This window comes from Strix aluco, chromosome 2 (genome assembly GCF_031877795.1).
Source record: "Strix aluco isolate bStrAlu1 chromosome 2, bStrAlu1.hap1, whole genome shotgun sequence".
NCBI classification, from domain to species: domain Eukaryota; kingdom Metazoa; phylum Chordata; class Aves; order Strigiformes; family Strigidae; genus Strix; species Strix aluco.
Window position 1 is genome coordinate 67,206,567 of NC_133932.1, and position 144,179 is coordinate 67,350,745.

The window sequence follows — 144,179 nt, forward strand, 5'->3', positions numbered from 1 at the left end:
ACTGGTTACTTTTTCTATATGTGGGGGAAAAAGGAGAGCTCTTACTACCTGCTTTAATTTGAAGTCAGGAAAGGCATGCTTTGCTATAGAGGCACGCAGAACAGTGCGCCATAAAGATTTTATGAGTTTGAGCTTTGGAATACTGTCTTACTCATAAGTGGTGAAGTCATGAGTAAATTGTGGGTGAGATTCCATTCTTTCAGGAAATACAGAAAGCCGGTGCTCAGCAGTATCTGACAGAAGCAGACCCCAGTGCCTTCAGGAACAGGATTTTGCCATGTTCAATATTGGCAACACACACACACATGTAAATATATTATTGGTTATATATTTATATGCATATATATGATAATATATGTATGAACACTCATATATGTTTATACAGTGTGTTCTTTTAACTCTCTGAATTAGCAGAATGTAACACTCTTCATGAGCAGGAACCGGATTGTGCCTATCACGTGTTTGATAGGGGGCAACATATAGATAATATATATTCATATACTATATATTCTTATAATTATAGAATGTACTTTATATACTATATATCATATATTGTACAACATATATAATATACATATGGCGTGTATATACATATATATATGAACCTATATTCATCTCTGTATACAGAGTGTGTTCTTCAAATCTCTAAATGAACAGAATTTAAGCCTTAATTAGCGGGAACAGAATGTTGTCTTTCACGTATTTGGTAGAAGCACCTTTCCTGTATTTGGCAATGGCAACATGCATATGTACACATACATGTACATATGTACGCATACGTATGTAAAAATTACTTTTCTAAAACACACACTTATACACATCCATATGTGTATATGTGTTCAGACATAGGTGTATACCTGTTCGAACATATGTATCTACATATACATCCATACATAGGTCGCCTCTACGTGTATCTAGAAGTCACTTACTAAATTCTTGAATACTTACTAAACCCAAAATACTTTTAGATGTATGTAGAGACGACCTATGTATGGATGTATATGTACACATAGGCGTGTACCTGCCCATATCGAGTGTGTTAACGCTCGGAGACAGTTTGCAGGGACAGGTGCACCGGTACCGTTCGACTGCACGCCCGTCTCTTTCCGAGGGACCGGCACCCGAGGGACCCACCCCGGCCGCGCCTCTGCCTTCGCGGTCCCGTTCGTCTCGGCGCGTCCCGGGGGCAGCCACCGGTGCGCGGGTCCCGGGGCACGCTCCTGCGCGGGAGCACCGCACACCGCTGCAGCCGGGCCCGCACCCAGCCCCGGCACCTGGCGGCGGCCGCCCGGGCCCGGGGGTGGCGGGGGGCGGCGGCGGGGCCGGCCCCGCGGCTTGGCCCCGCGGGGGCGGCCCGGGGGGGAGCGGGGCGCCCGCGGCCGGCCGGCGGCGCCGGGCCGGGACTCGCCCAGTCACCGGGGAGGGGGCGGAGCCGGCGGGGCCGCGGCGGCGGCAGGTGCCCGCGGCGGCGGGATGGTGGCGGCGGCGGCGGCCGGCGCGGGGCCGTAGGGCCGTAGGGCAGCGGCGCGCCGGGCCGGGAGCGGGGACGCCATGGGCAGCGGCGGCGGCTCCCCGCGCCCTGCCGCGCCTCTGCCGCCGGTGCCGGTGCCGGTGCCGGTGCTGGTGCTGGCGCCGGTGCTGGCGGTGCTGGCGGCCGGGGCGGCGGAGGCGCGGGCTACCTCGGAGAGCCAGCTGCCCGGCGCCTCGGCGATGGGCACCGGCACCCCGCCGAGCCCCAGCGGCACCGCCTTCGAGGAGACGCGGCTCCACGTCTTCACCCTGGACTACCCTCACGTGCAAATCCCCTTCGAGATCACCCTCTGGATCCTGCTGGCCTCCCTCGCCAAGATCGGTGAGCGGGGCCGTCGGGCGACCCTCTCCCCTTCCCCCCTCCCCGGGCCCGGAGCCCGGCCGGGGCCCTCCGCGCCCGGCGGCGGGGGGCGCGGGTGCGGGTGCGGGGCTGCCGGCGGCGGCTGCTCCTTGGCGGGGCGGGGTGCCCGGCCGTGACTGGGCTGGCGGAGATGGGGTTTTCTCGGTTAGGAAAGGTGCGGAGGGGGAAAGAGGTTCCCTCCAGCCCTCTGCAGCAACGCGTAAACCCCGGGCTACGAGGACTGTAGAACGCAGAGCTGAGCCGGTGCGCCGCTGGCTTTTCCTTCGTCACCCGGCTGTCGCTTGAGCACTACCTTCTTCTTCTTAAAATAACGCCGGGTGTAATGACAGTTTCAGAACAGAACAACGGATCGATGGAAAGCAAATATTTATGAGGGTAGAGTAAGCCTCCTCTGTACTTTCCCACCATTCACTTATATGTCCCGAGAAAGGCAAAAAAGCCGGCACTGAATGAGTAAGAAAGGCCACCTCTTCCCTCATGTGGAAAATATTTGTATTGCATAGCTTCACGGTGTTTTGTGCATCTTATATATAAAGTTTTTTAATTAGCTTTCTAAGTTCCAAACAGAAACATGAGTACAGTATTATAATCTAAGGAATATCAGATAAAGGTGTACTACAGAGCCATTTAAAAATCAGTAAATCTCCGCAAATGATGAACTTTGTATCTTCTTGACTACAAGATAATGTAAGGAATAAAGCCATGGGAACAAAAAACCCAAAAAGGTTTACTCATACTCCAACTGTTTGATGCAGAACTCTGCTTTTGCAGCGCAGATTTCCATAAAAAACTACGATCATACTCATTCTGATAAAATATTTTGATAAAACCTAAAACTTTGACTTCTGCTTGGGACATTGAAATAGACTGTGTCACATTCTGGTTAGTGATCAGGTGATTAGGATTCTGCAAAAACAAAAATTTGTATTCACCTCCTGCCACAGCTAGCGTTGTAGTTGGGGGCCTGATCCTCTACCCAAGCAACTTGCTATGGCTTCTTTCCTTTCGGCAGAAATATTGTATGTTGCATCCATTAAAGATGCAGATACCATGATGCGTGTATCTTAATGCATTAAAGATGCATGCTTAGTCTTGAGTGTGTATTTAGGTGTAGAATCAGGACAGAGTTCAAATATGATACACTCAAGTATATAATGAACCGTAATAGCCAGAAAATAGGGAGTCTGGTAAAGAGCTTAACCAGTTGAGTATTGTAAAATTGCTCTGGCTTCTGAGTTTAGGCACAACAAGAACTGTTGAATAAGCTAAGACTAGTGAAAAAGTTTCTGTTTTATTAAAGGTTACAGGGAAGCCATTTGAAACATGTAAACACACATATATACACAATAATATGTAATTTCTGTAGGACTGTACACTCTATCCTAATATTTTGCTAGTGCATAGGCATCTAAAAAGTAAAAAAAAAAAAGTTACCTGACTACTTTGCCAATCTGACTGCAGTACAGTAAACAAACAGCATAGATGAGGAGAAATACATATAATTTTTAAATCCCTGCAGTTACACCAAATGAAAGCTGGTGTGGCTAATCTAGGGCATCACCTCTGCTGTTACAAGTGTGTGTGTGCTAAGCAATGAGGGCCAGGAGAGGCCCTAGGTGTGGCAGTGCTCAACTTCACCACGCCTATCTGCCGGCGCCCTGACTCCAGGACTGGAATTAGGAACATCCAGTTCTTGCTCCTGGATCTCTGTCTGTGCTTCCTTATCCAGCGAGTGCATCAGGTAAACCTTCCCAGGACAGACCCATCACTGAATTTATATTCCCACGGCATCAATTTTTCACTTGCTTGTGCCTTCTTTTGTACTGAAGGTAGTGTGGATGGGCAGTTCTCTAACCACCAAGATATAGAAATGTCGGCTCTGCCACCTCCTACTGGGTTACTAAGAGTGGGCCATGTGTGTCTCAGTTCAGAGGGATGAAGAGGGGTTTTCCAGCCAGTCTCGCTGCCTGTAGCCCTGAGAGCAGCCCTGCAAGAGAGGAGGCTCTCTGGTGCATCCCTTCCCCAGCATTTCCTGGCGGGCAGCACAGGCATCTCGCCCCTGTCATGCCAGGTGGCGTGGAATCCACCTCGAGACTCACGCACTGCCCAGGAAACTTCGGTGCTTAATCTGGCATCGCAAATTCCTTTCTGGGGCTAGGCGCTGAATGCTTACGCTTGGCACTGCCGAGTAGCAAACCTTTATGAACGGAGCCCTAAGGTCTTTTCAGCTGCAAGGAGCTCAGAAGATAGAGTCTCATTTAATAACAGCTCTCACAGTGTGAAGGGTCCCAAAGACAGCTGTATTGCAGCACCTGCTTATTGCCCGGCTGGAGCCTTTTTGAACAAATGTGTTTTCGCAGAAGTCCGGTTTCACTGGAGCTTAAAGGTTCCAGCATTTGCTAATTTTTGTAGGGGATTTACCTGAAAGGTTTCTCAGATCCTGTCTGTGATTGTGTCATTGTAGGCTAGATTTAGAGGGAGCAAGAAAGACAGCATGAGAAGGGAAAACCTGGAGCTGTCAAGCAGAACAAGCAGAACATTTTGACAAGCTGCATTTTCACAAAGACATTAGAAACATGGTGTTTTTTATTCCAGCATAGAACAAAGACACACTTTGAAATTTAAGAAATTGCCTTGAACAGAATTGTAATCTACTGGCTACCTCTACTTATTTCTTATCTTGTGGGATGATACCATATAGGAGGTATGTTACATGCCAATGGACTCCATGAGTATATTAAGTAGGACCCAGTGCACTCAAAGTATACTGCAGTCTCTAGGCAGTGAAAGTAGTCTACCTGTCTCCCAGTTTTGCTTAGTTCTTATGGTACTAAACCTACAAAATATGGTCTAACTGATCCAGATTCCCATTACTTCTATGTTTAATCACAAATGCATGATTAGAAGTGTTTCTTCTGGGAAATGAGCTGATATCCTTCCATTTACCTCCTGAAAAAAGGTTTAAGCTGTTCAGAGGGCCCTTGGAAAACTTGCGTGTAATCAGTACACATCTCGGTGGCATTTCCAGCATCAGAGATCACTGGATTTCACCCAAGTAGGAAACCAGGGCTCTTAGGACCTTTATCTTGAAGAGTACTGAACTTACACTTTAGGCAAGTGTCCTACTGCCCAAAGGCCTGAGGGTAAACATCTTCCAGGCTGTTGAAACTGGGTCGATGCATAGTCAGGAGCCCAAGAACAGGGTCAGAGGAGGAGAAAGTAGCTGTAGTCCTGTGTTCAACTTAAAAGTCTGAGTATTCATGTACTGCAGGGGATACGCTCTCAGAACGTTCCTGACCATGTGGCTGTGGATCCATCTGAGCAGGGAAGATGTCCCTCATCCTGCAGGCACCTGTGCCAGACTTGATGTGCACTGGATTCTAAATCCTAGCTCTCTGCTCTTAAATGCCTGTCTCTGATCACCTTTGAACGTTTTGCATGGAGGCAGGAAGTCTTTCAGGAGTTTTGATGCTGTTTACATGGATAAAAACCACATTTAACTTAGTGGGATCCTTTCCATTACCTTTAAGGATGAGGTGGAGTCCCAAAAACTCTGAGACTGTATGAACTGTCCAAAGGGACTTGTAAAGAAGAAAAGGAAAATATTTTTATTTTTATATTCACAATAGACATTTAATTGCCATTTCATTACAACTAGTTGACATGTATTTTGTTTTCATTAAAAGCTGCATTTACAAAAATTCTCTCCTCTTCACTTTTTATTGAGAAAATGATTTAAGATACTTCTAAAGGGCTTAAAAAAACTTTTAGCAAAATTTGCTTACTCAGGGGAAACTTCAGTCACTGTATTGGAAATTTTGGCATCCTGCCACTGCAGAAACTAAGGCAAACCATAAAATGTTTATGTGGAAGCTGCTGAAAGGTGAAGAGTCAAGTCTCCAACCGCAAATTTTTCTGTTTCCAGGGTCACTACCTGTTCTGCCAATATAGGATATTGGTGATTCCGGTTTCAAAAAATGGCAGTGAATTTGGCAGTCCTTCGAACAAGTCGCATAGGCTGTGTTTCTAAATATTAAAAAGCAGTCTTGTGTTCATCCAGAAAGGAAAAAAATGCAGCCTAAACTGCTTGTGTTTTAAAAATAGCTTTAATAATTATAGAATATATAAGTAAAAAATCTATAGATTGAAACAGCTTTCCCTTTGGTCCTTCCTAACCATTTGTTCTTCCTAATTTTAAGGTCAGGCTTTCTTTTACCTGGAAAAAATCTGTGATGAAAGGAGAATTAACAAAATAGGTGTTACAAGATACAGAACCCTGAAACTGGGAAACTGGATGTGAACTATATCAAGCTTGCACTAGTTTAACTGTTTCGACTACAGGTGTGATTTTTACTGAAATAGTTTTACTGAAATAGACGCCCGTTATTACCACACCCAGTGTTTCCGTGCAGCTCTCATTTAAAATAATTTAAATGCTTTTTAGTTAGGCAGGAATTGTGGGATCTTGTGGGTGTGGATAGTTTTCTATATAATTATATGGGCCAAATATAGATAAGGAGGAGCCTGAAAAAGATTGGCATCTCCAGGACCTGGAATGTGACCTTGGTGCATAAGGTTGATTGTTCCATTAGACCGGCCAGAGTAAGTTCCTTCAAAATTTTTCCCATTCATTACCAAAATTATCCTTACAACAGCCACCTTCTACAAGTAATGGTAATCTTTATATCAAAACTGCATGTCTTTGAGAGTTTCAGTAGGCTAAGGAACATTCAACCATTAAGTCCTCATTCAGAACCTTTTTTTAATTCATTTTTTCAGTACTTTGCACAGATTTTTATGAAGGACTCCTGACACTTCCACAATTCATATAATACAGTGTAATAGTACAGGCTACAATTTATTGTCACTTTATGGAAAACGTGTTGTTTCTTGTGAAATTAAGTTGAAGGCTCCGCTAAAATTAAAAGAACGATTCTGTCTGTAAATGCTTCCCCATGGTGGCTGGGGAGGTGACCATGGGTGACTGGTAAAAGACTTCCAAAAATGTAATGAAAGTACTCCTTAAACTCCTTTGTAAAGATGTGCATGGAGAAGGGGGCGGTTATTATGTTGGGGTTTTTTTCTCTATCTGGATGTAATTTTCCCTATAAAAGTGTTTGGATTGTTTTTCTGGAGGATTCCATATTACCAAAAATTCCACACTTTCACAAACACAGTTGCTCCAGTCAGCCTGTTAACTGGAGTGTCTCCCACCAAATTAACTGAATTAACTACTCTAGCTGACAGATTTACCTTGACCTGTTGTGGTGGTCCAGTTCAGTCTTTGCAATGAAAATGGAATTTCCCTGCGATTGCTGTTTGTTTGCTATAGAAACTAAGATAACAGAATCCAGAATAATCTTTTGGATTCTGTACAAATAACCATTTCACTTTCTTGTGTTTGAATTTCATTTGAAGGCTTTCATCTCTATCACAAGTTGCCCTCAATAGTACCTGAAAGCTGTCTCCTTATTCTGGTTGGATTGCTTCTTGGTGGGATTATTTTTGGAGCAGAGGAGAAGTCCCCACCTGTAATGAACAGTGATGTTTTTTTCTTGTATCTTTTACCACCCATTGTACTCGACGCTGGATATTTTATGCCAACTCGTCTTTTCTTTGAGAACTTTGGTACCATATTCTGGTATGCCGTGGTGGGCACACTCTGGAATGCCATCGGCATTGGAATTTCACTTTATGGAATTTGCCAGATCAGTGCATTTGGTTTGACTGATATCACATTGCTGCAGAATTTGCTCTTTGGCAGCCTCATTTCAGCTGTGGATCCTGTGGCGGTGTTAGCAGTTTTTGAAAATATTCATGTCAATGAGCAGCTTTACATCCTGGTGTTTGGAGAGTCTTTGCTGAATGATGCTATAACTGTGGTAAGTTACTTGATAAATGATTAGTTAATGAAAACGATAAAGATTGTTCATGCCACTCCATTATATCTCTTTCTATCTAGTTGTTACGGTTTGCTAATAGATGGAAGTCAAGGAGTGCTGATGTGTTTATGTAATTCTCTAAACTTTAGATTTAGAAACTACGGTAGTCTTACTACACCAGAGTAATGTGTAATGGTAGCATATTTGCACTAGGGATTTTGCTACTTGCTCTCTTTAGTTTCTGTATCTTTGAATTCTGTTACCTCTGTAATCTAAAACTGGAGGTTTTCCTCACCTGCAGAAATGACCTTGGACAGGAGAGGCCAATGTGGGGTGTCCCCGTATGTTCACAGAGAGAATGGGCAAATCATGGGACAGGAGACGGCCCGGGACCTGGCTGATGCTAGCCTTTTGCATGTGCCCATCCAGTTGGAAATGCCCTGAGGCCACCAATACATTTCTCCCAGGCTACAGATGAGATATGACAGCCATTTGGAGGCAGTAATTTCTAATCATTAACTAGCTTTACTGGGTTTGTGGTGCTGACCTGACGACAGCGATCTGCAGATTCCATTAACACCCCCAATGCCCCTTGTTTGTACCTGATGATACCATGTCTGGGACATTACTCCCATTTATCCATGCCTTACTTGAAATCCTGCCTGTGTCAACTATGTCCTGGCATGTTTTCTGTTTTGTGAGACATGGAGGTCCAGTTTTCCATATGCCAGAAGGATCAGAAAGATTCATGAATTGGGTCAGCACCTTCCCTGTCTCTGTCACTGGCTTCTTATTCCTCTCCCATTCTATGCACAATTGTCCTTCAGTGTTTCCTTTTTCTAGGACTTTGCCTCACCTGCTTAACACATGTATAACTGATAATTTAATCTGAGCCTTGGTACTGACCACTTCTTGTGTGTCTGTGGGAGTACCATTGTTTTTTTCACTTATGCTTCATGCTTTACCTGATTCTGTTGCTATCCAGTCAGCTGAATCTCATCCTCTCTTACGGGCTTGCCTTGAAGCCTAAATTTTCTCATAAGAACTTGTAGAGTAGAGCTGATGGTTGGACTCGATGATCCCAAGGGTCTTTTCCAACCTGAATGATTCTGTGATTCTGTGATTTTGTGAAACTGCCTGCCATTACTAAACTGGTACTTAAGACAGTCCTGAAAATAAGTGGGTGTAAATACTGAGTTTCGAAAGGCTCAGCAGTTCAGCTGTGTCTGTGTCTGTCTCCATTCTTAATGACCACTCATGCAGTGGAATTCTTTTCATACAAGCTTTTCTGGGGGAAAAAGGTCTGTTTTTATGTTAATGTAAACCCTTTTTTTTTTGGTGGATTTTTCCAACCAAAATCACTTTTCCAGTCACAAAATCAATCACCTTTCCACTGGAGCAGCAGTTAGTCCAGCAAGATTTGCTAGGAAACAACTGCATCCTGATGATGGAAGTATTCATGCGTGCCATTGCCTAATGGCAAATTATGCCAGAACACCATTTTTATAGGCACTGGCATGGCAATTTAATAACTGTGATACATGGCTTTCCTGGAGGCGTCATTATTGCCTTCTTTGGAGGTAGTTCTTTCTCAGGGCATGCCAGCCCAGATGTCCTAACACAGGGGAGATACTCCCAGGAGTCTGTAGGGTCAGCCCAGTAACGCACTGGCCATACATATATTCATGAAGGAGTGCAAGGAATTTAGAGTACCTTTGGTCTTACTTCCTAGCTATCGCTTAAAGGCAGCACTTGGCTGGAGATCAAGTTGTTTCCACATGCTAAGCATTGGTCTGCTAATGGTTCCTTGTTATGGTTTTGCACACCTGCAATCGTGATTATGCTTAAAACGTGACCCAGGCCATCACACAGATCCCCATGGGGTGCCCTTAGAGAACCTTGCCTCCCCTGCCCATAGTGGTGCTGCTGGACGAGTTCTCGCTGTGGTGCTGCTGGGGTTATGCAGCTATCTGCTCAAAGGAGATGATGTTTTGTAAATACTATTTCTTCCTCTGCCCTTGTTGGGTTACCAGGAGAGCTGATAAAACCAGCTATCAGGCAGAGCTCAGCACCCTCCAGATTTCATCTGCTGGAGCCCTTGAGTCCCACCTACCCTGGCAGGTGCCTCTGGTGGAGTGTGGGGACGAAGCAGGAGGGGAGTTCAATGTAGGCTGGCTGTCCTCAGAAGCTGCCTAATTCCTACAGCCACTGCAGTATCAAAAAACCCAGGGGCCTCACAGATGGGCTGTGCAGAACAGAATGGCTTTAGTAAACATGCTTTCTAAATACTTTAAGCCCTTCTTCCTGCTATCCCACTTGCACTGCCTGGCTGCTCCTAATAAAAGGTTTTATTAGGATAGCAGGGTCATCTATGCTTTCCCTTTTCAGAAAACGTGCTACTACACCTTCATTTTAGATACAAAGCGAGGTGTTCTTTCTCAAGAATCTCAGCTCTGCTGCATTTCTCAGGTGGTCTTTCATGCCTGATAGTTTTTGCAATATGTCCGTGCATTTGGATGATACTTTTCCCCCACTGATGGAATTTTGGAGCTTGAATTTGGCTGAGGACATTGTTTGCCGGTTGGCTTCTGGTTCAGAGTTGGTGCTTTACCAAAAGACTGGGTCAGTGATGACTAGCACAGTGATATTAAATGGCAAGATCACAGTTGAAGTTGAGTTAGCAGTTCAAATTCCAATTCTGGGCTTAAAATCACAAAGAAAGAACCAGTGTCATTACAATAATATTATTCCCATGTTAGAAAACATTACAGCAGTGCTCTGTATTCTGCCTCTGCTGAAAACATTACTTTAGAGTACTTTAATTTCAGAATTAAAAACTAATGACTAAGAACTGATGAAAATAAGCAATTAGTGTCTAGAAAGAGCAGAGATACTCTGAGATAAGATTAAAAAGCAATTGGTGACTGATATTCCTTGGTGTAACCTTCAGCAAGTTCAGCTGAAGGATGTTTAGTAAATGCAAATCTTGAACTTGAAAAAAACCGCTGTTCTCATACCAGATGCATTACAAAATGTGACCAGGATTGATGTTATTTAACTCACCTGAAAGTTTAGAGAGAGCTGTAAAACTGAACTGCTTTAGAGTAAAAGGGAAGTGAACCTGATTTTGATCTCATTTATAGAAGTGTAAATAAAGAACAATGAGAACAATATTAAAATCATGTTCATGACATTCCGTAGTCCTAGCTGCTGCTTCTACCATGGTGGTCTGGTTTTGATCTGAGGTAGAAAGGAGAACATTTGGTTTTCTTCTTTCAAATAACTTATGGCAACAGACTTGAGATTTGTGGGGATGTCTGTATGTGGAAACAACAGGCTCCATTCTGTTTGCAGAGTGAATACTTTGCCGTGAGAATGAGGTGATGTTATGGAAAGGCTACTGCTTGAGTAGATCAAAATTATATGCTTCTTTACAAGCAGCTCTCAATGGCCTTTACTTTGGAGACTTGCTTGATATATATTTATGTAGTTACATTTTAAAATATAAAAAAAGGCTATTTAAAACTCCAATTAAAGAAAATAACCATCTTCCCTAATACATGCCAAGGGAGTATTCTGCCAGGTCAAATTCTGTAGGTGTCTTGAAGAATAACACAACTCTTGGGTAGTCCCAAGTTTCAACAAGTGACTCAGGAAAACTCCTCTCAAACAACACAAGTCAACAGTATTTTTGTTTCAGTCTGTGATTCACGGAGTCCTGGGAGTCTGTGGACTGAGAAGTCCTTGTAAAATGACTATCAAAGGCACACCTATTGTCAATAGGCTTAATTCTGATATGCTTCTCTTCATGGAAATCCATAAGGTCCATAAATCAAAACAGGTGGAAAAACAGTGGAGCCTATGACATTACTTTCCTGTCCTGCACAGTCCATAAGGACAAGGAACAGGGCAAAAAGGCTGGGAGTCTGCCTCAGAGCAGCAAGATGAAGGGGTGTGTCCAGGTGAAAAAGGACACTTCTCCCAGGTGGATTCATCCTGAGGGCATCACTGTTATCAAATAAATAGTTCATGCTCCTGCTCTTGTCCTGTTTGTTGCTTTGTAATGAAAATTACCGGTGATCATGCTAGGTTTGATTTAACCTTCTTTTTTCATGCTTGCTCTGGAATATATTTTTTTCTTTTCTCTTTCTGTTCTTTCCTTTCACTTAGCCCAAAGGACCCATAATAGTCCATGTCTTTGCATTAGACTATAGTGAGAACTTTTACCTCTGTATGACCTATCAAATTTTGGCCAAGAAGAGATGAACAACTTTTTGTCATGTGAGAGAGAACAAGACTGCAAACATGACAAAACCCTCCCAGTCACTATTCAAACACCTACATTGTTGGCAAATGCAAGTGCTGATAAAAAATTGTTCTCTCAAATAGCATTTCTGATAGAGAAACCTGTTTGATATACTAAGAAGTCCAGAAAGCAAGCAGAGGTTTAACTCCTGCAAGCTGTCCAAGATGACTAGTCAGGTGTTTGTTATGACTACGGTGGCTTAGCCTGTGAACCCACTGTGATAGTAATATGACCAAGTCACAGTATCGCATGGCTGGGAGCATATGTGCAGCACCAGGCAATGCTTAAATCTCCCAAGTAAGTCTGCAAAAGGGGAGACCCTTTGAGGTTTCTTTAACAGTAACTGATTCCATTGTTGTCAGTTTTGTAGTAACTAAAATATTGGATATTAGAAAAATGTAAACTTTACATCATTCTGTTTCCTGTGTAAAACAAAAAGGCTCTTTTGCTAAGAAAATGTGGTAATCCTGTTGACCCAGTTTGTTTTGGAGGATGGTTATAAACACTTTGAAAATTAAACTGGGCAAACACATGGTAACAGGTCTTTTAATGGGAATGAAATCCAAACCTCTGGAAATAATCTAAAGTTTGAAAAGTCTTTAAACCATTGGATTCGTAATGGTTAATAAGTCAGAGAAAGAGCACTCCATGGATGTCATGTTTCTTGTACTCCTTGGGGGGGGGGTGTCATTTTCCACACCCTCTTCCCCCTGCCCCCCATGCCAGATTAATTTATGGTCTAATTCAGTACTTGAGCTCTTGGTATCTTACGTAAATCAAACACATTTGAAAATAACCTGATTTTTCACTGATTATGAAACTGTATTTTTTTCCTCCCCCTTTTTTTATTTCTTTGATTCTGGGGAAAATCTGAAATGGCCACTTGTAGAGAAATTAGAAGCTCTGCAAGTACATGAATTTAAAGAAAGATTAGATAGATCTATGCTGCTGGCCTGCAGAATGGCATGGATTAATAAACCTGTCCCATTTGCAAAAATGGGAATAGTGATGTTTACCCTTCTTTGTATATCTCCCTGATATTTATGGATGACAAGTAATATGCCAGAGGTAAACAACAGCATATCTCAAAAGTGAGTTCAAGGTAGATAGAGAAATTCAAAGTTCAGCATTGAAGCAGAGGAACATAATGATGTTAAGGGAAATTAAGAAGAGTTCAAAAACATAATGTGCTTTCTTTTTCTCATAGGTCCTGTACAATTTGTTCAAGTCTTTCTGCCAGATGCGCACAATTAAGGTTATTGACATATTCGCTGGGATTGCTAACTTCTTTATAGTGGGGATCGGTGGAGTATTGATTGGAATCCTTTTGGGATTTGTAGCAGCCTTTACCACCCGTTTCACCCACAAAATCCGAGTGATTGAGCCACTCTTTGTCTTCCTGTACAGTTACTTGTCATACATAACAGCTGAAATGTTTCATCTCTCGGGCATCATGGCGTAAGTACCCCAAACTTCAATAACAATAGCACCTATGTAAAAATGCTGAAGGAAATTGCAGAGGCGACCAGATTTTGCAAACTTTGCCATATGGCATCATTCCACTATGCATGGCAGCGATGCTGGCTTGTGGATTTCCGGCTTCTCCCCTCCCGCTTCCATCCTATTCTCTCAGCTTGCCACCACACCAGCTGTGTCACTAAAACTGTTCATGGCATCACACCATAAACCATATCTTTGATGTGTTCCAAGTTAAAAATAATCCCTTGTATTTTCAGTGGGGTTATTTTTAACCCAGGTCAGTTTGGTGACCTGTGTCCTCATGTGACCCTACAACTAGTCATAAGGACATGGCTGAGGGGTGGCCCACAGTGATGTAGGGGCAGCAGTGGCTAGGAGAGAGTGGGAGCAGTAGCTGAGAACTTCATGAACTGGCTTCACTTCTAATGCCAATGTATTGTGAAACTACGTCTTCCCTTAGCCATGTGAGCAGCCAGTAAGTACCATTCAAGGAAAACAATGTATATATCATTAAGACAAGTCCTGATGGACTGCAAGCACAGTAAGGATCGGGTGAATGTAAAATTTGCAGAATCTAGTCCTATGGTGATATAACCATTTAGTTTAGTATCTTGATATGTGTGCTTGTGTGTTACAGTGCTCTCTGTATACATCATTATATATAAAATAATGTTATTCTTCCCCCTGACAACAGATAAAAATATTTTCACTTCTGGCTTTTCACTCCTGGGCTTCAGTAAAGTGAGAACACAGCCTCTCGCTTGATGCTGTTTATACTGTAACAACCTCAACTTTAGAAAGAGCCTTTATGACATTTGATATACTTAAATGGTTTGCTCTTGTTCCAAGTAATATTTTTAAAGGCCAACCTTCTTTAATGACTTTGTATTGTTCCAGTGGCAAATATGAGTCATTCAGGCATTAGGAGCATAGCTTTTTATGAAAGCTCAGATGTTATGTCTGAGTATCACTAATACTTGATAACACCTCATCTGATGATTATCTTTTAGGAAAGTGAAGATAGTTTTGATATCACAGTCATGCCAGTATAAGGTTTTATGGGGCTGGGAAGCAATTTATATGGAAACTTACAGCTGATGATTTCAGTAGTATAAAAATAGAAATATGCTATGAAATGAGAGGTGTTAATACTTTAATAGAAGTAAAGAGTGAAAGATTGCATGGGTTTCTTTCTCTGATATGAGCCTAAATAAAGTAACATATGCATCCACTTTGACCGAGTTCATAAATGTGCCATCTCTTTCCCTAGCTTCTATTCATAGCATTTGTGTGGTTTCTAGTTTCCTCCACTCCTTAGGTCAAATGTCCTTGATGTCCTATGATCAAATACTTAAAGGGCTTCTAAACCAAAAACGTGTGGCTAAACTGTACATGAAAAAAATTGTAGCAGTATGCATGAAAATACTGATTTGGACATGCTGCATCCAGCATACATTGCAAAGGGCACGGCGGGTCACTGGACCCACCACATGCCAGTGCCTGCCACCAGCACACCAGTGCTTCCCATGGCACTAACAACACATTCCTTTTCATTTGTAACACTGGTCCCTCAGTGGGTGCAAAACAGAAGAGGAGACACAAAGTATTTTTTCCCTCCAACAGCACAATAGAAAATAAGCTGTCCTTAAAATGTCCTGTATGTTTTTTGTCTCTAAATGCATTTTTTAGTAGCTAACAGAACTGAATTCATCAGTAACACCCAGGAGGAGCAGGAAGGGCTCACTGCAGCCATGTGGTGTCTCAGCTGCCACGAGATGTAAAGTATGCCCCCTTCCCAGCAGTGCTGCTGAGGGCCTTAAGTGCTCTTGTAATCTCCGCATCCCCTTGGAGTAAATCTACCCAGTGCTTTTCACATCTCATTGGGATTTGAACTACAGAGAGTATTTTGCTCTGTGTCACAATGTGACATGCACTGTATTTTGTTCCCTGTCATTTTCTGCAGGGAATGACTCATGGCAGGATTGCTTGGGTCTGACTTCAAAGTCAGACCTCCTTTGAGCATGTAGTTGGACCAAATGACCTTGGAGTGTCCCTTACAACCTGGATTGTTGATTCATTATATGCTTCTGTGGCCATTTATAGTTCAGCCTATAGGGAATAATTGCCTGATCTCCCCTTTTTCACCTATACCCACGTGAGTCTGTTAAGCTACTGATTCCCACTTCCTTCATAACCAGATTTGTAAAGATACTCAGTAAGACTTTGTGGTTACATGCTGTACAATCCTTTAGGGGGAGGACATGAGCAGGAATGTACAGTGTTATCAAATACATAGGATACATACACAGAGTGCCTCATTTCTGTGCAAGCAGGAATTCGCTGGCAGAGGAATAGAAGGGAATGAAAGGTGCTTGTCCCTATTCTGATAAGTCTGTGTACTCATTCTGAGGACAAATGATTCTTGAAGCATCTGTGTATAACCCCTGCACCAGGTTACCTGGCTGAAATAGCGAAGGGACTGAACCGTGTCCCTGTGAGCTGGAGAGAGAAAGTCCTCTTCAGGAGAGGAAAGAGCTGTAATTAGAACCAGGCTTGAATCAGGATCATGGGTGTAAAACATACAGATATGAATCTGAACTTTATTTGCTTGGTTCCACTTCTAATTATATGCATTTTCTGCTTACTAATTTCTCATAAAGGCTGTGAAGCGGCAGAACTGTTAATATATGTTTCTTTTTTTGTTTGCAAACAGTGAATTAGCAGGCTGTAAGGAACAAACATTGAAACTACTGTAAATTTAGTAGGTCAAGGAAATTTGAGGATTGAACCCAGTGGCCTAGTTTGTTGCAGTCATGACAGAAACTGTACTGTTTGTACAGGAGGACTTTTATTCTTCAGAAGCACAGAAGGTTGCAGGTTGATTGCAATTAGCTGGTTTTTTCCTGCCCTTCTTGACGAAGGCAACTACCTCAGGTCACAGAAATGGAATCCAGAATTAATATATGTGGATAAGAAATGTAAAATAAAACACACCTAAGCTTTTGCTTTGATTATTGTGACAGTAAAAATTTACTTTGGGAAGAACATATTATAATCATGTACATAAAATCTTGCATATTTAAAGAAATCTGTTTTATATTAAATTATAACACTATATTACTCTATTATTTTCAAATTAAAGAGACTTCAACAGGTTTTTTCTAACATAAGTACTCTGAAGAGATACCAAATTCATAAAGTAAGCAGTGATTAGCTGTGGAATATTACTTACCTGAAGAGTAACAAATAATGTACAGCACTATTTGTTATCCTGGTGAACCAACTCATCAGTTAGCTGACACTAATTGAATGAATGCAAAATATTACTGAATATAATATTGTATGTATGAGACTGTTGTCCCTTTAAATTCTAGTGGTTAAGCATGGTAGGTGTTTTAAGTTACAGCTTGCAAAGATCCTGATTAATCTGGTGACAGATTCTTATCAGACATCTATTTACAGTGTCTCCATTACCTCAGGATCCAAAACCAAACCATGTCCAGAGCATGCTTCCCCGCCTTTCCAAGCTGCAGGGCTTTCCTAAGTGACTATAATCATGAGAACTATTTATTTTAAGAAGGTAATAAATATTACTGAGTGTTTTCTTGTGTCTTTGATGCAGACCTGACAGCCCTAATGCTTCGGGCAGTAAGCTGCAGCTTTGAGACCCTGAAACGACGGCGGGTCTGGAAGTGGCTGTTGTACAGCCTGCCCACTGCATTCTTGCTATATTGCATTTGCTGCCCCTGCACTGGCCAGCTCCACTGGCCCACCCTGATAATTATTAGGCAATTCAGGCTGCGCTTCCCTACACTGAGGCACCACTTTGAGGTTATCCTCCAGTCAGCTCTGCTAACAAACCTGTAAACTTTATAGCTGAGTGGTTCTCAGCCATGCCTGCACCATGGGCAACCATACTGAGCAAGCGATGTACATCCAGTAATGTCATTCTTTGCTCTTCCTGCTGATTGAGAAACTCTGTTTACTGACACAAGCTCAGAGCATGGACACATAGGCATACTTACAGTAAGCCCTGTCCTTTTATGTATCAGCAGAGATGCCCATTTCATTCATTTGTAAGTGCTTTAAATGTGCAACCACACCTGTGTGATTTCTGGTGGTGTTTTTCTCCTATTCAGCCCTATGCAAAGGCAAAGCAAGCAGTGGCTTAAAGTGGTGGAGAATGACAAATTGTCTGTAGCCTTGCTACTTACTTTGCCTGGAGAGAGGAGCTGACTACTGTCACTGACAATGGGGAGGGGAATGGTTTGGTGGAACAACTGCGGGTGGGAAGGGAGGGAAGCCCTGCCCCAGGACATGCAGTTGCCATCCTGTCTGATGTCCCTCAGCAGCAATAGAAGCAGCAATCCCTGTTTTCCAGGGCTACCCCTGGCTCTCCTCAGCTCTGTCTCTTCCGAAACACAGAGTTTGAGTGACCCCTTCACAGATCATGTGGATTTAGTATATGGAAAAAACTCTCCATATACTGATGTCTCCTCAGAAAACTCCCCACTGTGGAAAAAAAATCTTGTGCCCAAAACTGTAGGTTCACCAAGTCTATAAATTTGATATTGGTTATGCAATAAGTTATGGTTTGTATTTTAAAGAGGACTATGGAGAAGTGAATAATATCCTGTAGAAATGGGAGAGGCTAAAAAAAATTCAAGCCAATGAAATACAGGATAATGTTTGCCTTTCAGGATTACAGCTTGTGCCATGACCATGAATAAATATGTGGAGGAAAATGTTTCTCAAAAATCCTATACGACAATAAAGTATTTTATGAAGATGCTGAGCAGTGTCAGTGAGACCTTAATCTTCATCTTCATGGGAGTTTCTACAGTTGGGAAGAACCATGAGTGGAACTGGGCTTTTGTTAGCTTCACCCTCCTTTTCTGTTTAATTTGGAGGGCACTGGGTAAGCAAGTCTCAGACTACACTTCAGTATTCTTTGCAAGTGAAGCTTTTTAGCTCTGCTCAAGTAGAAAATGCCAAAATTTAGACAAAGTCCTATCAGCTTGTAGAATGGTCTTCTTATTTGTGATGTGTCCTAGATCGCAGGGTCAACTTCCACCTTCCCCCAAAATGGAACCCAAAAATCAGTTTGGTCCTGATCCTGCCCATCTAAAGTCAGAGACTGTCTGCTTGTTAATCAGAGTACATGTATTTAAGTAAACATTTATTTAGAAATAAGCAACTTTTGCTTAAAAGAATTAGCAATTGTACAACAATTAAACAGGTTGTGAGGGTTTTTTTTATTTATGTTTACTAGCTTTGGGATTTTCCCAGTCATTGGCATAAATAGCCTCAAAACAGGAAATGCTGCAGTTGTTCAGGTTGTGTTCAGGTATATATTGTGAAGAAAAAATTCCTATAAGAAACTGCTTGATCCCTCCTAAGTTTGTAGCACTAGCTCTCTTTCCTTGAGACCTAAGCACAGGTCATGCTTGTAGGTCTTAAACCTAGCCCTCACCCCAGCTTCATTTGCAATGATTTGGTCCCTCCAGGTGTAAAGGCAGCTCATGCTCTGATCTGCCTTTACACCCCTACTTCCAGCTCCCAAGTCTCCCTCCAGTTCAGAAATCTGGACTATTTTCCCTCCTACACCTGCAACCCCACAATTAATACCTTATGCTGAAAAGCAGCCAAGCAGCCTGACTGTCCCCCAGCTCCTGGCCCCCATACTTGTTCCCTTCACCTGTCTTTATACCTTTACTCCAGTCTGCCACATCCCTGGAGCCTTTGTCCTCGATACACCAGCATGCACTCTCATCCTCCATCCCCAGTCCTGCATCCTTCCTGTCTGTCTGAGTAAAATTAGTGAGTGAGTAGGATTTTGCAGGATTCAAAGCACAGATTGATGGAGGTGACAAGCCAAAGTGTTCAAAAGCACCTCAAATCCTATTAAAAAAAATTAGGAGTCCTGGTCTGTACTGAGACAAAGAATTACTGCTGTTTTAGAGGTGTGGAGTCTAGCAGATAGCTGTCTTGTGGAGATCAATTAGCTGCCTCAGGACCTAAATCCAGCTGACCAGAGGTGATGAACTCATTAAATATATTTAAGATGATGCTCCTTAGGCATTTTAAAATTTTATTCCATGGTGTTTTCAATCTGCTAAATAACATTTTATTTCTTCAGTAATATATAGGTAAGAAGAAAATGAAAGTGTTTTAAAACAAATATTAGCATTGTGGGGATTTCTGTGTAATTTAATTTCACTTTTTTCCGTCCTCCCTGTATTTCTGTTTTTTTCCCTCAGGTGTTTTTGTTCTGACTCAGATCATTAATGTGTTCCGGACAATTCCTCTCACTTTTAAGGACCAATTTATTATTGCCTATGGAGGCCTCCGAGGAGCTATTTGTTTTTCACTTGTATTTCTGCTTCCTCCTGCTGTGTTTCCCAGGAAGAAATTGTTCATAACTGCTGTTATCGTGGTGATATTCTTTACCGTTTTCATTCAGGTAATGCCTGTCCTCTTCTGGACTTCTTTTTTTCTCAAACAGGTTGTAAATAAGCAGTGGGTAGAACAACGAATGTCCTAACTTACTGGAAGGAACATACTTGAAGGTACTCTCCATGGTCATAGTTTTAAAAAAAATACTATGCAGACTGCAGACAGGTAGCAAAAGTATGCCAGATATTAAGTACTTATGCTAACATATAAGTAGTATTAAGCATTTAATACCTAGTGAGGTTGGAATAGAGATAAAGGATAATCTGGGTACAGCCCCAGCACTAATTCCGTGTTAGAATATTTAAAGTTGTGCATTCTCTCAGGAGTTTGGTGGAGGACAGGCTGCACAGTGAGCAAGGGATGGAAGACACTGGGGGCACTGGGAGGTAAACTGGAGTGCTTGAGTCTGGGTGTTAGGCAGTGATGCTGCAAACCAGCTGGATATCCAAAAACACCGGGTGTGTGGGAGAACGTGAAGAACTTGTCTCCAGTGTCAACCTGGCCATGGAAGCCTGGTCAAGAGTGAGCAAGAGAGAGGGAAATGACTGAAACCAGCAAAACGTAGAGGAGGCTAAGTCCCTCAAATAACTGTCATTATCCAGAGCAGTGAGAGAGATGCGAGAGGCTCGTACATGGAATTTCAGGTCTGTGGGAAAAAATGTGGTTTTTTAGCTTGCCTTTTACATGGATAAAGGTGCCGTGGGAAGTAGCAAGTATCTGTGCTCATGCTTGGGAAAGGAGAAAAGGTGGCTGGAACAGCTAGAGGTCGGTTAGTTGACCATAGCAGGTAAACTGTGAAAACTTATTTTGAAGGATAGAATAATTTAAAATACGGAGGTAAACGGAATGTGTTATGACATGCAACGTCATTTACCAAAGGGAAACTTCGTATTGTTCTTTGATAAGGCAATTTATTTTCTAGAGTAATCTCATTTAACTGACTATTGTAAAATCTTTGGAGGAGGGGTCTGCATAGGAGATTGCTAGCTTAACTATTTGTTAAACTGAGGTTTAGATTGACATTAGGGTGACTGTAAAGTGAATGAGGAAGGAGCTGACAGTTTCCCCTATACAGGGAAATAGAAGCATATAGTCCTTTGATGTCAGAAAGGATCTCTGGGGGTCTGCAGTCCACCCCATGCCCAAAGCAAGGACACCTTCAAAGCTAGATCATGTTGTTCAGGGCCATGTCAAGCTGAGTTCAGAATATCTCTGTGGATGGAGATTCCCCAGCCTCTCTGGGCACCTCTCCAGTGTTCGACCACCCTGGTCAAATAATAGGCTGATGAGGTGTTATTAATGGAATTCCTCAAGGATGGTTCCTGGGGATGGTTTTGTTTAATATTCTTGTTATTGACCATGGCATAAACGTAGGAGTTTTTTGTTGCTGATATTTCTTTATGACAGGCTTTGGAACGTGTTCTCAGAGTGACAGCAAGATGGGGTATCATGTGGAAAGAAGAGAATAACGGAGGGCCAATATGATAAGAAACAGAATGAAATTTAACAGCAATAAGTGCAAATGTGTTCTTGCTTGGACTTTCTTACTAGGGATTTCTCTTATGAAATGGGAACCTTTTGTTTGGAAAAAAATAGAAAGGGAAAAAAACACAGGTGTACTGGTTGATAACAGGGTGGTGTTTAAGCCACCAATGCAGTGCGGACAGAAGAAAGGCAAATCTGATCTTAAGACATACTGAGACAGGTATTTCCATCAGAGAATAGTGTCATGTTCTAGAGTGATCATGGAACTGGTAAGCCTGTCATGTGAAAGACCAGGATGCCTTGGTCTTAGCAAAATGAAGGAGAAGAGGGAATATAATTACTGTTTATATGAGGGAGTGAACACCAGAGGAGGAACATTGTTTAAACTGAAAAGACAAATGTTGGCACAAGAACAAAGTGGTACAAAGTGACCATGATGCAATTAAGAAGCAGCTTTCTAATTATCAGAACAATGAGGTTCAGGATGAGTGTTCCAGTATGAGCAATGGGGCAAAGAAACCTAACTACTTTTACGATAAAGCTTGATTCATTTATGAAAAGAAATACGTGACCTGGTTGTCTGGGATAGTAGGGATTGATCTCAACACCATGAGAGAGTCATTCTTCTCCCCTGTGCCAGTGCGCCTATACAATTAAGCAAATTATGTCAATTCTTACAGAAATAATTGTTCAAAACCATTATATCATTCTGGGATAGCCAAAACTTTTTGTTCCTTCTCTGAGAATACTCAGGCAAGGACACATATTTACAAAACATCTTAGTGTCATGATCTTGAATAGCAATTTTAGTGCTACTGTTGACACATCTTTGAGTACCTGTTTTGGAATTAATCACTAAAAAAGAGGACTTTTAATATTTGCTTTGGAATGATGGGGTATCTGTTTATTGATTCAGAAAACAAGTGAGGGTTTTTCTAATGCATAACAGAACTGAAGAAAAAGTTAAAAAATACTATGGATGGGGTAAGTGACATATTCCTGATGGGGTCTGCCAGGCTGTGCCTCTTGCACCTCTTAGCTCTAGGGATCCCCTTCCTTCCTTCTGTTGCATTAGTGGAGTCTGTGTGCTGATAAGGACTTCATAGCTAAATGCAACACCTGCTAATCACAAGAGTGAATTCACTATTATAATTATTGTGTCAGGCTGGATTTTGGGGTTAGGAAGGTGAAAGGGTATCCAGAGCTAAGAAGGTGTGTACAGCCATTTTCAATGCTCTGACAGAGATGGAAAAGACTGAAAGGCTTTGTTTTTTCTTTATGTTTATGGAAAAAAAACCCAGAACTATTTGCCTTTCTTTTTTTTTCTTCACAGGGAATAACAATTCGCCCACTGGTGGAGTTTCTTGATGTCAAAAGGTCAAATAAAAAGCAGCCTGCTGTCAGTGAAGAAATTTATAACAGGGTATGTTGCAGCTTCAGTGTCATAGATGAAACCCTCATATAGATGAAATTCCTAGTGGCTTTCAGTAAGACAAGGATTCAGCATATGGTATTACAGAGAGGCACACACTCTTTTAGATTTCTTTTTGACAGCTGTTATAAGCACAATAACTGTAAAGCTTATATTTAACCTTTGGCAAGTACCAAAATTGGTATTATTATGTATCACTATTTTGGAATCTTCACTTTCTTAATTGTTCACCTCTTGAGGTAAATTAACTTTCTGTAGTTTGTTTCACATATGAGATGTGTTTTTATAACTTTGCTACATTAGGAAACATTTGCCAATTTAATTACATTACACTGCATTTGAGTTAGTCTAATTAAACAAATGCAAACTCTTCTTAAACTTACTTAACTCTCACATCATCAGCTTCTTTATGGATTTGTATTTGGTATGTGCATGTCTCCAGTTATTGCAGTTTATTATTCTTGACTGTATTTCTCCTTGCATCACACCTGTGGCAGGTGGTTTTAAATTCAAAAAAAGAGGAATAATAAGGGCCACATTCAGCAAAGAAGTCTATCTAGGCATCTGAAAGTCTATCCTTTTAGAGTTTATCCTTTGGACATATCTAGCAGGATTTCCCCCTGAGTTTGAGAGACCCCTACTATGGTACTTGAATTAAGAGCAAACAAGCTGCCTCTGGGGATCAAGCGAGATCTTAGCTGAACTGATTTACTCTTTCATAATTCATAATATGATGAGGAAGAGTGTGTTTCTAGTATTAGGTGATCAGGATGCTTTGAGGTGAGGCTATACCAGAGCTTCCTAAAATAGGAGCTCAGGACCTGATTCTACATGTATCAGCTCTGTCCTGTGCATCACAAGGGGCTGTTGTGGGGAACTGCTGCCCACTCAGGTTCTCTCCTCCACAAAGTCATACCTGTTTCACTGTGAGGCCTGGGGAAGTCCCTAGAGAAGTCCCAGGCGTAGCCCTGAGTGGTTAGGGAACTTAAAAAAAGTGAAAATATCTGAAAAATCTTTAGATTCAGGCAGAAGCTGTGTAAGATTGACACTGAGGAAATTAGCAACTAACTTCTGTCTTCTTGGGGCTGTGAGCTAAGGAAGCTCCAGGGGAACAAAACAGAGTCTGAATCAGTTTGGTTAGACTGCATTTAATTAAACCAAAGCATCACCCTGAATTCTGACTAGACGTTTCTGGTTTGAAATAAGTTAGAAATTAATAATGCCTAAGGGCAAGCCAAGTGATGTCTTTAAGTTTATGTAATGAACCAATGTTTTCCCTTTAGTTCTTTGACCATGTGAAGACTGGAATTGAAGATGTGTGTGGACACTGGGGTCACAACTTCTGGAGAGATAAGTAAGAATGGCATTTAAAACTCTTTGTTATACAGGAGTGGCTGAACTGGCTCAACAGCAACAAAGGAAGGCTGTTGGGCATCATATTTCATTTTCAGCATTTTATTCTTGAAAGCAGATAGTTGTTTTTAGAATGTGTGCGTTACAAAGGGAAAGCAGCAAAACAATGTCTTTTTACTAAACCACAAGCAAGTAGAACAAAATCTCCAGCTGGGAAAAAAGGCAGCCCTCTGATCCCAGGGTAAAGTATGTTACCTTCTGAGGGTGCTTGTTGTCTCCCTGTTTCTGACTGTTTCAGAGCATTTCCTATATGTCTGCTGAGCCTTTCATCCCATCCAGCTTTCCTCTTGCAAATTGCATGTCTCTGCAGTGTTAAGTGAGGGGTTAGTTCCCTATTTGATGGGAAACATACAAAAGCTTTGGGGCTTTCTCTAGAAAGATCAAGGTGCTGGCTGGTATGAGGAGCATGAGAGATCCTAATGGCAGGCAGCTCCACAGTTCTTGATGGTATTATTTAAGACTTAGTGTCAGTTAAGAAGATTACCACTGGCAATACCTGAATAATTCATGTTTTCACTTCAGCTGCTGAATCATCATCACTGGTTTGGATCTAACTCCCTTTTCTCAGAAGCACACTCATTAACACCCAAATCCTTTAGACCCAAAGGGTGGGCATTGCTCATTCAAGAAGAATTTAAGTGTTTTATACAAAGAGGAGTATCACCTGCAGAAAGGGCTGAGAAGAGCCCTCTCCAAATGTCTTGAGGGCAACACAGTAAGGACACTCTCCTGACAGGTGCATGGCATGGGTACAACTTTCCTTTACTCAGCCTGGTTCTCCAGTCTGTGTGAGATCTTTAATTAATAGATTATGGAGCAAAGGAGGGTCCCACCCCTTCATGACCTTCAGACCCAAATTCAAGAATAATTTCAGAATGGCTGGAGGGCAAAATATTTTCTGACAAACAAAATAACCCCAGCTGTAATCAATATTTTTTCAATAAGCATCCAAGAGGGTTGCAGTTGCTTTAGAGGAAGGGAGAACTTCCAGAGGTTTACAAGAGCAGGCTAAAATTTCAAAGAAAAAGCAGTCGGTGCAAATGTAGACCTTTTGTTTGTTATTACAGTAAATATTTAATGTTCTCTTTGTCTCAGTGAAAATGGACAATTAAAAATAATATTGCCCAATAACACAGAATACCTAAAAGTTAAAAGTTGCTGCTAGGGAGACTGTCCATTAACGTATTAACCAAAACACAGGTTAAGACAGGTTAAGACTATCTATCTGAAGCAAAGATGAACTTGACCCTTTGTTATGTTACTCAGCAGTAGGTTGTTAATATGAACAGACACATTCCCAGGGAATAAACGCCTTCACAATTTCATTAACTATGGTATATTGGCTTTCCTTAACTATGCACAGTAAAAATTAACTGGTTGGGTTGGTTTGCCTCACGTACAGGTTTAAAAAGTTTGACAATAAATACCTGCGAAGACTTCTAATCCGGGAGAACCAGCCCAAATCCAGCATTGTTTCTTTATACAAGAAGCTGGAAATCAAACATGCTATTGAGATGGCAGAGAGTGGAATGATAAGCAAGGTCCCATCGTCGGTGTCTCTCAGGTAAGGAAGTGATGCCAGCGTGGCCAAGCATTTCAGCTGGGTCACGTAATTTATTTCACAGCCCAGTCTGTAGGCAAGATAATCACTTCGACTTAGGACGCTCTGTGTCCAAATGTCACCTGAACAGTAAGTGGATACAAAACAAGAGTGTTTTGCCTTCAGCTCACACACAAAGCACTTGGTGAGCTGCGCTCGTCTGGAGCGTGTAGTTTCACAAGGGCAGCTGCTTATGGGAACATTGATTTGCCATGTAGACTGGAGATGTATTTGAACCAGTGCCTGCCCATCTGCTGCGAATAGCTACAGGGGAAGCCTGAGGGACATTTTGAAAAGTACCTTAATCAAATTTACAATTTTGTGTAATTTATATCAAATTTCGGAGACTGAGTTTTGAGCCTTACCACTGACTCAGATGAGATCAAGATTTCATTCCTACATGTTACATTTTCACCTGTTCTTTGGTTGTTTTAAAATGTTGTTTCCAACACTAACAAAGGAAATAGTACAAATGTAATTCCCAATCATAAAAATAAAAACATTCTTCCTCGCTCTCTCTTTCCTCTATTTTCCTTTCTTTATCTTGCCACAGTGACTATCATGAAGGAAAGATAAAGCCGCTTTCTCCCACTGAAATGGAAAACATGCGGGAAATATTAACAAAGAATCTCTACCAAATACGACATCGAGTAAGGATGAAGTTTTGCATACTTAAATATCCCTACTGATTACCTCCCTAATGTATCTTTGGGCTAGTATATCTGCTGTACCATAGAATAATAATCAATGCTGTTATTTACTTCTATTGCCTATGAATCCATGTCCTATCATACATACAGCAACATATTCATACTCCTTTATGTAAATAGCTTAGTTGATCTTATACTATTGATAAAGTTTAATGTTTTTGTCATATTACCTGAAACTTACTTATATTATTTAAAAAGGATTGTAGGTGCACACTCAACCCAGCGTTGTCCACTTATATCAGTATTTTGGTCGCTTCATGATATGGGATTAGATTTCCCATTTGCCTCCAGTTGTGAAGTTGTTTGTATTAACAGCAGAGGTGATGACCTGGAAAAATAGTGAAATAAAAGCAAAAGGACATTTCACATTTACCCTCCTGTGGCTAAGTAGTTTGAATGCCCGAGCCCTTGGAAAACATTCAAAAGTGGAGCAAGCTTCAGCTTGCTGGAGGTAAAAATTACTTCCTCCTAGGTGACTCATCTTGCTGCTTTCAAATGTATGCCCTCTCTTGACATATTGACTGAGGTAGTACAATGTGGGGGTAAGCACTGTATTAACCCAGCTTTTTCTAATTTCTCTTCTATTACAAATATCAGCAGGTTAAAAACAAACAAACAAACAAACAAACAGGTGCTTGTGAAGCAGATGACTGAAGAAATGCTGGCATAATTTCTGTTCTTGTTCTTAATCATCTGCGATATGATTTTGTTCTCAAGGATTTATGATGCTTATTAAAACGTTAAAGCAAAAAGGCTGTTTTGCACTGTGCATACAGTTCAACACATTTGACATTATGATTTTCAGAATGTGACCATTGCTTTTATATTTCAGACAACGTCATATAACCGACATAGCCTGGCTGCAGATGCAAATGAAAAGCAGGCCAAAGAAATTCTGATCCGTCGCCGGCACAGCCTTAGGGAGAGCCTGAGGAAAACGAACAGCCTGTCAAGAGAAAGACCGGTACTTGCATTTTGGTTGTTTTATAGAAAGCAGTTCTTTGTAGCTAAATGTCATGCAGAAAAAATTCTGAAATGTAAAAACAAAAATCCTGAATTTGAAAGACAACTGCACATATAATGTCACTTACACCTTCTGTTGCACACAGGGGCCCCTTAATTTGTGTTGACCCTTTCAGCAAAGCTTCAGTCTTGTAGAACGTGATATGGGAGTGGGATCTACTGCTATAATTTTATCTCAGAGGAACTGAACAGGCTGTACACAGTATATATCTGAGGAATGGTCAGTATTCTCTATCAGTATTTTGATGAAGCATGGATGGTTGGATTGAAAATGACTTTCAGGTAGACAAAATACTTACAGTATGCTCCAAAATATGGGAAAGAGAACTTCTAATTGAGTCAGTCAGAGTGAGACCTTCATCTGAAAAATGTTGTGGGCTCTTTAGTATTTATAAAATGTAGTCAGGATTTTAGGTTTTGACACAGAATAGGAAAACCCCTTCCACCTACAAGAAATGCTGTGGTATGATCATATTTGGCTCTTTGAGGCAATCCTGCAGTATTTTCACTGTAAACTTCAGACCATGAACAGAGCACACTGATTCAGCAGGGAAGCTGATCCCCCAAATCACCTTCCCATTTTAGGTATCAGGGAAATGAATTATTCTATAAATATGTATTTTCATATTACAAGAATACTTAGTGACTGTTGTCTTCATTGATACAGTTGTCCTTCAGCAGCTGAGGCTGGAATGATGTCTCCAATACGTACTATGTCTTATTTGTGATCATTACCAGGGCTACTGTGGTGTTAATTGTGACAATAAGTTTGTTTCTGAATGATTTTTCCCCTCTCAATCACAGTTATATATGTTGTCTTTGTCATACAAATAAGTGATTTACTAGGTGGAATAATAAAGAGATTCAGCAGGATTGAGACATTGTCGGGGCAGGGAGAGAAACGGGGTGTCTTGACAGTTTTTTAAAATGCACAGGCTCTAATTTTAAAAACAATTATCCTTGGATGAATCCACCACAGACGGAAGCATAGTGGTCCTGAGCAGCACAACAATATCCAAAGAGGAAAAATCTCTTATGGAAAATAGATTTCCTTTCAGGTTCCCTTTGAGTGTGCAATAAGCAGAGGAGAGCTGATAGACTATATGAGTTTTAAAAAATCTTTCTATCAAATGTAAGAAAGGATGCCCTTGAGAAACTTTTGAATTTTAAAAAAAAGCAACCTGTCCTGGAAAGTACCTCTCATGTTCCAGGAAGTATGAGGTGTGCTTTGCTCCCAGGGCCTTTAGAGCTTAGTCTTGGGAAAACAAGGATTTTATGCCCTGAACTGGTAAATGATCACGCTGGTGCCTAACTTCCCCGTCCACTTCAGTGTGACTAGTCAACTGTATAAAGTCATTTATATGTATAAAGTGCTTGCAGGATCAGAATACAGATTAGTTCTTGTGCCCAAGCTTTGGTCTCAACCTAATTTTTGCATCTGACTAATAAAAAGTTTCAAATGGGAGTTGCATGAAGTGATGCCATGCTTGCAACATTTACCTTCCTTAGGAAAACCTGTACAGGTAAGGTTGAGGTTAGAGCGCATACATTTATTAACTTTGATCTCAGAGGGCATATCGCTAGGCTTTCCTTTGATTAAGCTGCTTGAGATTACTCAGTCTTTACCTTAGTTAGCACAGACCTCAACCAGCAATCAGCGTTAACTTGAGAGTGTAGCAAAAGATCACATATTAGCTAATCTCAAACTACTCTCCAGCCCTTTAGCTACATAAACTCGTTCAAGCCTCAGTCATGTACCTTAACATACATTATGCAGGTACTTCAGTCTGCAGCAACCTAACATTTCTTATATTTCTTTGCACGCAGGCTGCTGCAAATACAAAAAGATTCCTTTCACTTCCTAAAAACACAAAACTCCCAGAGAAACTACGAGTGAGAAATAAAACATCTTCCAAAGGTAATGAAAAATTTTCTGCTGTCTCTTACTGTGCTGCAGTCATTTTACCTACATAGAAGGAAAGTTTTTCCAGGGATGATGTAGAGAAATCAGCATGTTAATTTTCAAATAAATATTAAATGTTTTACATGCACATGCTTTAATTCTAGAGTTAATACCTTCATAGCACATTTCTAGGTGTTGGATATTTAGCAGGGGTCTTAGAGCATTAAAAGTGATGGGTACTAACGCAGGTATCTGAGTATAAAGAAATGCCACATCAAGCAGAGTCTTGTGGGGCTTTCTCAGTTCAAATGTCATAGTGGTGTCGTCCTCCCAGCACATCTCCTTATGTGAGCGAGCAGCAGCCTGAAACACTTCTGCACCAGAAACACTGCCATGACTCATTCTCCTTATATTTATTCCATAATGTCCAGATCTCCCTCTTGGATTATAAGCCTGTTTGGTTTCTTTTCTCACTGGGGTCAGAGTAGAGGACACTGCTCTGAGAACCAAGTCAGAGAGGAGAATGAGGACATGAGGTCTGGTTTATAGTTCTCATGAAGAACTTCTCAAAATGCTGTGGTTTACAACCAAAATGTCTTTTTTTTTTTTTTTTTCCCCCTGCCAAAACTCATAAATGTTTTATGTTGGAGTTGAATTCTAACAAAAAAAATAATCTGGAAGAAGACAACCATTTGATGTGAAAACTTTGCCCAATTCTATATATTACTTTTGGTTATTACCGGTTGCATTACCATGCTTATACCATGCATTTCCTTTCATGACAAGCAACCATCAAGATCTCTTGCTGGGAAGATGAAATCTCTGCACAGTTATTAAAATGTCCTGATCCCCACCCCAATTAGTTTCCCACTCTTCCAAATTAATTTAGCAATAGACCATGTTTTTGTTAATAATTACATCTTTGGTCTCCTGAATGTATAAGAGGATGCCTTTTATTCTGTACTTATGTCTGCAGAGGTCACCTACTGTCACCTAGAATTAAAGAGGAAATGTGCCTCCAGATTATTCAATTGTCAAAAAATATATTATTTGACATATTAAAGGGGGAAAAAGCCTGCAAACACAGTCTGATGAAGACCTTCCTTGATACATATTTATCTGGGTGAATGGACAATTATGTGGTGATATATTTTGTTGACTCCTTCCTCACCTTTTTAAAACAAATAACATGTAGGCTACTAATGGAAGTTGTTCTTATGACAGTTGCACAATACACAATTCTTTGCTTTGATATAGTTAAAACACCATATCTGAATTAAGTTTAAGAACAAATCTGAGGCATTCATAAATGATGGTTAAAATGATTACCAAATGACTGAAGCATGCAAATCAATTTAAAAGACGTCTGCTGGGGAAAATATACGCACATGTACACATCCAGAAAGCTTCTGGCTTGGTTTACCTGGTAGCAATTACTTAAGAGCATTTCCTGGGTGATTATGCCAGCCTTCTCTTGACCATTTTCTACACTGCTGTGAGAGGGTGAAGGAGTCTGCAGCACTTGTAACCTATGAGATTTGCCCTGTGCATTTTCTTTGATATCTTACATTTAGGCATATTAAGGACAGGATGTTTCCTCCCATCTGTACGTTGACCTTGGGAGATCCTTTGTTCAGTGGAGTACTGGTGCTTCTTTTCCAAAGTCAGGTTTCCGGAGTCCCTGTACATATTGTGCTCTGCAAATGCCTCTCAGATTAGATTTCATGGGATGTGAGAGTGAGAAATCTCATTTTTGTATCCTGCTTGGACGTGAGCGAGGACTAGACCCCAAGTAGCTCAGAGGGAGAGAGGTTTTTCCCTGTCCAGAGCCAGAACTGGGGAAATGTCAACTCAAACTGGGGGGCACTTGGCAGTTAAGGAGCAGCTGAGTGAGGGCTTTCTAAAAATCACAGTTTTGAGGGGAGGGATGTTTGTAAGTCAAATTTATCCTCTGTCCTGAGAGAGTTAAGTGTCTATTACAGGGTCTAATCAGAAAACATCGAATTTAGGAAACATGAGGAATCTTTCTTCTATGGCTGCTAGTGCTCAGTGTGCTGTTATTCGAATATTCCTGAAACAGTAATGTTATTCACCTAAAATTTTAATTTTGTTTTCAAATAACAGTGGGTGACAGCAGTGACTCCGAGATGGATGCCGCTACAACAGTGCTCAATCTAAGACCCAGAGCAGGGAAAATCTTGAGAGAGCAGAGACTGAGACAGCAGAGGCCACCGCCTGATTTTAGGGTGGAGTGGAAGAACGAAGTTGATGGGAGCCAGGGTGGACGAGGAGAGCCACAGGAGCCAAGTGCCTTGCCTCAGCCATCCATTGGGTTCAGACAGCCATTGCTGACGAGACCAAGATTTGGCACTTTGAGCAGGGAAGATATGACTGCAGACCATGGATCAGCAAGACCTACGCCACCACCACGGTTAGTTAGGCAGGCATCGCAAGGGGAAAGGCAGAGAAATAAGCCTGAGAACCAGCCGTACTGAACATAGCAAAAAGAGAACTATTGGTAATAAACCATGGACATACTGAATTAGGATTCTAAACTATCTGATCAGACTATGGGATCCATTAAAAAAAAAAAGCCTCAATGTGGATCTAACCACTTCCATTTGGGCAAAGTCAATGCCATTAACTAAGTGAAAGGAATACTGGCAATTGCAAAGCTGAAGACATAAAAAAAAAAAATCTTTTATAAACAACTTATGTCAATGCTTTAATCACTTTATTTCCACTATTAAGATAGGATGGAAATGTGCCTTATCACATCATCTCTTGTGGAACCAAGTCATGCAGGTTTAATACCCAGTTATCCATTGAAAATCATTGTTGAAAATCCAGTGATGAATGGATTCGTAAAAAGAAAATTGTATCATTTCAGCTTTTATTTATAATCAAATAATACTTGTTTTAACCAGAGCTTTAATATGAGTAACACTGAAAATTGCACAATGCACCTATCATATAGACTTTGTAAGAAGAATAAATATATTCCTGAAGCCCAGTTTGTTCGAAGAACTGTGATGCAGAAAAAGAGGACAAAGAGAAGGAACAAGCTGTAGGAGGAGAACTGCAAATACAGTTTATAGAAAGGAGTTGTAATAGAGACAAGACCTGAATAGCTTGAATTTTTACTTTCTGAATTTTTGGCAATATGTTACCTTTGAAAGGTACTGAGGATCACCAAAGGAAATCTGAATTACCTTGACTTTCACTAATGTCAACAAGATCTGTGAGCACCTAGCAGGACACCAGAAACCCTAAAAAGAAAAAACTTCAAGTGGATAAATAATGCTCTTATTCAAAATCGCTCTTTGCACCTTAGTTTCTTGGATGCAGTGCAAACACAGCGGTAGAATAGTTGCAGAGCGCTGCACATAGATGAAGCGAGCAGTCTCCTGTTTGAGTCAGGGACCACTGAGACTCGAAAGCTCGTTCACTCACAGTTGTGACCATGGTCAACTTGCTTTACTTTTTGTTTCCTCATCTGTAAAAGGGGAAAGATAATCTTTTCTTTGTCTGAGCTATGCACTCCAAGGAACAAATATGTTCCATCTTATTTGTTTGTACAGAAAAGTAGCACAGCGGGGCCCTGGAATCAGTTGAAGTCACTGTGCACCTTAATAATACTCGTAAGAAACACAGACTTCTTCATCCTAGCATAAATGGCTGCCATTTGAGTGCATATGGGAAGGGAGGGTGCATTAAAATAAATGATACTTAACTGTAGCTCTCAGGAATTTGCACTTTCTGTCCCACATAATCTGTCTTAAGTTTTGAGCTTGCTGCAGCACAGATACACATTTCAGTGCAGTGCAGAAATAATTTTCATTCTACTTGTTACAAGATTGATGACGTTCATTGAAGAATGTACACTGTGAAATCATAACTTTTCTTTTTCATTAGTACATTTCTAAATCTGTGGGCAATAAGATTTTTTTTTTTTAATTTAAACTTGATTTGAAAGAACTATTAAAAATCAGAATTTCCTTTTAAAATCATAGGGTAGATTTATTTCAGAGGTTCGTGGACAAGGTTGATAAATTAGTTTTATAAATGGGGATTTAAGACTTTCCTTCTTCTAACAGCTTTTCCAAAATATTTATTTCCCGTATGTATTTGAAATGTTAAACCTTCCTAAACTCTTTTATTGGCACAGGTCTTTTAGTCTTTTTCTTCTGTTTCAGCTATGGAGATTTCGCTGTGTGTCAAATGCAAAAGCTAAGCTGCAGAGGGATGGCTATGTGAACCTTAGAAATCTCGGTCAAATGGTCATGGCTATTCTCAACAGATGATTTTTGTGGAATCCTTAGGACTTAGCTATCCTTTAATGATCATCTCCTGTGGATTCAAACAAAGCCAGCAAGCTTTAAAAACAAGTTTGAATTTGTCTTTCAACAGGAAAATATGTTTCAACAGTAAAATTGTCAGCGAGTACTCTGTCACTGCATTATTGGGATCATGTTTGAATAAGAAAGAATCCCCAGTTTGATTTTAGTTTTGAAACCACATCCTCTTGCAGATCAGCCTGCTTAGATTAGGTGTTTTATATCTGACCAAATAAATAAATGTGAAGTGTTGCACATCAACATTTAGTTTACTCCCTGTGGAGCTTTCTCATTCATGTGCCGGTAATGACAAAGTAATGGGCTTGTATCTGGGGAGAGCTGCCTTTTTTTTCAAATGATTGTAATTTTTTGTGGCACAATTTTAAATAATGCAGCTTTCAGGAACCTTAATGCCTTTCTGGTTGTGCATTAGTACAGTGCATGCTCAAATCATTGGTACTTAAAGTGGGTGCCCCATTGTACAAGCACATTGAATTGAAGGTTGTTTTTATGAAATATGGTCTTAAGCTCTTGGTGCTTCAGAAGATGCTAGCACATTGTTACCTTTCCAGAGCACTTTGAGATCCACAGAATACAAGCATCAAGCCAGATCTCCAGCACGGTTACACTAGGAAGCAGAATCACAAATCTCGTGGGACTCTGTCTCCTTGCAAACGCTCTCTCCCTTCCTCCCTCCTGCTCCTCCCACCCCTTTCAGGCTCTTTTCCCCTACTGCTGGGTCAGACCCTCATCATCTCTGGGAACTGCTTTCCTCGGTGTTCTCCTTTTCAGTAGCAATGACAGCAGCAGGTGACACAGGCTATGTCCGAGGTAGCCCTTCTCCTACAACTCTTGCTCTGGTTGGGGTCAGAGGTCTGCCTTTTCCTATCTTTTTTTTTTTTTTTTTTTTACCTTTTCCTGCAAAGGGAAAACACGTTCAATAGCACCTTTGATCTTTCTAAAAGGCCCATCTAACTTAGCTTGCTGAGACTTCTTTCATGTTGTATCAAAGTTTGCTGGAGAACGAAGTGCCCAGTAAATCTGTCCTCGAGCACCATCTGATGGGGAAAGTCATGTATTGGCGGGACACGTTTTTCACTTTTTCAGGAAACCACATCTTCAGCAGTGACTGGGATACTCGCCAAATTCACACATAAATTTTTTGTTTCCAGATGGACTCCCTAGTACACTCTGTAGTGTTGATATTTTACTGCCTTGGTGAGGAAGCACAATGCCCAGTTTTAGGGACAGTAGGGAAATATTTATGTTACACTCTGAATTATGGTTTTCTGAGAATTTCCCCCTTCAGCTGCTGAGAGACCTATAAATTGGAAGTAAATAGGATAAGAAAGTAGGTATAGCAAGGGCTAGAGAGTAGATAGACATCCAGGTATCTGTTTTAAGCAGGTATTTGAAAGAGAAAACAAGAATAATTTGCTGTAAGAGGCAAAATGTAAGGGCTGTCCTACTTGCTACTAAAGTATAATGCAAGCTCCACTGAAACTACAGGTGTTCAACAAAAGAAAACCATGCTGCAAAACAATTCAGAAACTTGAGAATATCCTTCTCTGCTGAAGCCACATAGAAATCACATAGAGAAACAAAGTTAAAAATTTGGCCAGAATAACATGCATGCTGTTACAGAGTATCTTGAGGTCTCTGGGAGCAAACACACTGCACCCTGCACCACCTTTTTCAAGAGATGCCAAGTCCACCAATTCCAGACACCAGCAACATTTTAAGGCCAACACTGCAAGAAATGCTTCAGCTGGTCACCATTTCCAAAATTGTTTTAAGTTCTGACAACATCCCCCAGCTCCTGCAGAAAAAATGAAGGATTTTAAAATTGGCTGGAGGAATGCTTCTTGTATACAAGAGCTCTGATCCTATAAAAATATCCTTGTGAATATGCTTAAAACATGGCATCTGCAATACACAGCCCCAGCCAGGCCAACAATAGATTGGAGGCTCAGGCCAGAAAACATGATGGAAAGGGTATCAAGTCCAAGCATGAGAAGGAGGAACAGCTTTAGGATGCAGTAGAGAGAGAAGTCATGGACTACCTGATTCAGGTGCTATTTAAATCTGGGACAGACAGGAGGACTAACAGTCCTTTTTTTTTTTTATTAGCCCACATTTTAGCAGATCATGATATAACTTGCCCTTTCTCAATAAACCTGCAGCTGTGCTTGACACTGTCAGTTGTGGGAACAGCAGTGGCAGCTGTCACAACTTTCAACTCAGAGAGTTTCATCTCCCTCTTGGCCTATTTATTAGACAGCCAGCTAAATGGGGAGCTACTTAAAAAATAAAAAAATGCATGGCAGCTTAATTCTCTGAACAAAAACCTTAGCATTTGGGAGTGTTGCATTTAAGGTGACGAATTAATTTGGTAAGAGATGAATCCCCTTGTGTTCTAGCCAGTCCTCAGAGAGTAGAGGGGCTAGGGGTGGCTGGATCCCTCTTGGATACCGTGCTGAGCTACTTGAGAATCTTACCATCAGAAGATTTCTTCTTGCAGGTGCTAGACAGATCTAGTAGGACAATGCGGTGGGAGACTGGGTTAGCACCATTCCTCTCCCAAGTCTGCAAATACTGATGCGGTTCCCGCACAGCACTGATGTGCTTTGGAAGTCTTTTTGTCCTGTGAGGTTTGACAGAATATGAGGAACTAAGATTGCAGAAGGGAAGGCAATGGTCACATTGGCTGCTCTGATGAGTCTCATCGGTTCATGATCTGAAATGTGCGCAGGTTTAAATTTGTGAGTTACAACAGCACCCTAATTGCCACAGGGTTTGTTTCAAAAAGTAATTTTTTGCCACAAAAAGGAAAAGCCATTTTAAATACCCCAGTTTACTTAATTTATTTTTTCATATCTAAGATCTCCTATTTGTTACAAATTTGACCGAACAGGAGAGCAGTTCCTATTGTGTCGCACATCACAAAAGTAGTTCTGTGATGCTAATTAAGGATTTAAAATAACTAGAAATTTTGGCTTCATTTCTCCTTGTAAGTTAACACAGAAGTTTTTAAAGACTTCCCTTTAAAACAAGCTCTACAAACTTTAATTTTTATGAGAAAAAAGTCTGAGCTCCACTCACAGTCATTTGATTCTCAAAGTTCAGGCTCCAATATACTCCCTTAAAAGATTCATGATCAGCTCTTTGTGAATGAGTCTTCAAAATTATAGCAATAACAGCACAGTCTAGTCTTGGGTTTTCAAATCCCAGAGCGCTGAGCTAAAAAGCCTCACTTACCCAGGGGTATTCCACAGCACCCATAACCAAATAGGGGCTGGCAGCACCTGAACATACTCACAGAGGTTCCCATCAGCTAGAATGCGATGGCATTACAGTGCTTGAAGTAGTGAGCAAGCCAGTTACTAAGCAACCCTTGTCCTGTTTTGTTGCTGCATTATCTGCTCAATAATCAACCCATTCTCAGAAAATGAGAATGGTACTGACCTCTGTGACAGTGCTGCGGTGAGTAAATTCAGAGAAAAGCAGGACAAGAAACTGAAATCCACGGAACAGGTATGTTTATAAAGGACCTCTTCAAATGTATGCAGCATACACGACATGGAATAAAACAGATTTGCTTCATCATTTAAAACCAACAAAATCAGTACATATCATATGCTACCAGCTGTTTTACAGAAATAAATTACTATATTGTATACACAGCCTCTTCAACATCATCTGATCGTAATGGGCAGAAGAGTAGCCACTGTTAAAAAAGTGGAAGTTTCAAAAGGCAAAACCACCCCCAACGCTGCCTACAAGCCCAAGAAAAACAACCCCAAACTAAAGTAACAGCAAGCAAGAGGAAAATCTTAAATTTTCAGTAATTTGCAGGTAGAAACTTTTTTCTTTAGCTCATATTCAGATCTGTTTTGTTACAGTCTTCAGATACCACAATTGGATTAAAGAATCTGCTGAATAATTCAGTAAAGCCCAGTAGACTGAAGCCAAAGATAGCTGCAACTGCTCCTCCCTCAACTTAAAAAGGGGAGTCACATCTCACCTCCAGGGATGTCATTTACTCATCACCCTCTGAACTTGCACGGTTATGGCAACTAAGAGACAACACAAGGGATTCAAACATCATCTCCAGGCACTAAAACAGTAGTTTTTAGCATTCCATCTCCAAACTGCTAAGTTCTCTATTGCCATTTATTTCTTCTGTTTCATTCACTGTCAAGCTACTTCTTGGTTGAATCCTTGGCTCTTGTGCCTTTTATGTGAAAGGTAGGCAGATTCAAATGATCACTTTAAGAAACAGCTTGAAGGAAAAAAAATAAAACTGCACTTCATATTGATGTGAACACCTCTATTCCGTGCTGTAGTTTTAGCAGGGGAAAACACACAGCGACAAAATGATAGACATGGAATGTCACTTCATTTTACTTCTATTGCTTAAAAAATAAAAAAAAAAAATAGTGGAATTTTTCTGTAACTGAGGCTTTACAAAGAAGAAATGTTTCTGCAGCACTTCAGAAATCATTTTGGCCTACAGGTAAAAAACTTTTTTCTGTAACATCAGTTGCAACGTGTCCCTGAGACCACAGCCTTCTGCAGAATTCTCAATTTGATTATTTAATTTTTATTTAGCTTATATGGAGAATTATTTTTCAAAATAAAAATATTTGGCGACTGTGGAAAGCACATTTTTCACTTATGTATAAACAAAACCAGTGAAGTTTTGAAGTTTTTATAAGCAATATTCAGGCAGCTGTTAATGTTAGTATATACTGAATTTTATGGTATTTACAGAATTCAGCTTTAATCAGTGCGGAAACTTAGAAGGGAAAGTGTTATGTTAGCTCATATAACAAACAAGTATGTGAAAAATTACTAATATATATTAATTTTTGAGGGTTTTTTTCCTACCCTTTTCCTTTACCCCTTGATATAGTTGCAAAACAGAAGTCCCTGACTTACAGAGAGGTGGTTTTAAGTAAAAAAAAAAAATTTACAAGGTGGAAAGAAAGAAAGAAAATAGGAAATTTTGGGCAACAATGTTTTGGGGCATCTACCAAGCAAGGCAAGAGTAGATAAGATACCTGAAAATGCCTCAAGTTCTAGGGAGAAATGAAACACATATTATTACAACAAGGAACTCTGAGGATATGTATTGAAATCATAGCAGCAATAAGACACACAGTCATTATGTCAATATATAAAATTAAAACAACTCAGAGTTCTATACATATGCCCATAGTGCTGCCACTGGAATCACTGACGTTTCAACAAGGATTAAAATGATAACAGGCACTGGAAAATATAAAGAAGAAAATAAAAAATGCAAAATACCATCTATGAGTCTCCTGAAGCAGCAACAGTATTTGCACAGATGTGTTCAAGGGGATAACTAAATTGTTTCTAATCAAAAAAACCCAAACCTCAACAATTATATATTGTTGACTTTGTACTTTCATCAAGTACTACTAGGAAAAGCATACGGAACATTATCAGTGCAAAATATATTTTTCGTATGTTTCAAATGAAATGCAAACAGTGGTGACTGGCAAGTATATGAGTTTGAACAATAAATAGCACAGGAGAGTGCTACAACTCTCAGTATAGCTCTGAGAGTAATCTCTCATTAGTTAAGGACTGCAGATAAATGAAGACTAAGATACCAACAAATAAAGTTTTTCTCTTGTCACTGAAATGTCACTTACGCCTCCAGAGATGAGAAAGAATGCACTACTCCAGATCCATGAGCTACTGCTACTTGCTCCAGCACACCTTTAACAGTCATTCAAAAGAATTAAGAAACAAATTTATTCTTAAAATGAAGGTAGAAAAAATGCGCAGGAAATATTAACAAGTAATTTATGACAAAGTTGCTCAGTAGAAGTTAGTACTAAACAGGAACCACCAGTTCAAGTTTCAATAAAGCTTACATCCAGTCTCAGTTTCACTCTGAATGACCCTGTATTATTCTAAAATTGTCCATTTTAGGTCTTTTAATACACGAAGTTAGAATATAGCCAATTCTGTTACCTGGGAAAGACCAGGAATCAGCAGGGGTCAGATGGCTACGCCAAGGTGCCTAATCATGCTGTGCAGCAAGTTTTGTAGACAAAGTATGCTTAACAAAATCACATAAGCAAACACTCTGTTAGTTAAGCTACTGTCAGAGCAGACAAATGGCAGCAGACCACAGCATAAGAAATTAAGGCTAACGAGCTATATTGCAAATCCTCCTTTTGATTAAATCATGAAAATTCAACTCTGATTAAATAATAAGAATCAATTTCTGTCTTTTAACAATTTAACAATCTAAACACCATTTCAAATGTAAGCTACAAGCAGGATTTGTGTATTTCATGTCATTCTTTTTTTCCCTCCAAAAAAGTTAAAAATTCATTAAAAAATCCCAGCCAGTAGTATACAGCAACACCAGTCCCTCTCACAAGTGTTCTAGTGGTACCAGTTAGAGTAACATTTGTCTAGGAGTTAACATCCCTGCAGCAGAAATACTTGTATGTACTTGCCTCTATATGAACATAACGTGCCCTCTTAAAAGATCCCATTACTACTGAACAAGCCTGGCAGGTGTAAGCATCACCCCAGGCTGATTCACTTTGCCTCTCCTGTAAGATACACCTATGCAATCCAAATTTGCAGCTATTGATTTTTTAACTTAACATTTCCATGGCTACAGTATTTTTGTTTGTTTGCATTCATTATCAGAATCGCTACTAAAGCTAGTCCAACCCCTAGACTTGGCGGGCCACAAGGACTGAACTCCTGAGCAATTCCAGAAAGGAGAGGGGCAACTATACGTCCCACTGATGTCACAGACTGTCCAACACCTAGGAGCGTTCCACTGGCCTCATTCCCACCAATGGTCAATTCAAGATCAATGATACAAGTACGACCTATAGTAGTTGAAAAGGCTAAGAATGTGGAAGACAAAATGACCATCCATATGCTCAGCGCTGATGCATACAGGAAAATCAACGTGCAGGTAAGAGTGCTGGAGTGCAACAAAAGTCTGTAAGTGTTGTGCTGATAGAGTCTCGTTATTGGTCCGAGCAGACAACCAGCCAGGACTCCAAGTGCACTGCTGTAGCTCAATAGGTATCCAGAGAACAAGGCTTTCACCCCAAATCTCTCCTCCAAGGCCAGACTAAAATTACTATAGTACAGCAGTATAGCAACAGACATCAACAGCCGCACTAAAAATACATCCCACAGATCAGAGCAGGCAATTCCTTTAATCCTCTTCAGCACTGTTGCAACTTGGATCCACGGAGACTGGAAAAGACTATCGCTTGCCACAGCTCCATTAGTTCCTGATTTCAAGTGCAGGTCATGATTTGCTTTTGCCGAGAAGCTGTCTGTTCCTTTGTTGCCTTGTTGATGTTCCCTATTGCCAGTGTTTTCTTCACTCCAGGGTAACATCCAGACAAGACCTAAATAGGGCAAGAAATTAGCTGATTTCATTCAATTACATGAACTTTACATGGAAGACATTAGTTTGATTGGAAGTTTACTTAAAAAAAAAAAAAAATTTGATTAAAAATTTTACTGTAAAAATCAAAATTTAAAAAAGGACTTCAACAATCATTCCACTTTAAAAAATTACAAAGATTACGTCTAGTGTAACAGTATCAGTTCAACTTTAAATGCGGTAAAAGCAAGGAAAACACTGAGCTGCTGCACTCGCAACATATAAACGCATCTGAAGGCTAAAGCCAAAATTCTAATTTCTGGTCTTCATCTTTGGGCACATTAAAACTTCCCATTCCTGTGTCTGAATGTAAAAGTGATATATACAATACAAAGGAGAAGCATCTGGAGGTTATCTGTTTCAAAATTCCCTCTCTTCCACACAGGTTCAAATTCAAAAGATAGTATCAGTATACAGAACACGTATGCCATAGATGATAAATGCATCATGAATTCAAGGTATTACAAACAGCATAAAAACACAAAAGTGAGGAATGAAGGGCTCCAAGATGCAAAATAGGACATGCAACTTACCAGCGTTCAGAAGGAAGATAGAGGCACAGATGAAGGATGCTTGATAAAAGCCATCTTCCAACTCTGCAAGGTAGCCGCCGACTACAGGCCCCAAAATGAAGCCCACACTAGAGGCTGCATTGAAGCGCCCCATTACTAACGGGCGGTCTCTCTCAGAAACCAAGTCAGAAAGCAGGGCTTTAGAGATGGAGAGTGTGTGTTTGAAAATACCTGCAACATAATATAGGCAAAATAATAAACATGTATTGCTCAGTCCAAAAGATTAAAAGAAGCTATCTGAAATATCAGTGGTCAAAATCTCTAGAATTGATAATTTTTTAAGATTCCATTAACAACAAATTTTTCAATGCTAGAGTCATGCAGCACATTGGGCCATGACCATCATCCTGACTGTTCAAAGATTTGGACTTGGAAATCAAAATTGTTCAGTCATCTGTGTCGAAGGACTGCTCCTGCAGCCTTGCTGAAAGAAGTAACTAAGCTCAGTGCTGAAGCACACTAGGAATAAAATAGCTGCTAAAATAGGAACTTGTGGGTGGGTTTGGGAACATGGGGTAGGAATGGCTTGTCTGTTTATGAACACAGCTCTGTACCAACTTTGCTGAGTATGAAGATTTCCAGCGCTGTAACACACCAAATTCATATGGGAAACTGGTGGGTGGCAAAAGAAGATCACAGAAGGGTAAACATACTGCAGGAATACTAATAATGCAATCTTTTATGTTCCTTCCCTCTGATCAGGCCAATGCTGCCACAGTGCTGTTAGCATTGAAAAGTATTACCTCTACTGAGTAATAAATATCAACCAAATAATTCATTAGCAAATTGTCTTCAAATTAGGAAACAATATTAACAGTTCCTAAATCAAAACTATTGGCCATAAAAGTGCCCTTTAGTAGATGTGTTCATAGTAACAGCAACGCTTACATCAGAATATATGCAATAGGTGTTCAGCTATTTTACGAACTCTGATACCAACCCTGGCAGAAACTTAGCTTCAGTGCTGCAAACATATGTGCTTTCACACAACTTAAATATTCTGTTGAAGCAGTGACCTAAAATTTCAGCCAAATTTTGTTGTATCACTTTGAGGTATATTTTCAGCATGAGAAAAAACAGTAACACACATATCATTCCATTCTCCATTGCAAGTGTAGGCCAAGATTTCCAGCAGTGACCTGGTGTATTGTGTACCTGTTATAACCTTACAATAGCCTTTCAAGGAATTGCTGCACTCCTGTTCTCACAAAATTTAGCCATTCAAGGTGGCATAAAACTTGTGACAGTTGTTGAGTATACATTTCAAATTATTTTCAGAAAAAAAGTAACAAGAACATTTGATTTGTAGAGATTTTTCCATTACTAGGGTTCAGCTGGTGCTGCTGGGTGATGATGCTATGTAGCCATCCACATACCATGACTTCTCTAGTAGTAATTCTCAAGCTGAGACTACAGCGAATTTAAACTGCAAAATGCCAAGTCTTTACTCACCTACAGGGACTCTAGAAATGGCAAACAGGAGAACAGTGGTGGATGTTCCAAGAAGGAAGTAACCCAGTGCACTGAGAAGAATACATGCAAGCAAGGAATACCGTCTTCCTACTATATCACTCCAGCAGCCCTTTCACAAAACCGGAAATTAAGATTAGCTTTTTATAACATTTAACTATGTACAGTGAACAACCAGTAATTCTAAATTAAATTGAGAAAAAGAGATCAAAGGACTGTCAATGAAAGCTTAATAAGCTTATTACACAATATTCCTAAGTGCTCAAAATCTGGAAGACATAAGCAGAGTTCTGCCCTGCTGGCAGTGCACTTGCTGAAACTATGATTCCATTTAATGTCATGCACAGACCTTTTTTAAAAGTAATTTATCTTTTTAAAAAAATAAATTCCTGCAATAAACACCATGAAATATTAGCAGTAGGAGCCCTCTGAAAATGTGACCACAATCAACCACAAGTATTTGTTTGCATCAATGGTCACTATGTACTTAGACACTTGTTGAGCATCCTAAAAGGAATGATCTTAGCTACAAGGAGCCTGTCATCCAAGAGCAGACAAGTAGCAAGTAGTTATGAGAAGGGCAAACAGTAAACTTGCATGTCACATGTTTATAAATCAGCTTGATTCCAAACAGGAAGTAGGTTTTTAAGACAGTAGGCAGTGGACTTCCAGTTCAAAGAAAATACCACAGGATTATAGAAGCAAATTATCCCAGGTGGCCTGCATAACAAACCCTGAAACAGTTTTTTCATGAGACACTCCAAATCTGCTCTCTTGAAAGCTAGGAGGTACCAGGGTAATATTAAAGGTGCTCCTGGCTAAATATAGGGATTGATAGGTAAAGCATGCATTCAAGAGGTTTAGTCTTTGCACTCTTGCTTAGATTAGGATATAAAAAATCAAAAGCTAATAGAAAACAAACCCAAACAAAGCTCAAAGATGTAACACATTCATTTAGGCCATATGTCAAATTACAAGGCACTGTCCATTGAGCAGGGAAAGCAAACTCTAGGTGACAGGCTTACGAGGCGCTGGCTCGTGAGACTGCTTTTTGGACAGGCTACTGCACTGAAGGTAACTGCTTTTACTAGCACCAACACTGAAGACAGACTGTGTGACTGCGACATGCTCAGTAATGTATCTGAGCCCAAATCTGGATTCTAGTTTTTGTCTAAAGACTGTATTCTGTTTAGTTCTGAAAAAAATGGCAATTTCCTATAAACAGAACAAACACTTTCCACACAAACTAAAAACTGGATCCTCCAATCAAAAATGCTTATATGAACACTATAAACATTTTCAAAATGTCAAGAAACACTATTATTAACCTCATCCTTTTCGCCCCCTAAAACCCACAGAAATACCAACATACTCAGGAACGCAGTGTTAGAACTCACCACAAATGTGCTGGAAAATAGTTGCATTATACCATAAAGAGATCCTAAAACAAACAAGTAAAATACCAATGTTAAAAATTAAACTCACTTTTTATGTGAAAGTGAAAACTGCACAAAATTTTAAATGAGGAAACATGAGAGAAATTCTAGGAATAATTTACTAGAAGGATAGGAAGCGGGAGCAGGACAAACCAAGGGTGGAGTTTAGCACATAACCAAGGAAACAGTTTCAGAAATGACAAAAAAAAACAAATGCTGAAAACTTATAAAACTATGTAATGTAGAAGGATGTTGCTTCATATGGTGTATTAAACAAAACAGACCTTGGCATTTATAATTGCTTTCTCAGAATCGGGAGAGAATTTCATTACTGGGAGGCACTAATTGCTTTCCACTTGGCACTTCAACCTATAACAAGGCACCACAGAAGCCCTGAAGAAACCACAGACCCTGCTCCTTTGTTTTGGAGGCTAAAAGTTTAGCAGCAGTTAGTGACAGAAGAGAAGCACAAAGAGAAGCATCTGCCAGGCTCTTTCATTTATAAGAATACACCTCAAAACCCAGTTTCTTTTAAAGTTAAAAATCAAAGCAGACTGTTGAAATGAAAACATATTTTTGATGAATTGCTGCTTAAAATACTACCTTGTCAACTCAGAGCAGAACTGTCAACTCAGAGCAGAACCAGAACTATTTCATGAAAAGTGCTAAATTTCATCCAAAATAAAAAGCAAGGTAATGAAAAACTGAGTAACAGAGCCCATGTCAACCACACATAGCTATAAAGAATATCATGCTTGTATCATTACAAACCATAAACAGTACTGTAAAATATAAATAAGAACTTTAGAACCACAGAATTTATCTTACTACTTCATTTTTTTAAGATAAAATTCCACACCTTCAGAATTTACTTGCAAACATTCCTTAAAAATGTGCCAAAAAGGCAGCTCCAAGGAATTTAACCAAACTGGGAGCAATCATAGGCATTGGAAGGCTCAGGAGAACCAGCTGCAGAATTAGTTTGCAAAGTCTGTAACAATAAAAATAAAAGCAACACCTCTGACTCCCCAGGTTGCTGAGCTGTGAATTCTTGGATGCTGGAGAAGCATCTGCACAACTGTTACTGCAAGACTTCCTTATTCTTTCCAAGAATGCTCTTTCCCAAGCACCTGCTTTTGTCTACTGTCAGTATGCAAGGCTGGACAGCTCTTTGGGTCTAACACAGTATGGCTGCCCTCACAGTTTCACTTGGAAATTGGCCTGAATTTTTATTATGCTACTAGCAAGGAAGAGTTATATTACACTGTCCAACTTGCAGTAAGGCATAATCCAGTTTACATTACCTTATTCTTTGGTAAATTAATCGAGTACTGCAACTCACCTATTATTCCAGCAACTGTATGACTTGCTCCCAGAGATTTGATATGGAGGTTCATTAAAGGAACAACCATGCTCACACCAAATAAATCCTGAAAAGAAGGCAGGAAAAGTTTTAATAACTAACCATTTCTACAAAGATGGTGGCAACCTGACTTAATAACAGTCAATATTTAAAAAAAAAAATAATTTCCATATCAATGCAAGATTAAAAGAAAATTTTTCATGGCCAATGTGGTATGTTGTAACCTCTACAATGCATCCTGTATGTACAAAATTACAAAACCACATAAACTGAAACATAAATAATTGCCTCACAGAAGAGTGAAAACTATGATAACAGCAGTTCTCTTCCCCCTCCAAATACAATCATTCTGAAGATATATATTTAAACAGTTAATATTCTTTAATATATATTAAACTTTATCTGTTGAACAAGAAAAGTACTTGGTACTATTATTTTGAATGTAAAGTGATCTGTAATTTCAATCACCCAAAAATACTTTTTACTTATGCGAAGAGAGTATATTTGGAAAGTCTACAGTATTTTAACTTTCAACCACAATGGGGAAGAAGCTATGGTAGATCTAAACCTACCTAAAAACTGCTTTTGTGTATAACTAAAGAAATGCGGCGAAAAGACAGAAACATGAAAAAAAAAAGAAAAAAAGCAAAGCATAAGTGAAAAATGTTTTGCAAGAGGAGGCGAAAGGACACTGCCCATCCTGAACAGTGTAAGGATCTCCTACTCATTCCTTTTGATTTTTTATCTTTTGTTAAGATAACCACATTGACCCAATAGTTCTTTCACTACCTACTATCTGGCAAGCCTTCAGTGTTCTGTATCAGAGCAGAATCTTACAGAAGATCTATTGGAGCAAGATCACCTTTTATCAGTGACTGAGCTGAACTAGACTAGACATTCATTGTATGCCCAAAGACTGAATAACTGTAACAATGGGTATCATTAAGTAAATTCTCACAGTCTGTCATTATAAGAATCTTTTGATGGTTGAAATTGAGACTTACAAGGTTAGAATCATTATTAAATACATTAGCATGAGCAAAGAGATCACACGACTTATGAAGATCTTCAATAACACAATCTTAAGTGTCATCTGCAAACCTGAAGAGAGGTTCAATGACCTCATCCAGGTCCTCGATAGAGACATTAAAAACGACAAGTCTCAGAATATACCCTGGTAGTACTGGACTTGTCATGGGCATGCAGGTAGAGCAAGACCCATTAACTGCTATCCTCTTATGGGTAGTTATTTCTCATTTCACCTATAATTTCTTATGTCAAATAATAAGTATGCTGTATTTGCTTCGTTAGAGGAAGCTTGCATCGCAGGCAACAGCTCATTATTACAATATTTCACCACACTCTACACGCTCTAAAAGGACACTCACTTGGGCTGATTTCAGTGTGTACTCCAGCTTGGTGTCAGCAAGGTACTACAGGGTTGGAGAACCACAGTGTTTAAAAGTGAGCTAAGAAGTAAAGCTTGTTCCAACACATCTTTTCCTGGAATATTTGCTCCAGGACACACACCAACCAGACCGTTTCTATTGCCCAACCTAAAGGTAGGTAAGAGAATATATCTACATTTTGCTGTGCAAATTTGTACTAATTTTGTATTAATTTTCCAAGTTATCCCTTTTAATTTAAAATTAATTAAATGACTTTTTCCCAAGGCTCATGAATCACTACAGAATACAAATCTTTTATAAAGTGCAGAAAGAACTCTATGTTCTTTCAGTAAGGGGCTTTTCTCTAGAAAAAGCATGGATTTTTTTTTTTTTTTGTTTACACCGACCACTGGTATTTCAAAGAAACAAGGGCCAGCTCTCTAGTAAGAATAAGGCAAAACTTTAAGGGCGCTGCGCTATTCTATCTCACCCACGGGATAAAAATGATCCCTTTGTATCAAACTGCAGGACTGCTTGCACGGATAAAACAATACAGCCGCGACAAGCCACTATCGCCACAAACATTCCAACTCCAGAAAAGCAGCTGGAGTGATGTACCTCAAAACCCGGCAGCTTTATCTGGGGCGTGACGGGGGGAGCCCGCTATGAGCTGGGACGCTGAGGTGCCCACCAGGCACCGGGGGGCGTGGGGGGTGTGTGTGTGTGGGGGGGGATTGTGTGTGTGGGGGGGTGTTTGGGTGTGTGTGTGTGTGGGGGGCGTGTGTGTGGGGGGGGCGTTTGGGGGTGTGTGTGTGGGGGGTTTGGGGGTGTGTGTGTGGGGGGGGTGTGTGGGGGGCGTGTGTGGGGGGCGTGTGTGGGGTGTGTGTGTGGGGGGGGTGTGTGTGTGGGGGGGGGTGTGTGTGTGGGGGGGTGTGCCTGCCCGACTTCGCGCTTTGCAGCACCTCCTGACAACCCCGCGGGCACCTCACAGCTCCGGAGCCGCCTGCGGGGCCGTCCCCCTCTTCTGCCTCCAGCACGGCCTCTCCAGCGGCTGCCCCGGAGCCGTGGGGCCGGGCAGCGGCTCGTGTGGGGCGGGGAGAACTCCCCTCCCCAGGCACGGCCGCCAGTCCCAGGCCGCGCCGGAAGGGCCCGCGCGCCACCGCTCGCCGCCTCCCCGCTTACCAGGAAGCCGACCGCGTAAAGGCACCGCACGAAGCGGCCTGACGCCGCCACCGCCGGGCTCCCCGCGGTTGCCTGCCCTCCATCTTCCTCCTCCTCCTCCTCCTCCGCCATCCGGCCGGCGGCAGCGAGCCCGCGTCCCGTGGCGGGCGGCGGCGCGGCGGCGGCGCCGGGCATGCGCAGTGCCAGCGGCGCGGCGGGAACGTGGAGGCGGAGGGGCAGGCAGCGGGGCAAGCCCCGGTGTGTGGTGTTCGCGTTCACGAGTGTGTTCTTCATGTTGTCTTTTTTTTTTTTTTTTTTTCAGGCGAGGAGGAGTAAGGATCTCTGCGGGTTTTGGAGGCCGTCGGGATCCCTGCCCGCCCGCTCGTGCCCCCACCTGTGGGACTTTGCCCTTCCTGCCTCTTCTGGCGTGTTGACCCCTGGAGAGTTTTGCAGCTCAGGCCCGAGGCGCTACGGAGAGCAGGGAGGGCTAGATAGTTGAAGGGGCTTTGGAGGCAGAAATACGCCCTACGAACGAGCTAACAGCCCCCCTGCACCGCTCCCTCGGTTGCTGTAGGATGGCTTTTGAACCCGGGCACCTCCGAAACTGCCTCCTTCCTTGGGAAAAGAGGCCCTGTCCCACCACTGCTGCTGTTGCTCGGCCCTCGCGGGGCTCAGCCCAGTGCCTTCATCAAGTGTTTCTGACGGCGAAGTGTTTTTGTGCCTTGTTACATGGCTGGCAGTTGTGGTACTGAGCCAGAGAAGAAGGGCATCCATCCCTCTTCCTGATTCGTGCATACACTGCTGTGCTGCGTTTCCATTAAAATCCGGGATAGATGGAATGGTGGATAGCTATTATGTTATAACGTATTTGCATCCACAGAAGTAAAACTGCATTCTTAAATCTCTGAGATGCACAGGTGGAAGGGACTGTCACGTGCAAAATACCTTTACGCTGGAGACAGAGGGAATTTTTTTATACAGCTGCTAGGCCAGAGGTCAATGAAAGGGCTGCAGTGTTGAATACTTCAAAAAAATCCAAAAATGCACAAGGGAACAGGAGACAGTCTAACTTGTTCTTAATTATCGGTAAGAAGAAGCTTTTGAAAAACGATGATGACTTTTAAATTTTAAAAGTTAGCACCAGTTGATAAAGTTTGAGAACAATCAGTAACTGACAGTAGGATAACTTTAGTTCTATCTTTGTGTTTTCAGAAGAAATAAATATCACAGGATTGGGGGTCTTCAACAGATCTAGGTCACAGAAAAGAAGAAGGGAATGTGGTTTTCCTTGTGGTTATGAAGAATTAAAAAAACAAACCCCCAAAACTGGAAAGCAAGATGTATTTCTAGATACACAGCTTATTTATAAGATACCAAGGCAAAGCTTAGCCTAGCAGGTGTGTAGGGACAAAGACGTTATCAAGAGTCTCCAGAATAACTCAGTTGTTTAATATCCCAGTGGCTGTGATGCTTTATAGTTGGCTTAACCAATACATCCTATTAATTTAGCTCTGAGGCCACTTTGAATAACAAATCCTCTCAGTGAGATTTTAAAAATTCTGGATATAACATTAATGGAGATCATGGTTGCATACAATTCCTCTGAAATGAACAAAATGGTTACAAGAAATTGAAATATTAGAGCATCATGGGAATTGACACTACATTGTCTGCTCAATATTGCACTAATTTTACCCTTAGTAATTTTAACTCTGGAAGAAATGGAAAAGGCCTGAAAATTTATGAGAGGAAACTATTAAAGTGGTGGATGATTAAAAGATGTTGCAAGAGTTTGGGTACTATTCCTGGGGTACAAGGCAGATTGACTTTTGTGCAAACACTGAGCCCAAGTGAAATTTTTGAGGTTCTATGTAAATGTCAGTCTCTGCTCTAAGAAACCAGAGTTAGCAAATCTGTATTCTTAGATTTTGAAGACCAAAATGTTCTAATATAATGGGGACAAAATATTGTAGGCAGGAATATTGAATTCCCTGACAATGAAAACTCTTTCTTAGTTTTGTCTGTTATTTCAAGCTATCTCCGTGCAGAATGGCTTGTAAAGCAGAGACTAACTGAACTTTTCGATGCTCCAATAACATTGTCAATGCAAACTGTTCACAGAGAAAAAAAATATTTGGAAAACATACGTGTCTTCCTTTAACAGATCTCTTACTGCTTTTGTAATGGGAAACTTGATTAGATTATTAAAGAATTGTGCATATTACATGTTTACTTTTGCATAATATATATAAAAAGGGCATTATTATATAGTAATGTGGCAAATATCTCTGTTACCTTTGAACTGAAGGCAGTTCCTGCTACCTCAGAGGTTCCCACTTACGTTCTGTCATTGCAATTACAAAATAATTGCAATAATCCCAAATAAAGAAATCTTAAGCTAATGTTCCCAAATAAAGTGATGGTATGATTGATAATGGAATGAACTAACAAAGGAATGAAGTACAATGAAGACCATTTATCATGGTCTTAAGGAAAATAGAACCAGTGTAATATCTTTGGGGGAGAATTACATAGTTGGTTGATTAAAATGATATTATAAATATAGTATACTTACATTACTTTAAGATATTTGACTTGTTGGTACTTTAAGGTGTCCGACTTGTTACTGGATGATTCTTAAAGACAGTAGAGCAACACATACTCAGAAATGGCAAACAGCATGTAGGTTCAGAATTGTTTGATATGTCTCCAGACTGTATTTGTGAATGGATAATCTTCCCTGAAGAAAGGGTATGTCTAGATGTTCCTCTCATTTCTAACCCTTTTTCCATGACCTGGAAAAAGAGATAGAATCAAAATTACTGATTTTATGGGTAATGCTAGGGCCAGGAAAATTATGCAGACTACTGACACAACACAATCTGAGTACTCGGCTTTCCTGATATATGAGTATTCTAAGTGTAAAGGAACAGCTAGAAACAAAGCCTGATGCACCTTTAAGGGGGTGCACATCTCTGTTGTGGCAGTCAGTGATTACAAGATGAACTTGGTAGTCATAGTAAATAACCGGTGACCATAAGTTTTTATTGCTATTCTGTAGCCCAAAAATCGAACTTCATCTTCTGGTAAGAAAGAGAGGAGCCTAAAGTAGAAAAGCAGGAAAACAGTTATTTGTTCTGAATACTAATGCAACATTGTGTCTAGTTCTGCTGTCCTAATTGAAGAGCAGTGTTGCATAAATGGAGAGGGTTAAAAAAAAAAAAAAAAAAAAAAAGTTACTTTAATGACAGAAGGAACATTTCTTACAGTGTTGGTCTGCTGGACATTGGACTGTCCTCAGCCTTGCTTAGTAGGCTGCTCTTGCCTCAAATTTTGTGTGGGAGGAGAACTGGTCTGGGGGAGAATGTCTGAGGTTCAGTTTGCTAATGCGAAGGGGTGAGGGATCCGCAGCCCTTTACTAAAAACATCCACTGTGGTAAATGCTTGGTGTTACCTGCCAAGCAAGGGGTTGAGATGGTCTGCAGCTGCCCTTCCTCAGCCAGCTCAGTGGCTGTGTGTGCTCCAAGCCATGACAAAGTGAAAGCACTGATGGAAGTCATCTGAAATCTAACAAAGTTTTGAAAAAAAAAATGCTTTCATTCCTTCAACAGGGAGAACATTTTAAACCTTATAAAGTTTGTAAAATACCTTTGTAAGACAGATCTAAGACAACTACAGCAATTTATTGCAGTAAATGGAACATATTCTTGGATTCCCATATTACAAATAGGTAAGGTCAAGACCCCCAAATGTACAATTTGTAATCAAATTTAGCGAATCTAACAATGACTTATTCCATTCTGGTTTACCGCTTCAGATCATTAGGGTAACATTCAACAGTCATTTCAACTTTTCAACTTTCCAGTGGTCCAGAACATTTTAAGAGATACTGTAAATGAGTCTGATTAACTGCTGTTAATCTTAAAGACATTTAAAGTGTAATGTCTCTGAAAAGATCTGCAGATTTAAGGAATGTGGAAAGAAACCTTTTGACTCCACCCTCAAAGCTGTAAGTGTTGGTGGGCATGACAGAGTGACTTAGAAAACATTTCTGAAAATCTTGTTAAAGGAAGGAATTAGGCATTGGGCCTGGTTCTCCCCTTCTGGAGTTTTCTATGGTAGCATAACTAAGACTACGTAGCTTTCCTTTTATCTTTCAATTAATGTTTAACAGATAAAATAAATATGCCAGGAATGGTTTAGATACTATTGATCCTGCTCTGGAGCAGAGGATGGCCTCTATGACTGCTTTTGACTCCAGTCCATTTCCTGTTATACTACAGTGCCCTCATTTCACCCCACCCCACACCCCCCACACACACCTCCAGCCCCCCGCCCTATGATTTATTCCTCCTGAAAAAAATCCAAAAATACGTGCCAAAAAGTGTCTGTGCAGTAGATAGAAGGAGTTACTGCCTCAGAGTGAGATCCATAATAGCTCCCTGCTGTGGAAGGGCCCATGTAAGACAGCAATTAAAATGGTGAAGAAGGGTGCAGCTCTTAATTTCTGACTACTTGGGGTGCAGGCGCATAACTATTTCCATGGGAAACTGCCTGGAACACCTCCTAAGATTAGGCAACTCATTCATTTCTGTGAAAATTGCATGTTGGGTGAGACACTTGTTTAAAGCACTGCAGGAAACATTAATGCTATTGGCCTGGCTTTCCTATAATTGTAAGAAAAGTTTAGAGTGCTCACCAAGGATGTGAGGAACTTGGATGCACCTTCTTGTACCTCTGATAGTTCTATTTATCTTACCCAACTTGCAGGGACATGGATTCATCACACTTTGAATCAGTGTTATGACTCAATTAAAAAAATGTGCCTTCCCATATTTTTACTTATTTTATCCAATGTAGATTTGATGTAAGATATAATGCAGAATGGGATACATGAAACAGTCACCCACTCACAATCATACTAAAGTTTTCTCTTCCTTTCTGTGACTGAATAAATCTGTGACGTTTTGTAGAGAGTCAGAGTCCTGAGCACAGAGAGGTTATGAGGCAGGGTCCAAATGCGATATGCACCCTGCAGCTTTGTTCATCTGGGTGGCTGCAAGTCTATCACATTTTCCTGCAGATGCTTAACAATGGATCCTGGATACATAAAAATGTGTAGATATAATGCCTCATAAAGAAGATTGTTCTTGGTGGTTTATTAGAGTTCCTGTTGAAGCTGTTGCTGGGATAGGGGCTGTTTCTGTCCTTAGGTCAGAAGGAGGGTACTTACCACTGTCTGTCTCTTCATGAGCTTGGTATAGCTTATGCGGAATGAATGACTCAGTGATACCTATGTTCAGAATGGCTTGATTTCATCCACGTGGAGGACTCGTCTACACTCTCTACTCAGGTTTTACATGAACCAACAATGTGCCCTTGCTGCAAGAAGGTGAATGGTATCCTGATCTGTATTAGGCAAAACATTACCAGCAAGTTGAGGGAGATGATCCTTCCTCACTACTGAGCACTGGTAAGGCCACACTGGGAGTGCTGGGTGCAGTTCGGGGCTCCCCAGTACAAAAGAGACATGCACATACTGAGGAGAGTCCAGTGTAGGGCCACTAAGATGATGAATGGGCTAGAGCATCTGTCCTATGGGGAAACACTGAGAGAGCTGGGACTGTTCAGCCTGGAGAAGAGAAGACTCAGGAGGATCTTTTAAATATATATATAAATACCTGAAGGGAGGGTATAAAGAGGTGTTGTGGTTTAAACCCAACCAGCACCTAGGTACCATGCAGTTGCTCACCCACTCCTCCCCCCTCCCAGTGGGATGGGGAGAAGAATCAAAAAAAGGAAAAAACTCATGGGTTGAGATAAGAACAGTTTAATAACTAAGATAAAATGTAACAGTAATAATAATAAAATATAATAATAATAATTATTATTATAATGAAAAGGAATATAACAAAAAGAGAGAGAAATAAAGCCCAGGAAAAAACAAGTGATGCACAGTGCAATTGCTCACTACCTACTGACCGATGCCCAGACAGTCCCTGAGCAGCAATCTGCCCCTCCTGGCCAACTCCCCCCAGTTTATATACTGAGCATGAAGTCCTACGGTATGGAATATCCCTTTGGCCAGTTCGGGTCAGCTGTCCTGGTCAGGCTCCCTCCCAGCTTCTTGTGCACCTCCTCACTGGCAGAGCGTGGGAAACTGAAAAATCCTTAATTTTAAATAAGTGCTACTTAGCAGCAACTAAAACGTCAGTGCGTTATCAACATTATTCTCACACTAAATCCAAAACACAGAACTGTACCAGTTACTAGGAAGAAAATTAACTCTATCCCATCTGAAACCAGGACAAAAGGACAGAGCCAGGCTCTTTTCAGTGGTGCCAAGTGACAGGACCAGAGGCAATGGGCACAAACTGAAACACAGGAGGTTCCATCTGAACATCAGGAAACACTTTATTACTGTGAGGATGTCTGAGCATTTGCACAGGTTGCCCGGAAAGGTTCTGGAGTCTCCAGCCTTGGAGATATTTAAAAGCCGCCTGGACATGGTCCTGGGCAACCAGTTCTAGGTGGTCCTGCTTGAGCAGGGAGGTTGAACAAGGTGACCTCCAGAGGTCCCTTCCAACCTCAATGTGATTTGTGGCCTGATTTACTGTAGTATTAAGATTAAAGTGGTCATATCTCAAACTAGTTAATCCAGCCCCCATTTTTGTCAGTGGAGAGAAAAAAGCAATTGCGCTTTTAGGACATGATTCATTGCACATTGAAGTAGTCATCCAAAAATAGGTCAGATGGACTGTGCTGTAAAAGTGCCGATATGACTGTAAAGGAAACCTGAGGTGACCAGCTTAATTGGAGACAGCTACCCTGCAGCTGTCTAGTGTTAGGTAAGATGAATTCCAGCCAAAGATTTAATGGACAAAGTGTACTATACCCTGTATGTTTGCCCAGCACGCTGCTGACAATTGATTGTGTAGGTGCAATAGATAACATACTGCCCAGCTGGGGACGATGGACAGGATGAGGATCTGAATCAGCGGGTGAGATACTCCATTGGTGTTCAGAATTTTTTTCTTCAACAGGAAATGGTCACTGAGGTCTCAGAAGGACTCAGCTCTGAGGCAGCTGCTGAAATTGTTTCTTGGTGTATAGTGAGACATGCAGCCAGTTGTAAAAGGCTGTTTTTAGATCATGGACATATCTGCCAGCACAGATAAGGAGCTGCCTGCCAATTCCAAGCACACACACAGGACATCTACTCAATCACACACAAACATAAACAAATAAACAAATACCCTCCCCCTCCCATAAACTAATCAAGCTTTTTTTTTCCTTCAGATGGAAAAGGAAGAAAGAAACAGCCTGCTATTATTTTGATTTGGTTTTTTCTTCTTTTCTATTTTTAAATACAAGGAGGGGCTCAGATACTATATTGAAGCTGAAGCTATTTAGACACATAAATAAAATATGCAGACATAGGAGTTAGTTTAGTCCCATCTATCTGGAAAATATACAGAAACAAAATCATAAAACTTTTGCCAGCTTTGTTAAATGAGATTGGAAACCATCCATTATGTGGGGGCCTTCTATCTTCACACTATGAATCAACAAAATCAATGAATGTTGGGCTTAATTAGCCAAATTGATTGTATATTAAAACGGATTTATTTACTTCATTGTCATTATAGTAGAGATAAATTTGGCTAAGTCATTTTGGTTTAAAATGCCTGTCTTTCTGTAGAAATTTAGGAGTTTTGGAAAGAGTTGGGGAATGACCTTATTTAAGATTCAGAATAACGATTGTTTTGGCTTGATAAACCTGGCCCTGTTTTCTCTGCCTTGAAACTTTCTCTCTTCTATTGAGAAACACTCAGAATTGAATTTATTTGAATAGAAAGTGCCCTGAGACTTTCTGTGAGTATTCAAGTAGTGGATAACATGAATTTTTAAGCTGACATAACAAGTCTTAACGTGGCTTCTGATTCATTCCTGACATAGCGGGGCATAATACTGGAGATGTTAAAGTATTTGGAAGATAGCACTGCCAAAGAATGTGCCATAAATATAAAAGAGAATAATTAAATTAGATCCTCTCAGGATGAACATGCTAAACTGACACCAGACTGTATGTACAGTATATTAAAAATAAATACTTGTACGACACAGGCAGTGATTCAGCTGTCATTTGAATTCAGTGAAACTTTTCACGCAAATTAATCTCAGTGAGGCTACCCATGACAGTAAGTTACTGATATATTTCTGACCTGAAGCCAGGTAGGTGCAATAAGACTGAAACCAGTAATTTTATTTATTTTATTATTTGTGGTTCAGTGGCTGAGTCAGGTGGCTGGAGTTCTCTTTTTACTGCGGATGTAATGTTGAAAAAGTCATTTCACCATTGTGTGCCGCAGTTTCCTTAGTTACAGGTATGAATAGCAGTGCATAACCATCTGTGAAAAAAGCTTTGAGAATTGTAGAGTAAAGCATAAGAGTGAAAAGTATTTGTATTATTTTCACTGTCAGAATTCACCAACTTTGGGTTTGTTCCCTTTTGCAGTACTCATACATAGCTCTGTCCAACTGGTATTTTGAAGGTTATAAACATATATCCTGTAACACTGAAAAATATCATTATTTAAGATGAGCCACATGGCATAATGTTAAACAGCACACCAGAATTAATTCAATTTTATCTGTTGTTTTTTTTTTTTTTTTTAAATGGATATCATGAAGAACTTTGTGTCATTGATTTTGTTTATGTTGTGACTATCTACATCTCTGGATTTCACTGAATAAAATTTCTTGAGCTTTGGGCCAATGCTTTGTAAGGCCACCCATACAAGAGCAAAATGGTTGGGAACTCCAGCCCACTGACTGGGATTCAGTTCCAGATTAAGACCTTTGTGTTCAGATGTCTCTGTGTGAAATAGGGATCTGTGCTGCCGTTAAGAGTCAAGGTCTGGTTAAAACACTTGGTAGTGCCTCCAGAATGACCTGACTAGCTAATGAAGACTGGTTTCAGCCATCTAAACAGAGGTATCTACCATCACTTTTGGATGGTGTGAACCTGGCCTGTAGTTGTCATTCGAGAAAGGTATGAGTCTCATCCAAGTCCCTTGTCATACCTGCCTACCAAATGTAGATGCCTTAGACATCCTCTAAGCATCTGATAGTGGGACATGACAATAAGGCGACTGTATCCCTCTGTCCAGGTTTGATTCAGTCACCATCACGTAGGGTCCTAGTGTCATTTGAGGTGAAAGAGGGTACCCAAGACCCCTGTGGGGGGCTGGCAGATATGGTTAAAACTGAGAGAGAAATATGCCCTTCTGGAGTGACAGCTGAGAGCCAGCAGGATACCCTGGGAACTAGCTAGAGCTAGGTGTCTGCCTGAGTGATTGAACTGAGCTGAGTCTAATGTAGGTTGTGCTGAACCACTCTCCAGGCTCCACTGACTGCATTGACTGGATTGGTATTGATTGTAATGGAAAGACATCTGGCTTTTGTGAAATTGTCTATATTTGGGCATGTTAGTCCTGAACTGGATCCTACCTTTTTTTTCTTTTTCTTTTTTTCAGTTTTGGACACTAGAATAGAATAGAATTAGAATTAGATTTAGAAATAGAATAGAATAGAATAGAATAGAATAGAATAGAATAGAATAGAATAGAATAGAATAGAATATTTGAGCTGGTAGGGACCTACAACAGTCTTCTAATGCACCTGCCTGACCACTTTAGGGCTGATGAAAAGTTAAAGCATTATTCTAACCTGCAAGTAATCCATTTTTAAAATATGCCTTATTTGCTTTTATAGCACATTCTGTGTGTTCTTTTTCCTGAAGATTTTTTTTCTCTGATAAACTACAATAAAACGTTGCTTTCCAAAGTGATGTTTCCAAATATCACTTTCTGCTATAGCAAGTGAACTTCATCAGTGGCTGTCAGGGAAAGCAAATATGGCAAAAAGAGTCTGTTTGACTTAAAATTCATTTACTGTTTTGCATACACTGAAACTGCAGTGCAAAAAGGCCACAAAATATCAGATATGCTTGTGTATGAAGTTAGTATAGTATCAGGTTTGAATAAAATAAGACTTGTAACAAATGCGAATATGGTGTTAGGCAGATAATGTAGTGTTATAAAAACACAGAGGACACATATCTGGTTCATCTGTTTAGAAATAAGGAGAGGTGGTAGAAACAGTCTTTTTCTTGTTTTCCTTGAGCACACTGCTACACTGTCCAAACAAATACTGGGATATTGGAAGTAGGGGTCACTCTGGAGACCAAGTCTGTTGCAATAAAATTTGTGACAAATGTTTTCTGGAGTAAACTGATTTCATCCTTTTTTTGATCCCATCACTTCCCAGCATGGGATGTCATGAAATATTTTCTACTCTGGTGATGGATAATGCCAATGAAATTTTATTAAGGACTGCAGGATCTCTGGTGCATAGTATAAACTCAACAAATCTCTACAGAAGCATGTCCTATATTCCGCTAGAGATATTTAGGAAGACCTGCTTGGCACGAAAAGAAGTTGTTCAAAAGCCTTTTTCTTGTGCCTTGAAATTGAAATGTGTTACCTCATCATCTTCCAAAATGGCCAAAGCACATGTATGGGAAAGTGTTGTCTTTTTTTAAAAAGTTTGAAGTTTCTTTATCAGGTACTGGGAGGAATTTTTAATTGCATGCATTTCTGATATATGCAAATAAGATGCATCTGAATAAATAAAGCAGTCAAATGCTTAGTTTAGTGTTGTTAAAGCTATTACTTTAAGGGTAAGATGTAAATTTTTAAGCTACCTGTATTTGTGATAAAGGTTAGGATTTTTCAAAGGCATCTCTGCAGTTTGGCTACCATATTTTAAAGTTCCATAAAAAAATCTCAGCCTTCATTTAGTAATGTGACTTATAGTAACTTCCAAAGTGTTGTGTCTATTTCCTTCCCTGCTAGCAGCCAAAGAAACATTCACTACCAAACCTGAACTTTGGAAGTCCTTGCTACTACTATGTGCTCCATAACGCAGTTCATGTGGACAGACAGAACCATTGCAACTCCTCTCCATCTCCACCGATGTTGATGCACCAGCTGCAATAATATTTCAAGTCAATCCCTGATTAGTTAGGGGAAGGTCAGCTATTTCTGACTGGCCTCGCCCAGACAGAGAAACAGAATGAAGCTCTGCCATCAGTGTCCTAAAATAGAAGGCCCTCTTCATCTGTCAGGCTTGAGTCAGCCACATGGAACACAAATTAGGAGATGCAAATCAACTCACAGGGCATTGCGAAGAAGGGCACAGGCAGAAAGTCGAGTGAATAGGAACTTCTTCAGATATGAACTGTATTCTCCAAACTGCTTTTTAGTCACTTTTTCAGTATTTTTATTCATTTTACTGTTTCCTCTTAAGTAATTAAGCATTTTTTTTAAGATAACTTCGATAATGAAACTGAGTGTGGGGATATTTTTTGGAGGCTTCTTTGCTGCTCTGGGTGTTTTGCTTTTTCTGGTGGCATTTGGAACTGATTATTGGCTTCTTGCTACAGAAGTAGGAAGATGTTCAAACGCACCTGAAGATGCTGGGGTTAGTACAGACATTTTTATTTAGAACAAGAAGAATACATGTAGGTTTCTTGGATGTGTTTATTTTCTAAGAATTTGTGTCTGTATGAACTTCTGAACTTCATTTTGACCTTCTACAAGCCTGCTTCAAAACCCCTTGTTATAATCAACTCTAAAATGAATTTGTGATACTACTTTTGCAATACGACATTCTTTCAAAGGAAGTATGTGTTTAGATATGCTATAGCTAACCTATATTCAATCAGGCTGTGTTTCATTACGATGGTGGTGTTTTTTTAGTTCAACGTCTAATTTCAGTTGAACTTGATTCTTTCAGCCATTTAAAAATTGTATGATAATGGCTTCTTTTTTTTTTCCCCATAGGGAGAGACGGCCACTTTCCATCATGAAGGTTTCTTCTGGAAGTGCTGGTTTAGTGGAAATGTAGGAGAGAATAATGCCAGCATGTGGAATTTCTGGTATAGTAAGTAACTTCCCTTTTACATTATCTACAGTGGTTTGGTCTCAAAATTGTTGTATTTTTTCTCTCTCTCTTACAAATCACCAGATTTCATATGGCTTCTTTGGTGATCAGGTTCCTCAACTACCCTAAAATAAATTATTGGCAAACAATTTTGTAATCTGTACTAAAGGAAACCCTGGGACAAAATGATACATATTTAACTACAAGTTTACGCTGTGAGAGTTATGGCTGCCCTGTTAATCTGAGTCCATTCTTATCTGGACAGTCTCTTGCCACTTATTGTTAAACAGACTATTTCTGTGACATTGTGAAAAAGAGCTTAGTGGTTAGGATAGTCCATGAATTTTTGTTTGGAGAGTTTCTCCAACTAGCTCTACGTGTGGGTTAAGGAAGACATGGGCAATTCCACTGTGAAAATAGTGTAGGACACACCATCCCCAGAAGAATTCCTCTACTAAATTCACAGATGATCCTTTGCTTTCTTTCACTACATGCCAGGATTCTGGAAGATCAGATAGTATTTTATACCCAAAATCTTCCATGATGAAGAGGTCAAGCAAAACTTCTTTTCCTGTCTGACTCTACCTCTGATGTACAGAGCTCCCTCTCTTTATTTCAAGATTTCCACAATCCTTGTGAAAAGCAGGTGCCGTAATACAAATTTGACTTCAATAACCCATAATTTGCTAAATATATTGCTTGGTCTTACATGGCAAATGTAATATTCACTGCAGTTAATTTCCCTTGTTATTTATCTGGAAAATTCTGTGGTCAGGAATCTGAAATTTAAATGTGGTTTAAGCTATATTCAGACTTTATCTTTTACAAGGAAGAAAGTGATAGTTTTATAAGCGTTTAATATAAAGGATGAAATTACCCTTCTCAGGAGATATCAATTCCATAGACTAAATTCATATTTGTTGAGACTCTAAACTTTCTGAAGATGCTTCATATTTTCACTGTTCTTTCACAAGAGAAAAAGTAATTTCCCGGGCTGTTTTTTTTGTTTGGTGTGGTTTTGGGTTTTTTTTTGTTTTTTTTTTTTTTTTTTTTGTAGGACATGCAAAAATGAGATGGACATAATTAATCCTCAAAAGAGAAAGTCACATGTGCATAGAAAAGCATACGTATGCACTGCATATAAATTGCAGGGTGCCTTCAGCAAGGCTGCTTTACTATTCCCATGGTACAAATCTCTGTTGCCCTTTAAGGAATATCCTTGGCTGGATAACAATGCTGGTGCCTCTTACCAAACCAAATCCACTGTAAGCATTGCCTGGGAAATAACCTGGAATCTGGATGTATGAAACTCTGTTTGCCCATTTGAAGAACAGGCTTAAAATATTTTATTAGTCAGCAAAATATTAATCTTTAGTTTTCTTTCACTTTTAGCTAACCAGTCACCTTCCAAGAATTGTACACATGCTTACCTGTCACCATTTCCTCTTATCCGAGATGAACACAACTCAACTTCCTATGACTCTGCAATCAGTAAGTACTTTTTTGGCTGAAGATGGATACAATGCCTATAGTTTCAAGAAAAGAATTTGGTTGCTTCAGTATAGAACAGCCTTATCACTCTACACAGTTTAATTAATAGAGTTTTGGTGTTTCATACGTCTCATAACATGCATATTTAAGCCACTATTCAGCAAAGCACTTAAATCAATGCTTAGCTTTAAGCATGATGGCAGAATAGAAGTAATTTCTAAAAAAAAGATGCATTTCCATTTTTCTCCAACATAAAAAGTGTCTTCCTTGTGCTGAATGAATTAAACAAGTACTTCTCATATATTCCAATAAAGCTGTTTTTTTGTTAAATAAATAACCACATGTGGAAATACACTGCATTTTTTACTTTATGAGGAGGGAGGAGAAGGACCTTGATACTGTCTAAGTTTATTCAACTAACTCAGATATACTGCACCGACTGCTGGATGTGCCAGCTTCTTTCCACTGACACTACAGGGAGCTGAGGCACTGAAATTACTCTGAACAGTGTGTGCCATACATAAATAATGTAGCCTAAGACTGCAGCAATGGGCAGTTCTGTTTTCTGAACTAAGCTCTTTTAAAATATATATATATTCTCTTTAATAGTTCAAAATACTTACTATGTTAAACTGAGCTATTAACACTCAAAAACTAGTGCTGTAACAGAGATACACACACACATATATATATATATGGAAGACATAGAGTAATTGAAAACCTATGTTTGAATAATGCCTGGAAAGCTCTGGTTTTACAGCTCTTAAATGCTACTTAAAAATATTGGTCACATTTCATCAGATCATGCAAACATATTTGAAGTACATCGCTCCTACCTATTTCATATGGCTTTTTAAATAACCCATGGTGTGTGGATGCTGCATGACTCTAAGATCACTGACTCAGTGACTTAAGTTATCCCTTCCTGTCCTGAAGCTGTAATTATACCTTTGCTAACTTAGAAGTGTGTTCAGAATCCATTTTTTATGCTGCAGACATGAAAAAGAAAATGAATTAGACTGATGATGGTTCTGTTAATCTTTAGAAATTATGAATAGTTTGTCCAGGAAGAATTTGGACCTCACCATTCAGAGATCTAATCTGTAACTTTACAGCACATCTAGAACAGTTTATCTTTCCATTTGAAAGTGACAGTCATCAGCTCCTAATAATCTAGACAGAGTTTGTATTCCACCATTCACTCATACATTCACAAAGGATCCTCAAATTATATTCCATGATTACACAAAAGTGGACAAACAAAGAATAAGGAAAGGAGAAGGAATATCATCAAAAGTTTAATTAATTTTAGTTAATGTTTGCCAGAAGAACCACTGCTCAAATATAATTTTCCTATCTATATTTCATATTAGGAGATTAAAAATAGGCAGAACTGTACTATAGATGCTGGCCCAGGTAGAGTATATTCAGAGCCATTCCTGCTATATAAATAGATACAGTTGGATTGCTTTTGAGCTCATTAAAACTGAAGAGGGGTTTTTTTATGCCTCCAGCTCATTTTCAACATCCAAGCTTAGTTATTTACTAGAGCAGGTATGCTTGTTCAAGAACCTTTCACAACTTTTTATGAAGAAGGTTATGTCATCGTCTCTTCTGTTAGTTCAAAGCTTATTTCTCCTTTAGTCTAGTTTGATAGTCCTGCTCATGATATTTGGCAAACAAGTTTTTAAAACCTTGCTGCAACTGCAGTTTTTAAATTAAGAAATGCTAGAAGATTATTATCTTCTTCTTGATTCACAGTGGAGGAAATGCTTCTCTGTAAAATCCAGTGGTAAAAGCCCTTGGTTTGCTTTCATAAAGAACAATATTTCATCAACTATTTGTGTATTCAGTTGGCTGCATCTAATACCTTGCATCAGCTAAACATAGAACAAAAGGAAACTACTAAAATATTGATGTTATTGTCCCTTTTTTTGCTTCTGCCACTGTTTATTGATACATTACCATTTTCATGTCTTGTAGCTTTCTCAACATACTCAGTTTTGGGGATAAAAAAAAAGAAATCTCCCACACAGGTTTATCACTGTGTTTTTAGTGCGTCCCTCAAGTCCTATTTTAATTAGGAGTGGATAAGAAGAAATATTCTGTCATCTGAAAAATACTTAGTTTGCTCTTTCATAGAAAAATAAACACCTGCATAAAAAACTTTAAACTTCATTAGAAAAATCAAACATGTATCTACAACACATTTTTCTAAAAATGTTTAGCTTTCTGTTAACAGAACTGTTAGTTTCTGAGCAAGCAAAGACACGTGACTTGTTTTAGAGACTGTTTGGCCTAAGAGACTTTGGGACCTTATCAGAGAAATTTGGATTTATCTCCAGCCCCTAGTGGAAACACAAGTGTGGTTTGTTGGTGGAGTGCCATGTTACTATCCAGTTAGAAGGGCTCAGGCAAAGATACATTTCCTGAGGATCATAAAATCTCTGATGATTTCTGAGTGCAGTGACTGGACCAAGGTCTCTGTTGACATAACTCCTGTGGCTTTAGTATCAGTAGGAACTTGGCTCAGAGCTTTTCTGGGCCAGAATTCAAAATAGGCACAATTTATCCCCTCTTAGCTTATTTATATCTTTTTGTATGTTGGTTTTACAATGTTTGTATGGTAGTTCCCAAAAGACTTAAAACACTGAGAACCTTGAAGTTTAGTGTTATAGTACACCTTACAAAGCTTTAGACCAAAGGCTTGGTTCTTCCTGCTGTACAAACTTGGACTGTGAGCTCTTGGTGTCAAGAATTATAGCCTTAGATGGAAATGTAAAGACAGAAAAGCCTATAGTGATGCTTATATTGGAGATTTGAATTCATGTTTTAATGTCTCAGATTTCTTTTCATCATTACTGTCAGATGAATGATCAGCTTCGAAGGGTTGGATAGCACTGCTTGGAAATTGCAGCTTACTGTACCTTTTAATCACAGTTTTAATGGTTTTGTTCATTCACTGGTTTTGTGATATATGTTGGCAGAGTGGGAAGGACTTCACCTACCTGCAGTGTAAGGTGTGGTCCACAGCTGTGCTAACCATCATTTATCGTTAATGCGCTTAAAGACATTTGTAGACCATGTCATTTATCTTAACCTGAAAACAGGCATCTAAACGAACTCAGGGCAAGCCTGACTCTAGTGACTTTCTGTGATGGTACAGTGGTTTATAGTGACAGCTGGTATAGTGTGCAGCTCTTGAGTAGACTTAGACAGCACCTCATTGTGTTGCCAGCAGATTCATTTATACGATGATTCAGAAACATATCTGCAACAAACTACAACCTAGGAATAAAAAAAATGAAATTAGCCCATACAATACAAGTGCCAGAGTAGTGACCTCTACATTCTAAAATAAACATATACTTGTACAATTGTAATCAGATTGGTTATCCCATCAGGCTATTCTGAAAACATAATATTTTAGTACTTAAATAATAATTCATTGCTAGCTAGATGAAGGCATGGTATCTTGTCATTAGATTACTTAACACTGACATTCAAGGACTATCACACATAAAATTCTTTTACTACATAACAATACTACGCCTGGTTTTGTAAAAGGTACAAAGTCCTAACTTGTACAAGTAGTCCCCTTGCCTATAGTGAGATTATTCCTAACAAAAAGAAGTGCAAAATTTAGCACTAGAGTCAAGTAATTATTTTTGAGATTTTTTTTCCCAACTTTATTTGGAAATAAACAATAGTTTCTTAAAAGTTGTAAATTGCCTGAGTGCCTTCTGAAGCTAAATTGGAAGCCATTTAATAGGGCTGCACTGACACATTAGTTTAATAATCTGATTTGTAGCTGATAATGCTTTTTTTCCTAACTATTAGTATCTTATTTTGTCCAGTACTGGTCACATTGCCAGCATTTGAAGTAGTGCCTAATATAATGTAGAATATACAATGTTTGTAGGACTGAAGCAAAATTCTGGTTCAGCAAATGTTAAATCTGAAATGGTGTGATCAAATTCATTGGCAGGTTTATTATTGGGTTTAAATTAACCTAAAGTAATCTAGAAAATACCAGCAATGAAATCTGAAAATAAAAATTGTACAGTGAAATGTTAGCAGTAGCCTATTTCTAGGGGAAAAAAATGCTGTTATGTAATCCAGTCACATAATTGCTCATGAGAGACTGTAATACAGTACATTTACTAAGGGAGAACTCCCCACCCACCAAGCAGTGATAAAGCAAGAAGTATTTAAAAAAGCTATGTATTCATACTGTGAATATTGTATTTGTTTTATTGTTAAGGTTATTAAAAAAAAAAAGATTACTACTACTAAGGGATAATAAAGGGTACTGAGTGAAACTGAGAAAAGTCTTGCAAGGTTTACTGTGTTGCCAGGTCTTCTGCACTGCTGCTGAGATCTGTGGTCTCATTTACAGCTGTTTAGCTGCAGAGAAGATAATCCTGATTTAGAGCAGTTCAGACACTTCACCTTTCACTATATTTTATATTGTGGGTGGCAGGACTCTTGTCAAAAGCATTCTGATATCTGTTATGTTAAATAGAGAGGTAAAAAAGACATATTCTAAAATACAATCCACAGTCAAATCACAGGAAAGGTTCACTTTAGGATGTGAGCTTGTGGGTGAAAAATCAAGGCAACTTTTCCAAGTCATTTTGCCTATACTTGGTAATGTTTATACATCACTGTACTCACACATGCTTCAAAAAGTTTTTCATCTTTGCAGTGCTTAATATTTCATATTGATATTAAATTTAACATTAAGTGATGGGGATTTTTTTTGATAGGCCATAGAAAATGTATGGGTTGATGGCTGAGATTTTAAAACACTTGAAGTCGGCAAAGGCAATAAAATATGTGGTATGTTTTCATGCAGTTGATGTTAACATCTCCAACAGTAGATGGGTGTCGCATTGTGTCATTAGCTAACCTGCTCCTGAAAAACCCATTATGGAGCTTCAGAGGTGTGCATGGCTCCTACACAACAAGTGTGTGTTGTAGGTGACACAGCTGTGTAACTTTGTCAAATATATTATTGCTTCTCTTTCATATCATGCACCAGTAACATCTTAAAATATAAATCTGTGCCTTCACTTTATAATCAATGCTGGGGTCTACTATACTAGAAAAGGGTGATTTTGATAATCTTCAGCCATTTCTCCAAAATTTGGTCCCTTACTTAAAACCAGATACTTCTAGTTTTCAAATGATGCAGAAGTCTCCAGAGGCACCTAAATTAGGATCTTTAGGGAGAAAAGCAAGTAGCAAGGGGAAACTACAGGTCATGCAATTCTGGAGGAATATACTGCAGCTATAATGTTCCCATAGTGTACAGGCCAAACCATGCAGAGCTCGAAGACAAGCATACCGTGTGTACTCCTGTTTTGCTCTAAGTACTATTTTATTTTTAGGCCTTCCTGTCACTGCCAAGGCAAATGTTGTACCCAACAAAGGGGCAGCTTACCAAGACAAGTTACAGAACCTTCTGTTTAGCACTCTTGCAACACAGAGCACTGGTGTCTAAGATTAACACTGCAGATAAGTTTACCTCAGACTCTGTGGTAGTGCTTGTACATTATTTCTTCTATTGTAGGAAATACTTGGAATAATGCATGTGTTTGAGGTAGTTAACTCAAACGTATCCGTGAAGTACCTTGCAGAGAGAGACAAGGGTACTCATCATCTGGACCAGATGAACTGCCTCAGTGAGACTTCTGTTAACACTTTATATAGGTGCACTGAACCATTATTTCTTGAAACAGGCTGCTTGGATCACAGTGTCAGCCCTTTTCATGGGATATAAAGAAGCATAATTCAAAGCAGCATCTTCTGTTGCATTTTATCTGTCATGGTTAACCTCAATCTCAGAGCAGCAAAGTCTTTGACTTGAAGAGTAAATTCATTCTTAGGAAGGTTTAACTTCAACCATCTCTTTTGTGTTCATCTGTAGATACCAGCTAAGCTGAATGATAGCTGTAGGGCTGCATTGTAATTTTGAATGATTAGCCCTGTAGGAACTGATCTTGCCATCTAGGCAGAGAAGGTGGAAAATGTGGGCTGAGTAAAAATGATCTGAATATAAGTGAAGCCTTCTTTGCAGAAAAATGGTTGCTTTTTAACTCCCTTACTAAAGAAAAAGTCTAAATGCTCTTAGGATGTTTCCTCAGACCTGTGCCATAAATGATCCAAATGACTTACTGTCTTGCAAATTAGAGGGGGTAGTCTTTTGCTTGAAAAGTCACGGACTTGGGAGCATTGCAGACTTTTTACCTGTCAACTGTACTGTTTTCTAATTGATATTTAATGATGGAGTTAGCTAGATAAACAAGTATTAGGATCATCAGAATTTATCCATGATTCTCTAGAGTAAATGATTATTTCTATAGAAATAGAATGGAAGATTATTTCAGGTGATAGCTAGGTCAAATCAGTTTTTCACGTATAATGCATAAAATAGTTATGCTGTTGGAGCAGAGAAACTGCTTTTCTCTTGTATAGTTACAGAGAGGTTTAAACAAATTTTCATCAGGTACTTTTGTACTCCCTTTGTGTTCCATTTCCAGGAATATTTGAACAAATCAAGCTTTTCTAGTAAAATTTCACTAAAAGCAGACTTCAAAGCTTCCTGTATGAGGAGCAGATAATGAAATTGGATACTGATTTTGTAATGCTGGAAAATTTTGTGTCCTCATCCATTCAGAAAATAGAAACAGTGCTGTATGACTTAGGTGACTGACCATAATGATATCAAAGAAAGCTTTTTCAAGGTCCATTTTGGCCAATGTGTCCTATTATGTAGCATGACTTTGAAATACCTTGGGCCATCCATGTAAAAGAGTTGGGTGGTTATAGACTGATTTAGCGGTATTAGGTTTTAAATGAGGAAGTAATGTCCCATGGACTTGGGGACTGCGATGAAGCTTAGCAAAGTAGCCCCATGAGTAAAATAATACAAAATTGCTTCAGAGACCCAAGACTGAAAGACTTGAGAGATTTACCTTCCTACGTCTCCATTCACTGTCCATTTGCATTAAGTGAATCATTTAACTATGTGTTTAACTTTAAACAGGTGCCTAAATCCTGTAAGAGGTAGAGTACTTAAAGCAGAATACACACTTAACTGCTTTGCTGAGCCACAGCCTTATTTCTTACCTGCTATTTCCATATTTTTTTGTTTATGTGAAAAGAAGACTTGTATTGGATATGAACCAAAACACAGTTTTAACCCTCTGCCAGCTACTTTCAGACACATTCATCCTTCCTATGCCCAAATCTGATGATCAGTGTGGTGGAAAATTATGTCTTAATGTTTGCCTGGATTAAAAAGGATGTTATTTAAAAAGTGTGACTAATGTGATGTGGTGAACGTGATCTAGCTAATACATTTAGAAGGCTGATAGAAGCAAGATGGTGTATACTTTAACATGAGTTAAGCTTGTCACGTTAAAACCTATAGATTTTTAGAACACATTAGTGAAAGCATGAGCTGATAATGTCTAGTGCACCTTCAGATTTCAGATGAGAGCAAACATGAATTATTCCAGAATAGTTGGCTCTAACAAGCTGTATGAATTTGAAACTTTCAGGATATGAGCCAGTATAATAGTTGCTTGGTTCTGTTTTGCCATAACAGTAAGTAGGTGCTGTCAAATGATAAGTGGCAGTTTCTTTTGTGACTCACTTTTCCTGACTTGCCAGCTGGCTTATATGCTTTCCCTCAGTTGGGTGGAAATGTTTTTCACTGACTGAATTGTCAATGCTTCAAGATTTTCAGATCTGACGATGGAGATCTTTGCAACTCATAATTTTACTAATGGGTTGTGTTAATGTACCAATTTTTAAATTCATGGGAGAAATTTATGTCACTCTTGTAGCATTTGTAAAATGATGACTTTGTTAAATGGATGTGCAATTAACCAGCTAAAAAATAATTGTTAGAAAGACTCTTTTGGCCAGAGTATGTCACAAAACTCTCGGCTCATTTATCACCAGCTGCATCCATTAATTCAGCACTGCTTGGCACTGTCTAACAGGGGCTTCTGAAACATCACATTTTAAATTTAATAAAATACAAAGAGCTTTAGAGCAGGAACAGGCTGTTTTAAAATACTTAACTGTTTTTCAGAAACCCAGGTTACATTTTTTGAGTTTCTCCCACCTCCTGCTTTACATTTCCATCTATTGAATATGACTATGTGTAAGGAGAATTACCCAGTTGTAAATTACAGAGAACTTACAGATTGCTATTGGTGATATGGTCTGACCACTAACAATGTCAAGATATTGCAGCTCTCTGCTTCTCCCAGACAATTTTCGTCAAACAATTGTATCCTATCAGTCCAGTCATTTATCCCAAAGAATCATTGCTACAGCTTTGGTGTGCCATTTTCCAAAGAGCATAAATTTGGTCAAGTTGCTATCTTACAAGGCACTGCTAAATATTAAGCACATGAATTTCATTCGTGGCAACTTACAACCTATTTTCCATGATCATCAGATAAGGACTGGCGTTCAAACCTGATTTGGTCCACATGATATACAACATATATGCACAATAGAATGAAATTCATTTGTTAATACGGCAAGTGAAGAGAGAGGGGAAAAGTCACTTATTTAAGTTCTAAAAAGTGTTGTATTATTTTTTTCCTTTTTCCCTTTCTCCAGTTTATCGAGGTTTCTGGACAGTTCTTATGCTCCTGGGAGTGCTCACTATCTTGATGGCTAGTTTCTTCATCATCTGTGCAGCTCCTTTTGCCAGCCACATTCTGTACAAAGCAGGAGGAGGCTTTTTCATCATTGCTGGTGGGTATACTGTTTGCTCAGTCAATGAAAGAATAGAAAGGATGAGGTATTTCTTTCATTTTCCTTGACCAAAAATTATATTAATCATGGTTAAAAGAAAGAAAAAGCATGTTTCTGTTCTTTGGCTTGTGGAGTGCCTGCCTTGGAGACAATTCTTTCCACATCTAGTCATGAAGCTATTCTAAAAGCTACTTTTGGATTAAGAATAAAAAAATCCAGGACAAATCATGGAATTACACTGCAATTTCAATATACTTTTTTTTAACAGGAAAAAGAATCCATATTTAGGGATGCTGCCTTATAGGATTCTCAAGGTCTATTATCTAAGGAGAGGGTTTTTTTTTTTTATCAGTGACACAAAAGGTGATCACTGTGGGTTCTAAAGAAGTTGGAAGGCAGACCACATTCACATGACCAATATAAGATAAATGTTTTGGATGTGATTGGAATGCACAAAATACTTGTCATCTATGAGTAAGTGGGAGCGCTAAACCTCTGTGGATGAAAGATAACAAATAACTGAATACCATCCTTCCTCATAACCCACACGTGCTGTGGAAGATGCACCCTCTCAGGATTCAGCTGATGTGGGCAGCTTTCTGGGACGCTGTTCGGTTAACCTTGAAAAGTTTGGGAAGACATCACACTGGTGTGTAAGATATGGTTGTGTAGGATGTAATTGATAGTATGTACTCAATCACTGTTCTCCTTTGTATAAATCCTGGTGAGAGGCAGCCCTGTGAGAGCAGTATTGTGTTACAGGGTAGAGCCACTCGTGTCAGAACCAAGAGGCCTGGGCTTTCTTTCTGCTTCTGTTACTGACCTGCTGACCTTGCTTACCCACTTCACCTCTCAGCTCTTCATATGCAGCTAGTGATCATTATTCCCTTTTAAAGGGCTCTCAGTGAAGTGTGGGAAGTATTTTATAATATTTTTTGCTGAAAAAAACTCCTGCATACTTGCATTTGATCCCTTGAGAATTACACCTCCACACTTTCAAGAGACATTCAAAAAATATTCATAGTCTGATGGAAATCCTAAGATATTTCAATGCTTCTTGTCACTAATTTGCAGGGTAAGATCCCATGTGAGTCCTGCACTTTTTCTGCATTTGTGATCTGTAAAAAACCTCAGCTGTCACTAGAAAGTAGCAGAGGCTGTTAGAGAGGAAAAGGGCACTTGAAAGACACCAGGAACCAATGGGTAGAGATACAAAGCGATGTATGTGTTCTTCACTCTGGGTCAGTTCATCTGCCCTCATTTAGGCAGGGGAAAGTTAGATCCCCAAGTCTGTGCTAGTCTCCCTTGGCTTCCCTAAGAGGCCTGCAAGAAGCAATAACATTCATTGGCAGTAAAAACAGTAGGTTTTTAAGAAGTTCCCCCAGCTGGGGATTCATTTCATCCTGAAAGAGGGGCCTAATTGGATCAGATGAATGTGCTATGGAGGAACCCTATACCTCTCTTTCCTTTACTGAGGGAATCTAGAGAGACTATTTTTTTAGGTGTGTGAAGTTAAGTGAGCTCTATTATCCCAGTGTGTGACCTTGGGCCTATCTCTTTGCCCCTCTCACCCTTTGTCCCTATAGAGCAGATGTTCTTCAAGGGAAATTCTGACTTTTTACTCTCTCTATATGTAGTATCTTTCAACTTCAGGACTGTTCTCAATCAGGGCTTCAGAGAAGAGCTGTGTTATTTTTACTATTACCATTGTTGTTGTTGAAAAGCAAAGATATTTAGCAAAATCCTCCTATGATTTCCCAAAAGGTAGTGGTGGCAGCAGAATACAGGACCCTGGAGCTATTCACCTTGCACAAGATATTTTGGCTTTGGTAGGGGCACATGGTTCCTGACCAAGCTCTTCTGCATCTACTCCAGTCTCACCAGTAGGGCAGGGCTGCTTGGGGAAGGTGCTTACTGTACATATCATTATCCTATCCAGCACTTCTGATCACTCACAAAAACATTTAAAAAAAAGTGTGGTGCTGTCAGCTTTTCTCTCAAGTACTCCTGTAGCCAAGATGAGGGTTTAACTATATCATGAATTAAAATCATGCTAGTGGGAGTGACCATACTGACATAAGAAGAGCTTATAAATACTTTTCGTTGTCAGTAGTTAAAGCTATGTCCTGTGGGGTGTATTGGGCAACAACTTGGTTTTCTGTGGTGTTACTGATCAATGGCCCATGATGTTAAATGGAGAGTAAGAGGGATTCTCTGACCCAAAGATATGACAGCATGAAATTGCTCTCTTTCTCTCCCAATAGGAATTCCTTACAATAGTTAATATCTTAAATCTGGGATAACTTAGGGGCAGAGCAAGATAAAGTAGAACCTGATGCAGAAGACTAGTGTTTTAGCCTGACTCTAGAAGTCAGGGTGGTGTGCTCTACTGTGTTCCCTGCTGCTCTGACCCTTTCCTCTGTCCATCTCCTTCAGGACTAGAGAGCCTGTTTGTTTACTACCTCCCAAAGGAAAACAGAGCATGGAAGGGGAGTGTGATGAGAAGTTGTCATACCAACATGTGATCAGGATGCAGCCAGTATGTGCATCTATTTAAACACAGACCCCATGGGAAAATGAACAGATGTAATGTGATTTAGATCATAGGTGAAGTTTGAGTTCTGGTAAGACAGAAACCAGCATATTGATTTGAAGAAAAAGAGGAATTACATACATTGTTTTGAAAGGGCCTGGATGCTGTCTTACACAAAATTCAAGGAGGTGTTATACTGGCGGGAATAGTAGGCTTCTGAGAAAGAAGTTAGACGAGGTGGTTGTTCTGTGGAAGTTTGGAAGAAGATAAGAAGATCAGTCATTTTCCTACTTACATATCTTTAAAGAAAAATGTTAGATGAAGCAATTTTAATACCTGTTATTGGACTGAAGTATCTGTATCCTTTTGAAACTTTAACTGACAAATAAGGTAGCAAATAAAAGCTCTGCCTTAACTAAAGAGAACAGGTTGTAGCATGGTCTGTTATGCCATTGTAGGGTTCAGAAAGCAGCTGAAGATATTATTTGGAATGGGATTCATGCCAACTGTTCAGCCATCTGAAAGCTAAGTGTTTTGTATGAACCAGCTGCTTAAACTTCTATTGTCAGTAGTAAGAAACACTCTCAGAGGGACACTTCACCTTATCTGTGCTAAGGCACATAGACTTGCCTTTTGGAGGAACCTATGAAAGGAGGAACCTAAACAGAGATCCAGAGTGACACAGAATAAATTTAAGTTGGAAAGGACCTCTTGTGGCAATCAAGTCTGACCTCCCATTCAAAGCAGGGCTAGCTTCAAAGTTAGATCTGGCAACTCAGAGCCTTATCCAGTTAAGTTTTTAAAATCTCCAATAATTGATGTTCCACACCACCTTTGAGCATTTGTCCCAGTTTGACCAATTTATTTGTGAAAAATGTTTGGTTTTTTTTCTTTTTTTCTTGTATCCACCTGAAATTGTCCTTGCTGCAGATTGTGACCATTGTGTCTTATCCTTTCAGTGTGCAGATCTGAAGTGTCTATCCCTGTCTTCTCTATAACTCCATTTAGGAAGATGAAGACTGTTTTGTTCTCTAGACTAAAACTCCCCAGCTCACTCAGCCTTACCTTGTCCTCCATCCCCCTAACCATCTTGGTGGTCATCACCTCAGTTTATCAGTATCTCTCTTTCACCAGGGGTCCTCAAACTGGACACAGTTTTCCAGATATGATGTTACAAGTGCTGAGTAAAAGGAAATAATAGTATTTTCAAGCTTGATTACTGTATTTTTCTAATGCGGCTCTGTATGAGGTTAAATTTAATTTCTGACAGACCTGCTTGACATCTTGCACACTGAGAGGGACCATTCTTGTGCTTCAAGGAAGTTGTCTGTGAGGAACAACCACTTCTTCTGGGCCCCTTTGCCCTTCAAGACATCTTTTGTCTTTCAGAGCAGCCTGTCTTGGGATCCTGCCTACCAGTTCCCTGAACAGGCTGAAGTCTGTTCTCCTGAAGTTCTGGGTCTTTAATCTACTCACCTGCCATATTCCTCCCAGGATACTAAACTTTGCCATTTCATGGCCATTTTAACCACAGCTAACACCATCTGTCACATTCCTGACCAGTTGTTCCTTATTTGTGAGTAGCAGGTCCAGCAAAGCACTTCCATTAGTTGGTCTGTTCCACACCTGTTTAAAGAAGAAGTTATCCTTGATGCAGTCCAGCTACCTACCTCCTGGATTACTTGCTCTCTGCAATGTTGCCCTTCTAGAAGATATTGGGGTGGCTGAGTCCCTTGTGAGAATGAGAAATCATAACTATTTTTCCAGTCCACTTCCTCTTACTGATTGGGTGGCCTTTAGCAGATGCCCATAATGACCACACCCTTTTTATCCACCTTGTTGATCTTAACCCATAAGCTCCTGTTACTTAGAAGATCTCTGCCCATTCAAGATATTTCTTTGTGCAGACTGCAGCCATCCCACCCCATCTTAACTGCCTGTTCTCAAAGAGTCTGTATCCATTTCAATCAAGCAAGCCATCTCACCATGTCTGTAGCTGCAGTGGCATCATCCATCATGCTGTGACTGCAAGAACTTGAATTCCTCCTGTGTCATTCTCACACTGAGTTCATTTATGTACATGCATTTGAGATGGGATTTCAGCCGTGCTGCTACCCAAAGAGCAATTCTGATGTCTGATCTGTGCCAGGGTCACACACCTGCCTTTTCTTCATCTCAATCTTTAAGAAAGGCTGCCCACTTTTCTTATTGAGTGGTGCAGCTGAACCACCACAAATGGAGAGGCACATACAATTATTAGTATTGGTGTCAGTTTACTGACTCGCAGCTTTGCCTGTTAAGCTTTGTAACCACGTAAGCTACCTGAGACTACAGATGCTATGCCTGTGGGGACAAAGTGCATATCAGTTCAATGATACCACAGTCAGTGACTTGAGTGCTGTCTTTGCTGTCTACAATATCAGAGGATGGACCAAGAGCAGCTACAGCAGTCCAATCTGTAAGAAGCCTTATAGTTGCTTCAAAGGTCATAGGAAAAGAAGGGGAAAGGTGCCACAAAGTAATCACTTAGAGCAGCCTTCAATAAAGTCCATAATTACCTTGGGCCTGTTCCTGTCTGGGTGGTGGTGAAAACTATCCAGTTGTACTGATGTCAAACAAGCAAGCCCCTGGATGTGCACAGAGCATTACAGAATCACACCCTTGCAAAGAAGCAAGATTAGAAGTACGACTTCTGCTTCCTGCCAAAAGAGTGAAAAAAAGCTATTATAATTCTAGCTCCTAGATGAGGACAAAAATCTGTCTTCAGAGATATATGCCAACTCCCATAACTCTTAAGTGGGATCCTCTGCATGTACTTCAGAGTGGAATGTCAACCATACGTTTTAAATAAAGGTCACAGGAGGCCAAGGTAGGTGGTAGAATCTGTACTAAGGACAAGGACAGAAAAATGCAATTGAAAAAAACCCCAAACATATACACACATACAAGTTTTCCTCAAGTGAGATAAAGAGTTCTAAACTTCTAGGCACAAGTAAAAGGCTCACATCATTCTTTCCAGCACCTGTTGTCTTCATGTCTGCATAGTAAAAGATTCATGCCATAAACAGCCATTCACCATTGACAAGTGAAAGGCATTTCTACGTGGGAAGAATAAGTACTAAAGGCCAGCAAACTGCTTCTTGAATTCATAGACATTTCTAAAGGTTCTGTATTCTTTCTCCTCTGCAATATGCACAAGTATTTGTTTGAAAGAAATTCAAAAGAATAAATGCAAAAGACAGGGAAGAGTGACCTCAGAGAAGTCCACGTCTTATCACACTGCACAGAGCTGTGTATCAAATGTGTGTTCTTAAAAAAAATGCAAAATGGAAAGAAAGAAAGAAAAAAGAGGAGGAGGGAAGTATTTATTTGTCTTAATCTCTCTCGGACATATTTCATGTTCTAGGAATAATTTCCTCCATCACTCCTGCTTTTTTATTTTATAGTCACTAAAAGGCAAGGGCAAATGGACACCTGCACACTATGCAAAAGGTCTAAATGCCGAAAATGTAGAAATACATCATAACACATATTGTTCCTAAAAATATTTGCTTCATGAAATTGTGGAGATTTTTTTCAATCTCAGTAATTTTGCCTTGGAGTTTTGCTATGAGAGTTCATGACATTCACAATAGATAGCCAGTGCAGGAACAGATTTCCCAGAATAAATATACATTCAGTAAACTCCTGTGCTTGACTCCCATGAAATCATAACTCTGTGAAAATTAGACAAAAGGAGCACTAATGAATGAAATGCTGTTGGAGGCAACAGGACATGGTCAGTTTTTACTTAGCCTGATTCTACTGTTCAAGACATTTCTTGAACACACTAAGCAATATATCTACTAATTAGCCTCCATTAGCAGATAGTGAGAACCCTTAAATACTCCTTTAGTGCCTTAATTAACTAAGAGAGTTTACATATTCTCCCTTTCTTTTTCTTCTCTTTTAAAGGACATTTATCTCTGTTTGACATACATTTTGTCAGCAAATTTCCATACACAACAATTTGCCACACACAGGTATCAACAGCTTGCTGTGAAATCACTGGATGGATTTTGGCTTCCCTGAAGCTGTTTTACCACTGACAGCACTGGCTTGCTATTTTGCACCTACAGGGTCTTGGCTGTAGTTTCACCACCTAGAAGGTGTTGCTTCAGACTGCCCAAAGAGCAAGGGGTGCCCATTTTGAGATTAAAGCACCCCTGACGGAGTCTCGTTTTGATGGCAGATGCTTCTAAACTGGGCTACTTACCTTTGTACCTGCTCAGGGTGCCCGATGTCATTCCAGATGTGCAAGGCCTGATTATACTTACCTACTGCTATAGTAAGGGAATATGCATCATTACTTTTTGTAATTATTATTGTTTTGGACTAAGTTTGCCCCGATGTAGAGAATAAATAGTAGACTACAGACATTTGAAAATGTACAGGCACAGCCATCTGAAAAGGTAAATTCCAATGTTCATATGGATTTTGCCATATTATTAATGCATCTTTCCAAATCTCTGGGCTATAATTTTTTTGTTGTTGCTGAAGTTTTGAAACCTTGACAAAACTCCATGCCTCTAATAACTCCATTTATGAATTTGGCCCTGAATGTTTTTACTTTTTACATCAAAAGTTGCTAGCTCTCTTTGGTTCTAGTTTTCCTATGCTGCCTACATTATCTGTTAACATTAGATGTTCTGTTACAGGAACTTCTGCTCAATTTGACTTATATTTGGAGAGTCTTTATTTCTCATTCTTTATGTCTGGCCCTATGGTCATCCTTCTCTCTGATTGTTTCACCAGTTTTATGTTTAATACAAGCATAGTACTAAATCCCATCAAAATCGAGTTTTACTTAGGTAAAATACTTTCAAAATTGAATTTATGCCTTTTAGAGTTGAGTGTTGTTTTTTTCCAAACTTTGTTAGGAATTTGAGCCCTAGCAAAAAATGTAATCCTGGAAGTACATTTCATAGATGGGAAATGTGTCTGCCTCCTTCTTTATTTAGTTTTTCTACCTTCTTTCAGCCTCATAAAAATTGCAGATTCTTTGGGATTTTCAGTCACGTTTTGATTATGCTTCGGGTTAACTACTTCAGCTCATTTTTTGGTGGGCTTCTAAAGATAATGTTCACAAGCATTGAGTTGTGAGCTCTCACCTGTCAGATGTTCAGGATGTCCAGAATCTAAAGCTGTTATATTTTGACCATAAAGCACCAACAAGAATGTCATCAGATCATTAATTTAAACTGCTTCAGCTAACCTGTCTGATTTTGCCTGAAACAAATGAGGGAGTGATGACAAGAGTTGCTCCCTGGTAGGTGGTTAGAAGGACAGGGAAAGGAGGTGGTGAGGCAGCATCTCAGGGTGGGGATGGGGAAAGGTAACCATGAAAGGTTACCAGGACGGGTGGGTCTGGCAGCAAATGCCTGTCCATGGGTGCTTACAAAGTGCATTTGTGGGTTTTGCCACAAGTGTCACATTTGTTCAAGGTTGCATTGCAAGTATTTAGGAGGATGGGGAGAAGACCACAAATACCTTTGACTTACACTCTGCAGCTCTACAGCCTATAGACTCAAATTTGTCAATAAGTGTTACCAGGAGTATGCACTGGCTTGTGGTTTTAGTGAGGCACCTAAACATCCCGGGATAAAAACATGGTGGGGTGGTGTCCTCCAAATATTTTAATGTTGGAATAGATAGTCCTGCTGCTGTGACTGTGCTGTGACAGCTGGAGCTCAGGGAGCAAGTGGGTACAGGCTGAAGCATGCAAAAAATTCAGACTTGTGCCCTCAGTTTTCCAGCAAATCTGCTGAAGCATCTGTGCTGCAGGCTTGCATTTCTCAAGTGTCCACATTCCTCTAAAGTGAAATGAAATATTAGAAATGCAACTGATACTTTGAAATGCACTTTCTTCTTATATCTCCTTCTGGTGTATGGTAACAAAGAGATTAACAAAGTTTGTAAGGACATGTGCTCCTATTACTATCATGTGTAAACAATCCAAAGGCCTTTCAGTGGAGTGGTTGGGAAAAAGCTGTGAATGATGTGAATTAATTCCAGGAAACTGTTGTATCCAATCTGAGGTTAATACCAATAGCCTGCTTCATAGCTATTATTTCCTTATTGCTGGGTTTTGTTCTTATACCCAGATCTTCATTTCTAATGTGGAGGATTTTGAATTAAATACATCTGAATTTGTCTGCAAAATATTTGAGTAGAATACTCTGAAGGTAGTATGTTCCAAACAAAGCCTTTTTCATAAGAAAAAAGAAGCAAATGTAGAGAGGTGAAGATGATAGAAAGATTTTCCACCTCTTTCCCCTTTTCATACCTCATCCGAAAGACTGTGGATAGAAACAGTGACAGAGTTTGGGAAGAAAAAGTAGATATTTTATCCCAGGTCATCCTGTCCTGTCCCCCCTCCTTCCCCCCTCCTTTTTACTTCTGAATTCAAACCAGTAAATAACTGCCTGAATTTTGTCCCCAAACACACCTCTGTTTCAGTCTGCCTACCAAAAGCAGATGTATCTTTTGTCATGGGAGTATGCTTTTCAGTGGAAATCAGAAGCAAGATGGAGATAGTGCTTGTTAGAGGAAGCCAAAAGCAAAAAATATCCAGTGGTGGCTGACTGTGCATTGCAGATGGGGCCTCAAGCATTAGTGGGTTTCTAGGTGTTGCAGTAAATGCACTCAGCACTTGTCTCACACTCTGTTGTTAAAACCTGGTGTTTCTTTTCCAGGTGTCTTGTTTTCACTGGTAGTCGTGATGTATGTCATCTGGGTCCAGGTGATGGCTGATCTGGAAAACTACACAAACATGAAAAAAATGGATTGCCCAGACTTTGCTGTTTACGTACGTTATGGCTGGTCTTTTATGTTGGCTCCTATAGGAGTATTTTTTTCTTTATTAGCAGGAATGATGTTCTTGTTGGTAGGGCGTGCCATTTATTTACACTCAGACTAGTCATACGCTGCTGAAGGGAATACAGGAATCCTAGTGAAACTTCATGACAGCTGTAAACTGGAACACAATTTTATACATTATTACCATGATGGCAATCCTAAGTGTGCAGGCAGACTTCTGGAAGTTCTTCTGTTACTTGTTTAAGGGTAAAGGACACAAAACTCAATACAGGAAGAAATCACCTTTTGTCCCAAGTAGTTGTTTTTAATTCTTTAGAAAGTACACACGTGGTTCTCCATATTGAACTATTAGCAGCATTTTTGCAGTTTTGCAAACAGAGGAAGGCAAAAGTTTTCTGCAACCAAAAGCCCAACATGAAGTGGGCCAAATCAACATTTTATACATTTGTCTTTTAACATTTACTGTGTGCTTCTTCTTGTGGAGAATGGTACAAGGTAGAGGAGAACAAACATTCAAACACAGTAATTCAATCTACCTCCTCTCCTGTTTTTCACTACTTGCCTTATCTTTAATACAAGCAAACATGTCTGCACTTTATAAAAATAGAGTGCAGTTGTTCATGCAGCATTCATGGGAAGAGGATGAGAGAGAAGACAATTGCCGTGAACAGCGACCTGGTGCTAGTCTGTACATGTAAAAGTTTAACTGCCTCCCTTACACGTTTTTCTTTTCTGTATGCATTTGAAAGCTGTGTACTTCCATATTCTGAAATCCATGTCTGTTGCATGATTCTGTAAGCCAAAATGCTGTAGTTAAATCAGTAGCTGAAGTTATGCTGAAATTAAACTTTGAATTATAGTATTAATATTTTAATCAAGTTTTAACCCTTTTATTTTTGAATGGAATAATTGACTGCTCCAACAAACATTGTTCTGGTTGTGTAAAATGACTTTTTTATTACAAAAGGTTTCTTATGAAGACAATATCTAGGACATGAAAATGTATGTTTTATGTAGCCTTCATTTTCCCAAATATTAAAAATCTGCATTATAGAGCAAATCCAACTTGACTATTAGTCACCCCAAGGAAAGCAACGAGCCTAGCTAAGACTGCAGGGGAGATGGATTTGGTTCTGTATTGTAGGAGTGATTGGTTCTCTGTGTATGTGTGTGCATGTGCACATATGTTTGGAAGGTGGGATGAGGATGGGACTGTATGCATGGTATGGAAAAGATGGGGTGGAGTTTTAACAATGAGGAAACTTTGTCTGGCATTGGGCCCAAGTTGAAATTAAAACCATCTGAGAGTGTGTTGGTTTTCACTTTGTAACTCAATGCAGAATAGTTTGGGACTGATGGGGAAAAATAAAGACTGCATGTTGGTTTCTTCTTGTTCATAAGGCCTAATTCCACAGCTGTTATGAATACTGAAAGCATCACTAAAAGGCAGGAAAGGAGTGCCCACCTAGAAGATGTGGTGGGCCAGATTGGATGTTGCTTCCATTTCAGGAGCTTTTGTGATTGGAAGCTTTCCAGCCTTCCCTGCTACTTATTTTTCCATCGTCAAGATTAGCTTTATATGTTATAGAACAGGAAGAAAACAAGGGTGGGGGGTAGGGAAGCTGGGACTATGAGGTTTGGAATAATTACCAAATCACAAAAATATTTTTATTGGCAGCTAACATGGTGTTTTTAATTACTGTGTCAGAGAGTATGATGGGTGAATTTTAACCAAATATTCAGAAGTATATATATGAACTCCATATAAATGATAGCCATCCGGAGAACATTAGGGTTACACCATAATGCCCTTGGTTAGTCAGGAAATGCTGAAATTAACCCTGTCCCTTGTGCATATGGTATAATATTCCTGGCCTTAATTACACAATCACATACTGTTTCTCAAATAATACAATCTGTTGGTATTTACCCCCTTTACAGTCTAGGATACTCGCTGGTAATTGTGGAGGTAAATTCAATAATCAAGAGCTATTTGACTAGGTACCCCCTCAAACCCTGTCTGCTTCTCTGCAGGGGAGAATCCTTCTCCACAAGAGCTTAGAGGGGGCAATACACTTGAGCCCCTTTCTTGCAACTTTTAGAAGCTGGAGGAATTGAGAGGTGCCTCAGAGCTGGACTTCTTCCAGCAAACCTAACCATGTGTGCAGCAGCAACTAATAAACTCTGCAAGGAATGAGCCAAAGGCTCCCGTGGAGGCCTTAATTCAGCCCATGTGCATCTTCAGAACTCTCTCCATTATGCAGCTAGATTAGCTACACTCTTGTGTATGAGGCGGCCTCTCTTGGAGGCAATCCTTTGGGTCAGACTGTGGACATAATGGCTGTTGAAGATCCAAAGTGTTTCTGAGTGTTTCCTTAGAAACTTCAGGAGGCCTTTCTGGCATCAGTAGAAATTGCTTGAGTACTCATAAATTCTTCACTCAGACTCACACTTCTGGCAATAGTCTGTAGCTCTGTCAATTTGATTTAATTGGATACCACCTTCTTCTCTTAACGGCAGAACTGAGAGTCTGAAACAGTGAGGACAGGTTGCTTGGGCCCTCCAAAACACTTATGTAGGTAAGCACATGATGTTCAATAAGTAGCTGCTGCAGACCAGGGAATGGTGTTGAGGGTGGTGTGGAGGCATTTCTGTATGGGTATTACCTAAAAGCACAGTCTAACCCTTATTCTGATTTCATTAAAGAGCTATGTGCAGAGGAATGGGTTTGTAAGGACTCAGGGAAGACAGGCCAGCTAAGGAGACTCGCTCTGTGGCATTCTTCCAATACGCTTTTGTCTAGAAAATCCTTGGCAGCGATGCAGGGATTTTCATGATTAGAGCTGAGTAAAAGATTGTAAAGGGGATTAAATACTGTAATCAAAATATTCTGTGAAATTGGTCAAAGCACTGTGTTTCTCACAAATCTATAGGGTTTTGTGGTTTGTTTTTTTTTTTAACTGACTCACTGGCTTAATGGCCTGTGGTCATATTGGAAGAAAAGAGATTCTTTTTTTCTTTTTTAAAGTAAATAAAGTGTTTGGAAAAGTGATGGTGAAAGGAAAAGGTAGGTAAGAAGCATTTTCTGATTACTTTTAGTCTGACAATCATCTGTTTGTCCAGTGTAAACATGGAGAGGACCATGACTGCCCACAAAGGAGGCAGTGAGAAAATGAGGGGATGGAGATGAGAAAGGAGGGAGGGAAAGGAGGGTGAGCATCCCTCTGTGATGCCCTCTGCCAGCCCGCTGTGCAGCTGTTGTGGATTCCTGGGGCACACACTGACACAACGTGGCAAAGGCAGCTGTGTACAAAACCAGAAAAGGATTTGCCCCTGGTTCATCCTTGGTACTCACTGGGGTGTCTGCTGGAGGTTTCACTGGAACTGACCTTCATGAAATATGTAGCTGTTTATTGACATTTACATTAATGAGGTAAAGCAATATTCTCCTTTGAGGAAATGCAAAATAAAGCCTGCTTTATTTCTCTGCACTGTGCCTAGCTGCTGCAACTGTACTCTATAGTGTGCTAGTAAACTGCTAGTAGGACAATCATAAGTAGTGTCTGTATTGCTGTCCCCGTTCTTACAAAATCCTAACTGGCTGCAACGTGTGTTGTGCTTATTATCTTTTAAGAAGTCATATTGAACCTCTTAAATGTACTGTTTACCCTCTAATGCAACAGCTGGGTTTTCCTCTGGCTCTCCTCTTCCTATTTGTCCTTTCGGCAGTGTGATTTACAGGCAGTGAAGACTAAATAAAGTATGTTCACATGAAATTCTACTGCGTTAACTTAGAGTAAGTCTGAATTGATGCTGATGAAGTCGGTGGAGACACTGAAATTGAAACCAGAAGTTGGTCGTCTATAATCAAAAGTGGCAGAAGGGATGAAGAATCACTAGTATTTACAGTACCACTTTTCCCCTCCATGTCTCTTACTGACGTTACCAGTTTAAAGTGGTCTATCTTTCCAGTCCACAATGTGGGTCATCTACCCAGCAGCCAGTTGACAGTAGGGATCAGGAGACCCATTTAACATGAAGGTAGGAAGGAATGGAGGACTGGCAACATCTCCTGTATTAGACACTTCTAAATTCTGCCCCTGATTTTTCCCTACATCCCAAAGAGCCCACAGAGTCCTCACAAAGTGCTGCAAGGCTCCACATTTTGCTCTGAGAATAAGGGGAGGGCCTAGAGCAGAAGTCACCCCATGTTATTTGCCATAGATCTGTTCCCTATCTGCTCCTAAAAACTGCCAAGGATGAATTTGGTACAAACTAGTGGGAGCCTCTGCACACGGAAGGTGTCTTTCATACTGGGAGGCAGCCACTCTGAACTGGGTTGCAGCAAAGGGATGGTCTCAGTGGTGCTACTTCACATTTGGCACACCATTTCCTCCCCTCCCTTGTGCCTGCGTGCCCAAGAAGGTGTTCTCTGAAATGACCTCACATGATTCAGGTTTTAAACCGGTTAAGAAAAGGACCTTAGATTAATGCATCTTTAAGATGGAAACACATTTAAAACAGAAAGAAACCCAGAAAGATAATGGAAAACGCTCCCCCCTCCTTTTTCTCCTTTTCTATACCACATCAGATTGACTTATCCTCTGTTATGTGGCTTTACTTTGAAACAGATCATTCTCATTGCAACACGTTTAATGCTGCCAGCCACCACATGGTTATTTGGCAGCTATTTAAAGCTCAGATCATATTACTCTGTCGCAGTGCTAGGCACCCATGTTCCAACTGGTATACAACTGATCTAAAGAGAAATCAGCTTCAGGTTTTGTTCTCTGAAATTAAATGTGACGGCATGATCTCTATGATCCTTTTTTCCCCTTTTTTTCCTTTTTTTTTCCCCTTTTCTTTTTTTTCGTGTGCATTATTACTTTTTGGAACAGCATTTTGCTAGCACCACAGGGGAAATTCAGTTAGGTTGTCAGCCTGATATAGTGTATTATCAGACACGTTAGCTTTTCCTCCCTCTTACATTTGCTTAAGAGCTTATAAACCACAGAGAATAAAAAGTGCTAAATAGAATGAAATGACCTGTCAAGGGTAGATATAGTATTTGTGAATGACTTAAAAAAATTCCACCAGCTTCAAGCACTCCAGTCTCACTGACTGTCGTGCTATCTTGAAATTTGTCCTCTTTCTTTTTTCCCCCAAGTCAAGTGCTTTGATGATCATTGATCTTTGATGATTGCTTCTTAAAAAGGACTAATTTTGTCTTCTCATATTCAGTCCAGGACGAGATTTTGTAGCAGGAGAGGATGCCATTATGAGATTTGAAATATATTTGAATCCTGCTCTTAATATAATGGGCCTAATCTTGAATTTTACAAAACATTGAACAAAGTCAAGACAAGCGACTCCCAAGAAGAATTAACCAATAAATACTTTACACTGCAGGAAATTTAATTATTTTATTAATGGAGAATAGGAGAATTTTCCATAGGAAATAAAGTGACTGATCTCATACCCAGGTCATTGTTAACCCTGATAGACGTATTAAACTAAGGAGCTGGTGTGATCAGCTTGCATTTAACCTCTCTCAGGAAATATGCAATAGTGCTTACCCAGAAGCTCCAGTAGCTATTGATTAGGAAACTGAAGTTTCCAACGTAATCCTTCTTTCACTCCTTTTTCCTACAGTCCTGCCTGTGTCGTTCATCATTGTCCCCCCCCCCCCAATCCTCAGCAATTACATCAAAACCTTTTCCGGGTTTAAAGCTTTGCCCTGAACTTTAAATAGCAACTTGCTAGTCAAAGCAATATGAACAGCATATTCCTGTATGTTCCAGGACTAGTGCTAAGGTTATAATGTAACTTGTTTCTTTGGCATGTGCATCACATAATCCGGTACAAGAGCACCCTTTCAGCCTTCCCTAAGGAGCAGGCTTTAGGGAGGGAAGTGTTAAGGCTCCCTCGGAGCACCTCATGCTTCGAGGCCGTGGTGTGCTGCTGCCATGCACACAACAGTCCCAGATGTGCCTGGTGCTGAGACGAGCCTGCACAGCTATGTGAGCTTCTCCAGGACCCACCCTGGGGTCCAGACGTGAGAGGATACAGCTTCAAATTCAGTTTCCAGAGACGTCTATGTAGCAATGCAGTGTGGACATGCCAACTAGCTCCAAAAAGCGATCTCATGTCCTGCGCTCTGCCAACTGATGGTGACTATGCTGTGGTGTGCAAGACACAGTTGGTCAAAGAGAGAGGCAGAACTACAGCCTGGACTATGCTCTCTGATTTACCCACAGAAACAAGGCCCAGTGTGCCAATACTGCAGTACCATCACTGTAGCTCCAAATGCTTGTTTTGTTCTTGAGGTTGCAAAATACACCATTAATTCATGGGTTTCCCAAATGTTAGCTGCATCTGAGGAAATGAGCCTGGTGGGATTCAGAACAGAACGTAGTAATGTGTAGGTTTGGCTCTTCAGCTGGATTGGTACAGTCCTGTATAGAAGCTGTGAAGAGCTTCACATTCCCTTGGAAGATGTTTCAAATAGACTACTAGCTCTCTGTTATCTAGAGAGAATGTAATCCACAGGAGGCACTTGCTTCTAATCTCTATCAGGAAAAAAAGCTCTAGCCTGGTAAAAAGAAGCCCAACTCCTATCAGCTTAGTTTTTCTAGCCCTGATGAAAACCTAGTGGTACCTTAATGTATGAACAGTCCCATAGAAATCTGTCACAAGGCAATGACGTACATGCTCAAAGACAGGGTGGTGACAGCTGGTTCTAGTACATGAGACCCTCTCATAAGTCTAACCTGTGATTCAACCAGTAGGAAAATATTTGGATAACCTTTCTGTGGTAAGAAGTATTACTTTGTAATTCAGATGTATGGGAATATTAAGTAATTATATTCCAATTATCAAATGCTATAAAAAGGCATGTCTGACATTTTTTCTCTGCAGAAGAGAACCCCAACAAATTCTATGTGTATTTCAATGCCAGTGAAATACCCTTCAAATTGCCCTTGGTAATCTGTGCCCATGTCTCCACTGCTCCAGGGAAATGAGCACATCCCTTGAAGACTCTGCATGAATCAGCTATGGGCTCTTTAATTTAATAAGGAGCTTCTGCACTCAGAAACAGAGGAAATTCATGAACGAGAGAGACCAAAGTTAGCAGATAATGCCCTACATCTTGGTATCTGAAACTCTTTGATCAGTCGTATGCTTGGGTTATTTGGTCAGATCCTTATTCCAGCACAAACACACTGCCTGTTCGATTATCACCTGTATGTCTAGACATAGGGATACCTTTAGATGGAAGAGTGTCAAAAACCTGCTCAATAATAGAAAAAGACAGAGCCCTGAGAGTGGAATTTAACAAAAAGGATTTGGCCCATGCCAGCTTTTCAGTGCACCTGGGTTCTGCTGATGAAGAATGCCACAGGCGTGGCTTTAAGTTTGGAAAGGACACTTGTACGGCGTGAGTTTCTGAACTACCTGTTCTTCCAGCGTAACACAAACGTTTGGCAAAAACAAACTCTCCCCTCATGAGACAGGAATGCCTGCCAACTGCTTTCTCGGTGAAAGAACTGCAGCCAGCATTGCGTTTATACACATTTGTATTTGCTGTTCAGCTTAAGAGGGAACACAGGTAAAATCCACGCCACCCCTGTGCAAGCCATAACCCATATGTTGAACGCAGGATGGAAATCCCATCAGCTGATGCCTACATCTGTCAACCCACCACTGTTCACTCTCACCTAGCGACTCATAAAAGCGGGCTGGAGGAAGATGACGACATTTTTGGAGTGGGGATGTGTGGCCCAGGGGTGTGTGGCTGTGGCGAGGGCTGCCCTGGGCCAAGGGGCGGGTGGGCTGCGGCAAAACCGCGGGGTTCGCAGCAGAGCCGTGGGGCAGCGGGGCTGAAGCGCAGGAGACCGGGTGCGGAAGCGGTGGAGGAGCGGGTGCGGGAGTGGGGGCAGGTGTGGGAGCGGTGGGGATGTGGAAGTGGCAGCGGGGACGGGGAGTGGTGCAGGAGCGGGTGCGGGAGCAACGCGGGAGGGGGAGTGGTGCGGGAACGGGTGTGGGTGGGAGCGGTGCGGGAGCGGGAGTGGGTGCGGGAGCAGATGCAGTGCGGGAAGCAGTGTGGGAGCGGTGCAGTGCGGGAAGCAGTGTGGGAGCGGTGCGGGAGCGGTGCAGTGCGGGAGCGGGTGCGGGAGCGGTGCTGGCCGGGCCGGGCCGGGCTGCAGGCGGGCGGCCAGCGGGGGCTGCAAAGCGGCCGGCGGCCACCGGGGGGCTTCATTTCCCCTCGAAAGGAGCTCTGCCGGGAGCTGCTCCCAGAGAAAGCGCCTTGTTAGTGCTAATGAGAGCCTGGCTTTTCTCCTCCAGTCGCGGAGCATTTGCTGTTAGCTCAGGGTTTATCCATTTAAAGGTATCTCGGCCTCGCTATTTATTTTGGGGGTTTCAAGTCTGTCGGCCTTCACAGAGCCAGAGGCTAATTCGGTTAAGCACGTTTTACCCTTCACAGGAGTCTTGCATTACCTTAATAACGACAAAGGCCGTTTCTGGGGCAGGACAGCCCCAAATGTTGTGCTAAAAGCTCTTTACAGCCTACCAGACTCCTGTTCCCGTGGTGCTGCTCTACTTTTTGCTATAAACGGGTGCTTCAATAATTTCTTGCGTAAATAATTAGCTGTGAGAGTAATACATATTAATAACTATAATACATGGGGTTTTTAAAATGCTTATATTCATTCATAAGATCTCAAAGTGCTTTTTAAATGAGGTCAGCACAATTAACCCTGTTGAACCACTGCTGGAAATTCTGAAGAATTTCCAGACGTGCTCATAACTGATGCTGTCACTGTGCATCAGCTGGGCAAATGGTCCCATTTCTAACACCTTTAAGCCAAGGCTGGAACCAAAACTGAAACAGCAGGAAGCCTCCATATTAGATAAGGTTTTTGGTCACAGAAGCTGCTGCTGCCTTGAAGGAAAGAAGAAAACAGCCTGGGATCATTTGGAAACTGCCCCGCTGTGGTTAAAATGGTTGGGGATCACTGAAGAGCTGAAATGAAGAGAAGCAGCAGTTGGCAAAAACTGGAAGAGGTAGCAGTGAGAAGAAGAGAGAAGTTTCTTAAGTAACATGTAGCTTAGAGAGCTGTCACAGTTTTTGAGATAGGCTCCTGCCCTTCCTTGGAGAAAAACGTTCCCAGTGATCTGGAAGAGTGAGGGGGCTAAAGCCCTAAAAGGCGGCCTCCAATTTTAGAAATGTCTCTCCTCTCCACAATCCCTCCACTTTTATAACATTTTCTACGTATGACATTATACAAACTGCGTAACTGACAAATCCTCCGTTTGCATTAGATTTAAGTGGCTTCCCTCCCATCACTCCTCACGGTTAAAAATATATTACAGAAATTACTATCCTGCCTAGGAAAATGTGTGATGACTCTGGTGTCTGTCGTTTATTTCTAAAACATTTTGGCACTTTTCCTGCTGGGTCCTCTTTTCCCTTCAGCTTTGAGTCAGGGAAAGGAAAGTGCAAGGTTAGGGCAAGATTTTTCCATTTCCCTGGTTATTGTATGCGTGTATTGCTGCCCACATGCCAGGCATGACGGGATCTAAATGCTGAGCAGGAGCAGTGAAATCCTCAGGATGAAAGGAGACTAGAAAGCACAGAGAAGCCACAGTTTGGCTGCTATCAGAATGGCCGTATTGAATCAGACCAAAGGTACTGAGCTGGGATCTTGTCTTCCTACAGTGACCAATATTTACAGAAAGACTGTCATCAAACAGCAAGTGTAACATGACCTTTCCTCTCGCGTGACCTTTCAGCTTCTGCAGAGGGGACAGATTCACCCTTGCTTTAGCCTTCTTGCCACATGGGCTAAATTTGGCCCTCTGCACCCAAACATCCCTCTGATCTCCTTTGCTCCTTTCTCCCGCAGCCCTCTGGTTGATGCTCCAGCAACCGCTTCTGAGGGGCTGTTTGCGTGGGGCGTTTCTGAGCATTAATCACGCCGCAGAGATCCGTTTTCCCTCTGATAAGAGCCTGGCTCAATCTGCAAGGAAAGGAGGGCAATCAATCTGCCTGATTGCCGTAGACCCTTCATTTTGCACTCCGCAGCCCCTTGACAAGCGGAGCAGCGGGGGAGTCTCCGCTCAGTTGCTCCCAGCAGGTGTCACTATGGAATGGGAAAATGCAATTCCAGAGCTGGGAAAGGAGCCTGGCTGCAGGCAGAGCATCCTCTGACACTGCCGCCGAGGTAGCATGCCGCCGCTATGTCAGGGAAAATTTCATAATTAGATCTGAAACAGATGTGCTGCCACCCTTAGCTTCTCCCCTTTTTTCCCCTCCATCGCAGCAACGCTAATAGAGTCTTGGAGGAGTTTTCTGATTTTTAAAAAAATTGCTTAGCAATGAATGGACACCCATCTCCATGGATCACTACCCTGTATAGTAACACAGCACAATAGCGTGTAAAGTTTCCAGAACTGTTAGTAATTACTGATAAGCCCAGTTCAGCTCTCAGTTACATGCAAAGCTGAGTAAACAATGAGAGGAAAAAATTAATTAGAGCCCGTGTTTGCTAAAGCTGGCTCGCGATTCCATCTGATCACGTTCTTGCTCCTTTTATTCCCTTTGCACAAACACTTGGGTGGTCAGGTTTTTCTGACACCTAGGTGTGCAGGAGAAGCTTTTGTCTGTGCAAATAGTACATCTGTCTCAGGGCATGGGCCCTCCTGGTGAGTGCTCGCCCGTGCTCTGCCCTTGTGTTTGCAGCTGGGAAAGTGTTTGGAGGCCTGGGGAAGCAGAGGTTAAATGGTCACCTTTCCCAAGCAAAACCAGAAGTCTATACATCAGAAAAAGCAATGGGGGAAGAGGGAAGAGAGGTAAACCAAGAGTGGGAGACAGTGGGAAGGACACTAATCTGGAGACATTTCGCATATGTTTTGACCCCAGACTACTCTTGTGAAGTATGTCTTTTGTGACAGTAAGCACAGCCTATATGGAGAGGCAGAGGGGAATTCAGCACCTCACAGACAGCTCCTCTTAGGCATGATCTAGACATGCTGGGGACACGAACATTAGGCTTGGCTTGGCTTGCCTCACTTTCTGGGAAAACTGGCATGGGTCCACTTCCTAGAGTTTTGTCCCAGCCAAATGGTAAGGCTTGATGTGTGCTACATGGCAGCTTGAACACTGCATGGGCCACTTGTCTCTCCCCGGTTCCCCATCAGGGACTTGGGCAGCTTCTGTCTGTTCCAGGGGACAGAGGATGTCAGAGGGGGTTGCGAGGGCTCTAAAAAGCATGTTCTTCTTCATGCCTGATTGAGCCCCCTCACTACAGTAGGTCTGATTTACTCATGTCAAAGCTAGCTCAGTCTTGAGAAGGTGGTCAGACCAGATGACCTCCAAATGTCCCTTCCAACTAAAATAACTCCATAATTCTGTGACTGTGGGGTCCCATTTACTTAGCCATGTACTTGGGCAATGCCCTTATGTTTTCTGCGTGCCATTTACCAGTTTTACGCAGTGGCAATGCCTGTTACTCCTCTCTGCCATTCTCATAGTTCAGGAAGGCTCAATGTGATACCTCCTTGACTGATTATGAATCTGATGTATGTTTTTCGCTCTCCTTCAGCCTGGGAGGGACTCAGATCACTCTGCAGGTGAGGACCCTGACTGGTGAAGGGTGAACAGGGAAAGTGCTTCAGTGCTCTCAGTGTCATCTCCTGCCATGCTCTGTTCCCTAAAGTGCTCCCTCAGAGTCAGTGTCTCAGTGATTTCTTCAGATTCAGCTCCAAAGTGTAGAAACCAGATCAGGCAATCATGGGGATGGCTTGATGTTTTGCTGGCAACAAACAGATTGGTGAGACCTGGCCTCTGCTTAGACTCATGACGTGTTTCTCCTCTTGTGAAGAAATGCTTGGCAGATGGATCCATAAAATCTTGCCCTTAAGTGCACCCCTTTTATTGGTGTTGTTCGTGCTCTAGTGCACAAAGCTGTGTTTTATGGGGTGCTGAGAAAGGCTCAGATAAAAGCTAATGTGTTTTACCCATGATACTTGCAGCAAGAAGAGGAGTTCAAAAGATGGGAAATAATCTGTGAAGACAATCAGGCTTCACATATCCTATTCAGTACTTTATGCAGAGTTGGAACCACAAAAAGAAGGGTTCTGGGCAGAGGCCTAATATCAGTCCCTCCCTTTTCCCACTAGCACGTTGGACAACATGCACCCTATCTAACTTAGCCTGCGGGGTCTCCCCTTGGCCTCCAACCACAAGCAGCTGCCGGACTGTGTGGATTTAATTAAATTCTCCCCTCTCTGTATTTGAGCTACCGTTAGGAAAAAAAAAATCATCCCTATGTTCCAATTTTTGTTTATTCTGAACACATTTGCTGGATGTAAGCCATTCTAATTAAACTGCAAACTTCTTTTGTAGAGAGCTCAGATTTTGCTGAAATTGATGTCAGACGTTACAGAAGTCTGTATCATTTGTACTGATCCTTCTAAACTCTGCTGGCATAGAGAAGGAGTAGCAAAAAACCCCACCAAAAACCAAAACCAAGGCCCCAGATCTAGTTACTCTTGCACTTTGGCTGTCCCTGGGGTCTCCATGGAATTTACGAAACTAGGAGCAGAGCCTGACTCAGGGCGTCAGCTGGCAAATGTGGGTGGTACTCGGGTGTCAGAAAAAACTTCATTTAGAAATGCAGCCGTGGAGAAGAAAGCTTCCTTCCATAGCCAGCACAGCCCTTGCAAATCAGGGCTCAAATTTGGTATCATGAAGTGAACAAGTGCTTTGCAAGTTGTTCCCCACGTGTAAATTACAGAGGTGATGCTACTTGAACCTACATAGTTGCACCGGGTGTCCAGCAGAAGACCCAGAGACACTTTGCTAACGGTGTGGGAGGGTCTGGGACATCAGCCAGCCGAGCTGCATACACTTGCTCAGACTCAATTAGCAGGTTCAGGCTGCGTATGTAATCCACGCTGCCTACAGTGCCAAGCCGCCAGTTGCCCTCAGCAGCTAATAATATAGAACTGCAAAGTACAGTTAATTAAGTAGGTACAATTTATTCCATGGTATGTTCCTACATACGAAGTAGTGTGTAGTTTTCTGCTAGTGATGTAGAATGTTGCTCTGAGTTGTCCCTCTGGTCCTGGCCTCAGGTGCTGATTGCTTCTCACATGTTCTGTGCAGGATTGTGGCCTGCACCCAGGGTAGTGGAGGACATAACTGGCATCAAAAATGTTGTCTTCTTTTGAACTAATGTCTTGGCTAGTCTTGGGGTCTGGACTTGTGATGGTTTTTCTTTGGCTATGTTTGCCATCTCTTAACTTCTAAACTAGGATCCCAAAGAAGATCTACAGTTGTAGTTCTTTGCTGATGGAAAATAACAGCGTGGAGGTCAGGGGACAGGACAAGAAGGGTCACTTTTCTAGGCTAGCATCAGGATTTCTGTGGAAGCTTCATGACAATTGATCATGGTTGTCCCCACCAGGCTTTCTTCAATGCACTGAAACAGTACACAGTAGTCTAATGCAAGGATTCTGGGTCAGCTTCGGTCATGCACAGAGGCAGAGAGCTATGATTTATATGTACAGAGGATATATGGGAAATGCTTTACAAATAGAAAGAGGCTTGTTTTGTAAGCTGCCAGTAAGTCCCCTTTCAGAGAGAAACATGTTTTTTCAGGCTGTGTATCATGGTGTTTGAAGGCAGATTTGTTACAACTGCATTGTTAGTTATGGGGTGAAGAGGAATGCAGTGAAACTTTGTAAGGACACTAAAAATCATTAAAGAAAACCCCAAACCAAATCCACACAGGAGTTATTTATGGATGATCTGTGGGCTATTGTATGAATGAAACCTTGCTTTCTCCTCTGTCTCTGCTACAGTGAGCTTTTGGCTGCATCTGCCATTTGTCTGGATCAAGGTGAAATATCCATTTGGTTTTGAGGAGGGAATCGAACATTTTTGCAGCACATCTCATCTTAGTGAAAGTGTTATTCTTGGGTTGCAAAGAAAGCGTTGCTACTACACTGTAAATGAGGTGTAAGTCCACTGAAATAAACTCAGACCAGTCTAAGCAGAGACCAGAAAACAGTACCACATGTTTCTTTCAAAAAGAAAGAAAGAAAAAAACAACAAACAAACCAAACAACAAAAAAGCTGTAAGAGACAGTGAAAGATAAAGATGTATTTGAATGATCTGGTAATTATATGTACACCAAGAGCTATTCATTCGTTTATCTATTCTTCCTTTGCCAGCATTGGCGAGCAGGCAGAAAAGAAACTCTTCCAACCTTCTCTCTCATTTGCTACTTCTTTCATCTGCTTTCCAGTTTCAAAATCAAACACTTAGCTCTCCCCCTGCTATGGAGATTTGTAAGGTCTCTGTTGAGTTTCCTTCCTTGAGCTGGCTTCCAGTTCAGATGTCAGTGGACAGGCCCAATACGAAAGGTTAAATAATTAGTCTGTAAAGCTGAATTATTACTTTCAGGAGAAAATAGAAGGCCATGAATCCCACATGCTGGGAATGTCACTTGCAGTGACAAGGAAGACATCTAGGTGTTAGGGAGGGCTGATGGACATGTAGTGGACACAGCCCTGTGCCACTTATATACCACTGGTGTAGGGATGATTGCCCTACACACGCATTTCAGGCGTACAGGAAGGCAAAGTGTCTGTCCGTAACAGTCTATGGTTTGACATAGAACAAGACACAACAGTTAGGAGGGGAAAAAGCAAGAATTAGGAGAGTAGTAATAAGATCACACAGTAAGTAACTGCCTACATGCACAATTAGACAGTTCCAAGCCATTTTAAAGTGGGGTTGTGTGAATAATTTATTTTTCAGTTCACTGGTCAAACTGAAGAAAAAAAACGTTAATTTTGGATTGACCTGAAACATAAAATTTTATTTGCTTTCTTGGCAAAACGAAAAAAAAGTTTAAAAAAGTGATCTGGGGTTGAAGTCAAAGCTAATGGTTCATTTAGTTGCGGGAATTGAAATGCTCATTAAATGCATTTTTAATTTAGAGAGCTTAGAAATAATAAGTTTTGAACAAAATGTTGAAATATTGTGAAAATATGAAAATAATTTCTCTTTTTTGAAATAAACTTTTTTTCAGTCAAAGTTATTAGCCAAATCAAGCCAAAGTCAGGAACGATTTTGACCTGATCTGTTTGTCTAGTACCTAATAACACTGGTTCTCCCTGTCCTTCCACCTTGCTTTCATAGGGTAGTGCATTTGTGGAAGAAAGGTTGCAAACAACTTCTGAGGGAAATGAAGATTTGATTTTTAAATAATGATTTTTAGTTCAGTTCTGTTGGAGATGAAGGGCATAATTCTAAATCCATTCCTCTGTTATAAAGCTAAGATTACAGAGAAAGTACTCAAGTGAAGTGATTCTGTAGGCTTTTTTTAAGGTGATATGTAAATAATAAATAAGGCTTGACAAAATGAAGAAAGTAGTTATTCTTAAGCACTCCATCCAAAACTCTACTGGCAAAATTATTAATTACCAGTCCTGGGAAATAAACCAGAATAAAATAATGTATGATGTCAGAGTATTCAGATAAGTCATCATTCCTGCAGCAAACTGGTGGTGACCATGGGAGCAGAGGGCCCTTGAGGGTCCCATGTGGAGCCAAGGACGAGTGAGATCAGTGTCTGGTCACACTGGCTGCCCGGGTGTCAGGTCCCAAGGATGGATCTCTCATTTTCACTCACGAGGGAAAAGCTGGCATGCCTCCTGTGGGCCTTACTTTCAAGCTTGCTCTTCTTCCTGCAACAGTTCAAAGATAACGAAGGAGCAGAGGCTATTTCCCAGGGCCCCAAAAGACACCCAACACACAGGCCCTGCAAGAGGTGCCTGGCAAAGGAACAGGATTTAGTGATTGGTTTGGTTAGCAGCTGGTTCCTTCCTCCCAAACCCTTAATTTTCCTTATGTTGAAAATATTTTCTCTCTTATAAATACCATCTACTCTTTATTGGTACTCTCTCTTAAGAAGTGTGCTTTATTTCTGCATGTCATACTTTATATATGCTTAATAAATCTTGAATGGGCCACCTCTTCTTGCATTAGCTGAGTAACTTTGAGCAAGAAAAGGAAAGAAAATGCCTAACATGACCAGCCTTCCCACATCCATCTTTCAGCATCACCTGGTGTATTTGGTGCACAGGACTTCTGCCTGGGTTGGGGAGGAAACATCTTCACTTGCAGGGGACTTTATCGACCTCTCCTCACGTGGGCTCAGCACAAGAGTACAGGCAGTTATTTATGGTTCTGAAGGCTAAGCAGCTATTCAAAATGAAGACACCTTGATCCAGTTAGGTTACGGAAAATAATAGGCACTATACATGCACTTTGATACGTTTGCTTTTCTTTTGATTTGGCTGAAAGCCTCTCGCTCTGTCTTTCCTCTCCCTATTGTCATCTTCCTTTTTTCTCTTTCCATTCCCATTTCAAACCTGACTTAAAGAGTTTATGAAGAACCAGGCTCCAGCACAGCCATTGATCTTAAGGAGAGCAAGTTTCTGCCCATATCAGTCCATCCTTTGGGTGCTGCTGAAGCAATCAGACAATTCATTTATTTTATATTATAACTTTATTAGGGACAACCAATCTTGGTTTTCTTTATGTGTTTCCCTATTTTCTTCTCCAGAAAAATGGAGAGAAACAGTCACACCAAGATGTATTCATAGAGCAATTAATAATGATAAAAATAACACAATCACTGTCATTAATGACCACACTCTGATACTACTTTTCAGGCAATAGATCATCTTATCATGACTTCTGTGGGTCTCTGTGCAAAAGAAAAAAAAAAAAAGCTTCTCATGGTGTATAAAGGAATTGAAACCTGTTTATTTATGACTGGATAAGAATGAGCTGCCTCATTAATGTGGTATAAAATGGGTATAATTCAGCATTCCATACAATCCTCCATGACGTGTTGACAGGTGCTGTCATGCACTATCACTTTTAGGTTATTGCACTCTAATAGACTACAATTATAGCTCATTTAATATGATATGACAGTGTGGAAGCACATGTGAGGTTACAAGCAGTTACACTTAACAAAACAAGCTGGTGGCAATGGGTACAACTACAGGTAAATATTGCAGGGGGCAATTCCTCTTTCGGCCATCACAGGACCCAAATCTCTGTGGCTACAGGTCTTGTACTTACAGTTCTTTCAATGAAACATTTTTGTTTAGCCACCTCCTCACATTTTCTCTTATTTCCCCACAAATGCCAATATTACTGCTTTCAGTTGTGCCTCCTAATGTTGCTCCAACAGTTGAAACCACAGCAGGGGGTGGAGTAGGCTTGAAGAAAAGCCGAAGCTGTAAGTAGCACAAGATTTATAACAGTTGGCAGCCCAACATCTCATCTCATACAAACAACTCAGTTTCCTTTTGGCGGCCTGCTGTGCCACTAACAAGGCAGGCTACAAAATTCACCCACTGGGTGACGGGGGAAGGCAGTGTGAAGCACACGCCAGCATTGTTTTTGTATGGTAAAAGAGTGGCAGGAAAGTTGGACTCTGCACTTTGGTTTCACTCATTAAAAGGGAAAACTGCAGAATTGATGCTGGATAGAAATATTTTTAACCCGTTAAAAAAAAAAGTTCCCTCAGGGAGGTTAAAAATTTCTCAACAACAATTGCAACCGGAACATTGCAGGTTTTCTTCAGGGCAAGATTCACACTGTGGCCGTGTAGGTGGTATTATAATCCCAAAAGATGCCAGCTAGTCTGTATTTTTGTCTAAACTGTATACTGAAGTGAGGGGCTTTGCTACTTTCTCGCTTAAATTGTATTTCAGATATTGTTTCAAATGCTGAGGTCATAATTGGGCTTGCACACTGAGCAACTGTAGGGTATAATCCTTCTGGGAGCTGCCACGCACTTAAATTCAAGGGTTTGAATATAAAAGCCTAGAAGCTGACTCTATGAGATGTTTTCAGAAAACCAGCTTTCTGGCTCATGCAGCCATGGTGCCTCGACAGCTGGGTCACGCCATATGGGTCAGGATGCCACCTCTCCGTTTCATGCATCCATGGAGCTGGAGTAATGCTCCTCATCCAGTTTGTAATGAAACATCTCCTTTGCATTACAAAGAATGTGCTTGTTCACTGAAACTCTTTCCCCATCAGCAGCAATCATACGCTTGACATACCTACTGGAAGAGTACACATGCAGCCTCTGCTCCTCCTCAGCAGCACAGAAGGCTCAGCCTGGTGAGCCGCCACCTTCCTCCCTCCCTTCCTGAGCAGCCGCCTCTCTCCTTCATAATTCAGTTTTCCCTGCCACTCCTCACACCTTTCCAAACCTCCAGCTCCCACCATGTCCTCTGTGTGCCTTCTCTGGCCACCGGCTCAACAAAAGGGAAGGAAGGTAACTCTCAGGTCAGGTCCATGACTGGGCTGTATTCCTCTGCCAGTGGGAAATGATTTTCAGCCAGCCCTGTGTGCCCAACAAAGCGGGGTATTCTGATCACAGCTACTTTTCAGAGGAGATGCCTATGCACGCTTCAGTTTGATAATCCCAACTGGTTGCTATGTCCTGTAGACTTGCCCAGAGGATGCGTACTGGAGCCATCGTCACGCAAACATTGTTAAACTAACCGTGCCCTCTGGTTCTTAAGGAGATTGCAGTGCTATAGAAAACATCACAAATAAACCCCCCTGCTAAAAACAGCAGCATGCTATTTTGCATTTTTCATGATATTTTGTGCCTCGATCCCAAGGGAAGCATTGAATTAATACAGCATACTGGGGTTCTGTAGAGGAGATACTAGAAGTGCTGATATAATTATGCAATGCTTGCCTTTAGTATTATTGTTAATTTGAGGTAGGACTCTGAAAAGCTCCTGCTATTGTGTGGGGAAGAACTTCCTCTGCAGAGCAGTGACACCTGGGATCCAAATCCCTCGGTTCCTTCTGACAATCTGCAATTTAATGTCACTGTAGTTTTTAAATTCTCCTAAAATAAAGACAAAATTGTGAATATTAGGATAAACAGGAATACTTTGTTTAGTAGCTCTTTGGCATTTGGAAATGAATTAAACCAAATAATATCTAAATATTTAGACTACATTCATTAGTAATGGACGCTTTTTAAAAAAGTTGATCCCGTGTCACAGATATCAGCCCTTTTCTTCACTGTTGTGACCAATCTTAAATCTGGTAGCCTTTTTTCAGTTATAAAAGTACTAAAATTTAAAGACTTGCTTTAGTGTACCTGTAATGTCACATGGTTAAGGTCTACTAAGAAAGTGTGAGCGCTAACATTGTTACAACAGAGTAAACTCTGCTATCCTTCAGGCTGAGTGCTACAAACAGTAGCATCTATATGTACCAAGCAATGCCTATTGTTAGTTAGAAGAAAATCCCCAAACTGAAAGGAAACAAGCTTGAGTCTGGAGGAGCACAAAGCAGAAACCTTTTGTTCTGAATTTTCTAGTTTTTTCCTGTTTGGCATGAAAAGCTGCCTCTGTAAATTGAAGGACAGTTGGACCCAAAGCTTCTGCCCCTGACTGGTGTTTGGTTGGCAGGAACTGTGTTCTCCTTGTTTGTTTTGTTTTGTTTTGGTTTGGTTTGGTTTGGTTTGTTTTTGTCCATACCTGAATAAAGACTGTTGCTGAGTGGGTAGGTTAGGAAGGGGAATAGAATTAATGCTTCTTGAAATAAAAATCCAAGTGAATTTCTATGATGATCTTCTGGGGTCTCCCGAGGGATGCCGCAGATGGCATGTGGTACTCCTGCCTTGGACTGCACCCAGCAGGCACCTGTGCATGGGGCTGGGGGGGCAAAAGGAGCATTGCCAGGGAGAGCATTAGACACAAAGGTTTTCTTTTCCTGCAAACTGGTTGTAAAACAGCACCAGCAACAGAGTAAAACCTTCCCTGTTACAAACTTTGCTGGTTTTATCACATATCTTTTAATACTTCATGCTTGTATTAAGCTCCCTTCATCCCCCTTCTCATCCTCACTTCCATAGTCCTGGGAAAGCAAGTTATTTAGCTCTCTTTGTGATGTATGGAAACATCAGTTGTGGCTGTGTGGTTTTCACAGAATCACAGAATCGTCTAGGTTGGAAAAGACCTTGAAGATCATCCAGTCCAACCATTAACCTAACACTGACAGTTCCCAACTACACCATATCCCTAAGCGCTATGTCAAAGTGCTTGTTTTAGCCAAGTTTTCAGGAGTGAAACAATGTGTTTCACACTGCTACTATAGAGTGATTTCTAACACATATCATAAATTTCATTCTAAAAGAAAATGCCAAGTAGAGAATTCAAAGTCCTCTTTTTAGTGCCTGTCTTCATGAACTGCTCCCAGTGGATAATGCCATAACCTCTACCCATAACATGGAGTATTATCAAAGCCAGGCATTTGCAAATCAGCAGGGAGATAGAGACCTGAAAGGCTTTGTTTTTTGTTTAATTTTAAATAAGGATGGTCAGATCTTTGCAGGTATTTCTTGGTTTTTAGGCTTTGTACTGGTTTTGGCTTGAGTAAAACCATGCCAAAGTGGCAAGCATTATCTTTTCCTTCTTTGTTCCTAAGAGTTGTGACCTGTAGTTTTAGTATTAATCAAATATTCAGACCTATGTATGTGTGAAAAAAAGAAAGAAAGTCTGGTACATTGGTGGGGTTTTTTGACTACATGCAGAATTCTTCTATTTTGTCCTTACATAAGGAATATTTTGGTGGTAACAAAAGTAATGAATAGAGGCATCGCATTTTTTAAAGAGTTTAAGATTATCAAACACTTTTGAAATCAGATTGCCTGTGAAATCAACATTTGTATTTTTATTTCTTTACATACTCACACCAAGAACCTGGGGGTCTCATTAGAATTTGCCTGCTAGGACACATTCCTCCTTTCTCTTTCTCTCTTCATTCTTTCAGTTTATATTTATTTCTTCCCCCTCTTACTTTTCTTTCTTGCCCTTCCTTCCTTCCTTCCTTCCTTCCTTCCTTCCTTCCTTCCTTCCTTCCTTCCTTCCTTCCTTCCTTCCTTCCTTCCTTCCTTCCTTCCTTCCTTCCTTCCTTCCTTCCTTCCTTCCTTCCTTCCTTCTCCTTTCCCATCCCCTTTCCCTTTCCTACCGCCTTTCCCTTTCCCATCCCCTTTCCCTTTCCTACCCCCTTTCCCTTTCCTATCCCCTTTCCCTTTTCCCCGTTCCCATCCCCTTTCCCTCTCCCCCTTTCCCTTCCACTTCCCTATTCTCTCTCCCTTTACCTTTCCCCCTTCCCCTTTCTCTCTCCCTCTCCCTCAGCTATTTTCAAGATAAATCCTATCCTTGCAAATTCATAACTGACAGGACTGACAACTAGAATATTTACTGGAAAAACAAGAATGCACAGCAAGACTTCATGATTCTCCCTCTCATATATATTTCTTTATAGGGTGCATTCTGCAATATTTGGTGCATGTGTCAGTGGAGATGAAAAGATACGTTTACGGGGAAACTGAAATCTATTTCCAATGACATTACTATAATGCAAAATGGAATATTATGAGTGACAGTCACTCAGATTTCCATAAATGCGGCTCCTCTATAAGTGAAATTCTGAAGTGATTTTTATTTCTAATGTCACCCTTGGAGGCTCTGCAATGTCATCCTCATTTTTGTCAGAATAATTATCTTTAATTTGGGGGTTTGGTCTATCAGAGGTCTACAAACTCATTTCATCAGTTAACACTACTCATTTGTCAAAAACAGGCAAGAAGCAATGATTTCCCTGTTTCACTTCTATACTCTATCGACATTCTTTAATGGTTAAAATGTTTTCAGTAGGGGAGGAAAAGAGAAAACATCTTTTATGAGTCTTTCTGAGTGAACACAACAGTCTTTGCCTGCCTAGGGTGGTAGGCCAGTGGAACCTTGTGTGGCATGAAGACCTGAATACCTCCCAGTCAGAAAGGGGTAGTTTCACCAGTGAGAGCACAGTAGTTTTGTAAGTCTGAGGTGTGTGCATGTAGGAAGCTAGATTTAGGGAGTTTTCTTTAACAGTAAGTTATGTAGAGTTTCAAAATGGAATCAGTGAAGCCAAATCAATCTTCCAAGTCCATTTCAGGCTTTCTATTTTTTTTTTTCTCTTTGGACATAAAACACTTCAAATAAAAGTTCTATTAATAAAGCTCTAACCACAGATTAAATATTTCTGCTGACATTATTTGACTGATAATATCAATTTCAAAGTTCAAATTTTAATAAGGTATTACAAAGCATAGGAAGAAACAAGCTAATCAAGCCAAGTTTCATATTTCCCCTCTTTGTATAAAATGATAAGTGAATTTAAAGCTATGCTTTGTCTCTTTAATATCTGCTAAATATGGATGAATTACTGAATATATATTTATTCTTAGCCTCATTTGAAGGCAAATATTTACAAGGCTTTTCTCTTGTAATCTGATTTTAATATCTCAACTGAAAATGATTCATAACATGTGGCTTCAAATACCCTGTAGTTAAAGAGGCCAAAAATTAATTAGCTGATTCTAGCAAGGGTTTCTTGGAACTGACCTTGAAAGAAAAAAAAAAAACCAGTACTGTTTATCAGATCACTGTACATTGTTGTTGCTTTGTGCAAAGAATTTCAGGAGTAAATAACAGAGACTGGCAATAACTTGTGTCTGATCCTTGGTGCTGATGTACATGTACATCCTTTGGTTTTCTGTGGCTCTTCTAGTAGGACTTCAGGGACCAAGTATCTTCTGTCCTTTTGGCATGGAAATTGTTCAGACAGTCATCGGTATGTGAAGTGGGTTAGCGACTGTTATGCAAGCAATGGGAAGCACCTCCCTTTAATCCCTTGTCCAGATTAAAATGCAGTGAGTGCGGAAATACTCGCAGGTCCTTTTTTTGCATCTTATAAATATACTCAGGAAGCCATCTGGGAACAGAAATACTCCCTAAGTACCGCTGACCTGAAACGCAAGTGTCTTTGTGAAGTCAGTTTCTCTCCTTCCTTTGAAAGACAATCTTGCTGATGCTGGCTGCTAAAAATAAGGACGCAAAATCTTTTCCAGCATCTGGAGTTTTCTGTGCTTTAATCTGTTCATTTCCTTATGTATTGTTATATAGGTATTTCTGTGCACGCTCTGATTAATGTACAAATATATATTTTACTCGGTAGGATTAGAGTCAAGTGGGCCTGATTCTCCACTTCCTTGCATCTTGCATCATTATCTATAAGTGTAGGTACAACCCTTTTAAGAACTGTCATTTCATAAGGAGCTTTAGGGAATTAGATTAACTCTTGCTTTGCCACTTTACAAATAGTATCCATCTATTGTTAGCTGAAAATAATTTTTTTCTCTACCATCTTTTATCTGGCATTTTTTCTTTTGGCTACATGCTTTTCTAGAAACCTGAGCTGTGGGTTATCTTCTGTACCATTAAAGCAGCTGTTTCTAAAGGGTGCCACGTGGTCTAAAACTTCCTTGGGGCAAGAGTATTCCTGTAAATGTGTAGAGGTATGTGTGTGGGTATTAGATAGGTATTTACACTGTCTAATTCCCAGCCATAAAGATGCAAATAAGCTGTTTAACAGCCCTTCCACAAACCACCTCAGAAACTTAATTTTCAGTTCCCATAGTGTGTGTAGCTCTCCAAATTAGGAGGGTACACTGTCCTTCTTTGTAATTTTTGTGTGTGTTTGTTCTGGACAATGGTTCATTCAGCTTTGCAGTAAATCACAAATTTGTTTTGCTTATGTCCATTCTCCTCCCCTCCTGTGAAACTGGGTATCGTGGTAGGTGTGGTGTCCTTGGTTGCTACAGCCATATTGTCTCAATAATGTTGTGTCAATGGCAAATTCTGTGATAGTAGGTGCTCTCATATAATCCTATGTTAGGGTTTAAATCTGTATATTTCTCAGACTCCCACTTGCATATTAGGTTGGCACTAATCATCCTTAGAAGAGTCAAACGGTAAAAAATATTTGACATGCTTCCTCCAGCAATGATGAGCCTTGGTTTTCCATGAAAAAAGGTCTTCATGATCATTCTGAATATGACAGAAATCTGGTACCAGAATATAGACTCAGCTATAATTTCATAAATGCAAACCAGGTCAGGAAGCCTTTCAGGATTTCAGATTTCACAGAAAGGAAAATGGAATTAGATTTATATAATTAACCAAACAGGAGAGTAGCCTCAGCTCCAGGGTTTGGGTTTTCTCAGTAACTTAGTGTCTGTTTTGGTATCATTAAATAATTTTTAAAAAGCTGGTGGAATTTACTCAATATGAAGAGTAAAGCACAAGAGTTACATATGCACACATGTACTCTGTGGGATTTTGTTTTTCCACATGGGTGTGTATGTGCACGCATGTCTGTTGTGTGTCTCTAACAGTCCTGAACGCCCCATCTGTGGGCTGGTAAGAGGGTGTGCTGAGGATGCAATGATACTGATGAAGTTGAGGTGATGTGCACACTCCTGATACCTGTCCCAGTGTGTCATGAATCTTTTATGTTTCCTACTATAAAAATCTTGATTTGTCCATGAGCAGCCTTTCATTCGAGGCTTGAAAGTTTAGGTGTGCTTGTGGGACTTTGTCAGTTTGGTGTTGTCCAGTGTTGCACTGCTATTCCCTGAATTAATGCATTTAACAGAAGTTCTCCTGGCAATGATGGAAAAAGTCAAAAACTTCCTGGTGCCCCTGATTTATTGCAGGTTTTGTATTTCAAGAAACATGAGGGATTGTAAACCCACACTTAGCACTTTGGATCAAGTTGCATCTAACAGAATAATTGCATTTTTATCAATGAATCCGTTTACTTTAGATAGTTTTTCCTGCTTCCACAAAGTTAGCTTTTTCTTGGTTTAATTGGTAACTTTTCACCTTCTCTTAATCAAAAAAATTTCTGGAAATGCAAGATACATTTTGTTTGAGAATGAAGTTGAGGCACAGTTTTAGGCGCTCTCATACAGTTAGTTAAAGGTGATGCAGTTTGCTGTCTAAAAGCTTCTACTGTATTCAGCTCTATATCTTGCATTTTATCAGTGTGATATGATCTAACAGCCACAGGAAAGACAGAATATCCTGAATAACTAGCAACTGCTACAGGGCAATATGATTTGGCAGAATCCTACTTGTAATCACTGATCTCAAGCTGAGGAAATACGGATAGAAAAAAATAAAATAAATACAAAATTATTTGTGTCTTGCTTTTTTTTGGTAAAAATATCAGGCATTGCTTGAGAAGTCTGGATTCCTGATTTTTCACTTCTGTTGCTTTTACAAAAACAAAGGAGGTAATGTTTTGAGTACTCCTTTCTGTGTACATGCTATCTGTGGTTTTGATATAGTCTCCTCATTATAGTAGCCACATCCTTCCCCTCTCATAATAGCTCTTTTGCTGTCATCCGTAGTGCCACTGCTTATTTCCTCCCTCTTCATTATCTTGTGTAGTGGACTTACAAAGATCCCTTCTTTACCATACAGCTAGATTACCTAGCTCGGGCTCGCAATAAAAAGCATGTGCTATGGGAATACCAGAGAGCTTGCTGTGATCTTTGACCGATGTTTTGCTGGTGTTTGCTGCTGTATAGTTCTTTTTCCATAACACACCCCTGCCTACTACCATTATCACCATCATAAAAAAAAAAAAAAGAGTTTAATTGCAATGGTTTGAAAATCAAGTTTAGAAGCTAAGGATGTAGACACTGGATGGTTAAGATGTTTTGACAAACATAGCTCCAGGGAGTTAGCTAAATACACTACTGAATTACCAAATCAATCCAAAGAACTTGCATAAAGTCTGCTGGTTTATGGTTTCTTGAATGCTCCTAGTCATCAGGTATTAGCAAGTTACGCTACAGAGTTTACAGCACAACATATACACTCCACGGCTTGTTATAGCCATAATCCATATTTTAATGCTTTATGTCAGGCATCTCTGCTGCCCTCTAACCATTCTTTAATAATAAGACAAAAGTGATATTTTAGGGTAACAGTTAATAAATAACGTGACTTATCCAATCACACCTTTCACTAAAATATTATTATCTTTTGACAGGTTCATTACTGTAGAGACATTGGGGACTGATGAAACATTGTCTAATTCTACCACTAGTACATTTTCTGTAGTTGTCTTTCTTTTAATTTAATTGTCCTACTCTGAAAGCATACTGTCCATTGCAATTATCGAATGAGCATTTAATCTAGCATAACTAAGGCATTTTAATCTTTTCTTATGGAAAAACGATTAAATGGCCATAACATTGCTATGATGTGCACTCATCTACTCCTGACTTAGAGAATCGGTTTTCTCCTTTCTGATAACCAAAGCTCAAGTAGGATTTTAGCTTTGGTGCTGTGCATTGGCTGCCTGAGCAAGAAGAGGACTGCTATTTATTTAATGATACTGCAGAGTCAGCAAAACAATTTGTGGTTATCAGTCACTTCTGGTATGATTGTTTCTGGGCAAATTCTGCATATGCCAGTGCCTTTTGCTGGGTAACATTTTTTTTAAAATGATTTCTTAAATTGGAGATGTATGAATAGTACAAACCCAAAAAATAACAGATTGAAACAAAGCAAAAGCTAAAGAGGTATGCCGAAAACACCTCCTGCATACTGATGTGATCACATTTCAACAAATCAGTTTCTTGCAGTCTGGGGTGTCCTTTTTGTCTGACATTACAAATCTGATAGGAAGTGAATTTGAAATACCCAAACATATATGTAGAAAATAAAATATTAGTTTTCAAGTTTGCCTGCAAAATTTGGCTAGAAGCAGACCCCATCCCTACCAAAAAGGAGACTGAATAAGAAACTCAGATTAACCATCCCAGAACAAAACAGCAGATCTCAACCCTTCTTCTCACTGAGATCTGGCTGCTATCTCTCTAGGAGAGCAGTTCCTGTTGACAACATAGAAAGGGGCAATAAGTTCATTGGTCTTTCAGAACATGCTGCAATCTCCAAATTCCCCTGGAGAGAGTGTATCAGGTATCCACAGAGCTCTGCTTCAGATAATTTCATAGACTTTAAAAGAGATTTTCATAATGGCAGAATTGTGAAAAAGAAAGCTAAATTTATCAGATAGATTTATTGCTCACTCCAGTCCCCCAGATAGCTGGTTTTTAATGGCTCATTATTTTGCTCTTAAATAACTAAATCTGTACATATTATAATAAAGGATCATATGGAGTTCCTAAACTTCTACCTACATAATAAACAAAAACTTAGATAATGAGTCACTGTCATTGCACAGAACCATGTGTCATACTTCTAAATTCAAGGAGAAAGTGCTTGCATGTATATTGTTTTGCTGATTAAGGTTACCAATTAATCTCAGACACCAGAGAGAAGAGTAGGCGTATTTTACTAGTGATAACCAAATAATGTAACAGAGTAATACAGAAAACATGCGGTAAGAAAAGGCAGAATAATGCACCTAAAGCAACAAATAGGAAAATACAGGGTAATGCATCAAATCGTTACTACATGAGAGAGAGAATAGTGATTAAGAAAGATACATCACCACTTGCATACGTTACCATCATCCAGATCTGCAGTCGCTGGGGAGCCCAGGTTACAGCGAGGATTTGGAGAGCCTGTCCTGGCAAGTGGGAAGTCCTACACAATGCATCCATCCATAGGTGAGGCATCTAAAATCGCTGTGAGTGGGTCCAGCCTTATATACTAGAGATCGGCAAGCTAGAATAGCTGGCAACTTTGTTTTGAGCGGAGAATTTCTGGTTTCATTCTCCTGTTGGATTCCACCCAAAGCCTGGCCAGGGCTCGGCGGGGGGGAACCAAGGGACTTTCTAACAAGGCCAAATACGTGGGTTCTCAGCCTTGAACAAGGCTAAACAAGGGAAGTTGGATACATTCTCTCAGCATTTCATCCTCACTACTGATTATATGCTAAACCACATCTTTCACTAGTGAACTTATATACTTTGTTAATGATTACATGCTAAGTTAGCAGCTTCAGCTTGGGGCCTATTGTTCAGGCTTCAGTATTTCAATGCTTTAGCACTTTTTACATCAGCATAAGTGGGTTGTTATAACTTAGTACAATACCTACTAGCACAATGGTTATCAGTTATAAAATATACATGATTCATCTATAGGTCAACTCTGGTTTGGGCCTGTTGTCCAAGCCTTAGCATTTCAGTATGTATACCCTGCAACATACTTTAGGACATACTAAAAGTGTGACTTGACCAGGTTGACATTCAGGCTGTCACCATTCAGTAACTTTCCATCCCAAGCAAGAATGAAAAACGTCTTAGTCCACTTCCATGGGAAAATACAACTGTCTAAAAAAAAAGTCGAATATTAAGGCTTTTTATCCAGTTACTGTAAATTTTGATTTGGAAATGTCAGTACAGGGCCTCATAAACTCCCATATCCATGGGTGCTGGGTACCTTATAGGCCTAGGGTCTTCTAAAGATCCCTTGTCTAACTCCCCTTCTTCCTGCCTCACCATCTTTATACCTCTCATGGAGCTGAACTGTTGCACCGTGAGAGCCTCTGGCTTTAATGAAACATGGTGTAGGTCTGCAGTGAGAAAATGGCCAAAGTGATACAAATAACTGGTCTAGAAGGAAACCAGCTGTCCATTTAGTGAACACCACCATTGCAGTGGCAGCTGACTCTGACACCAGAGCATCACTAGAGATAATGATGCTCCAAAATCCATTAGAGATAGTAATGGCCAATTCGCATCAGCTCCTACCTTCCAGAAATGCCTTTTAATTTCTCCCCTAAATTCTTAGCTTATGGTTTTGTAGGACAATGTTTTGGTTTTTTTTTTTTTCTTCTTTTAAAGATGCTTCCTGAGCACATTTCATACCATGCTAGGCAGAAAAAAGGACTCAATTTCTGTTTGCCATTGAAGGATTAATCTAATATTTCTCTTCCCAGACAATTATTGAACTGTTGGTCCTGAACACAGTTGCTTTCTGTGAGGGCAGCCACATGGCAAAACTGGCTAAAATTTAGCTTTAGCAGAAGCTGTAGTAAAACTCTTCTTTCATTTAAAGGTAGATAATCATGGACATCTTCCATGCTGACAGCATAAATTGTGGAAGACTCCTCTATTCCTACTAGCAATGAAGGAAAAGACTACTTTTGTTCAGTTTTGAGTCTGCTCAGTCATTAGGGGTTTGCAAGTTCAATTCAGACTTAAAGACTATAGTGCCTGCATGTTACTGGAAAAAGATCAAAGCAAGAAAAAGAACAAACACCTAAGTCATGTCACAGAGGAGGAACACTTTGCAGGCTTGAACATTTACTACGGTATTAGTTCATACTTTTGATCTTTTACAGAAGAGGATAGATGACCTTTAAAAATATCAGGGAAAACATGAATTGAGTTCTTAAAACCTAAAATGATTATGAAATATGCAATAATTGCCCATATCTTTGCTCTTACTGATACTCACAGAGAATGCATCTGCTTTTAGATCAATTTTACAGGCTTGAACAGGAAAAGATCTCTCTTTTTGAGTTATCTAAGGACACCTCAGGAATGGGAAGACTTTTGCTAAAACAATAGCAGGCCCTCTCTGTCCCTTCAGTTGTGGCAAGGTGAATGTCCCAGGTGTCTTCTTTCCTAACATGGAATAACCATGTTTTGGAATATGTGACTGGGAAAAGTGTTACATTGTTGGGTTATGTAGCTGGGGAACATGCCCAACAGAGGTCACACCTCCTCGTGGTCCTGCTGGATGTCCTTCGGGGTAACTAAGTTGGCCTCTGCTCCAGTGTGATTGAGTTTTAGTTACTTCCTGCCTATCAAGTGGCTTCATCAATAGTATTTAAACAGGTGAAACTAATTCTTGGCATCAACTATTAATCACTTGCCCAGAGCCCATGCCCATGGGTAAAGTTGGTCTCAGTCTGACAGCATTTAAGGGTGGTGCTGTCTGGCTTATGTGGACCCTTATAACTGGATTGGGAAAATGGGTCGACTGATGCAGATGACTTTGACACACAAAGTAATATGGACTAGCATGAGATTGTGGTCATCAGTATAATCAAAGACCAAGAGAAACTGGTGGAAGTTGGGATAAATTTGAAAGGATTGGAGTTTACTAGCTTGGAGTTTGATGGTTTGGAATGGTGTCATCCTTCCACCTGGACTGAGAGTTTAGTCATGTTGCCAGAGGTGTACGAGAAATCTCATGGACACTACCATCAACCCATGTGTGTGGGCGGTTGAGATCAAAGAAGAAGGGAAGCTCTCACCCCCAGGGACCATGGCTCAGTGTAGGGATACAGGACTTGGAATCATGAAGTGCTATTTACTCTATTAAAAGGACATCAATTACTGATTTGGACACAGGTGGATGGGCCACCTTTACTTAACTTGGAAAAGAAACATGTATAATTTTATATATGTTTGATAAATAGCCATGGGCATTGGAGGGCAGCACTGCTTGCTTCATTCTTCCCCAAAATGTGGCAGAGAACCAGCACCTCTGTCTTGCAATGTGGTGGAGATCATTTCCCCACATTTTTTCTGTCCTCACTCTCCAGGTTATCAGTGGTCTTGATCTTTCTTTCATGCCTGTGATCAAGGGAAAGATGAAGGATCACTCATATTTTCTTATTGCAATGTGAGCAGGACATCGGTGGGAAAATGCTAAAAGAAGGCTGTCACTCATCCATATAGTTCTCTACTGTTTCTCCTTCCATTTAGGAAGCCATTTCAGAGGGACGTTGATCTGACTCATTCTATCCTTCTGTACAAAGCTAGCCAAGTATTTGGTACATCAGTATTTCTTTTCCAGCTCAGGAGTGTGCTGTTGAAGCAAATTTGTCCCTGGGTCTTCTTGTCAGTTTGGTTCACATCATGGGGTAGTCTCAGGGTGTGTGAAACCAATCCTTTTGGTTGAAACTAAACCAGGAGATACATTCCAGGAATGCACCCAGTGTGTTATATGTTATAATGGGTGTTAAAACCACAGGCCCAGTTTAATGTTCTCTCTTGACCACAGAGTTTCATCAAGTCTTCTTGACTCAAATGCAAAATAAGGGCAGCAATTTTCTTATGTCATAGCTAGGTTAATGACAAAGTGAGGACTTCACATTTTCTCTCTTTGCCACAGGTGAAATCACTGTCCTTAACAAAGCTCCTTATCTTTTGTGTTATGTGCTTTGCCATTCCCCATTTATTTGCTCATTTTCTTTGCTTCTTCCTGTGTCCCATTCCATGCCTGATTTGAAACCTCTGATCCTCTACAAAACTTACCTCTGTCTACTTCCCTCTCCTACTTTCACATATTCCCTAAGTCACTTCCTGCACCAAAATAAAGCTTATTGGTTTCCTTCAAATCACAAAGTATGCTTTATGTTTATTTGGAGATGACTGGAAAAATGTTCAATTTTAAATAGTATTTATTTACTAAATATGCTGATTCATTCAAACTCAAACTTCTCAAAATCCCAATAAATTATCACTTTGTTCTGACCTTCTCTGTATAAAATTCCTATTTCCAGCTCAAAATAACTGATTGCTTTGTAAGCTAGACTAATTATACTATGAACTTTTGTAAAAGTCTGAAACGTAAAGGAAATATTTTAACTGCTTTGATACAATTTTTCCCCCTGATTCTTAATGTGGGAAAAATTTCAAAATGCTGACATTTGTCCCAGCTTGAGGATGAAAAAAATAGAAATCTAGAAATATTTTGCTTAGCAATAAAGCCATATGGTTAAGAGGAGAAAAAAGCACATATGGCAACAAGATCATCTCCTGTAATTCAACCCATTAGTGCAAGAAATTTGTTCAGACAGGTATGGAGTTTGATTCTCATTTATGTTACTGCCACCTCATTTTTATCTGGCTATAAAAAAGGCCCTGAAATGCTAACGGTAAATATAGCATATGCTCCCTCTAAAAGGTGTCAAAATCTTCTCGCTTCCTTACACCAAATTAGGCTAGTGTGTGTATGTGATGTATCTTCATTTGGTCAAAAGTTGACTTTCTTTTTTTTATTATTATTTTCCTTGGTCTGAAATTAAACAGCTGTAAGAAAGCCACATGAGGGTTGCAATATTTTTGAACCAAAACAGAATGAAAATCAATTTATTCTCTATCTTGTGCATACTCCCCTTTTCCTACTGGGCAATCCCCGTTTTTGACAGTTCCTTATTGTGCAAAGAGTTGATCCCACTGTCTGTGGAAAGACTTATTTGTGATAAAGCATAAATACAATGACAGATTAATATCCTTTGTTTCAAAGGAGTTTTCAGTAAGGGTGCTCGGTGGGCAGTAAACAAGCAAAAATTATGTAAATATCCTGTATATCTAACTCCCACTGCTGGCTGTGAGGACATTTCAGTAGCTTCATCATAATTTTTATGCATGTTTATCCCAGTTTCCTGGAATACTGCTGACAATTTACTTGGACAAGGCTGAAAGCCTGGCTAGTTCAACTGTCAGGTTGCTGAATATTGTGCATAGGGAATCTGTGTGGCTGAGGGGATAGGCAAGAGTATACTTCTGGTCTAATGAAGGGATCTCAGGTAAGTCCCTTCACCTCTCCACGCTTCAGATACTGTGATACTGTCTTGCCTCTCTGAAGCACTCGCAAAGCTGGATAATATTAATGGAGAACATTAAGTAGATCTGATATAGAGTCATGGTTACTGGAGAAGGCAACAGCAAAATTTAACACAACAGTATTATTTCCCAAAGGATATTTTCAAACAAAGTTGTACTGACTTCTGTTTTGATTTAAATGCTGCTTACTTACATCAGGAAATATTTATCTCGAAGGTAACTCCCATAGACTGTAGCCTCTACATACTCTGTCTCTCAGCTCCTGCAAAGCCCGGTCTTCCAACCTCTGTACAGCCAAGTTAAACTGAGCTTTGACTGTTACAACTGTACTACTAGTATGTATTAGCTAACTTTATTGCCGAGAAGACGAATGAGAGAAGATAGAGCACTTGATAATGTCAGGTATGGAGAGCATAAGTAGTACATGATACTACCAGACCGCTCAATGTTTATTATTATCATATAGAAAATATTCAAATTCATAAATTATGCTAAAATTCAATAGCAGATATAATACTTTGATACTGTGAACCAGAATGGAGTGGCCACTGAACTGTTGGTTAGTTCTAGTCACTGTGAATCTTTGTGTATTTAGATCCAAAAAACTAAACTTGCCTCTGACTTTATATTCTCTATAATAAACTTCTTGGCCACTGCAAAATTAAAGGCTGAGCTGAAAATAATACATATTCCTAAGCTCTCCCTGAGAAAATTCTCTAACATATTCATTTTATTTAAAAAGTAGTTGTGAAAATCAAAACAAAGGCGTATAAACACACTGACAAATTGTTCCATAGATACATCTCATTTCCTTTTGTTTGTTATTTATTTTCAAGTTCAACAGCTTACTATCATTAAGTCTTTGCCCTCAGGTTGGTTTGGGAACATGGATTAAGGAGACTGTCCCAGGAGTAGATTTTACTGTCAAACCCATCAGGATCTGTGTAAATCCATCGCATATGTTTTAGGGGACAAATTAACAATACTAAATCTTTTGATAATGCAATAGCTAGCAGGTATGCATAAAGAAGACTAAAAGCAGTGTCTGACATTATTCACTGTCAGCAAATGGCTGTTTAAACATAAGAAAATGATCCCAAAGTTTTTCTGATTTTAAACACCTAAGTCCACAGGACAGCTGAGAGAGTAAGTGCAACTTTTTGCAGGATGAGAAGATTTTTCTGGACAAGAGGCTAGAAAGACAAAATACATATATTTTCTGTGGTGGCAGAAGATTTTAACTGCAAGAGATGACATATATTACTTCTACCTTACATATGTTTCTATCTCTATTTTTGCCCTAGTGCAGTGTTTGGGTTGTTATGTGCCTTAAGATGTCAGAAGGTTGTCTGCAAAAATGCTTGTGAAAAGGCTTCCCACCAAAATGCTTTCAAACTTGTTCACCACATGCAATGAAGCAAGAGAGAGAAAATGACCATAGGAACATTAAATATTTAGCCTAAGTTTGATTTTTCTGTAAACGAAAACCTTTCTGACTTGGAATGTCAGGAAATATTGCCCTTGGTCCTATGATAAGTCACTCTGAAGGTATTTATATAACTCAGGTCTCTGACTCCTGCTCTAGCCTCTGGACCATGCCAATTCAATGTTGTTCTGCTTTCTCCTGTTGTTTTCAGAGAGCATCAACTGTGTTTTGGCTTGCTTCCCAGACAATGTTGTTCCAGAGGAGAGATTTTTGACCCTCACTAGAGACAAAGATATATGAAATAAAAATAAAAAAGAGGTAACAAATAAAACACTGGACCTGTAGGCATGTGAAGAAAATCATAGGCAGTTTGAATGGTAGACCTTACTGTTAGTGTGACCTCTAAACTTGGCTCAGACTTGCACCTCCAAATTTGTATTTGCTTTTCATGGCCTGTGTTTACCCTTGGGATGTCTTGGCTTTGAATTCCAAATATTCTTGAAAGACAAAAATCTTTTCCAGCTTCTCAGGAATGGTCACTTGGGTTAATGGTAAAGGCACCTATAGTAGTAGATTAGAGGCACTGTGATGGGTCTACTGAGGCTAGCCTAGATAGACCTAACTTAACCAGAAATGTGACTATGTTTTCAAGTGTCTGTCTTTGAAAAGATGCCAGGTGCTTGGGGAGCTCTTCAGCTCAAGCTGTAACGTGCTTGGATTTACCTGCTTGGAAATCTAAGAGTCTGGGACTGAGGTGGAAGTTAAGTGCCTTCCACCTACAATTTCAGGTCTAAATTATATGGTTTCTAAAGGACTAGATGTAGCCCATTTATATCATGAAACAACAGAGAACAACCCAGTCCAACAGAAAACACTAAGCAGCCCCTCAGAAAATGAAGGTCAACATAACTGGTGTGAGGGATGGCCTTCCAATGACTTTTAATGGAAGCCAAAGCTGATCCTAGTACTCAGAGTAACAAAGCACAGCATGAAGTATTTTGTTTAACCTATAAAGGTACTGCATGTATATGTCTCTATTAATTGCCATCTCCATCAAAAGATGCCTGCGGGCACTGCCAAGATTTTGAAGCATGCACGTAGAGATCAGAGACTTCCAGGCCTTTGCCCTTTGCTTGTGTGTCACCGACATTAGTATTAGCAGTATGAGAGGAGGAGTTGGCATAGAACAGTACAGTATATGACCAACTCAAGCACACACTCTGGCTCTTAACATGTGCATTGTTGCAGGAAGACTGGAGTCAGACCAGGATTTCTAATTTTCTAATTGCTGCATACCAGTGTGTCACAGAAAGGCATTCAGTGTCCTGTCATTGTTTCTTCATTAGGAAATGGATATCAACAGGAGACTGAATGCTGTGAAATTGGTCCCTTTTATAGGGTAGGCAAAGGCCTTTGATTAAAGAGAACAACTACAGATTTGGAGAAAGGGCTGGCTGAAGGATGTGATAGCCTGCAAGGCATGGTGCTGTTGGTTCTCCTCTTCACAAGCCATGCCGTCAGCCCTTAGTTCTCCACCTCTCCCTTTTTGTTCATTCCAGTTGTCTAATTTTCCCTTCCTTGGTGTCTTGAGTCAAGCATGTCAGTTCCTTTTTGCAGCTTTTTGTGTTCATTGATCAGACACTGTCATCTCTTTGACCATCCTTATCTGCAACTGAACCCTCCAAACCTGCTCCTCTCCACCCTCCTGCTCCACAAACCCCTCACTACCCTGTACCCTGGGCTGTCAGCATAATGAAGGCTTGATTTCAATACTTCCCCTCATTTCTCTGTTCACTGCTCTGCAGGTTAATGCAGATTCCAAACTTCAACAAGCAGCTGTTAAACATGTCATTAACACTGCTTCGGCTGCAAATGAAACTCTGCTATTGGGATTATTCCAGGAGCTATAGTTTTGTGATGAGCTTTGTCAATCACAGCTGACCTGCTGTGTACAGAATGAAACTCAGATTATCTTCTTTCTTCCTCAGACTCTTGTCATTTTTTCACAAAGAATTACTATTCTACTCCCCGAAAGATTGATTACTTGCACAAATAAGAGAGTCTGAGACATTAATACAAAATTCACAGGCTTTTCTTTATCTCAAACCTGCAACTCCCTCTACATTTCCTCCTGGTAATTATATTAGAATTGTGTACACTAGGAATTGCCATCTGATTATTATGAAACTAGTTTTGTCATGACAAAAATGAGCTTAAGTCTTGTTTTTTTGGAAAATGATCAGTACAGTGCACTGGATGAGAGAGAAGGAGATTAAATCCAACTTGCTTTCATCCATGAATGCTTTCATCTCTTTTTCAAACACAGGAAATGATTACCACTGCTATAAGCTGCAGTTCATATGAGTGAAAAAGGATAAGAAAATATTGAAAATTCTGTAACCAACAGTAGGACATAATATAGGTCCCTGGTACCCACTGAGAAACATGTACTTTATTTTTATATGCTGGCAATGTCAAGGGTTTCATATTTTAAGAGTTGCCTTCTACTGAGGTGTCGTTAAGTACTGGAGAATATGTTAATTAATTTGCCATTTCTCCAGGTTAGGATTTTCTTTTATTGTAAGAAAGCAAAATATGCTAAAAAAATTTCACTCAAATAGCCTGTCCTCATCAGTCACTTAATGAGCCTTACTCTTGTTTCTTCTAGTAATTCTGGAATTGTTGAACAGCCCAAAACTCAGCCCAAGCTGTTCTTTGTTCATAATACTTGGAGTATATTTGAAATAAAGTAGGAAACTTTTAACATTGGTCTGGCAGGCTGACTTCAGTTCTTTTGTGTCCTACATTGATCAAAACATTGGTTTGATTTGGTTTTAATTCTAAAGTTGAGGAAATTGCTTGACCTCTTGCACAACACTTTTACTGAAGCATCGATCTGAATGAGCTCTGCTTTCCATGATATAAAACAGAATATTTGGAATTGATGCACCTTTGGGCAGGGGATATATTTAAATTTGAGCTCACCTCCTCTAATACTGCAATCCAGTAAATAAAACCACTTCAAGTTTCATTGTTCTTGCCCAACAGATTATCCTTTTACAAAGCCTGTTGAACTTGTGTTGAAGAGTAAGTCCTGGTATCATTTCCTCCAAACCGTCATTTGAAGCATTTGGGTTTGTTAAATGGTGTGCCCAAGTCAGTAAGAAATTCAAACTCTCCCAGGTACCTAAGCCAACAGAGCTGCTAAATGTAAGGTCACGTTCAAAGACAGATCATTGCCTCATGAATCATGATCACACTCTGCACAAGTGAAAAAGAAAGACTGAGAGGAGAGAGAGTGTTTCATGGACAGAGGGAAGGAGCAAGTGAGCAAGTGAGCAAGCATAAGGTCCAAATCAAAGGGAGAGACCAGGGTGATGAAGAGTGAAGGGTTGATGAAATGTGGGTGCCTCTTCACCCCTGGAGCTGAGCTGCTAATTTTCTTCTCTTTTAACCCTTCTGTCTAGCAGAGAAAGAAACGGGAAGGATGTGAAGTGTGGAGTGAGTGACAAAATGCTCTCCAAACAAAACCTCACAATTATTAGTAATTGAATATTTCATATTTTGAGTCATTCAAGCTCTGTGAGCCCCAAATAGCACTTTTAAGTATTCAATTTTTTTCTCCATTGACTTTAATTAAGCTTGCCCCAGGCTGGCAATCCTGATGAACGTGGAGAAGCTTTTTTATAAAGGAGTAAGCTTTCTACCAGTGCAGGGTTTTTTTTCCTTCATGAAATCATCCAGCTGTTATTTAAACTCAAACTCTTATTATGTCATCAGGTACAATCTTAGAGATATAAAATACAGATATATTAAACTGCTGCACCATAAATATTTTCCACTTGGTGACTGTGAAAATTATCATATTATTTCCTGATTCAGATATGCCCAATGAAACCTAGTATTAGTGATAAGTGACTGTACGTATAGTAACTTCTGTGTAGGGACTGGCACGAAACACTTTCATGATAGGGTTCATGAACATACCTGCATTAATGCACCCGGTCTCACGTTTTCTACGTCTCTGTCATTTAACCAATACTACAGCCTTAACAGCAAAATGTCCAAAACAACCATAGGGTAAGACCATTTGGAAGCAACTTTTCCTCATTACTAGTGACACTCTTCTACTGGCATACAGTGAATTTATTGTGTCCTCAAATTGTTGAACTTGCTGACTTAACTGCTCTTGATGGTAATGCGCTGGTGACACAGAAGCCATACAAATTCATGCTGACTGCATTTATCCCCCTATCTGTCACCGAAATACAACCAGTTTGGTAACTATGGCCTTCTCCCTGAGATGTTAGATATTCCGGTGTTAAAGCATGGCCTTTTCCTAGAGCACATAGGAGTCTTACAGAAGCAGTAACACAGATATATTGAAAAAGCACTTTCTTCATGTCAGTGAGTTGGATTTACTGTCTGGACTCTCTGTCAATATTATTTGCTGTAACTGTTGACTTCAGTCTAGCTATAATGATTTGTACAAGTGGTGAGCTAAGATTTAAAACACGCAGTGATGTGCAGTGCTAACGAAACTACAATTATGACAGAGTGAGACATCAAGGGGGAAATAATCTCTGCAGTCATGCAAAGCCTGGTGCAGAGACCAAGGGCAGACTGTCATGCAGTTGCTGACACAATGCCAAGCCCAGTGTTTGTTAGGTAAATAGGTGGACTGTCTTTGGGGCTCCTAGAAACCCCAAGCTCCCCATGAGATCATCAGCAGTAGTGTTGAGGTGTCAGAAACCATCTTTGGATGCTTGAGAGATTCCAGAGACAGTGCAATATGCTGAGGGCTTCAAAGGTAGTGGTGGTGACAGCTTATTCTGATGGCTGTTCTGTAATGGGCTCTTCAGGTAAGCCTCAGCATTTTGCAGCACAGAAAGCTTGTTATGAAGAACTGATTTACCTCATAGCCTCCAAATTTTTCTTGGTTTACTTAGTTTTATGTTGAAGTAGGTCCTATAGTACCACAACAAACAAAGGAATACTATAGCCTCCTCCTGAAATGCTTGAACATAATATTACAGCTAATCTGAATAATTCTGCACCTCTACTCTTTCCTATCTCAGTCCATCTGCTGCAAACTTTCAGCTCTTTACAGTTAAATGGCACAACATGTCAGCAACCAGTTTCTCTGGAGACCAACCTCAAACCAAACTCACTTCATTTGTGACTATATTGAGTCACTTCCTTGTGGACCTCTGAGGCTATGGATATTTTCTAGCCCTGTATTTACAAAACTGGACTTGCCTTTGCTATCTTTCAGCAAAACTCTTTTGGCCAGATTTATGTCTAGGCACTAACCCAAAAGGGGAAATGCATATTTGCACATAACCTAGCAGGACTATCTGCGATAGTGCTACTCACCAAAAGGATCCTGAATCACTGATTCCTCCAGCAATTACCAAAGATTTTGCAGCCAGAGCTTTGTTACAATGGGCCAGGCAATGAGTGATATGGCACTGGGCTTTCGAAATGTGGGCTACATAGTCTTATCTAGCAAAAACTGGTTTACGCACAACTTCACATGAATGCTTCTCATGCTCACAGGAGTAATAAGGATATAGCGGCTGTACAAGGGGCTTCTGCTTAAAATATAGCTTGGTGCTGATGCTCATTAGTAGGATACCATATTATTAGTAGTTGAATGCAGAATCAACTTTGAGTGGGTGGCTGTGCAGCTATCCACATGAACTAAATTTCATTTGTATATCAATCTGAGCCAATATCCATGTTGTAGTTAATGCTAATTTATTTTTATAGCTGGGAAAGTGGTCACACTAAGCCTGATTTTGGGCTGCCTTGTTTTGTGGTTGTCTGTGCAAGTCTGTGGGTGTTTTGCTCAGACAGAGTCCTTGAGCATGAAGTGTTAAAGGTGACTATGAAAAGTGAGTGTGACAGTCTCACCTACTTTCTGAATTTTTTTTCAGACGTAAATCATGGAAATGGGGCTAGTTTCTTTCCCACAGCCAAAATAGGAGGAGCGGGTGATCCTCCAACACTTCTTACCCCTTTTCTGAAGCATTTCAGACTACTGAACACTCAATTTCTCATCTTTGCCAGCCTGTAAACTTTTGAGATTGAGCAGCATAGTCAGCAGCAACACAACTCATCTCCTGTATACTAGGAGGGAGGCCAACATAAGGGTCTGAATTTCTGTTGAGCAAGCAGAATTTAAATGGCCCTGCCCAGGCTACAGACAAAAATAGACACAAATACATTCAGCATGAGAAAAGGTGGGGGGTTTTTGCTGTTGCCCCTGTGCTAGTTTTGGAATATTTGGGGTTGCCCAGACTTACAGATCTCATACCAAAATCATCAAACACAAAATTATTTGACTATTTTCTATGTCAAAAGGACAATGTATTAAAAACAAGTCACAGACAATTCTTTTCCTGTAAAGGTTAGGGATTCTCAATGTACATTCAGAGCCATACACACAAGTGCAAATAAGTCAACTACCACAGCTATTTAATCAGGAGCGTTTGTTGATTTGAGCAGAGCCCCTATGCTGTGAAATGAAAAAAGAAAACCAAATTTTCTTGAGCAATCTTGCTGTTCCTGCTTCAGGTGCTAGGCCATTTCACTAAAGCAGCTCAGACGAGAATGTCATTAGTTCTTAAGCCCCAGGTGAATTTGCCACTGTTCCACATGATTAAGCCAGATAATTGTGTGTTGATAGCGAATGTGGTTGGTGAAATACAATTTCTAGGACCTTCCTAAACAAACACAATGTAGAAGTGAGTCAAAGTGCTGTCATTTCAGTCCTTTGTCACAGGCTTTGCACTTGCAGACATCTCTGGTGAGGACTGGAGAATAATTCTGTGGCGTGTCACTGTGCTCTTAAAGGTGACCTGGCTCAGAAAGTGGATCATACATCTTTTGGCATGCAGTTTAGGGAAGGAGGGGGAAAAAAGCCTAGTTAATGTTCCTGTGAACAGTGTAGAGTTCTAACGTTTGCCCACACTAAACTATGCATGCTGGAGATTGCTTTGTCTTCAAATAACTTTACAATTCCAGACAGTACTTTCAGAAGTGATTAAAATGCCACAAGTAATGTGCAATTATATATCCTGAGAAGCAAGTCACTGAAAACTTTTAAAGAGCTATTTTAAACAGGGTTACTCTGTCAGGGCAATGCAGACCCAATAAGCAGACTTCTGGGACAGTATCCTGTCTCTGCTGACGTTCCCTGTGACCTTGAGTAACTAAAGATTTGATTTTTGATCCTGATCTGAGACAGGACCCTAGATCTAAATATTTTTTTAGATTACAGGTAGATATTCAATGGTGTGATAGCTTCAGCAAGCACAGTACTGCCCTTCTGTTCTCCTGGCCACTTGTTTCTACCCTGGTGCTGTATTGGCACAAACACATACTTGGCGAGTCACAGCTGGGCACTGACTTGTCTGAAACAGAGGCTCCTCTGCCTCCAAAGAAAGGTATTTTTTCAGCATATGTAGTTCTCTTATCCTGTCTACTACATGGCTCACTAACACTTATGCTGGACCACGGCAAGATGTAGAGGTGGGAACACACACATACATTTAGAACCTTGGAAAGGGAGAAGGGGAAAGCAAGGGGGTTGATTATATCGGCACTGCTGCCAAAAACCAGTTGTGATTTTATTTGTAAAAGAGAGCTGCTAATACTCATGCTGGTATTGTGAGGATTATATATTGTAGTAGCATCTTCTAAGACCTTTTGATGAAAGTCACAGTGGAAATGGAGGGCATTAGTGGACTGATTCTACTCACTTAATGCTGGTCATGAGATGTGCAAAGTGATTAATCCTTAAGGAAGGAATCTATTTTTACAAAAGCAAACAAACAGAAAGGCATAAGAGAAACTGATTTTCCTGATTTACCTACATTACACCTTCTGTATCTGGCAGTGCTAGGAAAATCTGTCCTTTGATTTTTAAGCCGCATTTTTGCTCATAGTTACCATATTTATTGGAAACTGGGAAAGATGGAATTGTTTCCGGGATAAAGTAGTGCCTCCAAAACACACAGTAAGCATGCATGCACATATGTGTATGTTTGTGTGTGTGCACACACTTGTGCCTGTATCTCACCTATAAAACTGTGTTTGTCAACCAAAAGAAGAATACAAGCAGGGGGAAAGGGCTGGAAGTGTAGGAAAAGAAAAAACTCCTTGCCTTTTTGAGTACTTCAGAAATATTTATCAGATTATTATTTTTAACTCTCTCATTCAACAAGCAGGCATATATTATGTACAATCAGTAGCCTGTAGTATTATCTGGCAGTCCTTGTGCCAGACAAAGGAAGGAGTTTTGTCTCGTGATTTATGATGCCATTAGATGTTGGTTGTTTATCTGTGCAAGCTAAACATTTCCAGTGTGCATTCTTCATTCCTGTGTCTGTCTTCCTCAGCCCTTTTCCTACTTTCTTAAATCACACTGATCGTGTATTTCCCAAAACACTGAAGGAGTTGTCCCTTGAAAGACCATTTCAGCTTCTTTTCATGGCCTGGCTGGGGTCTCTGGGTAGTATGACTACTGTTTTATCTTCTGAAAGCATTTTTCACCAAAAGCCAAAGCGTTGACTGAGAAAACTGTTCTCACCTGCCTTCTGGGTAGTTTATTAATATTCAAAGGTGAGTGAAGAAGGCAGAACGTGTATACCTTTAGCAAGCAGGTATGGCTTTGTCTAGAATAAGACAAACTGATTACGTTGACAATATGGCAAGCTGGCTTAAAGCATGTGCTTTCAATTAATTTTAATTAGATTGGAGTAAAAGGAAATTTTAATTTTGATGGATGTTGCAGGGCTGAATAACAGAGGAGTAATGGAAACTTAGTTCTTTGTGTGTTTAACTATGTTGCCTGATTCAGGACAAATGAGATGTGGGGGAAAACATTATTGCATAGGTTTCTTTCAGTAAAGGTGCTCAGAACTCCCACAGGCACTGATAAGCCCTATAAAACATAGACAAATTATATTATGCAGCAAACTGAGTATATGTTTAATTAATTTTGGGGGAAAAAAAAGGAAAAACAAATTGTTAGTTTTTACCATGATACTCTGTGATAATCCCTCCTGCTGAGGAGAAAAAAACTTCTTGCTAACACCAAGTCTTTTTAAAGACAGCTTTTTGGTTGATAAGAGTTTGGAGTGTAAGTATAGTCATCAGTGTCAAAAGAGAAATAATTTTCTGATTTTTCACAAATTACTACTAATAATATCTGTTTCTCAAGGGAACAAGACATCTGTGAATCCAAATGGCCAGAGCAGAGTCCTTAAAGCAACTCCAAACAATACAAGGGAGAAAAAAATCCATTGTCTATACTCCTGTCAGATCTGCCCTAATGGCATCACAATGTGCATTTTAGAAAAAGCAGAGGCAGTTTTTAACAATTTCAAATAATTGTATGAAAATAGCCTTGATCTCTCCTTAAACTGCTAAATCTTTTTAATGCTTCTCAAAAAAAAAAAAAAAAAAAGGCTCCAAATGGGTTTAAACAGCTTTGATGAATGTGAAACTTACCTCTCTGCTTGTAATATTTCCAGAAATAGTGCTATTAAGTTGATTTGTGCATGGACACAAATCATTAGCAAATTGGACCCTTTATGTTAAAAAGGTTTTAGTCAGTGTTTAACTCTTAGGGTGAAAACCATGTTCTAAACAGGCTTTTAGAGCATAAACTTTGAGTTCTATAAAATGAGGCATTGATCTCTCTTACCCTTAATATTGAGTGTCATGGGCATTGCATGTCAGAAACTATGTTGGTCACTGACACAAACTTGCCTTTTGCTTATGCCTGAAGGCAGTTAGCATCCTTGTGCTGAACGGTCTTCTGACACCTCCTGCGGCAGAGAGGGTTTTTCCATCTATCACTGACAGTCTTTTCTGCTTATTGGAGGTGATTGTATTCCTTGAATTCACATGGGAACCCACCATAGGACCATCCACAGCTATGATACACATGCACACAGATCCAGTCCCCAGACACAATTCAGAGCAGCCATCTACTCCTCTTTCCTCTTGACTTTATTTTAGTGAGATGGTTTTAACTTTGGGCACTCAGAAACCTACTTTTCCCCTTCTGTGCCTCTTTTTGAATCCCCAGAAGACAGGCTATTTCAATGCTCATCTGTATCTAGGGACCAGAGAATAACACAGTCCACAGCTGCCATGTCATTCTTTTTTATTCCTGTTTAATTACTCACTGGTTGTGTTATTTGGTGTTTTGGTGTGTTGGTTTTTTTTTTTTTTTTTCTGTTAAAGAAAAACAATCATTTGGCTTTCATAATATTTCAACAGTGTTCCATACTGAAGACTAATGTCGCAGTTTCTTGAATATAAACTAAATGAGCTAGAGCCACAGATCTAGTCCGCTACCCTTTTGTCTAGCAGATTCAGACAGATGGTATCAACCAGTTGGAACACTCTTAGTTATAAGCCATTAAGATGAGCAGTGGGTCAGAGCCTTAAAAAATAGGTAAGTACGTATTTGCTTATAAAATGAGTTTCTAACTACTGAACAGTATAATTTAGTAAAATGGAGGCAAACCAATTTCTGTTCTGAAACTGTTGGAATACCAATTTCTGACTCTGGTGATCAGAACTATTCTCATTTTCAGTTAGCTTTATTGTAACAGTGAGTGAATTAGCAGAGAAAGCTTTCCTTTCATTTAGGGTAGGATATTCCTCAGACATCTGGGTAACTGGAGTTCAGTTTTTAAGATCATACTCCAAAACTTCTACAGATTTCAAGAGGTTTTGATTGTGCCTTTAAAGGTCCATCCCTACTGCAGGTTTTCTTGGGTTTGAGTGAAAAGCAGAAAGAAGAGACTCTTATAAGCAAAAAGCAATTTTGTTAAACCATACTTTCCTCTAGATCTATATTATTTTAATTCAAGCTCTTCAGGACAAAGACTATCTTTTCTTATTTGTCTGCAATGTGCATACAAACAATGAAGTTCTGTGCTTGACTGGGTCTCCAGCTTCTGTTACAAGGCAAAAAATGAATCCTACTTGTTTTAGATTTCTAACACATCTTGACTTTTTTGTTCTTGCCTTTTAAACTGCAGGACCCTTGAGGCAAGGTCTGACTATTTATGACAGATAACATGATGTATGCTGTTGGAGGTTAATTATAAAAAGAAACCCAAAATGTAACAAGACTCTCTGTAGTAAGGAAACAATTCTAAGGAAAATTTTGCAACAATTTCAAATGCTGTATGGTATTATCAGTATTAACAGCTTTATTAGAGCCTTGTATTAACAAGTCTTAGTACAGTATATTAGTAGCAGCTGGCTCTGCATTAATTATCTACTAGTTTAAATGTGACAGCAATATGTATTTATAGTGGTCAGAAAACTTGTCACTATGTTAGCTAACTTTATCTCAGTGAAATAACTCAAAGTATTCTAAACTATAATGATAAAGTGGCACAGGTCATCAGTATAACTACTCGGTAATGCATATTATTTTACCCCGATGAAGTCCGGATTATCTTTAAGAATGACCACTGTACAGATACATGTCATTCAGTATAACATTGAACAATTACATCACCAGCCTTTAGAAATCTGGAAGAGTGTCTTGCTTGGGATTGGATCAACACAATTCAAAACCCTTTAGCTTGTTGAACTAAACTAAATATTTAGTTTCAGATCGATTCAAAATTCATCTGTATTGCTCTACAGTGTTGTTGTGCCTAACATCTTGGTGACCAAGATTCATCCAGAAACATCTCCTTAGTGGATTACATGTCACAAGATGCAATTGGGTGTCTTATTTGGGGTGAAGCTGGGAATTCGTATGATGGATGATGTACTTTGTGGCACACTCAGAAAATCTGTCTGTAGTGAAAAATTAGTAATGCAAGGCATCTAAACTCTGGCTCTTGTGAGGTATTAAGATCATCTCAGAGAGACTTACAGCGGTATTGAACTGAGCTAAAATGAAATGCTTTGATTTCATTCAAAAAATATTATTTGGTATTGCAGTTTTGTAATATCAGCATTTCCTTTAGATCAGAAATACTAAAGTGACATGTTTTGACATTTCTGAACTTTGTGATTTTCAGAAGTTTCAGTAGTCAGCGTTTGACTTTCTGTTCCAAATTGGGATAAAAGTGAATATGAAGACAGTGAAATTTTCAGTGGGACTGAAAACACATGTTCTTTCAGCCCTAGCTGTATCCTCATTCCACATAAAAAGAGGTTCAGATATTTGCCAGGGATGCTGAATTTTGACTAATTTCACTTTATTTCCTGACAATATAAAACAGTAGGGATGCTACATTTGTATAACTGTAATAGGTGCCTTTGTTTATTAGCTGGCCTTCTCAGAAGTGGAAATTTAAGTGTGAGAAAACGAAAATTCAGCGTATGTTTGAGTTTTTCTGGAGATCTATAAACTTGAGCCTTTCTTCTTACAATGATTCTGTCTCATTTTCCCCAGGAGATTCAATGTTTCTGCCTGATGTGTCCCTGTCCCTGCATGCTCCTTTAGCAGAAAAAAAGGGAGTGGAAGCTGACAGTTCTGCTGGGAATACCTGTGCTGTGTGGGGATATACCAGCTCCAGACCTCTTTCTTGACAACATCCTTGGAAAAGGTTCAGGCACAGGGATTCCTGCAGAGACTCAGGCAATTGAAAAATCACTTTCTGATAATTCTTTAGGATCTCCATTGTGCTCAGCTGAAGTGTATAACCTGGTCTTCAGTGTCTTCTACCATTATGGAAACATGTATACTGGGAAAGAGTGGAGGTTAAATGTCTGTCCTCTGTCTTAAGTGAACAGCAAAGGAAATTAACCCATTGCAACCTCTCTATCTGCTGTGTTCCATCCATGTATACAAAGAGCCATGTTTGCAAACAGTCAAGGCATTGCTCTAGAAGAGAATGAACTTCTTCCTATACCTGCTCAAAAGTTTGGAAAGTTTATCTTGCTCTTGCAGAACGAAGGGTGAACACAATACATTTGATTTCAGCAAGCTGTTATCTGTAACATCATCCCTATCCTGACACCATAACACTGAAAAACAGTATCACCTCTCTAACAAACCCCACACCATTCATAAGATTGCAAGACACATTATGTTATTCATCTCACACACAGTACAGAGTCTCAACATGCCAAGGAACGTACAACAATGTGCAGCATTTCACAGGGTGCTGGAGAAACCCGTGATTTGCTACACAAACACCTCATTTCCCCCTGGGGCTTTGCTATTTGGGAACAATTCAGACTCCACCGAAGCAGGCAGGGAGACTTACCCTCTCCAGCTGGGATGCTTCCTCACCTATCTCAGTCTTTGCCACATTTTAGTCATCTCTCCAGCATGACAAGTAGACTTCCTATGTACAGACAGCTCTCAAGCTGCAGTAATTAGGGACAAATGAGATAGTCTAAGGGATAAACCAGCTAAAGCAAGATATGGAGCATATATGAGGCTGCTCAGACAATGAGATGCTTTTACTTTTGAAAGGTTGGAAGACTGCTTTCTGAGGAGAACAAGGGCAGCTTCAAACAGCCTTGGGCTGTATTGGTCCTGATGTGAGCATCTGAGGATGCTGGGGGAAAGGCCTGCAATGCAGACAACACATATACGTAGCTGAGAGTGTACTTTAGTCACCCAGTTCTTTTTGTGGGTTTGTGTGCCTTTTTTTTTTTTTTTTTAAATACATAGGTATATTCAGAACCAAAGCTTACAGATAAAAATGGGAGTCTGACCAACTCAGGGAACAGTCGGCTGTGTTCCCAGCTGCCCTGGGTGGGAGCTACCCACAGAAGCTATCCCAAGTGCACATGTCCTAAATCTGTGTTCAGCAAAAAGTGCTGGTGGCCTGAACACCTTAATGAATCTTGTTGGTGGTGATATATTGGGCTGCTGTGATCCTCCTAGCACACACCTCACATTTCCCATAAACCAGGTGCTAAAACTGTGCTAATGCCATGTCCTCTCTGAAGAAGTTGAACACACAAGCATTGCAGTTGTGGAAATTCCCCTGCTATGACCCCTCCTGTAGGATCTGAGCTGCTTGCTTTGCTCTGTGAATACCTGAGAGGTTCACCATACGAGCCAGTGGCATGTGGCTACTGCAGGATCTTTTTATTTTATTTTATATTATTTTATTTGGATTCTAAGTATCAGAAGGGCTGTCCCCAGGTGTGGAGCACAGGTTTAGCCAAACCTCAGTCTTGTTTGGAAAGTAGTTTTTAATACCCATCTGGAGTGTGGGTGAAGGTGAAAGTTGTCAGACTGTGAAAAATGGAATTGGTGTTGGCTGACCTGAAATAGGCCGTAAAGTTCTATTCCTCACAAAGGCAAGATATATTATTGCTGTAACGCCATTATTCCGCTCCATCACTTTTAAACCTTGTTCCCATTATCTGCAAGTTAAATATAACCCTATGTAAAAACAGGAAGGACAGCGCTAAGTTGTCCAGCTTAACAGCACACACTTAAAACATAATAGAGCACTTGTTACTGTATTTTATGGAACGGAAACTCCAAATGTAAAGATGTATTAAGGAAATATCTCAAAGTTATTAGGGAAGGATATTTACAATTACAGATTGCTTTATATTATGCTTTTATGAACATCTCAGGAAATGAAATAGCCCTCAGCTGTAGAGAGTGAAGAGGGAGGTAATTTTCCTTAATACGGGTGATAAAATTAATCTGATTGAAATCGCTAGCGATTATTTCGCAGAATACTGAGTGGCAGTACAATCACTTACACTCTTTTATATTTTTTTAGTCAAAGCTCGTGTAGATGAAAGCTAATTACAAAGTAGTGATGTGAAGCGCTAAGGAAATAGTTTGTATAGCATAGAACAGGCACAGCTAATTGGGGTTTGTGATTACACAGATTGTTGTTAGGGAGAATTAACTACCAGCAGTCTCTCCTGCAAAGCTTCTCATCAAGGGAAAGTAAAAATAGACACTGGATCTGTTATTTATCTAATTATGCTATGAATATTTTCACAAGCATGTTACACACTCTCAAATGGTTTGTTGTTCAAAAACTTTCAGTCTCATGTTGCTTCTGATCAAAGTATCAATATGAAGTTTCTGACATTTGATTTTTTTAGTTAATATTACACACACAGTCCTTCCACTGAACGAAAGCTTGCCTGGGAACTGAATGGTATGAATTTAGGCATCTATACATAACACTGTGGCAGCAGGAATGCATCAACATGATTATTAGAAAGGTGACTGGACAGAGAAGATTACAGTGGGTGACTAAGTAAGAAAAGCCAAGATAGGCTTCAAATAGCACTGAGGAATATTTTCTCAGCTATTATTGTTTAAATCATTGTACAAGCCTACCAACAAATAAACCTTGCAAATATGCAGAAAGGCAGGCCTTTGTTTTACACTACTCTATACAGAACGGGAAGGGGTGGAGGGAGGAGATGTTCCATATGGAGACCCTGATCTTGTAAACTAATCTGCATGGGAGACTCCTTATGCTGTATGGAGCCTCAATGAAATCATTAGGACTCTGTGTGGCACAGTGTGTAATCAGGCTGATAATAGATGCTCATTGAATTTGTTACATGTTTTGTTTTGCTTTATTACTGCCTTTTACTTGCTGACCTAGAGTAGCTCACTGAAATTGAAAACTGTCATGTGATAAAGTTTCAGTGAAATCTGTAACAGTTAATACAGAAAGCCGCTTAGAGTCCTAATTTCTGGTGGATTATTGAATTAATGGATATTACTTAATAACAGATTCAGCAAACTTCGGTCATCACCAGACTAGCAGCAAGTATTTTGGAGGAAGGCCCCTGAAGGTCTTACTGGTAGGTTGTAAAAATATGTATTAGTAGTCCTAGTATAAGTGTTTGTCAGTCTCCATAGAAATTCTTGTGGAAGGGGAAAACAATCATTAAATGCTTAGGTACTGGCATTCAAACAAATTGGCAAGCTTAGTATCACCGCTGAAAGGAGCATCACACCTTCCTCTGAGCACTGTTTCCTGGAATTACTGCCTCTTGGAGGGAACCTCAGATATTCCTATCTCCATGCATACAACATCTCCCTGTACCATCCCTCAATAAGTATTTGAATAACACCCAGCTGCATTCTGTGCAGGGGCTGGATGCTCAGTATTTGTAAGGCATCTTAGGAGAAAAGTGCAGCAGAGAAGTATTTTCCATCTGCATAATCTCACTTTTTTGTATTATACAGAATGTACAGTCTTTCAGATTCAGTTTAGAAGCCTGAAGATGAATGGGTAATTCATAGCAGTTTAATAATTCATACACAAAAAATGTCAGAAGTGCCTTCTGACTTTTGGTGGTCAATTTGAGACACTTGGGTCCAGGTTTGCTTTGTAAAAATTCTGAGTTCCCAAAATCTCTGAGTTAAAATTGAAATGCCCCAAGTCAAAGGACAATTTTAGCATAAACTCATATGCTTTTATTTTGCTCTCCTTTTTTCTTTTATTTTGCTGAAAAATCCTCAGGCAACAGCTTGCTCAACTGTAAGTTGTCCTGTAATCCAGCAGTTTCCAAATTTATTTGAACTAATAGCCCTCAAAACTTCTGTCAGTACTCCAAAAATTAGCCCTGCTGTGAAAATTGTCCTGTACCCAGAGGTACTTCTAGCTGGCTGGATAACACGGTGGGAGACAGAGCCAATATCTTACTGTAGGCCCCAGGGATGGGCTATAACCAAGGCTCATGCTGGTTTAAGACCAGACGACTTGGGACCATCCATGCACCAAACCTCACTGACAAGTCTTACCCTCAGCACGGCCTTACCGACTATGCTTCTGTGCAGCACAGTGGGAAAATCCCAGGACAGGTGATTTATACTACCTCCATACAAATAAACACAGAAAGTTTGAGATGCAGCAAAAATTACTAACCAGCAATACAAAAAAATAGTATTCCATATTCACAGAGAACAATAGATGTACCAAAATGATTGCGATGGGAAAGTGCTGTTATACCTTTAAATAAAAAAGTTGGCAAGAAAATGTATATACAGAATTGGAGTAAAATTGTTCCAGAGAGGCTTTCTGCTCTGGATAGTCAGTTTAAGACAAGCTGGGTCTGATTTTCCAATGTGCTGAATTCCTGCAGCTTTCACTGACTTCACACTGAGATGCCCAAAAATCAAAGTAAGAAATATAGCATTAAATGCTTGTAACAGTGCTGGTTCCACAGCTCTCCCACTCCCCCCCTCCTTCTGAGGAGCAGGACCATTGTCCCAGTGGAGACCACTTGAGAGGAAGGCTGAATACCCATACTTTGTAACTTGCATCCTCCCCTTAAGGCTGGGGTACAGCTTTCCTTTGGGTTCCCTGAGTGAGTCCACATTCTCACAAGGGTGGAGGGAAGAAGTGTAAGGCATGTGTGAAAGCTTAAGTGGACCACATTTAGTGCTGTTGGAGACCATAGCATACAGCCCCCCCTGCCTAAAAAGCCCACATAAAACAAGTTGCATAAGCACTGGAAAAAGCACAGCTTACCCTCTCCTGAGGCAATGGACTTGTAGCTTCTGCTCAAACCTTCTGAAATGTTGTCCCCCTCTGATGGGGTTCATGTAATGAGTTTTAATTATCATTTTAATTAAAGACACTTTCTCATGGAAAATCCCTGCAATCACAATCATCAGGCAGGTGAAGAGGAGCCTCAGCTGTATCACCCAGTGCTAGGGGGAAAACTTAGCAGAGACTTGCAGAGACTTTTCCTACACTGCTGCCAACTACTGAGGGCACACTGCTAAGTTACAGGTATTATTTCCCAGACATGGTATCTGTTTGGAGTGTAAGGAGATGGCATTTTACAGTCCTCTGTAATGGGGAGAGGAATAGGAAGAGGGGAAGATGGAAACCTTATTCGCTGGTAGGGTTAATTTACATTTGGAAAAGTATCAAGAACAGAGTTACAGCAGATGAAACTGCTCATAGTAGACGTAATATAAGAGGATCTCATTTTTCATGTGAGTACACAGAGGACACACTGGATCAGACAAGTTTTCCACCTCCTTCAGTAAACTGTTTATAAAATTGGCTAGCTTCAGACAAGCATGCCAGAAACTCTGCAGTAGGTTGTTACAGAGACAACTTGCCCACAGGGAAAATTTCCTCCTAATCCACAGACTGTTTTATGCCCTGAAGCATATGAATTTACATCCTTTCCCAGAAATCTTGGAATCTTTTTTTGTTTGTTTGTTTTTCTGCTCTTTACTACAATAGTTGTGGATATTTTGGTTATTGCCCATAAAAGTTTAGTATATGAGGTATTACAATATTGTGTCACACACTTGTGCCTAAATATTTGCTATTTATTTATCTATCCAGAAAATGAGTACAAGTATAATGTAACATTATATATTTGTTCAAAATATTATTAATGGTCTGACACTAGCAATACACTGTATTCTATACATATTAGCAGTTTTGCTGCCATTCTGTATGAGAAGAAGATAAAAATTATATTATATGAGTGTATGCAAATGATGAAGGGTCTGGATCTGTGCTAAGTAATTTTCCTGTGCTCATCTGCTTTGTCCACTTCAAGTGACAGCCACTGAAAATTAAATGGTTTTCAATAAAAATTCTGTAACCTGAAATGAATCCCTACAGGATAATTAGAGTACCTTGCACATAAAAAGTAATCATGTGTCCTCAACTCGTGAAGAATCCTCCATAGCTGATCAGCATCCCTGGAGTGCTGGTCAAGCCAGATCTTTAAGGCCCATGAGTTGTAACATTCAGCTGAGAGGCATCACCATGTCACACTGCTCAGGGACATATCCTTCCTCAAGCACACAGTTTGGTTTGCTGCTCTGTGCAAACCGTGCTGTACTACTTTTTGCACTCCTGTTCTTCATGGCACCGACTCCACTGTGCCTCCAGCTTTTCTGTCCTGGCAGTCCACCCTCCTGAACAGCACTTAGTCTAGGACAAAGTGAGCCTTCCCCTATTTGACCACTTACATTAAAAGTTCTGTCATCACTAAGGGTCTTAGAGTTTATTTGGTGGAGACAGATTTTGTTCCAGCCAACTTAAGTCCTAAAGATTTCAAGGCCTACTTAAAGCTACAGCTTACATGTTAGCTTTTAGGAAGACATAATCCTCATTGTCCAGCCTCGGATCTGACAGAAAACTGGGCCACATGCTCATAAAAATACTACACTGACCCTGTATCAGGGTATCCTGGGACAGGACAGGGTATCCTGAGACACTGGAACAGGTTGCCCGGAGAAGCTGTGGCTGTCCCCTCCCTGGCAGTGTTCCAGGCCAGGTTGGACAGGGCTTTGAGCAACCTGGTCTAGTGGAAAGTGTCCCTGTCCATGGCAGGGGGGGTGGAATTGGATGATCTTTAAAGGTCCCTTCCAACCCAAACTATTCTATGATTCTACGATTCTGTGATCCTAATTCTCAGTACCACTTATACCTTGGGCTCAAATCTGTTCCATCACACTCATGGGACTTTCAGCTCAGAGCATGAGCCAGGCAAATACAAGTCTTCCCTCAGTTTGCATTGCAGAAATGCCCCAAATGAAACAACCAAAAAACACAGTCAAAAATAACTTTGACTTTGCATTTTTAAAGAAACTCTTTCCCATCAACTCATGGGCCAGAACTCAGTAAATCTAATGAACTGCAATATTGATATTGTCATTATTCCTGTGTATTACATACACACCCAATTAGGAGCACCTTTGTAACATAGCAAAGACTTTCCCAGAGACTTACAATCACAAAGCACATGTGTGAAGGATAAAGGAGAGAAAAATAAATTGTTATATCTCATTGATTTTAAGATGACAAACTGAGGCAGAGGACTGAAATACTTGGTTTTTAAGCCCTTGACTTGGGGAGTCAGTTTTCACAGCCAGTGATACACACAGAGCTCAACATGTGGTACAAAACCTAAGGAGGATCACTGCTTTGATTTGTTTTCATGTACACTTCAGGTTCAACATTGCTCAGACACTGTTCAATACAGATAATTGGGGAATGATTTTCCTGTCCTATGTAAAGTTCTTAATGTTTCAGCTTTGCATGGAGGTGACTGTGAGACCAGCTGAAGTTTTTCATGAAAATTAGGAGGAGAAATCCCCACTGATCAGTCATTTGTCAGACATGTAAGAGGTGGGGGTTTCTGGCAAATCAGGCCTAAAGGTACTGTTAGTCCTGAAGGGACTAACGCACATGGATGGGATTCATTCCTCTTTGCTAGTCAGAAAAACTTCCTCAGTGCAGAGAGTTATGTACCTCTGGAGATCAGTTTACCCCATCCTAAGGGAAACATGTAATCACCTTCTGGAATAGCTTATCTTGGCCTAATGTATTTTAGGTGCCTACAGATAAGTTTGGAGGATCCCACCCTTGCCCAGTGCATCCCAGGTGACCAACAGTTTATAAATTGCTTTGCAGTGTTTCCCTTCTAGTCATCTCTACTGGAGTGACTCTGGTTTGTGCAGAGGTGAGGGATCTTTGGCATGGAGAGACTGACAAGGGCAAGACCTAGGACACCTGGAAAACCTTGGTCTAAATCTTTGTTTCCTCTCAAACATGACAGGGACTGGTCAATTATACCTGATGGGAGCATTCTAACCAACATAGTTTTCTACATTTTTTCTTCCAGTTCAGATTTAAAAATAACCTCAGTAGAGATCCTGATTACCTTTCATCACGAAGACTTATCCTCCTGAGCAAAACATTCCTGACTACTATATAACTTTGCCTGATTTCCCCTTTGATGCTCCTGACAGTCTTTTGGGACAGACCTAAATAAGCCCAGCAAGACTCTCTCCACAGGACATGTGTCTGGGTCTAGCATTGAGTAAATCAACACGCTGGTGCTCAGAGCTTGTTAACACACAGGTTCAAATACTCTTAGCTTTCCTGCTCATCTAAAGTGTACTTACAGCTCTCCTCCCTCTGCGCAAAATGGCTGCGACGTTGTGTTTCTATAATACACTTCTGGTTTGTTTTCCATGCTGACTGCCCTGTCCCCACACCAACCTCTCATCAGTGGTGGTTCAGGAGAACCTTCCTGTACCAAAAAACACCTGTCCCCATGCAGAGGAGTCCAAGGATAAGAACATAAATCGTTTCCTCACATTCTGGAAGCTCAGTGTGGTTTTACTGTAGCTACTTTACAGGTACTAACTGAGCCATTATGAGCATGATAGAAATTGATGCATATACTTGGAGGATGACAGACTATATCTTAATGTAGACCTTTTTATGATGCATAATACTGACTCTATGAATACACGAACTTGCAGTTTATTTACACCTTTAGTTTGTTTATAAAAAGTACCTTATGCATATACTTTACATCAGTACTGCTTTTAGTCCACACATATAAATTATCTACTAACTAGCATGCACCCACAAGCTCCGTGGAATTCACATTGGTGATGAGAAATATTACAAATTGCATTCCCTGAAGGTCTGGGTTCACAATGGACTCGATCCTGAGGTTTTGCCATGATGCTTCTAACACAATAAATATTCAGTAAAGTGGAAGAAAGAGAGAAAAAGCTGTCAGTGTCTTGTGGGAGTCTCTCTTCAATTCCTTGCCTGTGGTGCATTTTGCTTGAACATTGCTGTAGTAAGTTTTATCTACATGTTTATCTATCTGTCTATACCAGAGGATATATTGACCAAGATATTATTCCCCACCTACATCTAGCTTTGTCCTGGTTCTAAATCTTCATTGTTACCTAATCCCTTGACAAGCTCTACAGTGTTTAACTCCTGGGTGCCTCAGTACTACAGTGCACAACAGATTTGCGTATAGCTAAATCACCCCATGAAAAATTCCCTTGATACCCATTTTCTACTTAAACTAGTGATTAAGTACCTCTATCTACTACAATTTGAAAAGCATCAGCATGTTCCTGGGTGCCTATTTCGGCTGGTTGAAGAAGTAATTTAGTTTTCATGGGAAATGTCAAAATTTTATTGTTTTTTCCCCTCCAATGTTCCCCATGCTGTTTTGTTTTTTCTTGAATAAAAGAGAGCAAAGCCATATATTTCAATGACATCAACAAGAATAATAAAAAAGAATAGATAGGGGGGTGCCCCTTCTTTTGAAAAATAAAATAAAAAAAAATCCCACACCATAATTAACAAAAGAATGAAGTAAACCTAAGCATTTTTATTGAAAGCTAAACAATTTATCTTTTTTATTCTGTTATGTGTTTCGGGTTTTCTCATCAATAACCAGCACATTTGGTGGGAAATCTGTATCTTGTTAAAAATATCTTCCAAGAAATTTTTTTCAACAGCCTGAGAGTAGATGTGCATATATATACACAGAGACATAGTATTAGAAATCCACTTATATAAAATGGTAAGCTTCATAGTTAAAAAATGTTGAACCACCTGAATGTTAAAGCTAAGACTGCGCATACAGTCTTAATTTAATTATTTTATGTATTTTTCTAACAGGACAGACTTAAATTCACGTACACTCTTTGTCCTTTGTACCCATTCACTGCAACAAAGCAGCAGTAACTGTGGTAGATCAAGGCACATGAATATTTTCTTTGCCTTGAGGGAAACAGAGTCACTATTCACAGCTGCTCCTACCCCACTTTGCCTTCTGGTTGCTAGCATGGACAGTGTGGCTGCACAAATGGGCAGCATTGGGGCTCTGCTACAGCTGATGGCAGTGGGCAGGTCAACCGATGTGAGAATGGCTGTCTTCTGAGATGGAGATATTCATGCCTGGCTCTGGACAGGACCATGGAGAGATATTTCCATCATATCACCATGACCCTGACCTGTTTTTAAGGATGGTACAAAATAAGACCCCACTTTTTTTTTTACTTTTTTTTTTTTTTTCTTTTTTTGATAGATAGTATCGTACCTCAGATATGGGCTTTTCTAAAAACTCAGCCACTGGCCCAAGTGTAAATGCCACCCAGCACCTGGCATGGCTGTAGAATCTAAGTCTATATTAACAAATACAATGACAAGTGGCTGTTTTCTGAGACCAAGTAGGTGGCATGTCCATGTCTATATGGCCAAATTCTCTTCTCTCTGCCTTGTCCCTACTGTCATCTGGGACTGTCCTTGCTCCAACCTATTCCTTGAACAGTGCCTGGGAGACTAGTAGCAGGCATGTGCCCAATATGTGCTGAGGAGCATATTAGCAATTAAGCAGCATGGATGATCATAGACCTGGTCCCAACCACTGATTAGCTCACTAGCAGATATGCAGCCATTGTGAGCCATGCAGAGTGACAGTCAGCTCACAGGCAGCTCAGTGCTCTCTGACACAAAGTTGTGACCTGTCTTCCATACATTTTTCACATTTCCAGGGCTCAGTAGAAAAAAACAGGATTATGACAGCAAATGAAAGCAAGGAATGAAGGCTGTCTGCAATCTCATCCATAACCTGGTCTCTACCTCAGAATTTGAAAATAGATGGCTTTTGTCCCATGTGTTGACCTTCTTCAGGTATGGACCATTTCCAATCAAGAGAAGTGGAACCAAAGGGACTTTCACTTCCTCCTTTTAGGAACCGGAAGATCCAGTATATGGACCTGATCATCAGTGCTTGTTGCAGTGTCAGATACATACAGAAAAAGATGGTTTCTCTGTCATTTGGATTCCAAAACAATTGCAGATATTGAAGCAATAACTCAGACTCCATTCAGGAAGTGGCAAGGAGCCAATCTGAGACATTGACTAGCTAACACATTCTGGGCTGTTGATTTTTTGTGAGTAGATATCCATAAAATATTTCCCATTTTTCCCCACATTTTATGCAGCTGTACTGTCTCTTTTATCTGCCTAACACCCACTTCCCCTTAATGATTTTTGAACCTGTTGAGTTCAACCAGGTTTTTGAATCAAACAGATTCAAAAGAAGATGATGTCTCAAAGCCAGTGAAATACTTAATTTTCATAAATATTGGCAGCTGAGTCAAAGAACACCTATAACCTCATGTAAGAGTAAGACGGGTAGAGTTCAGTTCATGTATCCCATTTGGCAGCAGCTTGCAGCCAAACAGCAAGGATATGCTGTCTAGCAGCTTTGCTGTGTCTTGTCTGGGACGGTGTTGTAGACACTGTGAGAGAAAACTGGGTTATATCAGGCAGAAAACTCATTTCATTAGTCTGACTGGTCTTAGACAGCATCTAGTCTAAGCTCTAGAGATGCCTGTCAGGGGGCAACCAGTCTATGCTGGATATATCAGTTTCTGGTGCATTACTTAATTTCATTATGTCAATGCAGTGGCCTAAGTGGCTTCATCCTAGAAGATGTATTTCAATAGTTTCTCAGGAAACACATATCTTTCCTCCCACCAGCTTTGAAGAACTGCCTTGTTGTACACACTTGCTGGGCATGCCTCCAATGCAAGGAAGTGTTGTGTTAACTTCAACTGTGCTGAAAAGTCCTGTATACAATTGTAAAGCTATTTTTAGACACAGAGTGCATATTTAAGCTATAGAAAGAAGTATACTCTAAATACAAATCACTGCTCACTTTGGATAGAAATGATTTTCACACACTATTTCTAGCACATCCAAAAGAGCACACATTACACTTAAAGGGTACAACACTTAAGGATCTTTTTCATTTTACTCAAATCAGCTGTATGCCTGTGTATTGTTTCACCACTGTATGCATCAATTTAGTGGAAAAAAAAAATCTATTGCATGTTCTCAGTCTCCAACTTGCTCATACAAAATCAATTTATCCAGAATAAAATTATGTTCTGCTTCTCCAAAAAGGCTATTTTCAGGCCAAATTTCCATGTCAAATCTGAAACATTTAAGGTATAGGATTATTTTGAAGACCAAAAAAAAAAAAAAAGGATACAAGGGAAAACTGTATTTCCTCATGTTCAAAGACGGCACAAAACACATATGCTAGAAAGATGTTTCAAATGCCAAACTGCTTACCTGACTCAAACCTGCAAAAAAGGAGGCTGCTGTAACTTTCTGAATGATGTGGATTAATCTGAGCTTGTACAACTCTGTTAGCCCAGGAACAGCTGAGGTTTACCCCAGTGGCTGCAGCTTCAGTCATTTCTTACCTCACACATGTGTTTGCTTACATCAGTGGAGACAGTGTAGGTGCTGGTTCTGACGGCTTTAAACCAGAATTTCTCCTAGAGTAATTAGCTAATACATTATTGTGAATTAAAACCAAATTATTCCAGCATTGAAGGATGTAGATGGGAAAATAGCATAAACCTGGTTTTGGCCTCAGCAATGGAAAATTTCAGCCCACATGTAAGCATTTCAGCATACTCCAGTGGAGTTGGCTAGAAAGCAACAATTCAGTCTAATGAAAAACTGTAAGTCTGAATATTTAGTTGATTTTTCATTAGATATTTTTCATTAGGATGAAGCCTATCCCAAATAAGTCAGAGGAGAGCAGCTACAGCTCTGAGATGGGGAAGTTGCAGAGAAGCAGATCTGGACAGAAAGAACTTGCCTTCATCTCTGCAGTCCTCCTCATGGCCACAGGGCGTTTGGCTGCTTCAGAGCTTCTACTTGTGGGGATTGAACATGGGACTGTTCCCATGCTAGCTCTGTTTATGTAAACAAAAACTGGAATTTAAGTAATGTGTAAATCCCTCAATGCCTCTTAATGTGACCAGTACAAGCCAGGATCCAAAATAGTCATGGTAGCACAGGCACACGAAAGAAAACTTCCTAGTTAATGATGGGTTACATTTTCCTGGTTTTACACAGGCCTCTACAATACCTATGTATAATACAGACTCTGATCTTGCTTTTTAGAGGTGCAGTAGACCTATTACATGTAAGATCATAGCTCTGAGACATGCCTGTGATACTTGATCCTTATCCATTGTAAAATGCCCTCTTTGCTGCTGCTAATTATTTGTGGCCAGATAGAACACATGTTCAAGTAACATTTTGTGTTTCTGCTAAAGCACTTCTTATTTAAATAATTTCTGGTTTAGCTTTCATTTTTTTTTATACGTTTCAGCCTACTCTCTAACTTGCAGGCAGACCATGAACATATTAAGATCACCCATGCACATATTAAGAAATGGTGTATCTGTCAGCATATTTATAGTCCAGCTCTAAATGAACAGGTTTTACCCTGGCTCTACACTCATTACTTATTTTACAACTGCTGTTGTGTCAGTTCCCATATCTACTGTGACCAAAGAGTATATTTCTGATAATGTGTTATTAATAGCTATGCATTAATAATAATAATGTGATAGCAGAAATTATAGTTTTTATCTTTAAATATTCATGCATCGGCAAGGTAGAAACTCATTTCAGAATTAATATGTGAATGTTTCAAGCAAATATAAGTAATTATGCAAGCACACAATGGCAAAACATGAGTTCTCTGTGGGTGCATGCAGAATTAGATACACCCGGTTTTATTCACAGCCTTAATATTTTAAATAACCAGAATTTTGAGTATGTATGCCCACTCGTTTTAACAAATAATTTGCTGAAGATATCCTCATATACTCTAGGCTGCTTAATATCCAGAAAAAAACAGGAACAAAAGATGCCAGCTGCTGAACATTAACGCTGTATTTCACACTGAGTTGAATGCAAAGGCTTCATACCAAGTAAATGATCAAGAATAATGCTTCTATAAAAATGAAAACTATCATATTTTGCATTTTCAAATGAGAGGAAAACAGGGCATAACAAAAAAATGCATTCCACAGAATTACCTTTATTATCAGTCAATCTAACCCAGAGTTCACTTCATCATAAGTTACAGCCCAGGTCATTGTTTCAGAAGTAAGTGGAATTTTTTTTGGCTGTGGAATGAAGTATCCTGGCTTACCTTGGTACACTGCCACTTGGGAGCAACTGTTTCAAGAAATTTGCGGGTCAGGTTGAGCTGGCTTCCATAGGGTTATGATTAAGGTTTTACTACCTTTCTGGAAATTAGCCCTATTAGGTCAGGATCTTAATAGAGTTTTTTTGGTTTACTCTTCAGGATGGAGATCTTATTTTTATAAGAAAATAATAATTTCCATCTTAACTATGTTTGACAAGTAAACATGTAAATAAGAGCACAATAATTTGGAAATATGTCCTATGTTGCACCATTAAGAATTTGGATAAACTAAGAGGTGTTCTGCATGGAAAGCATTGCTTGCTACACTGTTTGTTCAGCATTCACATTAAAAAACAGATTTCTCAGCACTCAGAAGTAGAACATGAACCTATACTTACTCCGTCAGTATGAATAAAAGGGAATGAAACCCATGTCAGATGAGTTGATTAGAAAAGTTAAAGTTACAGAAAACCTGAAGTGCACATACCGAGCAATTGTACCACTGCCTTCTGGAAACTTAAAATGAGTCATTACTGATGAACTGCACTGAGGAACTAGTCAATGAAACTATCATGTCACTAAGTTGAACTAAAGAGGAGACTACGTAAAGAGTACTTGCTCATAATATATGAAGTGAAATACCATTGTATGTTGTTGCAAATTGCACAATTGCGAAAAGAAAGGGTTAAAAAGCAGCTCCTTAGTTGAAAAAATAAATAAATGTTCTTTTCTGTTTTACTCAGTAGGGAGGTTTGTGTTTAGGATTGCATGCAATGAATATGCATAATATTTAGCTTTATTCTTGTCATTGTTTACAGTGTATGCTGCCTCTGTGTTGGCAAACCATACTTCTCATTTGGGACAAAGCACAACGGATACCACAGAAAGAAGAGACTCAGTCTGGGTTTACCATTACACTTAGATTGGGAAACCCCATGACCCAGTGCTTTTTATGCAACCTCTTCGGGTCTTCTACCAGGCAGCAAATTAAATTAAGCCAGGTAGAGAATTTAAAGGAAATCCTCTGTTCCTCTGGCACCAAGCTCAAGTTCCTGGCTGGGTCTAGGGAATTTTATGGGGATTGAAAGGGAACTTCCTTTGGAAGCTTTCCATCTACTTGTGTATCTGCATGTGTACAGATGGTGGGAGCTCTGGAGCTCTCCAAATATTCGCTGATTCACACACAGACTAAGGCAACTCTGCTGTGACTCGGCCCTCCTTAGGCTACAGCTGGAGAGGGCAAGGTTTCTCTTGTACTGCCCCAAATGGCTACACTTCAGTAGGGTGCAAAACACATCCCTGAGTGAGCCTGGTGATTCATGTAGGGGAAGAGGTGCTTTGGCAGAGGAAAGACTTCTAAGTAACCTCTTAGATTATTGCAACATTACTGCAAACCCTTGCAGGTTGGGGCATACCATCACAGGGGCAATACCATGCTAATCCAGACACCATGCCACCTGCTTCAGAGCACTGGGGAGTTTATAAAACATAGAAAGTCAGCCTGTGCCCAAAAAACCCCTTATAATCGAACCAGACAAAATCAAGAGAGATAGGAGCGACCACAGAAGCAATTCACTCCAAAGTGACATCGCTGGTCTATACAAAGGCAGAGAGGCTTTCGAGAGTGGCCAAGACAATCCTGTCCGCTAGGTCACACTGTGTAAGCAGACAGTGGCCACATTTCCAACACAGTCTATCAGAAGTATATTATTGTGCTTACATTATTTTCTGATATGGATAGCTAAACAATTAGATTAAAATTCTGTTAGTTTTGATTTCAGAAGTGCAGCTTTTTCAAAGTTTTCGGAAGAGGTAATTGATATAGTTTGGCAGTTATTGCTTGAGAGAGACATGTAGTCTGAATAAACATGCTTTTTTTCTGATGGGATTATGTTATAAGGTACCAGTGTTCCCTGCAGCTCACTTATGCACTTACACACTCACTGTTTCCGCAGGTAGGATATCTGCAACAAAAAGCAAATAATGAATTCACAATTCCATTCTCATTAAGCAATGATATGTTTCTAATAGATAAAATTTGCTTGTTAGGAAATCCTCCACATCCTCTGCTGCAAAGGAAGATGACCTTGTAAAAGCACGTAGATACATTATACAAAAGGGATGAATTTGTCTTCTTTTTCCTCACATAATTCAGTGGAAAAATACAAACTGCTGTAATGAGAGTTATAAACTACCATCGCTCAAATCTGACTTTAAAATTTGGTTTATTTAGAACATAGAAATACACATGAAATTTAATCAGCATCTCAAGTCACATTATGTACTCTCTGTTCGACAGGAACTGAGCACATAAATTAGCTGAACTGGGAGCTAGTCCCAGATCCATCCCTACTTGGCTACAGCAACTTTTGCTAGGAACTTCCAGCAGGGGAAGCTCTTAGCACATCAGTCTCTTCACACTTCTTTAGGAGAGAGCAAAGTTTAGTCAAGAGGAAGCAGGGGGTGTCATGGAGAGAGGGGGCGAAGGAAGGGAGGAAAAAATCAACAGTGTCATAAATACTCGTGTCAGAAAATTAGAGAAAAAATATTATTCTGATCAGATGCCCTTGTTGCAACTTAGAAGTTTGAATCACATATAGACATGGTATGTAAGAGCAGGGAGACTGAGAGTATTTTTGTATGAAACTTTATGGCTCACAATACTCCTTCTGTGAGGGAACCGCGTCCAGTTTGGGACTGACAGGCAGCCTACAAGCTTTGTGTGAGCACACTAATCCCTTGTCTGTGGGTTACTGAAAAACTACTTGCATTTTTGTTCCCAGTTCACCTTGGTGAAAAAACCCAATTCCACATATGATAAATCCAGTGTCTGCAGAAAAGCAGTCACCTAATTGCACAGTGAAGCAGAAGAAAGCCTTGCAAATGGTATACAATTTTCAAAGTGTTCCAAGCCTTAGGCAAAAGCCTTTCAACTGTGTCTAAAACTGAATGATAAAATATGTTGTACAAATTATCTGTGAACAGGAAACATGTGGTAGTGG

The 144,179-nt window shown here is 40.1% G+C and overlaps 3 protein-coding genes and 1 long non-coding RNA gene across 4 annotated transcripts; 2 read left to right on the forward strand and 2 right to left on the reverse strand.

The window, feature by feature from the left end:
* Positions 1–1,487: 1,487 nt before the first annotated feature.
* On the forward strand, positions 1,488–34,178 carry SLC9A2 (solute carrier family 9 member A2). Its single transcript, XM_074815133.1, has 12 exons — positions 1,488–1,852; positions 7,310–7,773; positions 13,287–13,537; positions 18,259–18,476; positions 19,819–20,021; positions 22,833–22,922; positions 24,215–24,285; positions 25,747–25,908; positions 26,498–26,594; positions 27,487–27,618; positions 29,505–29,595; positions 31,705–34,178. The coding sequence occupies exons 1-12, from the start codon at positions 1,552–1,554 to the stop codon at positions 32,073–32,075; spliced, it is 2,451 nt and encodes an 816-aa protein (XP_074671234.1). The 5' UTR covers positions 1,488–1,551; the 3' UTR covers positions 32,076–34,178.
* Positions 34,179–37,439: 3,261 nt separating this feature from the next.
* Positions 37,440–50,976, reverse strand: MFSD9 (major facilitator superfamily domain containing 9). Its single transcript, XM_074815134.1, has 6 exons — positions 48,794–50,976; positions 46,203–46,290; positions 44,822–44,865; positions 43,407–43,536; positions 41,916–42,125; positions 37,440–41,344 (listed from the first exon to the last, which is right to left on the reverse strand). The coding sequence occupies exons 1-6, from the start codon at positions 49,064–49,066 to the stop codon at positions 40,554–40,556; spliced, it is 1,536 nt and encodes a 511-aa protein (XP_074671235.1). The 5' UTR covers positions 49,067–50,976; the 3' UTR covers positions 37,440–40,553.
* Positions 50,977–60,007: 9,031 nt separating this feature from the next.
* Positions 60,008–81,321, forward strand: TMEM182 (transmembrane protein 182). Its single transcript, XM_074816916.1, has 5 exons — positions 60,008–60,319; positions 60,682–60,781; positions 62,174–62,272; positions 70,919–71,056; positions 80,324–81,321. The coding sequence occupies exons 1-5, from the start codon at positions 60,179–60,181 to the stop codon at positions 80,545–80,547; spliced, it is 702 nt and encodes a 233-aa protein (XP_074673017.1). The 5' UTR covers positions 60,008–60,178; the 3' UTR covers positions 80,548–81,321.
* A 13,282-nt stretch (positions 81,322–94,603) lies between these two features.
* Positions 94,604–108,105, reverse strand: LOC141920226 (uncharacterized). The gene is made up of 2 exons (XR_012622260.1): positions 107,955–108,105; positions 94,604–96,210 (listed from the first exon to the last, which is right to left on the reverse strand). It is a non-coding gene; the product is annotated as an uncharacterized LOC141920226 (long non-coding RNA).
* Between the last annotated feature and the right edge of the window lie 36,074 nt (positions 108,106–144,179).

Bases quoted from the DNA above. Each gene is read 5' to 3' on its own strand.
- SLC9A2 (XM_074815133.1), top strand. From the start codon at position 1,552: ATGGGCAGCGGCGGCGGCTCCCCGCGCCCTGCCGCGCCTCTGCCGCCG. The intron at 24,286-25,746 runs GTAAGAATGGCA...CCTCACGTACAG, and splicing joins CACAACTTCTGGAGAGATAA to GTTTAAAAAGTTTGACAATA. The intron at 25,909-26,497 runs GTAAGGAAGTGA...ATCTTGCCACAG, and splicing joins CCATCGTCGGTGTCTCTCAG to TGACTATCATGAAGGAAAGA.
- TMEM182 (XM_074816916.1), top strand. From the start codon at position 60,179: ATGAAACTGAGTGTGGGGATATTTTTTGGAGGCTTCTTTGCTGCTCTG. The intron at 60,782-62,173 runs GTAAGTAACTTC...TTTCACTTTTAG, and splicing joins CATGTGGAATTTCTGGTATA to CTAACCAGTCACCTTCCAAG. The intron at 62,273-70,918 runs GTAAGTACTTTT...CCCTTTCTCCAG, and splicing joins TTCCTATGACTCTGCAATCA to TTTATCGAGGTTTCTGGACA.
- MFSD9 (XM_074815134.1), bottom strand. From the start codon at position 49,066: ATGAAGAACACACTCGTGAACGCGAACACCACACACCGGGGCTTGCCC. The intron at 44,866-46,202 runs GTGAGTTGCAGT...TGTTTGTTTTAG, and splicing joins TACAGTTGCTGGAATAATAG to GATCTCTTTATGGTATAATG. The intron at 41,345-41,915 runs GTAAGTTGCATG...TGCCCTATTTAG, and splicing joins TATCTTCCTTCTGAACGCTG to GTCTTGTCTGGATGTTACCC.